General features: G+C 42.0%; 2 protein-coding genes across 3 annotated transcripts; both read left to right on the top strand.

Annotated features, from left to right (window-relative positions):
• Nucleotides 1-3848: 3848 nt before the first annotated feature.
• On the top strand, nucleotides 3849-38929 carry EXD1 (exonuclease 3'-5' domain containing 1). Its single transcript, XM_056851878.1, has 12 exons — nucleotides 3849-3981; nucleotides 8854-8922; nucleotides 12695-12752; nucleotides 19632-19765; nucleotides 21372-21439; nucleotides 23051-23137; nucleotides 28924-29028; nucleotides 29174-29254; nucleotides 29779-29922; nucleotides 30340-30531; nucleotides 34940-35206; nucleotides 38315-38929. Exons 1-12 carry the CDS (start codon nucleotides 3849-3851, stop codon nucleotides 38927-38929), a joined length of 1953 nt encoding a protein of 650 aa, XP_056707856.1.
• A 10627-nt stretch (nucleotides 38930-49556) lies between these two features.
• INO80 (INO80 complex ATPase subunit) lies at nucleotides 49557-98187 on the top strand. Of its 2 annotated transcripts, XM_056851008.1 has the most exons (35): nucleotides 49557-49742; nucleotides 51611-51777; nucleotides 52131-52198; nucleotides 52724-52885; nucleotides 54111-54231; nucleotides 54714-54928; nucleotides 56580-56633; nucleotides 57110-57313; nucleotides 58405-58600; nucleotides 58777-58844; nucleotides 59632-59841; nucleotides 60541-60621; nucleotides 61094-61189; nucleotides 62545-62604; nucleotides 63480-63622; nucleotides 64363-64447; nucleotides 65530-65647; nucleotides 67201-67286; nucleotides 69232-69399; nucleotides 69677-69810; nucleotides 70301-70368; nucleotides 71443-71536; nucleotides 72862-73039; nucleotides 75298-75435; nucleotides 81281-81506; nucleotides 84239-84366; nucleotides 87458-87552; nucleotides 90065-90137; nucleotides 91038-91196; nucleotides 92089-92191; nucleotides 93740-93828; nucleotides 95736-95891; nucleotides 96215-96374; nucleotides 96901-97116; nucleotides 97648-98187. In XM_056851008.1, the coding sequence occupies exons 1-35, from the start codon at nucleotides 49600-49602 to the stop codon at nucleotides 97851-97853; spliced, it is 4668 nt and encodes a 1555-aa protein (XP_056706986.1). In that variant the 5' UTR covers nucleotides 49557-49599; the 3' UTR covers nucleotides 97854-98187. The 2 variants fall into 2 exon arrangements, with proteins under 2 accessions (XP_056706986.1, XP_056706987.1); XM_056851009.1 differs by lacking the exons at nucleotides 93740-93828; nucleotides 96215-96374; nucleotides 96901-97116; nucleotides 97648-98187 and having other exon boundaries at nucleotides 95736-95777.
• The last annotated feature ends 17281 nt before the right edge of the window (nucleotides 98188-115468 follow it).

Here is a 115468-nt window from a genome sequence, read left to right as displayed (position 1 = left end):
TATTTTCTTTCCTGACGTTTCGCCAGCAGCTGTGGCCGGCATCTTCAGAGAAGTAACACTGAAGGACAGTGTCTCTCAGTGTCAAGTGTGTAGGAAGAGTAATATATAGTCAGAAAGGGGTTGGGTTTGAGCTGAATCATTGTCCTGCAAAAAGTAACAACGGTAATGTGCTAACCATTGTCCTGTAAGTATCAAGATAATGTGCTAATATCTTGATACTTACAGGACAATGGTTAGCACATTACCTTTGTTACTTTTTGCAGGACAGATTCAGCTCAAACCCAACCCCTTTCTGACTATATATTACTCTTCCTACACACTTGACACTGAGAGACACTGTCCTTCAGTGTTACTCCTCTGAAGATGCCTGCCACAGCTGCTGGCGAAGCGTCAGGAAAGAAAATACCAAGACCACGATTACACAGCCCGGATAACCTACGAGAACCAATGAACTCTGACCGTGAAAGCCTTCGACAATATTTTCTATTTTTATTTCCTTAATTTACTGCTTCTTAGTCTTGGGACCAGACTGCATCTTTTGTTACAGTGGCTTTATTAGTAGTAGCAACATGGGCTCTCCTCTCCTTGTTATTGTGAACCTATAACCTTGTAGCTTCTTGTTCTAGAAACCGTGGAAGAAGGGGAACTCCTGGGACCAAAAGCTACTATCTGCACAGCTGCTGCATTAGTTTGTCTTAAATTCACTTTAACAAGAATGGGTGGTGTTCATCTGCATGTGTGCAATGTGTATTTATAGCAGGAGTCCCCAACCTTTTTGAGCCTGCGGGCACCTTTGGAATGCTGCCACAGCATGGTGGAGGCAGCCACAAAATGGCTGTCAGAAGATTGCTGCTGCAGAAGGCAGAGCCAGCCATAAAATGGCTGCCACAGCATATCTTGAATCACACAGTGAAGATACTTGTGCTGTGGTGGCAGTTGCTGCCAATGCAATGTTTTAAAAATGTCCATTCTCTAATAACACTTGGTGGGCACCAGGAAAGGTGTCAGTGGGTACCCATGTAAAAAAAAGCAACCTTGCTCTTCTGATCACCAAACTTTGGTTCATTCTGTGGCCTTCTATGTCTTCAATGTCTTGATATCAAACTGGGAGCTGATGACCAGATCTCTCACAAACCATTCCCGTGAGAAACCATTCCCATTTCCCATGGGAAGCCACTCCACTTTGGGGGGAAAGGTGTGACCGGAGGCATTGCCACCTCCACTTCAAAGCACCTCCATTTCAAAGCCTTCCTATTGTAAATCAGCTATCTGTTCTTTTGGTGACAATCCTGTTAGAAGCCTGACATCTCAAAAGCTTGAAGGAGCCCAGATGTTTTGTATTGCTGCAGAGATGCAAATACATCTGTAACTTCAAAAGGCCTAGCGGTGTCATGCCAAATATCTTAGAAGTTTATTGCATCCCCAACATCTCATTGGGCGGAATGGCCATCACCCAGTGAGATGGGAGAGATAAATATGAACTCTATTCTAATCAAAATCATGAAGCTTGGGAGGGGGACATGCTGGTCATGTCTCCAAGCGATCATCATCTTTTGGCAACCAGGAAGGACTGACGCTCTGCGTGTTAGGACCAAAACCTGGGTCTTGGTAACTATAAATCAACTAAAACCTTGCATTTGCTACTCTCTTGGAAACTGCCTATTTTGCCTGAAACTTAAAGAACTACTGTGAAGTTAGAGATTGCTAAGATTTCTTGTTTTTATGCTATCCGCCTCACAAACAATTTCCTTTCTGTAACGAGCACATTTTATTAAATAAACTTATAGACTTTATATTGAAGTCTGAGAAACCTTTTTTGGGTCTCAGGGCTAAATCCAAGTGCCTGAGTGTGTGTGTGTGTGTGTGTGAGAAACCACCTACCCTAGTGTTTTGTGGCAATAAGCCTCCCCTGGCAGAAGCTCTACTCTGCAGGGACAGTTTTTGCTTGTTTTGACTTTTGGGAAACTGGCTGGGGAAGAGTAGCTCTCAGCTCATCCCTGGGAAAGCCAGCCTTTTGGAATTGAGAGCTGGGGGCGATATACCTGTACTGCGCTCAAAGGGGGAATCCTGGGGCACAGTAAGGAATTTGGGTTTTCCTAGGAAAATATTTGGTGACTTTGAACTACAGAGGAATCGGCCTGCTGGAGAGCAGACCGAGTCTCCTCGACAAGGTAGCAGAGTCTACCTGCATTGTGCTTTAGGGAGAGTCCTGAAGCCCAGTGGGGAGTTTGGCAACTTTTGACCCAAGGAGGAACCGGTTTGCTGGAGGGCAGGCCGGACCTCCTTGACAACCCATGTGTACCATGTTGGACACCCCTGATCTATGGTGTAAGATTTCTTGCTAAACCGATTCTATTTGATGGACATGGAAAGAATTCTAGTCTTAGCATCTGTCAGTAGTATTCTTAGGATTGTCCTGTGAGTTAAATTTAAACGGAAAAGTATGTAATCCACGTTTTACTAGTTTATCTAAAATAGCGTTTAAGCAAATGTAAAGTTACATATAGGTTGCTAGTTTTCCTAATCTTCTCTTCGTTCTGCTATCTGAGTTCCCCCTTTCCTACAGAGGAACACCTTTTCTTGTAGCAACATGATGATGTTTCTGATCTTTCTTTTGCAGAGATTTGCCTGATACAAAAGTAAAAAATAGAGGACCCTGAGAAACATGATAGTGGGTTGTCCTTAGTGGTTCTGTGGTCTGAAGTAAGGCATGTCTTGGCAGAACTGGTGTTATGGAACAGCATTTCTGTCCAATAAGAAACATTTCGGAAAGACAGCAGAGGCTTACAGCTCTGCTTAAGGGTTCAAGTGACTTATCCCATTGCTTTGAAAAAATAGGGCGATCTAGCTCCTTATTCCATTCATTCCTGAGACTTTGCATGTCATATTTATTAAACAAATGTTGTAGCTTTTGTTTTCTGCCTTGATCCAATTAGAGTTTCCAGGAGCAAAGGGGATTCTGAGTCACTTAATGCCTCAGGGCCAAATTTAGATAGCAACAAATGTCACAACTGTAGGTATCGCCCTTCTACATAAGATGGCAAGTCATATCTAGACCTCAGCTCAGAAAATGGCAGAAACTCATAATCATAACCTATCAATTGGTCCAATGTTAAAATTCCCCTACTGATCCAAGCCTTCAATAAAAAAGATTTCTTCTAATTTTTTAGATCTGGATTGGCCAATGTTAATTTAGCTTGTAAAAATGGATCTAATTGATATTGTCACACCAGATTGCTGACATTAAACAAAAACTAGCTATCACAGTAAAAATTGTCATTCACCATTTTTGAGGTAGCCTATCTAATCTTTAAACCTAAGTAGGAGACATAACTGTCTACTACTTTCATCTTTTTTTAACTAGCAAGGAAGTAAGTGGCAGGATGTTTTGGAGGACATTGATTCATATGGTCATCATGAGTTCGAAGCGACTTGATGGTACTGCACACAGACACACACAATCTTATAACCTGAAATTTAAAATAAAGATTAAATATGACTCTTAAATGGCTACTTGGTTTCTGAATCTAAAAGTTATTATATTGTCTGCATTACCTTATGCTGAGAAGTTCCTATATTCAAACCAGATATGTTATTTTACTATTATGTGTGTCAAGAAATCACTACAAGGCCTGTGTTTTTAAAGGTGGTGGAAAGTGGTGGCTGTATCTTTTCTTCCCCAAAGTATATAGAATATAAAGCTAAACATGGACAATGTTTTATTAAATGTGTCAATACCTCTAGTTCTTTTTTAGATATGGATATTTCTGGAAACATTTTAACAGAAGCTTTCTCTGTTTAGTTTCTCATTTAGGCTGAAAGCCAGATTCCGTTGACGACGAGCTATAATGGATCCTAGCAGTGATTACCACTTCCTCAGTGATGTTCTAGGGAAAACAGTGAAAATCACACTGAAATGTGGCGTATTCCAAGGAGTGTTGCAACATGTGGATTCCAACCGAAGTATCTTTATAAACAGAGGTTCTATTTTTATTTAGAACTATTTTACTATCTATCCAATAGTATGTAAACATTAGTGAGATTCTTTGTCTTCTACATCAGTGTGGAGACAGTATCTATAACATATTTTCAGAGCCCACACTATTCTTTAGGAACTAGAAGTATATTTTGAAGCACAAGGTATCAGGTGGTTCCCCTAATAAAATCTCTGAGAGCCTTTCGCAATACACTGTTCCTGGGCTCATCCCCAAACACTGTTAAACAGATGTGCACTGGGAGTTCCCTGCTGAAACTGACTCTCAGGCAAAGGGCGGCAGCAGGGTACAATATGGATTTGTTCCACAACAGGACGAATAATAGCTCCCTCAAGACCATTTCAAGTTGGGGAAATGATGGTGGGGGGAGGCTTAAGGCTCCCTATCCGTTCAAGCCATGGTTCGAATTGGGCCTCAAGTGCCTGAGAATCTAAGTTTCAACTGGAAACTCTTAATGTACATTTGTTTGGCAGAACCCTGAGCTGGCCTGGAAACCGTGCATTGTATAGGCATGAGCTACATGTAGCATGTGACATGATCACCATGGGACTTGCATGAGGATGCCAGCTGTGAGTTTCCTGAAAGAAGTTAATTCTGAAATGCTTCAGGGGGCGTTCAGATTGGGCCCATACCACAAGGGGAGAGGAGGGACTTCTGCTTCCCCCTTGCACTATTTTCCTGTACCAAAACATCCTTGGGGGTGTTATTTGCCCCATGGGGGACTGTATGTGCAAGTATTGAGTGCTTTGCAGCTCTCTTATGGGGTAAACAACACCCCTCCCGATTATTCTAGGTCAGAAAATTGGCACATGGGAAAGGCTGAAGCCCCTCCTCCTCCCATGCTACAGTCCCAATCCAAATTGGGTTCTTGTTCTTCATAATTGAGTTCCACTGAGAAACTTGCAGCTGCTCTATGGGTGCAATTCCCCATAGAGAACACATATTACATATAATGTGTAGTTTGAGTTGTAGATTTAAAATGGATTATTATGCTCAAGCCTACAGTATAGAATGTACCTGTGACATGCCTATCTTTCTTGCTGAGGGTACACACACAGCCTCCTATGATTTTCTGGTATCTAGGGTTGTTTTAATCTAGAAACCTTCCCCTCAGTTATTAGGTGCTCTAAAGGTAGCATGAGCATAGGCTTTGGGGTTCGCTGCTGAGAGGCAAGTATGCGTGGTTTAAGGCGATCACTGAGGCAGGATTTGAACAGAAACAACAATATTATTTAGTTTTAAGGAATAGAACTATGGCACAGGTCTCCAGGCTGACAAAGGAGAAACCTGACTGAGGCACTTAAAATTATATCAGTTGTAGCTTGTACTTTCTGTAACCCTTTCAGACTCAAACAGGCTATTACTGTTTAGCCCCTAGGTTGGATCCTCTCATACCCACTTAGGATTCCGCCCACACCAGCCTGCCCTTTCACAAGAGTCAGACTAAAAATTGCAAGTTCTGCACATCACCAGAAACAGGCATAATAATTGCGGTACTCTATTCTGTCCTAGAAATAGAGCTCAACCACTTTGCTACACACCCAGGCAACGCTACCCCTCACTTTGCCCGCTCTTTTTCCTGAGCCAGACCTGAATTATGTCTGCTCTCTACCTGAGGCAGATCTGAACTCCCTTTATGTGCTTCCCTCCAACATCCCAACCCCCTCCTAAAAGGTGATTAGCTGCTGGAACAGTAGTCCTGTGGGCTACTCTGAGTGGCTGTTTTTCCTTCCAAGGGCAGGACAGCCTCCTATCTGTCACAGTACCCCTCTGCCCTTTGGGGGGAAAACTTCTTTGTCATAGAGCAGAATCCATTGGCAGAATGTTTTGAGGCCTTTATTCCAATTTCAATCTGATCCATAAGCCTCCAATTGACCATCCCTAAGCAAAAGACAAGGAAGTGCTCATCATAGTTTTTGTTCTTTGTTAGGAATCTCAGCATGATTATATAAGATGTCCTATAGGTGTGTCACGCTATTTGTGTATGGCTCAAATGTGGAAACACAGCATTATTATTCCACCAATGGTGGTTCCCTGTAGGAGCAGCCTGATTTGCCCATGTTGAGCTGTAAAGTGGATTTTACTGCCAAGTGAACGAGCATAGGATTTTAGCCTTCTTTTTAAACCACCCAAATTCCAGGTAGCTCTGGAACTAAGGAAGAAGGTTAGTTGGCATTTCTTGAGGTACCTGTTCCTGACAGACTAGACAGAAGAACAACGTTCCTTTCTTCTGCCTGTGGTTCTGTCTGTTGTCATTTCCTGTATTTAAGAATATGGGGTTCTGGATCAATAAGAGAAAAGCTGAATGCCCCTCTGTTTCTTTTAATATTCAGGTGCAATAAGTAAGGGCCTTAGCTTGTGAGACTGGACAAGATAAGCACTGGAAATGGCTAGACAAGTGGCAATATTTAGTCTGCTGTAGCAAGGACAACACAGAAACTTGTCCCAGGCCTCTTGGACTAGGATCCTACGCCTTTTTTCTTCTTGCGCCCCTCTTCTTCCTTTGCAGAGGCGGTTCTCTGCTGCAGATCACTTTATTGGTGTTTCATAAGTGGAAGTGCTTAATGACAGAGGAATGGGTTTCACAATGGAAAATGGTGCTGCACAAGAAGAAACAAGGCTTAGGAGCCAAGTCTTAGAAATATTTGCTGATATGCATTGCTCATCTTACAGATAGAGTATAGTGAATGTAGTTTTCCAGTACTTAAGATGTAGCTATGCTGAAAAGTGTTACGTGTTTACATAAGCAATAATCCATTAATGCAAATAATTCCTTCTTCTGTGCAGTTGTTATCAGTAGAATACTGTTATTAATATCAATCCCTCTCAGCCCTTTGTACGCTCAGAGCCTGTTTGTGGAATCTCAAGGCCAGTGACACTGATTAGATTCCAAGAGTTTCTTATCTAATACTGGACATACTTTATAATAATGAGAGTTAATTGAAAATTCCTCAGCAACTGTCTATAAGCCAGAAGTTCTGGAATTATTCCTACTGACTTATTGTACTGGAAGCACACTCCAGTGTAATTGGATGAGATTTGTCTTTTTAGATGAAATATATATCTAATCTTTACTCAAGTCATCTTGAGCAAGAGTGAATTTTAACAGCAGTGGCATATGAACGACACTCCATATTTTATTCAGCTGTAAGACGCTGGCTACTCTTGCACTTCCTGGGTTGCTCAATAGCTGGCATCTACTGACAAGCTCCAAGGAAATAACTTGAACCATACACATAGAGCCATCCTGCTCAGTCATGCATGCGGAAGGTTCCTGCTGAACTTTGCCTACCAATTAACAGCTTAACATTCTGTTGTTTTCTATGCAGATGTAGTAATGCTGAAAAGACCAAGTACTAAAAGCACTTTGATACTTAACGTAGCAGCCTATTTCTTGACATTATGAAGCTGGGGTTCTTGGATTTGTACAAACTTAATATGAGTGATGGCTGTGTGTGTGTGTACATACACACACACTCAGATTCCTCTGATTTTTGATTGCAGCCCTTGAGGCTGGGAACATACCCATGGGGTGTTAGTCACCACTGATTTCAGTAAGCTAGTAATAAAGACAAGCATTCATAATAAGTGATTTCTGAACTGAAGTCTAGCAGCACTTGTATTTGTGTAAGTGTTTCTGGTTCAGTCCACTACACTTATATTTATTTAATATTTAACCTAGGCAGTGTATGAGGCACTGTATAAAGCATAGGTAGCACTTAGAGGGTTTAACAGTCCTAACCAATGATATCAATGTGATTTACTTCCAAGTAAGTATATTCTAGGAGATAAAAGCTTGCTGTAGAGTGAGGCTGGGGTATCATTAGTTATCTGGGAGTAGTAACAGCGACAGATATAAAGTAGTCCATGAAGAAGTTGTTCTGGAAGGATTTGAAGAATGAGGTAGAAAAGAGACATTCATGTTGCCTAAGGTACTGGCAAACCAACCCGTAAACAAAGTCTTTCTAGTAAACGTCGGGATGTGACGTCACCCCATGGGTCAGGAATGACCCGGAGCTTGCACAGGGGACCTATACCTTTAATCTGATAGTATCCTAAATGGGGACTGATCAGGATAATTTAGGTTTACCAGCCTCCTGATGAGCCTGGAGATTTCCCAGAATTATGACTGATCTCCAGACTACAGAGAACAGTTCTGAAGAGAACGGCAGCTTCAGGCTATATGGCATCATATCACTACTTGGCTTCCTCCCATTCTCAGGCTCTACCCCTAAATTTCCAGAAATTTCCCAAGTCAGAGTTGGCAGCCCAAGTGTCTAGGCAACTGATAATCCAAACAGAAACCTTGGATAATGATTGAGTCATACAGAATTTAATGAACAGTGAGATTAAATATTTATAGTGACAATTCCACTACTTCCAGCAACCTCTGCTTGCTGTCCTTTTAGGAAAGTTAGAAGGCCCATGCCCCCAAAGCTCTACAGAATAATTCTGTTTCACAGGTTTGCTGAAAACCCTGTTCCAGGAGGTTTTCCATAAGAATAGGACAGTCACCAAGAAGGCCCTGGGTAGTTGCAGAACAAGCCCTAGAAAAAAGAGGCAAAGATAACAGACCCTATTGGGAGGAGCAAAGCAAAACATTAAAGAATTTATGGGTGTGTGTGAATAAACTGGATTGCTATACCGCACATGTTCAAAATATTATAATATGACATCCATAGATCAGTATGACTAAGCTGTGCAAGCAAGCATACGGTACAAATGAAGAAAATGATCAAGAGTTTCAGGCAAGCTCTTTTGCAAAATAGTTTCCATGTGCATTTTATAGTTCTAATTATTGGAATAAAATATATATTTTTGTGGTTCAGTTAGTGATTGATATTGCTCTTATTTGCAGTTAAGAACTTGGAAAATGGTAGGTGTGTTCCAGGAGTGAAGATGTTTTTTGGTCATGAAATTGTGAATGGTGAGAATGTATTTTGATAATACTTAGAAATTCCATGTTTCTTTTGTATGTTTAATATAATCTGGGATTTCTTAGCCCATTTCTAATTTCCTACTCAAAATGCTGTCTTTTCTGTCTCCCACTAGAAAGTTACACATTATTAACTTTGACATCGGTTAAAGAATACAAAGATTTACAGGTCCTCGGTTTATTTTCAGAAGTGCATTAAATAAGAACAATTGCAGCAGTTCTGATAAGAGCATTAGTTAAAAGTCACTGAAGACTAGAAATCAAAACCAAGTGTAAAAGAAGTAATTATTCAGTATTAAAATGATCTGTGCAATTTTAATACCGCGTGTAACACTGAATTGAGCTGCAGTACACTTAAATGTGTATAATCGTATTAACTCACTTAGAATATACAGTAATAGAAATCTTAAATCTACAAATGAGCTATCAAAATATAAACATAGAATATTCACCAGAGATAAGTAACTGGTGGTCTATAAAAGTTCAGTATTTTACAAAGACCAATGCTCAGTAATACTCCACAAGAGGAATATAGTTATTTTTGTTGCAAAGTAAAAAATGTGTGTTGATCTTAATATATTAGAGTCTTTTAGCACCTTAGATACTAACAAACTTATTGTGGCTCTCAAAAGCTTATGCCACAATAAATGCCTTTGAGGTGTTATGCGACACAGCACCCCTTTGGAATTTGTCTGCTTTTGTGCAGCTGTAAAGCATAGCTGTGCCAATCTACGGTCTTTGAAAGTATCAATAGAAGTGGTTACTGGAGGATTCAGGTGTAACATGTGCAAACCTTATGGTTTTTAGAGTAAGCATAATTAGAATGCACTAGTGGGGCACTGTGGCTAAGAGACTGGGGTGTGAACTAGAAAATTTCTGGCTCAAATCTTCTACCATACATTTTCATAAGGAGCCTTAGACAAGCCACTATCTAGCATTATCTGTACCCCATTTATCAAACTGGTTTAGTGGCAATGACAGTTTAAAGGGGTGTTTTTAGGGAAAGCAGTTTGAATCATACTCCTATGCATGTGAGCTTGGAAGCCCCACTGAATTAAATGGCACTTACTCCTTTTTTTTCTTTTTTGATTTTTTTAAATAAGCTTTTAAAAATTTTCAAACAGATAAATCAAAACCTAGAAACATACACGTCAAATTCTTACATTGTACTGGAACTTACTTTATAACTTCAATTCTATTACACCTTCTTTGAGTTATTATATTTGCATATCTGACAGTGCATTTCTTAAATTCTAGTATTTTTATTGGTTAACAGCTATATAATCAAGGAATACTTTCCATTTTTCATAGAAATCAGAGGTTGGTCTATTATGCACTAAAGATGTTAACTTTGGCATGGTTGCATATTCTGCTACTTTATTTGTCCTTTCAGTTACATTTGGGTAGTCTTCTGCTTTCCACTTTCTTGCACACTCCACTCTTGCCGCTGTCACCATATAAAATAGTTCATTGTATATTTTTGACATATTATCAGGCAAAATCTTTAACAACATACTTTTTGAATCTAACACAAACTTGACTTTCAATATTCTTTGCATTTCCAAAGAATGTATGCCAAAGCATAGATGTAACATTTTACAATGTGTGGTGGTCTTGTAAAAAAGCAAGAAAATATTGGAAAATGATACATGATGAAATGCAAAGAATATTGAAAATCAAGTTTGTGTTAGATCCAAAAAGTATGTTTTTAAATGGTGCTTGTCCCCATTACGTATGCATATGATTGCAAACCTTGGTGTTGCTGAAGGGCATATTGGAAATCCTTTTGTCTTCACATTTGTAGATTTATCAGTATTCTAATAAGGGTGAGGCGTTACATTTGGCTCCCCTCCCCAAGGCCTGCACTCCTTAGACTCAACCACAAAATCTCCAGGAATTTCCCAACCTGGACCTGCCAACCCTAGCCAGGCCTGGCCCCAATGAATCCTTCAAAGGCCAAAAATAGGCTGGAAAGAGCCCTGCCCCCTCCCCCTACCTTTTACAAACAGAAACAAGCCTGGAATCTGTGGTTGCCTAGCAACAGCCACTGAAGGAATCCATTGCTTAAAGCTACAGGTACTCCTTTAATCAAATATGAAATCTTTAAAAATACATGCGAGGGTTTAAAAAAAAACACCCCAAAATGATAAACCTAGGGTCCTTTTCAAATTTATAGAAAGATCTGTCTTGCCCCTTCACAGCTCCAGTCACTCAATTTAAGTATCCTTAGATTTGGCCGACTTTGCTATTAGTATATAGGTGATGATGAATACACAAGCTACACAAAAGGATCTAGGGAACACTTATCTCCCATCATTTCTCCCTCTCTGAACCCTATTTGCTTTCTTTGTTTCTTCCTAATTTGTCCTCATATCCTTCTCTTCCCATTCTGTCCTCCTCCACAACCTCATTTCTAGATCAGCATCTTGTTGATCAGCTTCCTTTGTGAACAGATCCAGTGGTTTTAGAAGAGACAGTGCAGTCTTTGTACTACTACTTCAGAATGATTGCATTTGGTATGCTGATTCTCAAACAGCTTATATCAGACTGAAGTCCCATTTACCTTATAATAGTGCATGGTATAAATGTCTTAAAATTTAACATTCTATATAGTTTTCACTTCATTTTCATTGTTCTCTGATTCTGGGTAGTCCTGTTTTGGTGTTTTTGGTTTGTTTGTTTGCTTATTGCTTTAATTACTTTACAGCTGACACCATCTCCCTCCATCAGGAGTTTGGGAGTGACTCTGGACGCCTCTCTTTGGAGGCCCAGGTCACAAATACTGCCAGGATGGCATTTTTCCATTTTGTCAAGCCTGGCAGCTGACCTCCTTAGGTGTCCCACATTGACCTGACCACAGTAATCCATGCAGTGGTCACCTCTAGTCTGGACTACTGTAACTCACTCTACTCAGAGCTTCCCCTGAAGTTGCTTTGGCAATTGTAAGTGGTCCAGCATGCAGCGGTGTGGGTCCTTACAGGGATCCTGTGGAGAGTCTGTATACAACCAGTGCTCTGAGTACTGGATCAAGTTCAAGGTTTTGGTACTTACCTTCGAAACCATAAATGGTCAGAGACCTTCATATCTACCGGACCACCTCTCCCAATACACCCCCCAAGGGCATTACACTCTTCTGGAAAAAACTCTTTGGTGGTCTGTGGTCCCTGAACCATCCAGCTGTCCTCGACCAGGGCCAGAGCCTTTTTGGGCCAGGTCCCAGCCTGGTGGAACTCTATCTAGTGAGACCCGTGCCCTGTGGTACTTGGCTCAGTTTCACAGGGTCTGTAAGACAGAGATGTTCTGCTAGGCATATGGTGGAGGATAGTGACGGTATTGTAGTTCATGTGGCCTCCCCTCCCCCCCCTTTCCCTCCTTGTCTTCTGTTCCTTTCCTTGGACCTGTGAGTTCTCTGCTGTTTGTTGGTCTTCTCTATTACCATCTTCTGGACCAGCTTCACCCTATTGATAACAGCTCTGCTGATATGAAGTGGGTGCATAGTTCAGGGCGCTATCTTGTCTTAGATTAGGAACTATGGTTTTAAATTATGTGTTTTAATTCTACATTTGTATGTTTATTTATTGTTGTGACTGTTGTTGTAAGCCGCCCTGAGCCTGGCCCTGCTGGGAAAGGATAGGATATAAATCAAATAACATACATTTGTGATTTGCCATGTGAGGTTTTAGCTCAGCTTTTACTTTGGAGATAAATGTAGTTTGTGTTTAAAGGATAAATCAGTAATAGAATCTGTTCATATATGTTTCAGTGCAATTGCTTGATGAATCAAAGAAATGCGAAGCTGAAGGAATGGAAACTCCTACCAGGTACATATTAAGGCTTTTAAGTTGTCCATTTCAAGGAGTGACAGAAGAACTTCGATATTCAGACAAGCCTTAAGAAAAGTTCTCTTTGTATTGATGCTGCCAATGAAAACTATTATGCACAGCCCAAGGGAGTATATAAAAAAAGTTGGTGAGTTCACTACTTACAAAATGGGCTATATGATCCCTTCTTCCATAAACTTAAACTCTTTTGTTTAAATTTTTCATTACCTCCTTCAGTAGAGGTTAACAAAAGATAATTACCGTAGTGTCCGGCGTATAAGACGACCCCCAACTTTTCCAGTTAAAATATAGAGTTTGGGATATACTCCTCTGCAGCCGAGGCCCACCCCTCGCGCACTCCCCTGCCGCCCCCCTTCGCTCGCCTTTTGCACAAGGGCCGGGAGCCGAGCCGAGGGGAGGCGGCACCTGTTCCTGGAAGAGCCCCGCCTGGGGAGTTGGTCACATTCTTGGCCGCGCTGCAAGAGCAGAGCCAGACGCACCAACGCGCAGGCAGGGAGGGAGGGAGGCAGGGGGGCTGAGGAGGAGGAGCGCGCAGCCCACCCGCCTGCATTCGCTCAGCCCCGAACCACCCTCAGTCTGGGCTGGAGCGCGGCTGCAGTCGCGACTCCGGAGCGGGTGGGCAGGAGGCGGAGAAGGACGTGGGGAGAGCGGCCGCCCCAGCCCCGGCCAGCCAGCCGCCTGCCTGGCTGCCTGCCTTGCACCGCCGCCGGAGCGCGACCGAGCGCTTCCCTTTGTGCGCCCCGGCGCGCCTGGCTCCGACTCCCAGCCGGGCAGCGAGCGCCCTCGCCGGACTCGCCTCCCCTCCCTCCTCTGGCGGACATGGACAGAGCAGAGGCGGCTCCCCAGGCAGATTCTCCAGTCCGGCTCGGAAGTTTCAGCACCCGCCCTATAAGACGACATCCGGCGTATAAGACGACCCCCGACTTTTGAGAAGATTTTCCTGGGTTAAAAAGTCGTCTTATACGCCGGACAATACGGTATATCCCTTAGTCACAATGCAGGATGTTACAATATAGCAGGGACCCCCTTTTTGAGCCTGTGGGCACCCTTGGAATTCTGACAGTGCGGTGGGTGCAGCCTACAAAATGGCTGCCACAAAATGGCTGTTACATGAGGTTGAGCCAGCCACAAAATGGCTGCATTGGCTTACCATCAGTCACACAGTGAAGATCCTTGTGCTGTGTGAGCAGCTGCTCTTTTTAAAAATCTGCACAGGCAATGAAATCTCCAAAGGCCAATCAGAAGCCTTGCTGGGCAAAAGCCTAATCTGTCCCTCCCCACTTTCTAAAAGCACTTGGCAGGTGCCAGGAAAGTTGTCAGTGGGCACTATGGTGCCCATGGGCACCATGTTGGGGCTCCCTGCAATATAGAATGAGATTAAGCATTTCAGTAGCTAAACCAAATATAGCAAAGAATTGGCTAACATACAGTATACTATTTATAGAATCAATTTACAGTGCTTTATATAGCTTTTTAAGGAAGTGGTCTTTAATGAAGACCACTTAATATACCCCACTATTAATATAAGCATGGATCTCAGTCTCTGAGGGCATGTGCCTGATCTCTTATTTAAGTCATCAAATGATAAAAAGCAATCACATTTTTGATATAATTATTTATGTAAGAGGAATTATTTGGTTATCTTATAAAATTTCTTGTATCATATTTATTTACTTCACTTCTAGTCCAACGTTCACACTGAGTCTTAAGGAAGATTGAATTGTGATTCATACTTTGCACTCAGGCAGCATAAGATCCATTAAAATGCAATATGACTAAGACTACAGAATTAGAAAACAATGCAGACAGAAACAGTCTAAGCCTAAGGCATGACATACCATAATGCAGAAAGTGAATTGCAAAGATAGAAGTAGGGCAATACAATCAATAGAAGACTGTTCTATTCCCTTTTAAAAGCATCCTCCTAAGCTGTTCCATTATACTACAGTTCTAATCCCTTTATTAAACAATACCTTTATATATTTTTGTTTTGCACATTCTGCAAAATGATAGCAGTTTTGGGGCCTTCCTCATCTCCTTGGGGGGGGGATTCCATAAGATGAAAGTGACAACACCATGCACGTCTATGGGCCATTGCTGATCTTACCAATTTGCAAGGATGGCACCCTCAAGACTATGCTCAGATGAATAAAGCTCACACAGTGGAGTATAGCAGGAGAGGCAGTCCTGCAGATATGTAGGTTCAAGGCTTTTAAGGAATTTGAAGGTGATGACCAGTACCTTGATTTGAACATGATAATTGATCAGTAACCAATGCAGTGACTGCAGAACAGGTGTGATATGCATGCTTTGCTGCCCCAATAGCAACTGAGATGCTGTGTTCTTTACCAGTTGGAGTATCTAAGTTGATCTTAAAAGCACACCCCTGTAGAGTATATTAGAGTACTCTGGCCTTGAGTTTACTATATACTAATATAACACAGTGAGAGAAAAAAGTATTTGATCCCCTGCTAAATTTGCCCATTTGCCCTCTGACGAAGAAATGACCAGTCCATAATTTTAATGGTAGGTTTATTGTAGCTGTGAGACAGAATAACAACAGGAAAATCCCCAGAAACCCAGAAGACAAAAGTCAGAGACTGATGTGCATTATAATGAGTGAAATAAGTATTTGATCCCCTATCAACCAGCCAGGTTAGGGTTAGGGTTCTGCTGTCGACAGAAGCAATCAATCAGATTCCAAACTAGCCACCATGACCAAGACCAAAGAGCTGTCCAAGGATGTCAGGGACAAGATTGTAGACCTGCACAAGGCTGGACTGGGCTACAAGACTATTGCCAAGCAGCTTGGTGAGAAGGTGACAACCCTAACTGTCAAACTCCCTCGGTCTGGGGCTCCATGCAAGATCTCATCTCATGGAGTTGCAATGATCATGAGAACGGTGATGAAGCAGCCCAGAACTACACGGGGGGGAGTTGTCAATGATCTCAGGGCAGCTGGGACCATAGTCACCATGAAAACAGTTGGTAACACACTACACCGTGAAGGAATGAGATCTTGCAGAGCCCGCAAGGTCCCCTTGCTCAAGGCAGCACATGTACAGGCCTGTCTACAGTTTGCCAATGCACATCTGAATGACCCAGAGGAGAACTGTGGTCAGATGAGACCAAAATCGAGCTCTTTGGCATCAACTCAACTCATCGTGTTTGGAGGAGGAGGAATGCTGCCTACGACCCCAAGAACACCATCCCCACCGTCAAACATGGAGGGGGACATATTATGCTTTGGGGGTGTTTTTCTGCTAAGGGGACAGGACACCTTCACCGCATCGAAGGGACGATGGACGGGACCATGTATCGTCAAATCTTGGGTGAGCATCTCCTTCCCTCAGCCAGGGCATTGAAAATGGGTCGAGGATGGGTATTCCGGCATGACAATGACCCAAAACACATGGCCAAGGCAACAAAGGAGTGGCTCAAGAAGAAGCACATTAAGGTCCTGGAGTGGCCTAGCCAGTCTCCAGACCTTAATCCCATCGAAAATCTGTGGAGGGAGCTGAAGGTTCGAGTAGCTACACATCAGCCTCGAAATCTTACTGACTTGGAGAGGATCTGCAAAGAGGAGTGAGACAAAACACCTCCTGAGATGTGTGCAAACCTGGTGGCCACCTACAAGAAACGTCTGACCTCTGTAATTGCCAACAAGGGTTTTGCCAAGTACTAAGTCATCTTTTGCAAAGGGATCAAATACTTATTTCACTCATTATAATGCACATCAATCTCTGACTTCTGGGTTTCTGGGGTTTTTCCTGTTGCTATTCTGTATCTCACAGCTACAATAGACGTACCATTAAAATTATGGACTGGTCATTTCTTCATCAGAGGGCAAACGGGCAAATTCAGCAGGGGATCAAATACTTTTCCCCCTCACTGAACATTAATGAAAATTATAACAAATGCATGTGCAATATAATTGTTTAACAACGATATATACAATTGTAACTAAGGAGAATAATCACTTAAAGTCCATAGTAGGAAAAAATCCTTGATGAGGACAAGCTTGGCAAACACACACTTCTTAATGAAAAAGGAGTGCCTGAACTTTGTACTCAGGCACTCCTTTTTCATTAAGAAGTGTGTTTTTGCCAAGCTTGTCCTCATCAAGGTTTTTTTCCTGCTATGGACTTTAAATGATTATTCTCCTTAGTTACAATTGTATATATCGTTGTTAAACAATTATATTGCACATGCATTTGTTATATTTTTCATTAATGTTTGTTATATTAGTATATATCGTTGATACAACTACAAGTTGTTCACACAAAGACCCTCCCAAAATGTGAATACCTGTTCTAGCCATCATTAGAATTGCATTTAGTTTGTCAGCACAGGTTGTTTCTGTACTTTTCTTCCTTTTATATATTTTTTTAAAAAATAATTAAAAAAGAAAAGGAGGGGGGAAATTAGGAAAAGATAAAAAGAATGATATACAATACATTCAAAATTTCTTCTTTTGTTTCTTTCCTTGGCACCCAGAATATGTTGTGGCAAACTCACTAATACATTAAAAACTGCCTATTAAAATAATATTGGATATTTTCAACATTTCTTGGCCTGTCTTCTTTTCTTCTCTTCTTATCTTAATTTCTTCTCTGTTTGTGTACTTTTCTTGAGTTTACAGTGACACATATCCATGTGGCCAGGTCGGCCAAGTCAAGGTTAGGGAGGCATCTTCTGGTCTAAATTAAAATGGAAGAAAGCATTTTTTTGCTGCTGCATTAACTTGCTTTTCTAGTAATAATACTGCATCCATTATAATTGCTAGGCTCTTAACTAAGTAAGCAAGTGTCAGCTGGACCCCATCAAATGTCGGAAGCACAGTGTCATTCAAGATCTCAGCTTTCCCAACCAGCATAATTTGCATCTTGTCAAGATTAAACTGATTCATCATTAACCAGGTGCTCAGGACCTCTACAGCAACAGCAGGCAATTTGGATAAAGATATAGGGCTTGGTGCCCTGACCTGGATGGCCCAGGCTAGCCTGATCTCGTCAGATCTCAGAAGCTAAGCAGGGTCAGCCCTGGTTAGTATTTGGATGGGAGACCACCAAGGAAGTCCAGGGTTGCTGTGCAGAGGAAGGCACTGGCAAACCACTTCTGTTAGTCTCTTGCCATGAAAACCCCAAAAAGGGGTTGCCATAAGTTGGCTGTGACTTGACGGCACTTCACACACACATAGGGCTTGGTATCATCAGAATATTGATGACAGCCTACTCCAAAACCACAAATATAATGTACATAGAGATTAAATAGCATGGGGTCGGGATAAGATTGAGCCCTGGGGAAACCCACAGGATAAGTCCCACGCTGATGACAACGAGTCTCTATATTATACCAAGTATTTATGGCAGGTACAGGTTTGCTTTCCAGAGTTTAGCAATTTAAACATTTCAGCTAAACTTTACCTTGTGCAGTATAGCAAGAAAGCATTGCAAGCTATTTCTGCATTTCACAATTTAAAATACCTCTGTTTCTGGGTACCACCTCTGCTACTCCCTCTCACAATGGACACAAAGAACTGTGTTTTCAAATATTCAGAATGATCTTTTGTCGAGTAACTGCCCTAAATTTCACTGAATGTAGGGTCAAGTTCCCATTCAGATGTAAACAAATGTTGCTTATGACAGCTGGTGCAAGTAAATATTTATAATTAATATGAAATCCTACTTCTAAAGTTGATGACTAGCTTTCTCCTATGTTTCTACTGAACACCTACCCATATTATCAGTTTCTTCACAATCCAGAATAACTAATCCTAACCCAAAACCCTCCTGTTATCTCTGTATTCTGGTACTATCTCTGTATTCACAGCCCATACCTGTTCCCTGAATTTCACATATCCAGGCCTCTCACTCATCTACCTGCAACTGTGCTCTTTCTTCCCTTAGATCGCTGCTGGATTCCTTCGCTGCCTTCCCTCTCCTTGTCCTGTCTGTCAACAAAGTTGTTTATAAAACAGGTTTCCCCATAGAATAACATAAATTTACCTTTTTTGCCAGATGAATTTTCTATAATCCTAAAACCTGCATGCTCTTATGCCAGTCAAATCAATAAGAGGACACTTTACTTATTTTGTGTATTTTTCCCACATAGGATGAACATGGCAACTCCCTATACCAAGGAAGATTCCTTAAATCTAGGCTTTCAGATCAGTTACATCACCACTGTGTCTTAGGTGCTTCTTCTTTGATTTCATTTTCTTCCTCTTTGAATTTTTCCTTCCTGCGTCATAAGCTGTACTGCTGAGTTGGCCATTGGTTTTCTTTTCACCTAAGGTCTCTTTGTTCTTTATAGTTTTGACTTCTGAATAATTATCAAAATAAATAAAGCTTTCAAGAACTTCCAGGGTCTGCTGCCAGGAGAGATGTGAATGTTTGACTAAAAAGCCATGACTACATGGAGAACACCATATAATTTTGTGTTAGTATTAGTTAAAATGTAACCCAGGGGTTCCCAATCTTTTTGACCCCACAGGCACCTTTGGAATCCTGACCCAGGATGGTGGGCACAACCACAAAATTGCTGCCACAAATGGTGGCCACAGGAGGCGGTGCCTGCCAGTGAATATCTTGTGCTGTGGTAGCAGCTGCTACTAAAGCTACTTTTAAAAATTCTGCACAGCCAATTGAATCTCAAATGGTCAGTCAGAATCCCTTCTGGGCAAAAGCCCCACCTGGCCCACCCACTTTCTGAAAACACCTGGTGGATGCTAGAAAAGGTGTTGGCAGGCACTGTGGCATCCAGGGGAACCCTGCTGGGGACCCTTGATTTAATCAGTATCCTTTCTGTTACGTTATAGTTATTGATTCACAGTGCCAATAATTATGTCTTGTGCAGCAGGGAAAATCCAGCTACTAGAATTGCTGCTGAGGACAAAGGAAAGCCACTGAAGCAGAATACCCAGAGTTCTAATGCCACTTCCCAAGAGAGGAAGCAGCTGAACCTTTGTCAGTTCAAATCTACATATTCAGGTGACAATCAGAAATTCAGCCTATTTATTCTGCAGTTCCTTAAAAAATTTCAGTTTCTATACTGTCATTTTAAGGCACATAATATAGCAATGGATTTTTGTTTGGTTTTGATTTTTTTATTCTTAAAATACCATCTTTACATCTAGTGGATAGTACATTAATACATTAATGCTTCCTTTATGCGCATGTTACAAAAGGAAGCATTGCAGTGAAGAACACTTCTGTTGCAAACAGGATTGTTGTGTGGATTCTAGTACGGCTAGTAGCAGTTGATATTGAACATAGTTAAAGGGCCTAACAACTTTCCAGTTTTTCTTCCTCAAAATACTTTTAAACAGTGTCATTGGAGGTAGGGGTGGGATGCACTTGGGCAAATATGCAGCTAGCATTTGGGGCTCTCATGCACACTAGGGGTGTGCAAAAACAATTCGAGGAATTCGGATTTGAGTATATTGGACCCCAAAATTTTCAGGATTCGTGAATTTCCCCAAATACCTATACCAGTATGGTGTATGCGGGTTTTTTTTGGTGTGTGTGTGTGTGTGAGGAATCCGGAAAAAAATCAGCTCCATTATAGCCTATGGAGAATCTTTCTGAGGCTCTGGGGGAGCTATTGTATGGTAGAGGCGCCATGCTGGTGACTCTCTTTACAAGAACCCCCAAATTTGGTAAAGATTGGGTCAAGTGGTTCAGTTTTATGGGCCCCTAAATCAAGCAAAATGGGGGCCCATAAAATTGGACCCCCTGACCCAATTTTTACCAAACTTTGAGGTTCTTGTAAGGAGGGTCACCAGCTATGCTGCAAATTTGATGTCTCTACCCTAAAAAACAGGGCCCTCCCAGGAGCCCTGGGAAGATTCCCCATAGACTATAATGGAAAAGAAGGGGGGAATTAAAACTTTAAAGCGCTCTGTGCAAATGTGCCAAAGCGATTTTTCTTACTTTGGAAAGGGGTTGTAGCCGGCAATCCCCCCAAAAACCTTTTTTCCCTTCCTTTTTGAGATTTACTGGCTACTGTTCAAAGGAGCCACTTTTATTCAGTTTGGCTTTGCCAAGTGAACACCCCTAGTGCACACTACTTTGTGCACACATTCCATTACTTTAAAAGGTGTTTAAACTAAACGATGTTCCAAGAAGAAAAGGATACAATTTAAAATGAATACACATGGTACTGATAGGATGAACAGCAGCACTCCGTTTTGCAGCGCTCGCTTCTGCCTGGATCGAAAGAATAATATTCCCTACCATTTTCCCCCATAGGATGAATAGAGTGGTGAACTTTAAAGGGATCACCTCCAAATCATAAAAGTACATAAATTTGGATAATTTTGACATCATTTTGCATGTAACTGTAACCAGTTAGACAGAGAACCTTTCAAATATAGTAGTGTCTCGCTCAATCAGGCTCAAGCTACAGTCTGCTCATTAGGAAGTGCACTTGAATGATCTGATAAGAACCATCAAAGCAAATACTTAAACTGGAGGCTCTTCAGTGTGTAAAATGTTTTATAATGATCAATGCAATATTTCTAATAACATACCTAAGTAAAGTTTTGCTGTGACTGCAGATAAAAAGAAAGTAGTCCGTATGTTAATTTGATTTTAGATGAAGACACAGAGGAGGCTATAGAATACATTGTCATCGATCAGTTCCAAAGGAAATTTGGTTCTGCTGTGAGTATGATTTTATTTCTGCTTGGTTGTTTTCCCCCCTCAGTCCTTTGTCATTGCCCATAGTGGATATAAGATCTATGAGAAGTTGTGTTACAGCACGCATTCCAAAGCATGGCCAGCAGTCCAGAGTTAGAAGGATATCTGTGGGACTTAAATCAACATAACAACATGCAAATCAACATAACAATATGAAATGATTGTTTCCAGCTCACACTGGTTAAATTCTCTGAATTGCACTTTGGGGATAGTCCGTGAAGCTCTAACTTCATTTATACCCTGCCTTTCTCCCCAAAGCAGCTTACATTCTCCTATCCTTTCAAAAGCCCCGTGAGGTAGGTTAGGCTGAGAGTTTGTGACTGGCCAGAGTTCAAGCTTTCATGGCCAAGTAGGGATTTAAACCTGGGTCTCCTGGATCCTACTTTGACACTCTAATCACTATAGCACTCTAGCTCCCTCAATGCCTTACCAAGCTTTGCTCCCATCCCCCTTTTGGGGAAGCTGTCACAGTTGGACAGGATGGGTGACAAAAATCAATTTTTGATATTTTTAAAGTTTCATCTGCGGTGAGTTTTCCCTTTAAAATAACCTGGTTTAATCTCTTAAACTGGTTTTGTGACTCTCTTAGGAATTCATGACACCTGTAGTGTGGTTTTCTTTGTAAAGGAAGAATATGGTGGAAATATTTGTCAGTTTTCATATTGCACAATCATCCATATACTTTTTGGCTGGATACTAGGGGCCTGAGATCAGCAGGTTACCAGGGGAGCCATTCAGTGATCCACCTAGATTACCTTGCTTTCTGTCTAGTTATTACCTGATCTCTGCAATGGACTCAGTATTGCAATTATAAATTTCAATGAAAGAACACAGATGTTTGCCTTCCATCCCATGGAGAACACTGATCTGCCTAGGCACTAGCTAGCAGTTCTTGATTCTGGTAGAGATTATTTACTGCTGTGGGGTGGGGCGGGCCAGGGCAATCACGTGATACAGGGGAAGACTTAAAGTAGAAATGAAGTGGTGCCTGGAAAGAAGCAGCGCCTTCTTGTCTTGATTCCACTCAGCATCCATGTAGAAAAGCCTCTCACAGCTGCAGATTGTAGACAAGATGCTATATAGAGTAGTGCCTACTGTATTTAAAAATAAACCAGCGTATCATCTTTCTTAAAATACTAAAATATCAAATTTAATGTAAATCTGTGAAGCAGTTTTTGTGCAGGTAATAGGATTGCATTGTGCAAATTGGTTCACAAACTTATTTGGGTAAATGATTGAGACTGTGGTCTGTACAGTAAGTAGGATCCTGTTATGTAATTTCTGAACCAGTTAATGTGTCACGCTAATAGTTGTGCTATGCTTCAGTTCTTTCTGGCAGTTCCAGACTTATAAAATCCTAATGTGTTGGTTATTGAATGTCCCATTTTGTTGATTGTACTGACTCACTGTGTGTAATCGGCCTTGAATCCATGTGAGAAAGGCAAACTGTAAATAATGTAAACAAAAAATTTCGGATTTAAACTTCTGGCTTCTGTGTTATACTACCTTTTCTCCATGCCCTTCTGTTGTTACTATATTTTTTCGTCTTCTTCTCCCCCCCCCCACTTTAACTAGATGATGCACATCAAAAAGCAAAATGTTTGTGCTATAGCAGCAGAGGGTGTCAATCTGTGTCGTCATGGAAAACTCTCTTGGCTGCAGGTAAGTTTAGCAACACATTCCTTGTCATTCATACCTTTGATTACTAATTTGTCTGTGGTTTCCCTCATAACATACATACATACACCTCACAGGGTGTCTGTTGTGGGGAGGGGAAGGGAAGGTGATTGTAAGCCAGTTTGATTCTTCCTTAAGTGATAGAGAAAGTTGGCATATAAAAACCAACTCTTCTTCTAGTTGTGACAGCTCATTAAAAAACAACACAGTAGCAGTGTAATACCTTTGTTGCCCCCAAGCTCTGCTCCTTTTCAGAAGCCATGATCCCTTGAGTACCCTTCATTCTCTGGCACTAAGGTAACCAGAGGTACAGGGAGACTTCATCTTGTAACAGAACAGTGAATCATGATTGGGACTACAGGCAATCAAGCGCATCTCATGATGAGAAAGCCAGGTTCCCATAGGAAAGATGTGACACATGCCACTGAAGGACTCATTCTGTGGTTTGATGGGCTCCCCCACACTCAGGCCAAGATGAATGACCTGTGTTTGCAGGACAATAACTCAACATTCCATTCCACTCAAGAATATCCATCACAAATGGAAACCTAATCAAGCATTTAATCAGCAGGGTAACCTCACCTTCTGCCCCATTAGCACTCTCCCCCCCCTGCCCCCATTATACCTCTTGAAATTTTGTTTCTCTCTGGCAGGAAAGGTTCTGGTTTTAAGTATACCTTGCTCTTCTGTTTCTATCGATTCACTAGCTTTTGGAATGCCGCTTTTATGAGGAACTTCGATCACATTATATCTCCCCCCTTTTAACATACAAATCTAACGCCTCTGTGTCTGACATAATGCCTTTTCTACTAAGCAATAGGGATCCCAAGGCTACATTGTTTTTGTTTTTTTTAATAATAATTTTATTGGTTTTTATAATACAAATTTTCCATGATAGTAAACAACAATAAAAGCAGTATGAAATTCAAAATTCTAACTCTATGTTGTTATGGTTTCTTAAATTCATAACAAAAAAAAAACAAATTAAAGGAAAATTTATGACTTCCCCATCACCTCTCTCCGCCTCTTAATAAAGTATTCATCCCATCGTAATTGGTCTGATCTTAACTATCATAAATTCATTTAACTTTCATAGAACATCTTCTATTAATATAAATGATTATAACTCTTAATATTCATTGTGTCCTCTAGATCAGATTAATAAGTATTCTTCCATTTTCCCCAGTTTTAATTCATATTCACAATATTTCATCCAATCCTCCCATTCCCCTAAAAATCGAACATTGTCTTTTTCATTTAAAATGGCTGTGAGTTTTGCCATTTCCACCAATTCAAACATTTTCCCAATCCAGTCTTTTTTCTCGGGAATTTCTGCCCCTTTCCATTTTGCTGCATAAAGCAGTCTCGCAGCTGTTGTAGCATAGATCAAAAAAGTTCTTTGTGTTAGCAAATCGTCAGGTATCATACTTAGTAGCAAAATTTCTGGTGTTTTGGGTATATTTCTTTGTACTATTAGTCTCAATTCATTGTAGATCATATCCCAAAAATCTTTAGCTTTATCACAAGTCCACCACATATGGTAAAAGGAACCAATTTCCTTATTACATTTCCAACATTTAGGGGATGTCACTTTGTATATCTTTGCAATCTTCTTAGGTGTTAAATGCCATCTATACATCATTTTATAAATGTTTTCTCGAATTGATTGCGCATTTATTCCTTTCAAATCTTTTGACCATAGTCTTTCCCATTTATTTAAAGCAATATCATGTCCCATGTTTTGAGCCCAGTCGATCATAGTTGGTTTAATTGTCTCCTGCTCACAGTATATTGTTAAAAGTAGATTGTACATTTTAGAGATCAGTTTCAGATTGTTCTCTAGTAACATCTTGTGGAAAGGGGACTTTTCTTTAGAAAATCCATTTTTCATATCTTGTACAAAAACTGATTTAATCTGACAATATTGCAACCATTGTAAATCCTCTTTAAAAAATTGAAATTCCTTTAATGAACATTTTTTCCCCTCCCAGTTAATTAATTCCTGATAAATTATAAATTTGTCCGGTCTAAGTGGACGTAGTGTTAACATTTCTTGCGGTGAGATCCACATCGGTGTTGCTGGTTCCAAAATATGTTTATATTTCATCCAAATACGCAGTAGAGAGGACCTGATTATATGATTCCTAAATGATGCTTGTATTTTAATTTTGTCATACCATAAATAGCCATGCCATCCACTAATATTGTTAAAGCCTTCAAGGTCTAACAGACGTGTATTTGATAAAGTTATCCAGTCTTTTAGCCATGTTAAGGCTACCGCTTCAGCGTAAAGTTGAAAATTAGGTAGTGCTAAGCCTCCTCTAACTTTAAGGTCCACCAAATATTTATAAGCAATCCTCGGTTTTTTCCCTTGCCAGATGAAGTTTAAAATGTCCTTCCTCCAAATATCAAAGTATTTGACATGTGATATTATAGGCAAGTTTTGGAATAAGAAGAGCATCCTTGGTAGCACATTCATTTGAATTGTTGAAATACGTCCCAATAGTGACAACTTTTTATTTGACCAGATGATCATATCAGTTTTAATTTTACCCCATAATTTATAGTAGTTATTAATTAACAATTCTTTGTTCTTCGCTGAGATCCAGATTCCCAAATATTTAACTTTGTTGGCCTTCTCCCAACCTGTAAACGAAACAAATTCCTGTTGCTCTATTTCTGGTAGATTCTTGAATATTGTCTTTGTTTTTTCTTGATTAACTTTAAATCCCGATATTTCCCCAAAGTTGCTCATGACTCCATCCCTTCCTGCCTCTTCTCTCACCCAGCAGGTTCTGTCACTTCCCAGCATCTTCCCAGCACCCTGTGCTCTCTTTCATTCTTTTCTGACTGATGTCAGCTGGGTGGACTGATATACATAGAAATCATGTATTGAGCATGGTGTTTACAACATCTGAACCACTATTCCTGAAAGCAATTGCCACCAAACCTTCTTATTATACAGGGGAATACAGGCCCTTTGTGCTGAGTGCAGAGACTGAAAAATGCAGGTCCCTCAAGAGCATTCGCTTTGCTACTATTAATTTCAGTGGTAATAAAAAAAAATATCAAGGAGACAAACCAAGCCTTCCATATATTAGAGATATTCAGACAGCTAAATGAAAATCTAATTCATCTTTTTGCCTCTTTCACCTGTATCCAAAAATGAAGAAAAAATAAAACGAATTGTCTACTTTATTATTTATATATTAAGAAAGCTGCAGTACTGCAGTCCAAGCTCTGCTCATGACCTGAGTTCGATCCCGACGGCAGTTGGTTTCAGGTAGCCGGCTCCAGGTTGACTCAGCCTTCCATCCTTCCGAGGTCGGTGAAATGAATACCCAGCTTGCTGGGGTTAAAGGGAAGATGACTGGGGAAGGCACTGGCAAACCACCCCATAAAACAAAGTCTGCCTAGTAAACATCGGGATGTGACATCACCCCATGGGTCAGGAATGACCCGGTGCTTGCACAGGGGACCTTTACCTTAAGAAATCTTAATTTTGCTCCCATCCAATATATTTGGCAGTAGAGTTTCTGGATGCTCAACAGAAAGCCAAATGTTTATCAGAAGATGAATTATCTGCTGCTCTTGGCACAAGAATAGCTCCAACATAACCAGCAATGATGGGCATTGCTGAGTACTATGCAAAAGAAAAACTTTCAAACCAAAGCATACAGGCAGCAGAGAATATCTCCTCTCATGCAAGGGAGAGATATTGTAATATCCAGCCATTATCCAACATTGCTCTAAGCTAGGGGTATCCAACCTTTTTGAGCCTGTGGGCACCTTCGGAATTCGGACACAGGGTGGTGGGTACAACCACAGAATGGCTACTGCAGAAGGTGGAGCCAACCACAGAATATCAGGGCTGAGGTTATACATAATCCTAATGTAGTCAGTCTTCAACAGTTCAGTCAGAAGCTGTGTTTAACAGGATGCCCCACACTCTCCAAAACCACTTGACAAGTGCCAGGAAAGTTACTAGTGGGTGCCATGGCACACCTGGGCACCACATTTGGGACCCCTGCTCTAAACATTCTAGTTCTGATCACAAGAAGCTGCTGGTGGTGGAAGCTTTAATCTCAATCAAGACCAAAAAGAGGAATAGATTATCCAGTGATCACACTCCAAAAAATTGTTCCTTTTTCTGAAAAACTTTCTTCTGGAGAATAAGCCCCTAGCACAGTGTAGTGAAGAAGATGGAATGCAATAACTTGCCCTTGCCCATAAACTCATCAGAAAAAACAACAACATTCTTTAGTGGACAAAAATGTGGTTCAGGTAGTTATGAATCAGATTTGCCTCAATTGGATATGAAATTTACTTACAAGAAATACATTAGTAAAGCTACAGAGAGTGTCGGTTACAGTGAAGTACCCCATTGACCTGTGTACAGAGAGTTCAATTCTGTTGAAATAGATTAGTGGATTACCACATACATCGCCCTCCCTTACTGTGTTTTTCCCACATGAATATTAAACCTGACAAGGAATTTGTGAACTGAAGAGCTTGGTTACTACTTTGTGACAATTTGGCTGGTCCTAATACCAAGGTATAATACTGTTTCTGTTTAATGTCAGTATAGCATGTGAAAATATACATTCTGAAGAGGTAGCTATGTATGTTACAGCAAAAAAGACTCTTGTGGCATCTGAAAGACTGACATTTGTTGTAACATGAATGAAGCCAGCTGGTCCAGATTCAGTCTATGAAGCCTGAGCATAAGGGTGAAAAACCTTCTTTCTCCTGCTTATCACTTCTATTCTAAAAGCATTAAACATAGTTTTTGCACCATGACATATATTTGTATATGCACGACATATACAAATAGCCATAGAATTATTTTTGATATAGTACAAACCTCCTACGGTAGGGAAGCTTGCAAAGAGCACAGATCTGGATACTGGCTGAGAATAATCAATGTATTATATAATAATAATATCCGGCACACAATTATAACATCAGGCATGCAGAAGCAGATCTAAATGCTAGAATGCCCATACTGAACTGCAAGTATTCCAAATATCCACAAACATTATGCAGTGTGTGCCACTCAAAGTAGGCTAAGGAGACAGAGAAGAGGAGAAAGCAGACTCTTACAGCTACCCATCAGTATGGGATTCCTGGCCACAGATCTGAGTCTCTAGCAGATGTCACACCACATCTAGGGAAGACCGAAAGTTAAGCAGCTCTTTCTCCTGCCATTTTTCTGTTCGGATTAACACCCTTTTGTGACATGGATGCTTTTCATTTTTTTGAAAAAAGAATGTTCACGTACCTCCTATGCACTATCTAATTTTGAAATATTAATGGATGGGGGAGGGCACTGAGACAGGTTTTCCCAGTTGCTAGAGCTTGACCTACACATGACCAGCTACCGGATGTACGTGATCAGCCAATTTAATATCCTAATTTCAGCAGCAAGACTTGTATCAGAGTATGAAAAAGTACAAAGTGCCTCCCTTCATTTTTTGTTTGATAATTTCTTGGTGTTTTTTTTCTTCCTTTTTTTTTTTTGCATTCTTCCTGTTTGAAATGAGAAGAAGTTTTGTGCACAGATATTCAGGAAACGTTGAGCTTCACAATCTGATACTAAACACAGTACTTGCAAGTACGTCCTGCTGGCCTCAGTGGTGCTTACTATGTAATATGTTTTGAATCAGGGTAGCAGCCATCAAGATAAGTATTTTGAAAATATTGTAATGTTTATATTTGGGTAGTAGCAGACATTAATTTTGGATTCTGTTTTGCATACATATTTGCCATAGGTAGCAACAAAGAGCCATGTTTTCTTATTTGACATTTTCCTTCTGGGAGCTCGAGTGTTCAAGAATGGCCTCCAAATGGTACTGGAAGATACGAACATTTTGAAAGTATGTATTTGGCTCATGAAAATATTTGGGAGCACATACAGGGAAAATGTGGGGTAGCCTAAACATAGCAATAAGGAAGTACCTTATACATTTATCCTGTTTCTGTTCAAGTAAAATCCAGGTTGTTTTCCCCTCTATTACTTAGGTTATCCATGACTGTCGGTGGCTTTCTGATTGCCTTTCTCATCAGTATGGAATTATGCTGTCCAATGTCTTTGATACTCAGGTAGCTTGCTGGGTGGTTTACCAGACGGAGTTGTTTCATAAAGGAATCCTTTATCGTGAAGGATGTTGCTCTTTAATGCATGCAGCCTTCCACAGAATCTGAATACCCATCTGAATTTAGATTCCTGAGAAATCTACTTCAGTTCTAGCGCTCATGGTTTTGAAAATGGGCACGAGGGCTAACAACATGCAGGTGTAAATCAAAAGATCCCAGGTCATGCCTTGCAGACTTCCTTGTACTTGTTTATGCAGCCTGACCAGAATATTTCCAATAACATTCTGCTGCTTATTCTCTCCGTTACCCCATCACATCACTGATTTGTTAACAAATGTTCTAATTTCTGCAAAAACTCCTCAGGTATTAGATTCAATAAACATGTAGAAGATATATACAAGTAATTAAAAGTAATGTCTGCTTGGGTGACAGAAAATTTTGGCTTGGTGATAGCACAGTAATCGTCCATGCTCTGTAGCGCCATGTGGTCTTCTGGCCGTGACATACTTACCTTTGCTTCCCTTCCATAGGTTGCTGATATCTTGTCCTTTTCAATGGAAACAGGTGGCTTCCTTCCACACCGTATTTGCACTCTACAAGAATGCATGAGGCAGCACCTAGAGATGCCTTACAAACAGGTTTCTTTCATGACACGAAGGCAGCATGCAGTTGAAGTAAGTAGTGAGTCTGCTGGGGTGGGATGATTCTACCCTTTTGAACCAAATTTAATCTGAATATAGCCTCTTGTAACTGTGTATGCTGTGATTTGTCAAATTGTTAGAGCACCTTTGCAATCTCTTTTAGTTGTTATGGAAACTTCAATGAATGGAGTATAGCCAAAGACAAACAATGCTTTATAAGCATTATCTTTTGTTTGCTACTGGCCTAGGTAATACAAATAAATATTAACATGTAGGAAGCTGACCGTAGAGGCAAGATCTAACTGAGGATGTCCTGATTTAGTAGATCAATCCTTTTAGGCATGATGTTTTATTAGAAATCACATGTCCAGTTTTGGAAGGATGCTTTTAACAATTCTTGTTGTTCTTTAAATAATTGTACACTTGTCATTCTATGTTTTGGGCATACAGAGAAACCCTGAGGTGTGGTTTGTGAGACCCCTTCCACCTGCATTGCTGAATGTGCTGGCTCTAGAAACATTCTACCTTCTCCCTCTTCGTATGATGTTCCTGGATAAAATTATGTCTGACCTAACAACTTTGGTTGATGGATACCTAAATGCATTTCGAGAAGGCTCTGCAGACCCACTGGGGAGCACAGAGGTAGAGATCACTTAATATCTTATTTCTGCCAATCTTGTCATCTTAATGCAGATGTAGTAACTACCTGAGTTTGAGTGCTGTGTGCATTCATAATTCAAACTCATACATATAAAATATCTCTGAGCATGCCATTAAATGGTTGGAGGTTTTTTGGTTTGGTTTTTTCCCTGTGATGCATACTTTCGGCTCATTCCGTAGGGGTAGCTTTGTTAATCTGTTGTAAAAAGAAATGGGAGTCCTTAAACAAAATATTAATCCAGCATAGTTTTTTTTATTAGAGCCCACTTCTTCATCTCTGAAGATGGGCTCTAGTCCATGACAGCTGCAGTTGGAATACAATTTTTTAAGTCTTCAATGTGCTACTAGTCCCTACCTGTTAAGCATTTTGGTATAGAAACAATAGTTGTCTCAATGCATTCAGATCTACTTCACATCTTCCACCAAAAACGAATGCCTGTGTTTCTGCTTTGCGTCGACTGTTTCTGATGTTGAATAGGCATTTCTTTGATAGAAAAAAATGCAATAAACTTTGAGGGAACATCAGCTAATTTTTATACTTAATAAACTATATTTCTTTTTAAGTAAAAGCAGCTGTTCTGTTTAGAATAAAGGATCTGCTTTTACCTCACAGCCACCCCCATGCACTCACTGTTCTGTCATTCTACCAAGTGTAAATAAGCCATCCTGTTCTTTGGGTTAAACTAAGAGGTTTAAAGCAAGAGAGCCTTTGGTGAAAGCAAAACTCATTATGGAATGCTAAGGAAGTCAAGGAGGCAACAAAATACCAGTAATTTCAGAGCATTACAGAGAGGTCCCATTACAGGTGTTACAATTCCAGGGGGTATAATGTTACAATAGCTCTGTGTGTGTGTTTGCCAACAAGTCACAGCTGACGTATGGCGACCCCATCGGGTTTTCAAAGCAAGAGATTAACAGAATTGGTGAGCCCATCACACCCCATCCAAATATTATCCAGGGTCAGGACTGAGTGTGTGTAAGTGGCCTAAGGTCACTCAGCAAGTTTCCATGGCACAGTGGGGATCTGAACCTGGGTTTCCCAGATCCTAATCTGACACCTTAACCACTAGCTCTTCAATGGCTATAGATAATTGTAATGTTATAGCTCTATAGCAGTTGCCCTTGTTTTTTAAACAAAGCCTTTCGGTGCTGCAGTGGGGGAAATGGCAACTGTGAGGTATAGAGAGAAGGTGGGTGGGACCTTGGATAATGCTCACAATCCCAACCAGATTGCCTAATGCTTGGACCACACTCTTCCCAAAAAGATCAGAGAGAAGCAGGTTTGGGAAGGAGAGGACCAACGATGGGCATAAGTCAATTGGAACACTATTAGACCACGATGTCATGTGGATGCTACAGAAACAAAAACAGCAATGAGTTTTGAAACCCAAAGCGGAGGGGAAAAACTAATTATGGAAGCACGTTATCTCATGTGAATCAAGGATACACTGTGGAATCAGCACAGGATTTCCTCTTAACTTTTGTTCCATTCTTCCTTTTAGAATTTGTTGTTAAAGCCCCCCTATCCCTGTCTTTCTTGCTCCATCTCACACATACCAAAAAGGGGGGTGTTTAATCAGATACTTGACTCTAAAGAAATGTGGGTCTTTAGATCTCTTCTGAGCTTTAAAAATATCTCTAGCTATTCAAGATTTCAGCTATTAAGTTTACTGTGCCCATTTCTACACAGGTTATTTGCCCCAGGTTCAGTGCTGTTAGGAAGCAGGCAATTTTTTCCCTGCGTGCACACAGCATTGGAATGCATTTGTGCACCCCACCCCCAGGGCTTCTGTGGCTTTCTCTGACCTTTCTCACCACATGGCTGCAATGTTTAGAGAAAGATTGCAGTAAAGCATGGATGTCCCCAGTGGTCATGTCCTCCCCCTGGCACTGGTGGGCTTCTTTAAAATCAGCAACTGAATACTGCTATATCAATATTGGGTTCTAACAATATGTTTATTTCTTTTTATTTATTTCGTTATTTATAGTCCACCTTTCTCACAGGGACTAAAGGTGGATTACACATACTGAATCAGTACAGTCAACAAAGTGAGACATTCAATAAAGAATTCATTAGGATTGTAGAAGTCTGGAACCAACCAGAAAGAACTGAAGTATAGCATAAGTATTAACATGACACATTAAGCAGTACAAAAATTATGTAATAGGATCCTACTTACAGTAAGCTATACACAGCAGTACAGACCACGGTCCCTAATAACTGTCGAAGTAAGTTTGTGAATCATTAGGTTTAATGCAACTCTGTTACCAGTGCGGAAAAGCCCTCTTGGGTAATTCTATTTTGCAGAGTTTGCGGAAAGCCAGGAGAGTTGGGAGCCTTTCTGACCACCTTGGGCAGGCTGTTCCATAAGGTGGGAGCTACAGTAGAGAAAGCACGTGTATGGGCAGTTTTTGATTTAACCCATTTGCAGAGTGGCACCCTCAGAAGCCCCTGTTGACATGAGCAAAAGGTGTTATGGCGGAGCATGGTGGGCAGGGAAGCGGTCCTGCAGATAAAAGGAATGAAGGGCTTTGTATGTGATAGACATTACCTTAATCTGAGCCTGGTGTATCAGATTCTCTGAATTCCCAACTTTCATTAAAAAAAAAAAAGACTAGCACCATTTGTTCTAGATATATAAGGGGAAATGCGTGTCTCTGCAATGAAAGGGGCTAGAGAAAAAACAAAACCTGTTCAATGAAGCTGAAACACAGATTGTTATATGTACATTTTGTACATTTATTGCGGCATTGCGCCAATAAAGATTAAGAACATAATAGCAATGTTACCACGGGTACATTGATATTGTTTAAAAGTTATGTCATATTAAATTGAAAGAGTATATATAATTAAAATAATTTACAGTTAGGTAAAAAATAAACATTTTGACACATATTAAAAAAATCCCTCTGATTGTTATATGGATATAGAATTGTTGATTTTTTTTATAGCTGAAAAGGCTCTGGTGGTTAGGGCAAGTGCAGGAATGGCTGTTGCTGGAAACTGAGGGGAAACCTATTATGCAGAAGCCCCATTGTCACTCTTGTGTATCAGCAGCAGCAACAGGGAAAACCCAGAAGCCTTTCCCCATGTGGAAACCACCTATGAGCTTGGAAACAGAAAAGATGGACCCCATGCAATAATTACTTATAAAAATATATTTTCCCCCACTCTGGCTTTTTACTGTTCAAATAAAAGCATGCATGAAGTTTTTGATATTTATAAATCATTGGGCCTTCCAAGCTATCTGTGAGGCATCTCCTTCACTGCCCCTGCACTTCCGCTGTGCTTTTGTCGACTGGGGAGGGTGTCTCCAGGCCTCCAAATAGGAATGAGAGGAGGTTACAGCACCTTGCCTCTTTCTTCCCTGAGACAGACCTTTCTCCCTTCAGGAAGTCTCTTGTTCCTGCTTCTTTGCTATCCTGTTTCATGTGCCTCCCTTGTAACGCCCCCGCCAGCCTCCCTTTCACCCAAGACTCAATCCTTCCCCCCCCCACTGCCCATCCAGATTGGCCAGTCTGCATCCAGCAGCAGGATCTCCCTTCTGTCTCATTTCCATCCTCCTTCCCCCATATGGCCCCTTCCCACCCCATCCTGGCTGGAGGCTTGGTTCTAACCTTGCCCATGGCCCAATCTGGCTTGTCCCTGTCCCTGGCTGCTTGCTTGGGTCCATGCCAGAGGGGTGTCATTGGAGAGACTAACCTGCTCTCTTGGGATGATGCCAGCCTCCCTGGGGGCGGAGCTGCCCAACCATTGGGAGGGCCTCACTGCCATCACGGGAGGGAGGACAAAATCTGGGTGTGATACCAAGGCTGGACATTATCTTGGTATCTTTTATGCATGATAAAAACCAGATATTTCTGACTTGTCTTTTGCACCATACTTTACTCTCACTTCAGGTTATTAGCCACAGTAGCAAATGAGCACTTGGGAGTAATCCATTATTTAGAGGGCCTTACATGAGAACATTTTTCTTTTGAAATGTAGAAATGAGAGTGGTTAAGAGTGGTGGTTTGGAGCGGTGGACTCTGATCTGGAGATTCCCCACTCCTCCACATGAGCGGCAGAGGCTAATCTGGTGAACTGGATTTGTTTCCCCACTCCTACACTTGAAGCCAGCTTGGTGACCTTGGGCTAGTCACACTCTCTCAGCCTTACCTACCTCACAGGGTGTCTGTTGTGCAAAGGGAAAGGGTAGGTGATTGGTAGCCAGTTTGATTCTTCCTTAAGTGGTAGAAAAGTCGGAATTTAAAATCCAACTCTTCTTCTGTGATTGAGACCCCAGTGAATTCTTCCCTTCATGTTTAGTTCCATCTAACTCTTCATGAAATGAACAGTATTAATGATAATGCCTACTGATAACTGATCATCTCTTTGTGTGTGAATTAGTTCTCTTGCATGGAGCTGCCACAAGAGCTACGACAGTTGGCAGATTTTCACAAGCTACGAAGAGAAAAAGCATTGCAGAAGTTTCAGCAGAATGAAGAAGGCCTCCTCATTAGAACACCAGTGGAGACTGTGGCGAAAAAGACAGCAAGAAAGGAGGGAAACCAAAGAGATAGCACTGGCTTCATTCCTTTGAATAGGGCAGCGTTCCTTATAACATCTGGTGCCAGTACTGTCCGTTTCTTGGATCCAGTTGGCCAGGACTACTCTGTAAAAGAAGAGTGGAAGACAAATCTTTGGGATAGTCATAGCACTGTAGCTAGGGTTAGTAATGTAAACTCTGAAATAGAAACAACGGATTCTGTCAGCTGTGAGCAGTTGTAAATCAGTGTCAAAAGAAACTGAGGCAAGGGAAAAGAAATAGTCTTCAAAGTTCAACCTACAAAGAAAGGCTACTATGATTTTAAAAGGAAATCAAACAGTTAAGTGACAAGAAGGAAGACATACCAAATACTGCAATTTCAGCCCCTGTATTTTAAAAAATGAATAGCTCTCAGGTCTCATTTCAAGGTGGAAGATCACCCTCACTTTCTGTAGAGCTATTTTACCAAACCCTGTTGAACACTGCACAGAGTCAGCATCCCCATTTTCAAGCAAATCGAGGCTACGCTTTGGAGCATCTCATAAAACTGAAGGGGAAGGAAGGTGACTTGGCAATTAGCTTTGCCATACTGTGAGAATTTAGATGTCGTATGCCTGTCCCAAGTACAGTAGGAAAATAGTTCCTGGTGTTTTTGTTGTTATTTCTAGAGTGCCAAACATATTAGAAAATTTTATTTATCAGAACAAACATTTTGAAGTGGGAGTGGGGTCATTGCCGTTGTGCACAATTTCTTGATGCTAATGTGATGGCTGTTACTGGTACCACTGTAGACTGAGATCTATTTTCAGATCATTCCAAAGAGCCTCTGGTCTTTGTGATAGCAGAGTATTCCTGAATGCCTAACAAAGGCCATTTATTCATGGAAGGTTTTGCTTTGGATTTGCTGCTCTCTACATGCAAAACTCTGCATGGGGGCTTATTTTTGAGTTTTGAGAATTCAGATGGGGGAAATGTGCATCTATTGAGTGGCAAATCCAAGGCAAAACCTCCTGTGCATAAATGGTCAAAGACTAAAGTTTGTGGCTGTTTCAGTAATGTTAATTGTGTGAAAAGGAAGTTTTGAATCCTTGGCTTAGTGATGGTGGCATGTGTTATGTACATTTGTTTATAATCTTGTAGACACAATCACGTCATTGTAATTAACTAATAACTCAAAATGACTGGTTTTTTCCTACACAATATTTTATGTAATGTATACTGTTGTATTTGGAACTGGACTGTTCCCCCTTCTGGACTCAGAAATGGAAAACTGTGTGCATTCCATTCTGGACTGTGGAACTGCCCTTAGGGCCAAGAAGAAAGTTATTTATTGCATGACGTACCCATAGATAACATTATTTGAACAGCATGTCCTTATATAAAGGGAATTGTAAGTTACATTTTGTAGTGAAACATTTACAACACAGTCCTAGTCATGTTATGCCAAAGTTTCATTGTTATGCCAAAGTTTCATTGATTTCAATAGGACGTGTGCAAATGTGTAGGTTTACAGTTACAGCCTTAATTATGTTAAATGTAAGGTTTTCATTTGTCTTTTCAAAACAAGTGTGAGCCACGTGAATAGAATCCAGTGTTGAGCAACTGTGATCCAGATTTCAAAAAGTAACTTTGTATGTCTTAATTTTAACATGTATCTCAGTAATAAACATACTGTTCATTGGTTCTTGTAGGTTATCTGGGCTGTGTAATCGTGGTCTTGGTATTTTCTTTCCTGACGTTGTGCCAGCAGCTGTGGCAGGCATCTTCAGAGGAGTAACACTGAAGGACAATGTCTCTAAGTGTCAAGTGTGTAGGAAGAGTAATATATAGTCAGAAAGGGGTTGGGTTGAGCTGAATCATTGTCCTGCAAAAAGTATCAAAGGTAATGTGCTAATCATTGTCCTGTAAGTATCAAGATAATGTGCTAATGAGGGTGTGGTATGTTAATATGGAACCATTGTATCCTGAAGTGATCTGTTAATGTGTGAAATCCGAAGCTAATCTGCATGGCTATTGTTGACTGTAGTCTTTGTTAGTCTGGAGGTTTTCAGGACAGGAAGCCAAGCCTTATTCATTCTTAAACTCTCTTCTTTTCTGTTAAAGTTGTGCTGATTATGAATTTCAATGGCTTCTCTGTGCAATCTGATAAAATAGTTGGTAGAATTGTCCAGTCTTTCAGTGTCTTGGAATAAGACCCTGTGTCCTGTTTGTGTCAGACAATATATGTCAGACGATATAGGAAATTTATACATAACCTTTCTAACTTCCTGGTAGAGACAATGCAGCGCGGAGCCAGAAAATCATGTCACTGTAACAAATACCTAGCACATTCATATCTTCCATGTTGGCAGACTTTAATCCCTTCGAGCAGCCAAGAAATCAGCAGGAGATTGAGACTTGGAAGGGCAGCAGTGAAGGAAACAGAAAAGATCCTTAAGTATTACTGGAGATCAAGACAATTCATACTAAGGTATTTTCCATTACTATGTATGGATGCGAAAGCTGGACAGTGAAGGAAGCTGAAAGGAAGAAAACTGACTCATTTGAAGTGTGGTGCTGGGACTGTCAAAAAGACAAATAAGTGGGTTCTAGAGCAAATCAAGTGTGAACTCTCCATATAAGCTAAAATGACCAAACTCGAGCCACATTATGGGAAAACAAGACTCACTGGAAAAAGCAATAATGCAGAGATGTTGAAGGCAGCAGGAAAGGAGTATGACCCAATATGACAGGACCCAATGAAGGAAGCCACGGCTTTCTGTTTACAAGACCTGAGCAAGGCTGTTAATGATAGGACGTTTCAGAGATCATTATTTCATAGGGTCGCTATAAGTTGGTTGTGACTTGACAACACATAACACACGTACACTCCTTTCAACGCGGGCGGGGGGAAGCAAAGGGGGGGGAAGCCTCATGCCGTCATAATTCTAGACGGGTCTCTATAAGACGAGCCAGCAGCACTGACCAAACTGTAGCCTAAGAGCAAATGAGGGACAGCCATGAGCACTGGGGCAGTCACTGACTCCATGACGCTTTAATGTCTGTTGCACAATATTTTTAAAATCGAGTACTGGTTAGCGTCTTCGGCGTACTAGCCAAAATCCTACTCAGCCCCCACCCCCGGTTAGTCAAAAGACGTCACTTCCATACACCTCCCGTAGGAACCTGACTATCGCGAGTAGTTGTTCATCCTCGCGCGAGAACTGCTAACTCACGCAATTCTCTTCGGCCGAAAGCGATCGGCAATTTCCGTCAGCGCCAGGCTCTACCAGTCGAGCAAGGAACAAGTCGATACAAGAGGGGTCCTTGTGGGTTCTGCGTGGGGGGACGAGCACGGGGCGCGGGCTCAGGGGCTAGGCAGGGCCGCCTGCCAAGCCCGCCAGAAAGTGTTTTGTGGGTTGGGGCTCCGGGCGCCAGGCGGGGGTGCTGAGTTCGATTATTCCGGCCTGGCCATGGCGCCTCTCCTCCCCCCCGCCATGGCTCCCCGTGTCCCTGCTCCTCTCCTCTCAGTGAGCGAAAGTGGCCGCCGCCGCCGTCCCAGCGCCCGCAGCCGCCGCCTCCTCCTCAACAGCGATAGCGCGGCCGCCATCTTGGCGAGGCAGAAGCCGAGAGGCATCGCGGCAGGACACAGGCAGCGCCATCGCAGGCGACGCAGCTCAGGGCCGGCCGGAGCGAGCGAGCGGCCAACTCGGGAGTCACCCTCGGCCCGAGTCGCGCCACGCACCCAGGTGAGACGCGGGCCGGGCAGGTGCCGGCGCGGCGGGGACCCTCGGGGGACAGGCCGCCGCTCCCCACCCGCCCACCTTCCCGGCTCCCGCAGCAGCGTCCCCGGTAGCAAGGCCTTTTCTTAAAGGGGCAGGCCCTTCCCTATTCCTCCTCCGGTTGTGTGTGTGTGTGTGGGGGGGGGGAGACACACCCCAGCGCGGAGCGGGCGGGGCGGGACCCAGGCAGCCCCTCCTTCACAAAACACCTCAACGGGGCGAGGAAGGTCGTCTCAGGCGGGGCCCGGGCTGCCCTCTGGCCTCGAACCGGCGGGCGAGGGTGTGACAGTCACGCCCGGCTCGCCAGGACACGTGCGCTGCCCTGCAGCCCACGGAAGCGGCGGGCTAGCAAGCGGGCGGTTGGGTGGGACCGCTCCGCCTCGGCCAGGGTGCCGCTTGGGCGCAACACGGATGCGTGGTGGAGCGCGTGACAAGAGAGCGGCTCGTCTCCGAGCTCAGGAGGGCGCCTGATGACTCAAAGCCGTGCTAGGATATCTTGCCAGTCAACTGTAAAGTCACATGAAGAGCGGCTATCCTTGGATAACGTTTAAGAGCCAACTTGGCGTGTTGTTCTTGCTATCTAACCTGGAAAAAGTTAACACGTAACCACGTAGGTCATGCAGCACACAAGCCTTACGCCAGGTATATCTTCATGGCATACTTTCAGGTGGAGATTGGTAGTTTGGTCTGGTGTGGGCGCTGTGCTGGTAGCCAGCGCTCCTGGCTGCAAAACAAAAAGTTTGATTGGTTCTTGTAGGTTATCCGGGCTGTGTGGCCGTGGTCTTGGTATTTTCTTTCCTGACTTCCTACACACTTGACACTGAGAGACACTGTCCTTCAGTGTGACTCCTCTGAAGATGCCGGCCACAGCTGCGGGCGAAACGTCAGGAAAGAAAATACCAAGACCACGGTCACACAGCCCGGATAACCCACAAGAACCAATGAACTCTGACCGTGAAAGCCTTCGACAAAAAGTTTGATTACTTGGTCATCCACAATTATTGGAAATTAGTGACTGGTGGTCAGGAATGCGGTCAGCAAAAGATGCATGTTTCCATATTTTCTCAGAAAGCCTTACTGTTGTTTGCAGCATGGTCAGGTAGTTTCTGCCTTGGTCCCACTTTTGCCAGAATACTTCCAGCGATCATCTCATAAATAAACTTGCGACTGAGGAGTTTTATAAATGCTGAACACATGCTCAGGCTGCCAGTTGGGTTGAGCGCTAATGTGCAGAAACTTTCCGGATGCTACTTAAAAAGGCTAATTTCTGTTATTTTATCCACCCCCACTGTGTGTGTGTTAAGTGCCGTCAAGTCACTTCTGAGTTATGACGACCCTATGAGTTAATGACCTCCAAAACATCCTATCATTAACAGCCTTGCAGACTGAGGGCTGTGGCTTCCTTTATTGAAGCAATCCATCTCATATTGGGTCTTCCTCTTTTCCTGCTGCCTTCAGCTTTTTTTTAGCATTATTGTCTTTTCCAGCAAGCTTTGTCTTCTCATAATATAACCAAAGTACGAGAGCCTTAGTTTAGTCATTTTAACTTCTAGGGAAAGTTCAGGCTTGATCTAGAGCCCACTTATTTGTCTTTTTGGCGGTCCATGGCATCCATAATACTCCAACACATTTCAAATGAATCAACTTTCTTCCTGTCAGCCTTCTTCATTGTCCAATTTTCACATCCATAGTAACGGGGAATACTATGGTATGAATTATTTTGATCTTGCTCATCAGTGACAAATCTTAAGAAACTTTTCTAGCTCCTTCATTGCTCCATCTGTCAGCGATGCTGATTCTGTGCCTCTATTCAAAGAGGATGTTAGTTTGTTTTGCCAAGAAAAGGAACCTTTCCCCCCCCTTGCAGAAGAGTCATTAGCTATGGAGCTGCTAGGACCGCTCAAGAAACTGTGCTAACCCTTTCCCACCTGGGCCATGGAGAAACGTATTCCCTTTGTACTACAAGAGGGCTGGGGGCGGAAGTGGCAACAATGGAGGGGTTAAAAGGGGCAGGGGCAGAATGCACAGCGGAGGGGGGGGGAGTTCTTAGCCAGTCTGTCCTCATTTCGTCCCTGCAGGTGGAGGTAGCAGGAACTGGCTGTAGAATCCGGCCCTGACAATGTGGAGCAGGAGCAACTCCGGCTTGTGGCTGGTGCAACAAACCATCCTGTGCCACCAGGTGGGCAAGTGTGCCACCAGTTGGATGCCTGCCTTCTTGCCCACGTGAGGGGGTCATCTGGGACACCTGCCTGCTTGGGGCTTGATCGGCTAATTTTTGATAATTTTGTATGGCCCACAAATAATGTTATAAATATCCAAATGGCCCTTGGTGAAAAACAGGTTCCCCACCCCTGGCCTAGAGCATCCCTGACATGTTTGTCCAGCCTCTGCTTAAAGACTGCCAGTGAGGGGGAGCTCACCACCTCCCTAGGTAGCTGATTCCACTGTTGAACAACTCTTACTGTAAAAAACCTCTTCCTAATATCCAGCCAGTACCTCTCCGTCTGCAATTTAAACCCATTATTGTGAGCCCTATCCTCTGCTGCCAACAGGAACAGCTCCCTGCCCTCCTCTAAGTGACAGCCCTTCAAATACTTAGAGAGCAATCATGTCCCCTCTCAACCTCCTCTTCTCCAGACAAAACATTCCCAACTCCCTCAGCCTTTCCTCATAGGGCTTGGTCTCCAGGACCATGATCATCACTCTCCTCTGTACCCACTCCATTCTGTCCCCATCCCTTTTGAAGTGCGGCCTCCAGAACTTCATATAATACTCCAGGTGTAGCCTGACCAGTGCTGTACAGTGGAATTATGATGTCTTGCGATTTGGATGTTATGCTTCTGTTGATGCACTCCCAATATTGCATTAGCTTTTTTTTTGTCGCTGCATCACACTGGCTGCTCATATTTAATTTATGGTCCACTCGTACCCCAAAATCTTGTTCACACACACTGCTACCCAGAAGCGTATCCCCCATCCAGCGTGCATGTCCCTCATTTTTGTTACCCATATGTAGAACTCAGCACCTTGTTGAACTGCATCTTGTTCACATCCGCCCACATTTCCAGTGTGTTCAGATCTCGTTGAATTCTATCTCAGTCTTCTGGTGTGTTTGCTGCTCCTCCCAATTTAGTGTCATCTGCAAATTTAATGAGTAGTCCCTCCACACACTCATTCAGATAAAGACATTGGAAAGTACTGGGCCCAGAACTGAACCCTGTGGCACCCCACTGGACACCTCCCTCCATTCAGATGAAATGCCATTGACAACTACTCTTTGAGTGCAGTTCTCCAACCAGTTACCTATCCACACAACTATCCTAGAGTCCAATCTACAGAAGTTTACCCTTTAGAACATCATGGGGAACCCTGTTTCAGTAAGCTAAGCACAGTAGCTTAGACCTCAGTCCCTAATAGCTTAACTAAGTAACTTTGTGAATCATTTAGTACAGTGCAACTCTATTGCCTGCATAGAAAGGCTCAATTGAATAATTCAGTTTTGCATAGCTTGCAGAAAGCCTGGAGATTGGGAGCCTTCCTGACCTCAGGCAGGTCATTCTATAAGGTGGGAGCCACAATGGAGAAGACGTGTGTATAGGCAGTTGTTGATTTTGCCCAGTTGCAGGTTGGCACCTGCAGAAGACCTTGCTTAGAAGAGTGAAACTGTCGTGATGGTGCATAGGGGGGAGAGGCGGTCTCCCAAATATGCAGGTTCAAGGTTTTGTATGTAATAGCTAATACTTTAAATTAAGCCGTGTAGCTGATGGGCAGCCAGTGGAGTTCCTGTAGAATGGGATTAATATGCACGCTCCATCTATCTCCCAATAGTAGCTGAGCTGCAGCATTCTGCACCAACTTGAGTTTCTGAATTAATTTTGAGGGAAGACAAATGTACAGTGCATTATAGTAGTCTAGTGTGGATGTCACCATGACATGGATACAGGTGGCCAGATCAGCTGTATCAAGGTAAGGGGCCATCTTATGGGCTAGGCCAGTGATGGCGAACCTTTTAGAGACCGAGTGCCCAAACTGCAACCCAAAATCCACTTATTTATCGCAAAGTGCCAACACAGCAATTTAACCTGAATAGTGAGGTTTTCGTTTAGAAAAAACAACTCATACATTAACATCCCCACTTCATCCCATGCTAGTGGAGTCGCTCTGCACAGGATCGCGTGGCCGGACCGTCTCCAGGGGGTGCGCCCCTCACCTTATAGAGCGCGTAGTGCAGGTAAAGGTAAGGGGTGCGTCGCTGGAACTCGTGCAGGGTCTCGGCCGGTGGGTAGCGGAGCTGAAAGACGGGCAGGCAGCCCTTGCAGCGCCGCAGGCAGGAGGCGCGCCACAGGACGCGCCCGAAGAGCTCCAGCTCAGCCAGTCCCTCGTGCGGCGCGGCGCCGGGGCCTGGCTCTCCAAAGGCTGGCTCCCAGAGCCAGGGCTCCCCCAGCTCCTCACTGCCGGCACACTCCTGGTGGCAGTGCACCTCACTGTCACACAGCAGGTGGTGGAGGCGCAGGCTGGCCTCCAGGGCACGGACACTCTCCTAGCCCTCGCCCTCGTACTGCTCCAGCACATAGGCGTAGGCATGCTTCAGCGGCAGCAGCTCAGCCGCCAGGAAGCCACGGAAGCTGTACTTCTCGTACTGTGCGCCGGCTAGGGCGGACAGCAGCAGCAGCCCCCAGCTTCGCCGCTCCATGCCTGCCCCGCTGCCTGCTGCTGCTCCGGAGCTGCTCAGAGGCCCATCGGGAGGCTCTGGGAAGCAGGGAGGAAAGGAAGGCGGGAGGCAGGCCTGGGCGGATCCCGCAGGGTCTTAATGCGGCCGGTGGGCGAAGGGAAGGACCAAATGGCCAAAACGCATGGGAGGTTTTGCCTTGGATTTGCAACTCTAGATGTGCTGGGGCGACGGTGCGTGTGCCCACAGAGAGGGCTCTGCATGCCCCCTCTGGCACGTGTGCCATAGGTTCGCCACCACTGGGCTAGGCTGAGTTGGGAGAAAGCCTTTTTTGCAGCCGCATTAACATGCTTCTCCAGCAATAACATTGGGTCCAATATAACCCCAAGGTGCTTAACCAAGTCACCATGGGTCAGCCGGACTTCATCAAACGTGGGGAGCACAATGTCCTTCAAGATCTCCACCTTCCCAACCAACATTACCACTGTCTACAGGGTTTAGTTTCAATTTGTTCATTCATAGCCAATTTAACACAGCAGCCAGACAGTGATTTAGGCCCTCTGCTGCATCTCCAGGAGACTTGAATAAGGATATAAAGAGCTGAGTATCAGCCGCATATTGATGACAACTAACCCCAAAGCTATGAATGAGTCATACTCCACATGTTCCTGTTATATGCATCAAACAGCTTTGGACTTTCCTTTTGCATCCATTCACAGCCACAACTGAACATCCTTGCAGCTTTAGTCTAGTTGCGTTATTAAGAATAGCACTATTCGTAGTTGTCCTCGGCTCTTCCCCAGTACCGTTCTGAAAAGCCTGTTGACTATTTTTTGTGCAGAAGCAGTTATGAACAGGGCATGGCCCACTCTTACCACAAGGTTATGTATATTTGATTAATATAAAGTTAGTGGCAGGGCATTGCTGCTGTGTGTCAGTGTGCAACTGATTCAGAATTGTAGAATGAATATTTCCACACTTGGAATACAAAAATTTGAATTGTAGTATCTAGATTGGTTCAGTGATGCTGGACCAGAAATGTCATGCCCAAGCTGTGATACAGCCCTGTATAGTAGTTTTGTATGAGGGTGGGGTGTGTGTGTTTATATTATCACTGGTGCAGAATGCCTTGGTTATGCTTTCTGCCATGTAACAAGAAAAGTTAGTAACATATCATAATGATGCTTAAAGCAAATGCTTGTGATTATGTTGCATAGTATCTTTTACAGAAGCCAATATTAACAAACTAGTGCTTACACAAAGGCAGTTGAATAATTATTTGAGGTACTGAAATATTCACTCATGGGCTATCATGTTCATAATTTTCTTGATTTTTTTCTTGTCACCAAATTGGTGATGCTGTAATCTCATGTTGTCGAAGTAGGAGTTGGACACCCTTTTCCTCCAGAATGTGGTATTGATTAAGGATTGCTATTTTGCTGTTGTGAATCTGTGACATTCAGGAATTGCGGTGCCTGTGACACACATTTTTGCAGAATTCTTCAAAAAAAGAAAAATGTCCAAATAGTTCTCCTTCTGTAGAACTAATTTACAAGTTTATGTATATTTGTTTTAGGCAAGGTACAGTCCATAGCCAAGAATTGATTATTACAGGCATACACCCCGTTATTTTCTTTAACACTTGGAATTTGATTATCTGCTGTTGCATGGGAATGCAGCCAGAGTCACAGCTTGACAAAATATCTGTTGTGTACCAGCTGAACAATGTCAGTTCATGAGGCTTCTGTTCTTTTAGTATCATACAAGCTTGCATGTGTTCTAAAACTAGAGTTGGATAAAAGTTTGATCATGGTATAGGGCAGTGATGGCGAACCTTTTAGAGACCGAGTGCCCAAACTGCAACCCCAAACCCGCTTATTTATCGCAAAGTGCCAGCACGGCAATTTAACCTGAATACGGTTGCTAACTCCAGTCCGGGAAATTCCTGGAGATCTGGGGGACAGTGGAGTTTGGGGAGGGATTTCAGTGGGGTATAATGCCATAGAGTCCACCCTCCAAAGCTACCATTCTCTCCAGGGGAACTGATCTGTGTAAAGCGGTGGTCGGTTGTAATCCTGGGAGATTCCCAGGCCCCAACTGGAGGTTGGCAATCGTCTGTGTGTGTGTGTGTGTGTGTGTGTAGTGCCTATGAATCAGAGTCCTCCAAAAAGTCCTATCTTTGGCAATTGTACCAGGGGAGGAATTCCTGTGACGGCAGGAAAGCGACCCTGCGATCTCAGGATCGCCCACTTACTGCAGCCTCAGGGAAGTTGGCCAGGCCGCGCAAGCAGCAGCAGTTCTGGGTGACCCGTACACGCTGCCAGCCATCCCGGCCGGTTCTGGTGCCTGGGGGGCGGCCGCAGCAAGGTCACCCTGCACCGCCGAGGGGGAGAGAGAGGGAAGCTCGCAGGTGCCCTGGTGACAGCGAGAGGACCCGGGGAGCTCAACTTTCTCCCCCCCCACTCGTGGCTGCCAAAAGAAGGAGAGGAGAGAGGCTGCCCGGTGCAAGAGCCGGGGCTGCAGGCGGGTTGCCACCATGAGGCGGCTCGGGGGATCCCTCCCGCCGCCTCTCCTGCTGCTGCTGCTGGGCTGCTTTTCTGTGCTGGGGCAACGGCACGCATGCCCACAGAGAGGGCTCTGAGTGCTCCCTCTGGCACGCGCCATAGGTTCGCCCCCACTGGTATAGGGGAAGAGTTTTAAAACAGTGTATTATTTTAAAACTCTTCCCCTATACCAGTGGGGGCGAACCGATGGCGCGGGCCAGAGGGAGCACTCAGAGCCCTCTCTGTGGGCATGCGTGCCGTTGCCCCAGCACAGAAAAGCAGCCCCAGCAGCAGCAGCAGGAGAGGCGGCGGGAGGGATCCCTCGAGCCGCCTCATGGTGGCATTTAACATTTAATTGTGGCACTTGGGTATGAGATTGTGCATAATATTTTAAAGAAGTGGAATTTCCTTGTGTGAATTGTAGTAGTTTGGAGTAATATTAGCAGATTGATTTCTTATGTTCTTTTTTTCCCTTTAGAAAGAATATAGTGGGGGGGGGGGACATAAGAAGGTTCTATTTTGGTATTTAGCAGATGTCTTGTCCCATTCTTTATTTGATGTTGACATTAAGATGTAACGTTCATATCCTTTGCTGCCTTGTCTAGACTACTGCCATTTATTTATTCAATTTTTAATATCTTTAATATCTAAGAGAGGGTCACTTCCCCCATTTTATCCTCAAAACAACCCTGCAAGGTGGATTAGGTTGAAAGAGGGTGACTGGCCCACAATCGTCCAGTCAGTTTCATTGCAGAGTGGGGGTTTGAACTTGGGTCTCCCATGCTATAGTCTGAGATTCTAACTACTACACCACACTAGTGTGCTTTATGTGGGGCTGCTATTATCATTCTCCATATCTTCAGTATAAAATACTGCAGCTGACCTCCTGACTACAGAGGGTGACAAGGAGCCTATTTTTACACCATCTACATTAGCTTTGTTTAGTTGCAGACATTGTGTACCATAATTTTGTTAATAAATTATCTGGAAGTGGGGGTGGCTGATTGGGTGATAGCAACTTGGGTCAGAATGCTGACCCTTTTTAAAGATTGGAACCGTTAGGGTGTTTCTCCATAATTTTGGAATAGCTCCCTAAGTAAAAATGTTCACAGTGTATGTTTGTAGTGGAAAAAAGAGAATTCTGCACTAGTAATCATTTGGAAAGGCATTGAAAGCAAAATGGCTGGTATCATAATGCTCTTGTATAAGTCTGTGTTGTGGCTGCTTTTAGAATGCAGTCCTGGCTGCCATATCTCTAAAAAGGGGTTAGTGTGTCAGTGGGTTAGTGCACACCTTCTGTGTGAAAAAAGACTAAGGAGTTTGAAGCATTTTGGTTTAGAGAAAAGCGGACCAGGGAAGGCATGATAGAGACATAAAAAGAAGCCCCTGGTGGCAAGTGGAGGAAACGACCGCCATGGTCATACGCATGGCAGAGAAAATGGCAGCCATGTGTATGGCCCTGGGGAAATCTGAACTTTCCCATCCACGTGGCAGCCATCCAGGCTTTGTTGTGATCTAGCTTCTCAGTAATGCTGGTTAGGGAAAGATCGGAGAAAAGCTGGGAAATCCTTGGAAGAGCATCAATTCACAACTATGCTTTCCAGCTGCATCAATCCCAGGGCAATTAACCTTTGTGGAAATGGCCTTTATTGTTTTAAATAAGCATAGTTTCATTTTTCTGTATTTCCTTGGTATTAGGCCTTTCAAACATTAAATTATTTTCAGAAACTAGATTAGGTTTAGTTCAGAATTGAGTGCAGGTTTATGGATGTATTCTAGGAAATGATCCGTATCAAGTATTACTGAATTAAACTGATTAACTTTTTTGATCCAGTCTGGACATTATGCACTAGTTGCCATCGCTGCCCTAATTTAAGCCAGCCTGTAGGGAGGGGGAGTATACCTCAGCCTGTATCTCTCAGTGGATTTCATTAACATTGGCCATGGTATACTTCTGAGCCATTTATTTGGGATGGGTCTTGGAGGTACTATGTTACAACGCCTATGGGCCTTTATGGTGGGTAAGTCCAAGAAAGTGATGCTTGGAGACTTTTGTTCAGCCTTGGCCCGTGGGGTTCCACAGGGTTTCATCTTGGTTTCCCATACTGCTTAATATCTACATGAAACGTCTGGGAGAGATCATCTGGAGATTTAGAGAGATTTGTCATCAATATTTGGATGACACTTGGCTATGTCTCTCCATCTAATTCCAAGGAGATGGTGAATGTGCTAAATCATTGTTTTATAACAGTGAAGGATTGGATGAGGTTGAATCAACTGAAACTTAATCCAGTTAAAACAAAACTGCTGTGGATAACATGTAATACTGATGTGGGAATAAGTTTACAGCCAGTGTTCTGAGTCTTTTATTGGCTTAGGGTAGTATGCTAGCTTCAGCTGTTCTTCATAAATTAGTGCTGTCCACTGTCACAAAGTCTAGGTAGTACCCAGATACAGCTACTTTAATATGAGACTGCCTTCAAAGGCAGCCTGGCAGTCTTAACCAGATCAAAATGTGGTACCCCAAATGGTAGCTGAGGCTTGCTGGAATTAACACATCAAGCCCATATTGTACAAACTATGCTGGTTTCCATTTTGTTTCTGAGCCCAATTCAAAGTAGTGATTTTGGCCTGGGAAGGTGCCTGTCTCCACCCATATATTCCTGTCCATGTTCTGAGGTTGTCAGAATGTTGTGCGGGGGGGGGGGGGGAGTCCTCTGTGGCTCTTATGCTGTGGGAACCTGCACTTTCACATATGTGTTTGGGAACATGCACAAGAGATGCTTTGGCAGCTGTTCCTAGACTGTGGAACTCCCTTCCCCATCGTCTTCATGTAACACCTCTTTACATACCTTCTACGTCAGTTGAAATCATACTTATTTTGGAGTGTCTTTGAGTAATGTCATCTTTGGGTTTGACCCTAGTGTTTATACTGATTATATTGTTTAACTCTGTTAATCTGTTTTGTTGTAAGCCTCATGGGAATTATTGCTTTCATGGAAAGGTGTCCTAGAAGTCTTAAAAAGAAATAAATCACGCTATATTTATTGCCAGTTACTTGAATTTTGTTTTATTTAGTCAGCCAGTTGTGCCTTTAGTTGCTTTTCTGACATGTAGATGGTAAATACTTTATAGGTTGGGGAGGAAGTGACAAGTATCCAGTGTTTCTGCCTCTGAGTGACCAGAGGTAAAGTGATAAGTACTTTGTCATCTTCCAGGGCCATGGAACAGGCAGACAAATACTGCCAACCCCCTGCCATCCTCTCTTGTGTGAATTCCCCTACCTTCCTTCCACCAGCCTCAGTCATAGAAGTTGGTTTCAGAAAATGGCTTCAGATCCTGGACAGGTGTGAACAGGCTAGCAGTGGAAGGTTGAGGGGTTTTTTACAAGGGAGGAATGAGTGGGGAGGCAGTCTGGGTCCTGTGACTTCATGACTTGACTTTTTTTAAAAAATCCCGTACGTGGACGGGATGATGCTAAATGGCCCATTCCTTTTTATGACAGCCGTGCGTTAAGAGGCCTCTGTGAATGAGAAAAGTCTTGTTCTATGGCCTCAGAGCTGGGTGCAAGAGAAGATGGCAACTGCTCAGAGCTGGCAACACCTCTCTATCTTCAGTATCTGGAGAAAGCTCTGCAACTGGACCACTTTCTGCGGCAGACCTCCACCATCTTCAATAGGAGTGTGTCCAGGTATGAAAACATCACCTTATTTGGTCTTGGGAATACCATGAAAAGAAGGGTTTTATTTCTAGGTTTAGAGATGTAAAACTTCTGGAAATTTTGAAGCCATGGGTGGGGGGCGGTTTGGGAATCGGTAGGGGCTGATATTTGGGGGGAAATTGAAATACACACAGTATTTTTCCTATCAAACCTAGACTACCTTTGCTGATTTAGAAGTACGGTATAAACATCTTCCTTTTCTATAAGAATTGGCAAGTATATGCAATACTTGAGAAAAAGTGACAGACTGCTACAATGCTACCATAGCACATGCATCTTTAATTTTTGCAATCTGAGAGATGTGGAAAAAAAATAAAAGTTGACAATAGAAAGTAAATTCTCTAATAAAAGAAAGTATTATTTGGACAGAAGCTCTCTAATAGTCACGATAGGTAGAACTGCCAGCATGTTTGGATGTTAAGCTAAACTTTGTATCACTGAAGACACAACTCTTTAATGATGTGTTATCATTAAACACATTGTAGTGTATTAATTGGTGCCAAAATTTACACTTAAACACACAATATTTTCAAGATTTTTTATGTCTGCAGTATGAGTTTTTTATTTCCAGTGCTTCCCCAACTTCCCCAGTTTTCCTCAAGACTTTTACATGCTATACTTTTGGAATGAAGGAAATGCTTTGTAAAACAAGGATTTTCCTCACTCAAAAACAGGAAATATTTCATAGGAGGTTTTTTTCAGTGGAACCCTAAATTGCCCATTTTTTTCCATTTGCAAAACTATACATTTGGAAAGTGAAAAACCTTGTTATAAGAATGTTACTCATTCTAAAAGGGGAAGTATTTCATTTGAGTTTCTCTTCAACATTTCCTGCAAATTTTCTATTTTTTCTGTTGGAAAAATTGGGGGTGGGGAAAGGGCTGAGGGGGAAAGTTTTCTTTCGGGGCTCTCTCATCCCTATCTGTGTTAAGTCTGCAAGATATTGGGAACCTTATTCTTGAATATGATTCTTGTTTTGTGTTTTTATTTATTTAGTTCTTTTATACCCCACTTTTCTTCCCAGTGGGGACCCAAATCTGCTTACATCATTCTCTTCTCTTCCATTTTATCTTCACAACAACCCTGTGGGGTAGGTTAGGGTCACATGATTTACCATTATAAAGGACGAGAGTTTTGAATTTCCTGTATTAGTATTTAGGGTTTAAATTGTAGTGTTCTAATAATAGAATATTCCGTTCATTTAAATGTAATCCGTAACTCAGCTGCTTTTCAGCCCGTGAAACTAATAAAAATGCTTCAGTAGGTAGACATACCTGATCAAGACAGCCATGATGATCTGCTTTATACAGTACATTTAAAGTGTACAAAGCACATTTTACAAGTTCTAACTAATCTTTACAACAGCCCCATAAGGTAGGCTGTAGCTTTATCCCATGTTGTGGCATAGTTTCATCAGGTAATGCCATGGACTGGACCATGGTGCAAATTGCTTATCTGCAACCAAGGACAAATCTGGCCTATGTAACTATTTAGTGAGACCCCTGGCCTAGTGCCTTGATGGTTATTTGGATATTTGCAAAAAATGCTGAACTAGATAGACCTTCGTCTGATTCAACAGGGCATTTCTTAGATTCTGAAGCAAAATTGCACATTCAGAATTACTTCACAGAACTTAAATCACAACTAATATATGTTAAGTGCTAAGATCCTTCATGTGCTCTCTTGCTTTGTAAATATAAAGTACATAGTGATTCTAGTTATTTTTTTAAATAGACAAGACAAGTCAGCTCATCTCTGCGGTTCATTATTTTGTATACAACTGATGCTAAATGTGCTTTTCTATTATTATTTTCATATTTTAAACAAAATTATTGTAGTGATGAAAGTGAAGATGGACTGGATGACAATCCTTTGCTGCCTCAGCCTGGGGGTCCCTTGATGCAAGTTAAAGAAGAGCCTGCAAGTTCATTGCTCGGGGAGTCTTCTGGAGCAGGAAGTTCTGGAATGATGAACACACATTCACTCAATGGAGTGTTGCAGTCTGGTAAATGTGCTTTGGAATGAATTTTGCTTTACATTGGATGGTGATAGTTTCCCAGACTTTTCTTTAGCCACATATATGGCCCTAGAAGCACTTTTTTCTTAGTGAATATTTTGTCAGACCTATAATTTGAGGGCGGGTAGCAGTTTTTTTCAATAAATTGAAACAATTTGGTTTGTGGACTCCCACATGATAGTAGTAGTAGCAGTACTGTTACGTGGGAGTCCACAAACTTTTGTGATCTTAAAAAGGGGTCCTCATACTCAGAAAGGCTGGGAACCCCTGGCTTATAGCACTTTTAAACTGAATTGTTGTTTTCATAATAACATTTTACTGTTTGCATTTTCTTTAAATAGAGCCAAAAACAGAAAAAGGGAGTCTCTATAATTTTTCCAAATTGAAGAAAAGTAGGAAATGGCTGAAGGTAAGTTGTTGTTGTTGTTGTTATGATGAAAGCTACATGTTCTTACTGGTGCTTCTCTTGCAATATCGCCTATGTATATACAGAAATCTGAATGCTTTCTGAAAAATATGGAAGCTTCCAACAAAACTTACTACTATATATTCTTGGCTTAATAAACTTGAAAGGGATGTGTTGATGTTTGTGATCCTTCATCTACAATCATCTCCATATTTGTGTAGTTTATTTGAAATTGTAGCATTATTTATGTGGTCAGGTACGCTTAAGTGATGAAAAATGCATGGAAGGACTATGAAAGACAGAGAAATGTTATGAATTTCAGAGAATTGTCACAGACATTTTTGCCTCCCAGGTGCACAAGCAAGTTTGTTGAGAAGATATTAAATACCTCAGTTTTTCTAGTGTATGTAAAATGTGATGTTTTCTTCTCTGGTGCTTGTAGACAAACACATGCATTTCATGAGTTCTTATTAATCAGATTGTGATAACCACTGTTATACTGAACTTGAATTATCTTGTTCTTGGCAGAGTATTCTCCTGAGTGATGACTCCAGTGATAGTGAGTCAGCAACAGATGAGGATGGAGAAGAAGGGGAGGAACTTTCTCTTTCCAGGGAAGAACTTCACAACATGCTGCGATTGCACAAGTACAAGAAACTGCATCAAAGTAAATACAACAAAGATAAAGAGGTAAAACATTCTAAAGCGTCAGTTGCCCATTGCATACTATTCACCCTTTTGGGTGAGTAACTTTTGACTAGCTCCATCTGTTAATGTATGTAGAATGCTACACCATCACCTTCAATACAGAAGAGCAGACTTTCACACTGTTCTTCCTTTCTAAGAATGGCGATTATTATTTGGCATCTCGTTGTCTAAAAGAAAAGGTGTCATGGAATATTCCCTTCTCTATGTTCTTTTATTTAAGCCAGTTTTTAGTGCTCACATGAAGTGCAACATGGGAATAAGAAACGGTGGTATTATGATTACAGTAGGAAGGGGAAAATAGCGCCTTTCCTTGATATTCACATGAAAAGCAATACAGTTGCACTAATTGAGCTGAACATGTTACCTGTGCTGTAGCTGGTTCCTCAGAGCCAGTGCAGAGTTCCTTGTGGTAGCAAGGAGTCCTTAACTCCTATACAACATCCTGTAAACCCAGTTTCCACTGAAAACTGAAGACAAGGGAAAATCCCAAATGTGCAGATATTTATGCTGAATGGAGATGGACCGAAGCCAGCCTCGCTTCCAAGAATGACAAGAAGATTTCTCCAATCCCACACAAATCCCCATCTCTGACGTCAGAGGCTACTTTTACCAGTCAGAGCCATGTCCCATCTACTCCCACCTCCATCAAGCACCTGGTAGTGGCTCTGAACTTCCATGACAAATAGATGGTCTGGTCCAAACCGAATCGTCCTTCATCCAAAAGGGATTAATTCTACGAGGATGGTCCAATGTGGAATGGAACTGAATACCTTTATTATAATGTAATCTAGAGTCCCAGACACTAGGTGGCACTCCTGAGCCTTAGAAAGTTTTAGGATTTCTGTCACAATGATCTCTTTGTTTATTCTGTGGAATTCTTGCTGGTCCTTTTGTCTCTTTAACTTTTCAGCAAGCTTATCCAACCTTATAGGACAGGAGTTTGTATCTTCTGTATTGCTGCCGTGGAGTTTGGTGGCTCTTCTCCTCCCCCTCCCCCCTTTGGAGAGCTAGTTGTATCTCTATAGTAGTTCTCTTAGAAGCAAATTTAACCCAACAGGATTCCTTTAAGAACGTTCCTTTTGGCTATGTAGATTTTTAGTGTAGCATGGTCTGTGTTGCCTAAACAGACATTTGAATTTGTTAGCCCAGTTATATTCCTTATTTAGTGGGTCTCTTCTTTTTTTTTTAACCCAACTATCTGCTTCAGTTACACCAGTACCAGTATTACAGTGCGGGTTTGCTTTCCACACATGATCCTTACTATGAGCAACAGCGTCATCTCATAGGACCCAAGAAAAAGAAGTTCAAAGATGAAAAGAAATTAAAAGGTAAGAACTGCCTTGATTTTCTGTGGATTGTCTTCTTTCCTACTATGCTGCTGATCAGGAATAGCAAAACAACACTCAGTGGTAGGTAGTGATTTGTCTTGTGTGGTTTCCAGTGGTTTTTCTTGTGTGATAACCTCTCAGGTGAATCATATGTTGCACCATTATATGGTCCCTGTATTGCACCAGGTTTGGCTGAAGAGAGCATTTGAGGGATGGGGAAGTGTTTTCAGCTGTTTCAAAAGTGGTTTAGAGGTATCTTAATTTTGTATAGATGTTCCTTTAAAACTAGCATAATTTTATAATCAAGCCCTCAGATAATTTGTTTGCCGAGTAGTGACGAAGTGTTATAAATTGAAAATTTACAACGTAACTATGAACAGTTTTCAGATCCAAGTTCCTTACTGTTGGGGACAAGTATGTGTTAATTTGAATGGCAACAGATGGGAGGGAAGCTGATTGTGTGTCCTTGTGTCCTTGTGCAGCCAAGTTGAAAAAGGTGAAAAAAAAGAAAAGACGGGATGAAGAACTCTCCTCTGAGGAATCTCCACGGCGTCATCACCATCAGACTAGAGTTTTTGCCAAGTTTTCTCATGATACTCCTCCACCAGGATCCAAGAAAAAGCATCTATCCATTGAACAATTAAATGCTCGCAGGCGGAAAGTGTGGCTCACCATTGCTAAAAAAGAGCTGCCAAAGGTGATCCTTGTCAGTAGGAAATTATGGGTTATTCTATGAAAGTGAGTCAACAGGCTCAGGAATCGGGAATGAAGTGTAATGTGACTTGAAGCTAATATTCTATTGACTACTGACAGGGTACTAGTCTTGGTGTACAACATGTTTTCTGACTTTAGTTTAAGCCTGGAAAAGGCAGTAAACTGACGTGGGAAAATGGGAATGTGGGAAAAATAAGTGTGTGAGTTCATTGAACATAGACCATCTAAATAAACAGAACATATCTTGAGATAGAACAAGAAGAGTTGGTTTTTATATGCCGACTTTCTCTACTTAAGGAAGAATCAAACTGGCTTACAATCACCTTCCCTTCCCCTCTGAGTTGCTGCAGAGAAGAAATAATTGTTCATATGGTCAAAAGAGGCAGCACAGGCTCATATACCTGAAGCAGACACACTGTTTACAGCGGGGTATCGAACTCATTTGTTATGAGGGCTGGGGCTGACATAAATGTCACTTGGGCCATGCCTCACCTGCCCAGATTGGGACTGGAGAGGGGGCTGCCTCAGCTGGCTGGGGGTCAGGTAAGAGCTCTCAAGGGGCTGGGGCTGGCCCACGGACCTTATGTTTGACATCCTTGGTTTGTGTGTGTGTTAAGTGCCGTCAAGTCACTTCAGACTCATGGCGATCCTATGAATCAATGTCCTCCAAAATGTCCTATCTTTGACAGCCTTGCTCAGGTCTTGCAAATGGAGGGCTGTGGCTTCCTTTATTGAGTCAGTCCATCTCTTGTTGGGTCTTCCTCTTTTTCTGCTGCCCTCAACTTTTCCTAGCATGACCGTCTTTTCTAGCGACTCTTGCCTTTTCATAATGTGACCAAAATACGATAGCCTCAGTTTAGTCGTTTTAGCTTCCAGGGTCAGTTCCCTGGTTTACAGAAATATAAAGCAATACAACCTATTTCATCTGTGGTGACTTAGTAGTTATTTTTCAAGTATAGTTTTATTAATGTATTTATTATGAACCAGGGTGTGAGGGACCTAGATCTATCAAGAGCCACCACTGGACCCCAGCCAAAAGATTCCCTTTGAACTTCACATCATTCCATTCATACAGACCCAATGCAAGCATCCTATTGAAATACACTGCTGTGTAATGTATGGAAGGCATAGAGCGTCCCCTCCCATTTAATTGCTTACAGATATCCCATCCTTCCTCCAGGGCCACAGAATAGTACACGTCGTCTAACCCTGTCCCCCATATTTATTTTCACAGCAAGAGGTTAGGTTAAGGAAAAGTGACCAGCCTAAGGCTACATTTACCCTTTCCACCCCCTCAACAAAGTGGCTGCTAACTTAAGCCACACTCTAGCTGTAATTGAGGGTGGGGGGACTAAGGCCTCAGGAATTTTGTTCCCTTAATCCTCCTGTCTTGTTGGCCATGCAGAGCACATGATACAAAATATGCATTTAATAAATAGTAACCATGACTTGATGACTTCGTGTTAAGTGAAGTAATGTAACAGCTGATGGTAGATTTATGAAGTACAGTTTTCTGTGTACCTTGCAATTAGCTGTTGTAGTTGAACTTTCCTGTTGATCTTCTTGAATACAGTAAAATTGCTTTTTAAGAATATAACCATTCCTCAAGTTCTCTTCAATTTTGTTTCATTTAGGCATACAAGCAAAAAGTGTCAGCCAGAAACCTATTCCTAAGTAACAGCAGAAAGGTACTTTGTTTTCTTATACTAAACTTCAAATTGATTGTCCTGTTTTTCATAAGTGGCAATAATATTAGTTATTGCATCACTTATATTTAACACATGTTTCCGTTCCTGTAACATTTTATGATCTAACTAACTTCTGATATTTGGGAAAATCTTGCTCTTTTATGTGGTCTATCTTTAAGAGCTTTCATGATAATTTTATTGTGGGCAGAGAGCTTGTTGATTCTATAAGAGGAAATAGTTTGACTTCTAATTCCTCTTGGATTTAAAAAAATGAATTGGTGTTTTTATGGTTTTTATTTTCAATTGTAAATGAAGGGATTTATCATAAAAGAATGGAGATGCTGTGAAAAGTGTAAATTTGATTGCAAGTCAGCTGTTCCACTTGGAGCTGAGACGCATAGGACAAACCTATCCTTGTGTTTTTTACACTGTCTCTGAGTATCCTTGACACCATCTTTTCTCTCTACTCGGGTTAGCTGGCTCACCAGTGTATGAGAGAGGTTCGTCGAGCAGCTATCCAAGCCCAAAAGAACTGTAAGGAAACTCTGCCACGGGCACGACGGCTTACCAAGGAGATGCTTCTTTACTGGAAGAAATATGAAAAAGTAGAGAAAGAACACCGCAAAAGAGCAGAGAAGGAGGCACTGGAGCAACGCAAGCTGGATGAGGAGATGAGAGAGGTAAAACTTAATTACAGGTGAAAACTAATCCAGACTATGAGCCCCAAAGACTCTCACAATGGTCAGTATTTTATTATCTGAATCACTATACATGTTTTTCTTTATGATCCAATTGCCTTGTACCAAAAAGTGCCGCTATATCTTTCATATCACCATTTCCCTACAGGGAGTGCCATAAAAGTTTCAAGATACATTGCCTCTGTATCTTGGCAGTACTTTAAAGTGTACCTAATGAACTGGATGTGTTTTGACTTGCACACTATAATTTTGTGTGCTCAGCTTTTATTTTTGTTGTTCTTGTAACACTGATTTCCTTGGACTGAGAAATAAGAGCTCCTTATACTCCATTGGAGAATAGTTTTGGCTGATGGTCGGCAAACCAGCCACCAGAAAGAAACCACCTAGTTTCTCTTTATTAATGTGTTTATTCCTTGGGAGGGGGTAAGCTCTCCTTCCCTGGAGGTTTTTAAGAAGAGGTTAGCAATGCTGATACTATAACCTTAAGCAGATGATGAGAGGGAACGCATCTTGGGCATCTTCTGGGCATGTAGTGGGGGTCACTGGGTGTGTGTGTGGGGAGGTAGTTGTAAATTTCCTGCATTGTGCAGGGGGTGGGGCTTCCTAGAGGCACCTGGTTGGCCACTGTGTGAGCAGACTGCTGGACTTGATGGGCCTTGGTCTGATCCAGGAGGGCTTTTCTTCTTATGACCCTGGCGGTCCCCTCCAATTCTATGATTGTATGTCTGGAAACATCGGCTGACTCTTTCTTCTGGAATTCTATTTTATCTTTTATTTTCCTAAAGTGTGGCCAAAGCCCAAAAATATTTAACAAAAATAGTTATTTTGTAAAAAAAAATCTTGATACCATTTGATGCATCCTCATCTAGTTAGTGAAAGAGAGAAGGTTGAGTCTTACAGCCGTTTACATGTGTTTTGATACCTCTTTTGTGTTGTTAGACAGCCATCTTCTGTCATTGATATGATAATATAATTATTTGTTTTTAATATATATGCAGTTGTAAAAGCTAAATGTGGTGTTTAACTTACTTGGGTGTTCTCTACCTAATTATTTCCTCGCAAATAACTTTTAGGCTAAGAGACAGCAGAGGAAACTTAACTTCCTGATCACACAAACTGAACTGTATGCCCACTTCATGAGCCGCAAACGAGATATGGGACATGATGGGATCCAGGAGGAAATCTTAAGGAAACTTGAAGACAGTTCTGTCCAGAGGCAAATTGATATTGGTGGAGGTGTTGTGGTCAACATCACACAGGAGGATTATGGTAAGGATAGGAAACAAATTCTAGCAGGAATTATGGAAATGTTGGAAATGTTTGCTGTACTGCAGGCTTGTGCAGATCTGTCGATTTTTCTGATATTTGTGAATAACCCATCTGTAAAACCTGGAGATTAATCCATATGTTTGTTTGTTTTTTAATTTTTAATTTGATATTTTCAGATAGTAACTACTATAAGGTTCAGGCTCTGAAGAATGCAGAAGATGCTTATCGGATTCATCAGGCCCAGGTGATTGGATATATAATATTTCTTGTGATTTGCTAGTTTTATATTGTGTCTAAATTTCTGTTAATTTGGCTATGTTTATTTATACCCTGCCTTTCTCCCTAATGCGGAGCCAAAATGGCTTACAGCATTCCATTTTATTCTTGCAACAATCCTGTGTGGTACACCACGAGAGCCAGCGTGGTGTAGTGGTTAGGAGTGGTGGACTCTTATCTGGAGAACTGGATTTGATTCCCCACTCCTCCACAGAGCGGCAGACTCTAATCTGGTGAACCGGGTTGGTTTTCCCATTCCTACACATGAAGCCTGCTGGGTAACCTTGGGCTAGTCACAGTTCTCTCTGAACTCTCTCAGCCCCACCTACCTTTCAAGGTGTCTGTTGTGGGGAGAGGAAGGGAAGGCAATTATAAGCTGAGTTGTGTCTCCTTGAAGGTACAGAAAATCACTGTATAAAACCAACCTTTCTTCTTCTAGGTTAGGCTAAGTGTGTGTGACTGGCGCAAGGTCACTCAGTGAGCTTCCATGGCAGAGTTGTCAGGTCCTAGTTAGATGCTCTAACCATTACATTGCATGGTTATAGTTATACTATAATAAATCAATGAAGAAGAAGGCTAGTTGCGCATTATTAACTTGAGAAGTAGCAATCATATTCAAATTAATTTGTTTTTAAATTGGGACTCTTACAACCTGGTTCTCTGTGTATTTACTTAGAAATCATTCCTAATGGACCTGATTCCCAAGTAACAGTGTTTAGGATTATAATAATAATTTTTCCCCTCTCCTTCTTTAGACCAGGTCATTTGATGAAGATGCTAAAGAGAGCCGGGCAGCAGCTCTTCGGGCTGCCAACAAATCTGGCACTGGATTTGGAGAGAGCTACAGCCTTGCAAATCCATCTATCCGAGCTGGAGAGGACATTCCACAGCCTACGATTTTTAATGGTAAACTGAAAGGTTACCAGTTGAAAGGCATGAACTGGCTGGCCAACCTTTATGAGCAGGTATGAGCATTTCTTGAAGCTTGCTTAACTTAAGAAGCTGCAAGTTAGACCATTAATATGGTAAACTCAACATTGTCCACTCTGGCAGCAGTTCTGCAGGGTTGGGGACATGGAAAGATCCTCCATAACACCTAGTTTATAAAACAATTGAACGTGGTATAGATTGAACTTGAGGCCTTTTGGGTGCAAAGTGTTTGCTGTCTGAGTGAGTCACAGACCCTTCCCCCAACTTGTTCTTAGGGACGGGTTCCTTCTTGGTATGGCTCGAGAGAGGAGTGAATGACACTGGGTGAATCTGTTATAATTAGAAAATTCTTTATGAGAATAAAAACAACAATTTTTATGACTTCATGCATGGCTGTATTTCAAGGTATAGTAGCAGTATGAAACTCTCAGATAGCATCTGTTGCTGTTTCAGGGAACATGGTAGACTTCCACATTCTGCTGATTTTCTAGCTAGCTCTTGAGTGTATTTTGTGCCTTACCAAACTGAATTGTAAGCTAGTTATTTACTTACATGTTTTTTCAGAACACTAAGCCTATACATGTACGAACATGTGCTATGGGAAATTTTCTTTATGGCTAGAGTCATTATGAGTAGGAATGGTTGTAAATTAATGCTACTGGTTGCCTTTGTGCCAACAACAAACGTACAGCTGTAGACATTTGTGGGAATATTTAGTTATTACTTTCTTGTAGGGCATCAATGGAATCCTGGCAGATGAAATGGGCCTGGGTAAAACAGTGCAGAGTATTGCCTTGCTAGCACATCTAGCTGAGGTAGGTGGATTCTTTGCCTCTAATTGAGCAAGTACTGATGGTTTAGTTGGGCCCAATGTTCAGTCTGTATGTCTCTAAAGTCACCCTAAAGTTCTCAAAGCTTTTCCAGGACTTATATACAGCTCCACATTTTCTAAGCTCTCTAGTACCACTCTATGATCTCTATCCCTGTTTCTCCCTTACCCAATCATGTCCTCTGTTTGCCATGTCTCATAGCAACTGCATACTCCTCTCTCACAAATAAATAAATAAATATCTAAGCCCATTTATTTTCATGCCATTTGTGCCTAGTTTTTGAAGAAATATATAAATGTGAGGGAGATGTTGTTAAACATTTTAAATATCTGCTGAACCTAGCAAGTTCGAAGCTGTGTTACAATCAGTATCTTACCTTTTATTGATAGCACCATTGATTCATGTTAGTGTCATATGAAAAGTTGTTTCTCGCCAATTAAGACTTTCTCTCTTCCAGAGAGAAAACATCTGGGGACCCTTTCTCATTATTTCACCGGCTTCCACTCTGAACAATTGGCATCAGGAGTTTGCCAGATTTGTTCCTCGATTTAAGGTAACAAGTTTATTTAAGGGATAATTCTAGAAAATTAATTTCCTTAGTTGGTTCAGCTTGTTGCCATAATCAGTTTTCCCTGACTGAAAATTGGAGTGTGTGGGATACCTGACTTATGTCATTGTTCTTTGTCTTTTTATTCCAGCAATTTTTGCTGTGTCCCGTAATGGTTACCTAATTGCCTGTTCCTAAACAGGCAGTGAGTACATTCTGGGCACCACAGTTTGCTCCCCAGCACATGTTTTCTCTGTATTTAAGAATGTGTGTCTCCTCTTCACATATTTATCTTAGAAAACACAGGTGGAGCCTGTTAGCTGTGTGAAGCAACTTTTATTGCAAATCAAAAGCTAATGAAATGCTACACTCAATTCAGTTTGTGCAGATTCTGCATCTACCAGCAGATGGCAGTGTAGCATAAACAATGTTAAATTTTAAGAGGAAATTTCTTCTGTGGGATAAAATACTGTGCTCCACTGTAAGCTCTTGACCCATCGAACCAGAAATCACCACAGAGACAATCAGATTCCAAGCAGATGGCTTTACTGGTCAAATAGGCAATACAGTGCATTGAGGATAAGATGACAGCTATGGGTTGTCTTGCCCATTATTTGGAAATATAAGGCAGAGAAACGGCGGGAGATTACAAAGCATAAACAGAGCATTATTTCCCAGGAGTGGCGTTCCCAGGCTTTGGTATGTGTAGCCGTCCTTGAAGTCTGGACGGTTCAGCAGAGAAACGAAAGGAAACATCTAAACCGAGATAACAGCCTGACATCCACTTTTCTTTACTCAAAACGCAACATGTGAATAAATTGGGCTCAAGGGGCCTCCAGGCAATAATTCGATTACTACAGCAGAATGTTGAAGACTATTGTAAGAAGTCTGAAGTAGAGTGGGCAAGCAGCGGTATTCTGCACCAGCTGGAGCTTCTAAGTCCTCTTCAAGAGCAGCCCCATTTAAAGTGAGCTTGCACAATAAGTGCAGCTAGTAAAGGGCATTCCTACTTATTGCCACTTCTCTAGGAGCAGAGAAGGTTGCAGGGGAGTCCTTGGGCTCTGAACTCATTCTTGCTTCGGTGAGTATCACCTAAAGTAGGCACCACTTCCTCGGGAATGTTGGGATTGACAACTGGCTTCATCTTCATTTTATCTGCTTTGTTTATTTAACGTTATCCAATCATGGCTTCCTGAAGGCACTAGTCTAGGACCAAGAACGCCACTCCTGGATACTTCAGTGGTGAAACATAATTATAATTATTTCTGGGCCTTTTGTTAAAGGGAGAAATATGAAATCTCTTAATTCTTGTTCAAATGTTAGGAAGTATTTATTTGGAATTATTTTTGTGTGTTTTCTAGGTGCTACCTTACTGGGGAAATCCCCATGAACGAAAAGTGATCAGGAAATTCTGGAGTCAGGTACTATCATGCACACACACATTTGTCATTTATTTAAACTGCTAGTTTAAAAACTCTTTTATGCTAAAAACTGAGGTTGTATTTTTTAAAAGATGGATGAGGACTATACAGATGAGTCTTTTTATCCTTCTTGGTCTGTTCTTAATATTTATTCCTTTTGTTGCATCCACTTCTACATTTCTTCTTCACAGACCTTAACAGTTTTGCATCTCCCTAGTTCTCTTGTGCCCCAGTTCTTGCCAGTCCCTATTGTATTTCCTAGTTCAACCCACCTGCTTCTCCCAATCCTCAGAAGTTCTTCCTCAGCATTACTACTTGTTTCTCTTGTTGGATGTTCCATAAACTTCTGGGGAGTTTCTGCCAACATCTGAGCAATGCTTAATTGAGGAGACTGCAGCAACTGTGGCACTGACTCTTAAATATGATGCCTCTTGGCAGTCTCCATAGAGCTCTGATAATATTTGGGAGATTTCTTCCTGAGTGGCAGGATCACGTATTGTAGCACAATCGATATGACACTAGGCTCCATCCCCAGTCTAGACAATAAAAGGTACATTAATGGATGTGTCTGCTGCAGTGGAAAGCAGTTAGCCCACCTTCCCCCAACTCTTGAATGAAGGCCGTATCATTTGTCCCCTATCCTTATTTTTTAATTTATGCATAAAAGTACAAACCTCTAAAAATGGGAGATAAGAATCTGAAACAACATAGGCAGATGTCTCCAGATGAGAAAGATGTTACTTACAAGTAGTGTAAATAAAATGCCCTTGTACTGTAATTTGGGAGATGTTAGAATTCCTGAGCATGGATATATGACCTTCATACCAGTGATTCTGCTTATTTAATTCAAATATCAACTTGTTTCTTGGTTACAGAAGACTTTGTATACTCAGGATGCTCCTTTCCATGTGGTGATCACCAGTTATCAGCTTGTAGTCCAAGATGTAAAGTATTTTCAGCGGGTTAAGTGGCAATATATGGTGCTGGATGAAGCACAGGCGCTCAAGAGTAGCTCCAGGTAACTTTGTGCAGAACAAAAAAAAAAGAAAAGAAAAGATTATTTTGGCTGGTGCTAGGAAGGAAACTAGGGTGGGTTAGAAATGCAGGATGTTAATATAAAAGAAAGGAATATGTTTCCACCAACCTTGCTGAATGCTTTTGATCTCTGAGTGAGATCTGTTGAGGTGAATTATGATACTCTAGGATTTTTCCTTCCATCTGTCCTCAAGACCCCATGACTTCTAGTTTGGATGAATACACAGTTGTGATGTCTTAAGATGGGTATAAGGTGCTCGTGTTTTATACTCCCAAAGGAATAAGTGGTCAGTATGTAACTGGAAAACTTCATTTTTACTATTTGGATGAGTGCAGCTGCTCCTTATGACTGTCTCGATTAGTTATTTGAAAGCTGTTAGTACTTTTTCTAAAGTAGAAGTGGGGAGTAAGTTTTACATGAACAGTAGCTTCCCTTTCAAGTATGGATCATGTCTACCATATATATTTTATGGTGCTACCTCAATGATATTTGGGTGCCTTACACTTTGATTGTATCACATTGTTTATGCTACGTAATATCTCTAGGGCTGCTATAAGAGGGATGGAGTGGAGGAAAATACTACAGGAAAACACTGAATCTTTGCCTTTCTATGAAGAGATTTTGTTAACACATGTTTTACAAGTGTCAAAAGACTCAATTTTGTCTGTTGTCACTTTTTGGTATAGCTCATTTTTAAGAGTTATAACACATTTGTATTTCAGTGTCCGTTGGAAAATTTTACTTCAATTCCAGTGCCGAAATCGATTGTTGCTGACTGGGACACCTATCCAAAACACCATGGCTGAGGTATACATTTTTTTCATTTTCCCCGTACCCCACCATTGTCTTTACACTATTCTATACTAGTTGAAGGAGCCCCGTGGCGCAGAGTGGTAAGCTGTAGTACTGCAGTCCAAGCTCTGCTCATGACCTGAGATCGATCCCAATGGAAGTTGGTTTCAGGTAGCCCGCTCGAGGTTGACTCAGCCTTCCATCCTTCCGAGGTCGGTCAAATGAGTACCCAGCTTGCTGGGGGTAAAGGGAAGATGACTGGGGAAGGCACTGGCAAACCACCCCATAAACAAAGTCTGCCTAGTAAATGTCAGGATGTGAAGTCACCCCATGAGTCAGAAATGACCCGGGTCTTGCACAGGGGACCTTTACCTTTTTGATACTAGTTTATGAACAAGACTGAGATAAATAAACATTCTGATCAGGATCCAAAGAAGCAGTGTGGAGAACCATGCATACAGTTAAAGCTTCATTTATTGTTCTGCTGTTAGAGAGATGAGCCTTTTTCAATTTAAAAGGTAGCTTGTCTTTGGCAGGAGGAACACTCACATCAGAAATAACAAGTGAAGCTCTGGCGAAGCAATGAGTTATTCTTATGTGATCATATGATTTTTGTGTTCCTGACTACCCTGTAACTCTTCCCCAACATGGACACTTGCTGGTTGCCCACATGTGTGACTGCCTGTGAGACTACTAAAATATATATATGCCTGTGGGACTACTAAAAATATATATGTTCATCCATGAACGTTCATTTAGAGTAATCTACCGAGTGCCGAGTTCCCGCCCACCTTTCTATTTGAGCCCACTGTCCATCCAGAGCTCTAACCAAGTGGTTGGGTTTTGAACTAAGGAGGGCAAGGCCTTCCCCATCTGGTTTATAATCAGCTTGTGAGGAGTGGCTTCTCTGTTGTTTTTGGCATGACTGTTAAAAGATATTTTGCTAATTGTTCAACCCAGCTGGCCACCTGCGTGTATGGCTGTGTGGGCCTTTTTGAAGAACAAGCAACTTTTTTTAGCCCATTTGTTACACTCAGCAAAAGGGTTTTCTTTAGGGTAGCTACTTTTAACACTCTTCTTTTGTTCTTGTGTTGCAGCTCTGGGCTTTGCTTCATTTCATTATGCCAACATTGTTTGACTCTCATGAGGAATTCAACGAGTGGTTTTCTAAAGATATTGAAAGCCATGCAGAAAATAAATCTGCCATTGATGAGAGTGAGTACTGTATGGGAATCTGTGAACTCTAGGTCAGAATTGCAGCTTATGCAGTTGATCACAATTCCCACAATACATATTGCACAATTGCTCAGTTGTCTCATAACTCTAGAATCAGACTTTAGTTTATTCTGTGATACTCTAGGCTCATTTTGCACAAGCTGGGTAGTAAGACTGTAGAAGGGTATGCAGCAGAGCAGTAGTAATAGTTGTTATACATAGGGAGGGACAATACGTATTTTTTTTGCATATACTAACACTCCTTCATCCCAGCAAAGTGCAGTGAGAAATGTAGCAGTTTCTCATAGCAATATTGTTGTGATCTGTTCACAATTTTTTTAGTTACAGGACCTTAGAGAAGTGACAGACAACAGCAGGGACAGAGTGTGGAGAAAGCTGAAAATGAGAAGTGTATTTGAAGCTTAGCTGGCACCAGTTTGTGACAGAATAGCAGTATTTAATACAACAAAATATGGAGGTTTGAACATGAACTTAGATAGGACAGTGTAGCCATTTGTAGCTTATTATAAGAAATGCTGGTGCAAAGACAGGCAACATCCTTAGTTGCCCAAACTGCATTATGGGGATTATTGGTCTCATTAGTCTGACATGAGTTCTTTAGAGTCCCTGATAAAAAGCTCTGTCTCAAGAACAGAGGGGCTGGAAAAAAAATTACATTTTGAGAAAGTTTCAGAACATTCATTAACACAATGTCTTAAAGCACCTCTGCATTTTTTGGTGATCCCAAAGCATGAACATTTTGGAATAGTCTTGTCATCAATGCCTGATGAAGGAACTGTTTGAAAGGGGTCTTTACCTGGACACCTGTTATAATTATAGTTTTATACAACTGGGAACTTGCGGGAGTGGCTATCTCATTTTCCCCACCTTTTCTTTCCCCCCTCCCCCTACTTCTCTCAGTCTCAGTGTTTCTCACTCCCATCACCCCTTTTCTTTCTCTCTCCCCCATGCCTATGACTTTCTTTCTGCCCCCAACCCATCACCCGTTCTCTCTCTTTCTGTCCCCAACCTATCGCTCTCTCTGCCCCCGCATCACTTTCCTGCTCGCCTGCTTCCTCTCGGCAGCAATAGCAGCGACTGTCCTGGCCACCCACTCGTTTCCCCAGCCCCAGGAGGTACCTCTGCCAGTCACCTCCCCCCCACCAATGGCAGCAGTTCTCCCAGCCACCCATTTCTCACCCACCCACAGCAATAGCAGTGGCTTTCCCAGCCAGTCTCCCCACACACACACATCAGCAGCGCTCTTGAGAATCCAAGGCTGCTGGGGCAAGGCTGTGGCAGTGGCATTTTTGCACAGCACTGAGAGGTGAGCTTGTGGGGGGGGGGGTTTAAGCCACCGTTTTCCAGCAAGTTTTAAAATTTTTCCTCCGTACTCTTCACCTGGCCCCAATTCTGGCAGGATTTAAAATCAGGGCAGAGTTGAATATTAGATATACAGCTGTGCTTCTGTAGTAGTTTACATACAAGTACATACAAGAACATTTTTAGATCATCCATATAGTAATCACAGTTTCTTTGTTTTCAAATTTCAGATCAGCTATCCCGTTTGCACATGATCCTGAAGCCTTTCATGTTGAGGAGAATCAAGAAAGATGTGGAGAATGAGCTATCAGACAAGGTGCAAACAATATTAGTGGAGAATTCAATTTTTTTGGCTGCCTTCCCTTCATTATGTTTTTCAAAGTTTTATTATACATTTCTGTGGATCTTGTGTTCTCAGTTAAATCGAAATTTTAAAACCCTCAACACCCATTTATCTTCCATTAATACAATCCCATGATCTCTACTGCTACTCTCAAAATTTCAAAATGTATTATTGTATCCCCTGTGGATAAAAAAATCTACATATTGACGCCAACCGGATCGAATAATTTCTGCAAACCTAGCCAGTAGAGGGAATGGGATTTCCGCCCCCACACACAAGTCTTCAAAACTAAACTACTTTCTCTTGAAATAACAGATGCTACAACATCAGCCTCTATACCAGTGCACACTAGGTTTCTGCTGTTTTTAACAAATGCCAATGTTTGGCATTTCAGTGCAACATCAATATAGTGCAAAATCAAACTTAAAATATAAAGGAAACAATAATTTAACAATAATAATTATACCAAACCAGTATGTCATGGATCTGTACTGGTGCAGTCCAATCAGTTAGCTTGTGTGCGTTCTTTGGCAGTGACTATAATGCGTAATGATTATCACACAAATAGTAATTGCTGGCTTAGTTTGCCCCGCCTGTGAGTTTGAGTTTTGAAAGATAACTGATGTTGCAATTGTTAATAGAAATGATATATATATAAATAACATAGATGATTGGTTCTTGTATATTGTTTTATAGATAACTGGTTCTCATGCATTAGGAACATTGTCTTTGTTTCGTGCGTATTTATTCCATCTGGAAGGCATAAGGCTGCAACCCCTTATGCCATGTCCAAATCTTGCTGATATTCCAGTGATATGATTGCAAGATTTGTAACTCCCTAGCAGGATTTCAGTCATTACTATATTTATGCCGTGAGTTGCATCATAGATTTCTTACAGCAGTAGCAGAGTATTGGTCAAGGACCAGCTGCTTGTTTAGCATCAGAAATTCATATTTCATTCTTATTGGTCTCCACAAGATAGCTTTGGGGCCTGTGTTTACTTAGGCATCTATAACACACTTGACATTGCTTTAACAGTTCGATTTTCTCTTTGAAAACACATTAGGCAGCTTACAGCATCATCATTAAAATGCACATCAAGCAAAATAAATGTCTAAAAACAGTAGCTTAGTCTAGTAATATTAATACTTAGTTAATACATAGTAAATTGCTGATATTTAGTAACTAATTCTGTATGGTCTATGCAGTCATTCAAATCCTATATGTGAGGAAGATTGGAAACATGGCAGCCTTGCCTCCCCTCCCCCCATTCTATCTGCCATGTGCACATCGAACATCGGACTCTTATACATACACCCTAATTTATAATTGGCCCTGTCTGCACTAACTCAGCATTGAATACAAATCACATACTTGCATATAAGCAAGTATGCAAGCGTGAAAAGTCCATTGCCCAAATGACAGGCAAGGATGATTCTCCACCAGACATAGGATTTGCATGAATGTTCATATCAAGTATATTTTTATGTTGAATTCATCACACTGGCTTTCACCAGTTTGGAAAAGTATTGGGAAACAAATCCGCCATTGATTTGTATGATGCGAGAACCTGAATTCCAGTGCCAGAATAAATCATATAAAGCTATCCAACTATTTTATCAAAAGTGTGGTGGTAAGCTTTCGACAAACTCCAGCTTGTTCTTTGAAAAGGACCCAAGTCATCATTATTCCACAGTAGCGATTATTCTGTGCATTGATTTCTATCCACGATATTCTTGGCCAAGAAAGGATTTTTAAAAAATCATGCATCCCTGAAATACAGGAATAATATGTGTCTAAGATTTCTCAAGAAGAGCTTTTTCTGGTATAATTGATCATGGCTTGTGGGTCCAGAATCTGGTTGTGATGCCACCTTTTGTTAGTAAAAAACTAAATCTAATTTTCTGGTTTTTTTAGATTGAAATTCTTATGTATTGCCAGCAGACCAGTCGACAAAAATTATTGTACCAAGCTCTGAAGAACAAAATTTCTATTGATGACCTTTTGCAGTCCTCCATGGGCACAACCCAGCAAGCACAGAATACTACCAGTAGCCTCATGAACCTTGTCATGCAGTTCAGAAAGGTGACGTGTATAAGCATCCTAAGTCCCTGATATTGTTTGTCTAGAGCAAAAATGACCATGTACCCAAGTTTCAGTCATTGTTTGGCTGTGACCTTTTACTATAGTTCAGAATATGCTGATGGAAGTCCTTTCCATTTCATGCAATGAGTGTTCCTTTTGGAAGGCAGGCAGGAGGGAGAGGGATGAAAAAGACAATGTTGTTGCTTACACTTTAGATGTGTACCCATCATCATTAGGTTTTCCCAGCAGTTTTTTTATCTGTTAATTTTCCTTATAGGTATGCAATCATCCAGAGCTCTTTGAAAGACAAGAAACATGGTCTCCATTTCACATTTCGCTAAAGCCATACCAGATTTCAAAATTTCTTTACCGTCATGGGCAGATCAGGGTGTTTAACCACTCACGGGACAGGTAAGCAGTGTTTCCATTCCCTTGAACTCTTTTTATGTATCATTTTCTCTCTGATTACTATTGTGGTGAAATGGTTCCATTGTCTCTATAGCTAAAAGAACCTTAGAGGACTTTTTGCCAGAATCCTCAATTTATTTTTACGTAATTCGATTTTGAAAAAATAAATTGAAGAGAGGAATTGTGGAAGGTTGATGTCTATAATGAAAAGGCCTGTAGATCAAACATTCTGATTTAGCCACTGTTTCAGTAATCAGTTTAGTTAATGGCTTCAATGAGGACTTGGCAGTTTGGCTTCAGACAAATGACTATCTGCCTTTACTCTCAGGCTTAATCTGTAAATTAAGTAGCTGAACCTGCATCATAGAATTATTCTCAGGCTACAACGATGTTCTGAACTCCGTGAAGCATAGCGAGGTAACAAATTCTAGTCTAGAATTAACTGGCATTTGTATTATCTCATGTCAATTCTCTATTTTGTTCTTTTTTTAAGGTGGTTGCAGCTTTTACTTTCGCCTTTTGCTCCAGACCACATCCAGCAGTCTCTCTTCCATAGGAAGGGTATGTTATAATCTTTGAAAAGCAGAGGGTGAAATATAGCATGCTATTTAAAATGAAATAGTGGATTAGATCAGTTTTTCTCTTTAATCCAGATTACAGTTACAAAACAAGGCATTTCCATGATTTTCCTAGTTAATTCTATTTTTAACTGCCATGCCAGATGTACTAAAAAATAAATTACATTCTTGCAGTTGAAGTACTTCATTTTCAATCTTGTCCTAGATGGAAGAAACAAAATGTGTATATGTGTAGTGATTAGGAGTGGGGTCCCAACCTCTTTGAGCCCGCGGGCACCTTTGGGATTCTGACAAATGGTGGTGGGCACAACCTCAAAATGGCTACCCCTGGAGGCAGAACCAGACTCAAAATGTCAGGGAGTCAGGTTATGCAAAAATCTAATAGTAACCTGTGATTAGCAGGATGCCATTTACAGTAAACATATTGTTGAAAAATAAGTTCTTTCATACACAAAGGTAACTTTCCGTCATACGGGGAAGGTCCTCTTGCTGTGGTGGCAGCTACTGCAGAAGCCGATTTTAAAAAATCTGCACAGCCAGTCCCAAGCCCTGCTAGGCAAAAGCCCCATTGGCCCCACCCACTTTCTAAACACACTGTGGGACCAGGAAAGGTGTCAGCAGGCACCATACTGTGGACACCTGGATTAGGATGTTCAATCAGGAGTTGAGAGACCCAGGTTCAAATTCCTGGTTAGTCACAAAACTCACTGGATGACCTCGGTCCAGCCATTCTCTCTTAGCCTAAACTACGTGATGAGATTCTTGTGAGGATAAAATGCAGGAAGCAAAAACCCTTGGAATGATTAAATTAACTAGGCTGAGAATACAGTGATTGCTGAATATGTTGTGTTTTTGTTTTTGGTCTGGGCAACAAATACTGTCCGGACAACAATCAACTCCTGAGTTTCTGTTAGGGCCTGAATAAAGTAGTAGACCTCTAATTTGCAACTTGCAGATTAGCATCGGGAACTGTTGGACCACAAGATCAGTGTTTTTCAGAGCCTGTTCTCTTCTGCAGCAGGTGCTTATTTTCAGTATTGTCATTTTTGTGTTACAGGTACTGAAAAAGAAAGTTGTTTCTCTTTCCTACGGTTTATTGATGTTTCTCCAGCAGAGATGGCAAACCTCATGCATCAGGGACATCTAGCTCGGTGAGGAAAACCAGTTATTGAACTATAAAATTGCAGGGAGGAAAATAGCAGTGCTTATTTTATAAAGATCTGTAACAGATTTTTAAAATGGATGTATATGTTTGTAATTGCATGAGCTGAATTGGGGTAGCTGTGAGTACCTTCAGTGCTCATGCATGGTCCAAGCTCAGAATCTTTGAGCAGGCATTGAAATGGTGGATGTGGGCGAAGGGGGGGAAAGATGAAGAATACAATCCACTGTTCATTATTCGGAGTAAGATTTCTTAAACACAGGAATATACTTCCCACTAAATATGTAGATAATAGAGCTGTTACAAATGTACAGCTGCCCTTTCCTTGTGTGTTCCTTGTCACTACAAAAAAATCATATTAAAAACATGAAATGGAAGCAGAATACATAAGCAATGCAAGTCTCTATAATTCTGAGTTCAGAATTTTAGTTGTAGAAAATATGCAAGCATGCCTGTAGGTTTGAGCTGTATGTGTGTTAAGTGCCGTCAAGTTGCTTCCGACTCATGGTGACCCTATGAATGAAAGTCCTCCAAAATGTCCTGTCTTTGAGCTAGGAGTCATTTATATTGGTGGACTGCATAAATACACATTAAAACCATTTTTGCCAAACAGTTTATTTAAATGAAGATGACCTTTTCTTATTTTTTTTTTGTTTAACAGCATAGTCGGTTATTCTGTTTGTGCCTAATGTTCTACATAAACCTGATTTGGGCTTCTGCTACACAAAATGCTACTTTTCTTCAGGATGGTGTTGATCAATATCTCCCATTGTAGAAAAATCTTTCTCCTGGTAATTGATAGCTAGAATATTTTTGTAGGCAATTTGAAATACAGTAAGCGATAGAGAGGTGAGTGAATGGTTAGCTAACAAATTTAGAATAATAAAGTTGATTTCCATAATAATTAAAACACCTTCCCATAATAAAAGCCACACTTGTTTGTTTTTGCCGTCGTTGACTTATGGCTACCCTTTGACTTATGGCTACCCTTTAAGGGTTTTCAGGGCAAGAGACATTTGAAGGTGGTTGCCTTTGCCTGTCTCTACGTAGTGACCCAGAGTTTTCAAATACTAACTAGAGCCGACCCAGCTTAGTTTCCAAGATCTGATAAGATCAGGTTAGCCTGGGCTATTCCAAGACAGGGCTAAAATCACACTACGAGAAGTTTTTTAAAAGTCTGATAACTATGTCTTAAAAAATGAGTTGTAAAATGAAAGTGCTAAACAAATAGAACTTTAGAAAGTTGTCTTCCTGCGTATTTAGGCATGCATTAACAGAACTGTGACTAAAAGAATCTACTGTGGTTTGTTTCAGATGGTTAGCTCTTTTCCTGTCTCTGAAAGCTACTTACAGGCTCCACCACAGGCGCTTCTGGAGAGAGCCAGAAGAGGATCACCAGCAAAAGTCTCGGTGTCTGAACAACAAAGATTTCTTGCTGGAAATCAATTTCCCACTCTCCTTTCCCAACACGCACAGCTGCACTTTGCTGCAAGTAAGCAGTACTTTCAATTCTGTGCAACTACAGGTGACTTGATTTAAATGGAAATTGGTGGGATTTTATGGCCTCCAATAATCTCAGCATGTTCGTGGCTGTGTGTACTCTAGCTTAGTAGCACATACTGACAAATAAGAGAACTCTGACTTTTTTTTATATATAAGTTAACGAATGAGGGTGCTGTAGCTTCTACCTCCCAGAATCTGGTGTAAATGAAAAACAGTGTTGTGTGGAAAGGGGTTATTTACTGCCAGAATATGCATATGGGAAAGAGGACCCTTTCCTTTGATCTGACATACTGTCAGAGCAATGGATACTATAGTTAGTAGGAAGTGTAGCACACTATCATGTCTACCGCTGGCATTTAGTAGAACATGACAGTAGGAAAGGGGCTATTATCTAAATCTTCAAATGCCCTTTGCCCCAGCTTTAAGATAGCTATAATCCCCTAAAGCCAGTTTTTCTTAAATACATCTTTGTGGGATAGTAATCATGACGAGGTGGTGAAACAGATAGGTTTTGGGATGCAAGAATTTTAGCAACAATTATTGGCTTAAGGGAATGGCTTCTCTTAGATGTCAAGAAACAGACCTCTGTTTATGACTGCCACAAACTGGTTAAAATGGCTGCTCTTTCCCTCTTCTCACATACAGAATTCAGACTCCCTGGCTTTAGAAGTTTAGCCAGTTTGCCATGATATCCAAATTTGGTACCTGAACAAACTAAAGACTGGTTCTTTCCCACAAACTGGGATTCTAAACCAGGGCCGTGTCCGCACTTACCATTTGCGGCGCCGGCTTCCGCGGGCTTTCCTTGCATGTTCCCACTGCAACTCACCCGAAGGATTCCCAGGATGTCTCCAGAGCACAGTTTCTCCGCGGTAAGAGGATCCGCTGATAAGGCGAGTTAAAAAAATAAAACGTCCTCCACACTCGGTGCCTTAAAGTGAGAACATGCAATGCGTCCTCAATCCTGCTGCCAGCCAACCCCCTCACTCCCCCCGCCTCCCTTACTAAAGCTGAACCAATTGCTGTCCTTGCTTGGAGCGCCGACTGGGCATGCCTGGAAGCTTGCCGGTCTGGGGATTTTCAAGTGCAGCGGGGAAAGGAGGCGCGGTGGGAACAGGAATTTAAAAGCGGTCTGGATTCTTGTGTACTGGATGTGTGTAATTTGCGAGGTAAATTGCTAGTGCGTCAACAGGCCTGGATTAAACTATGGTTTAGAATCCTAGTTTGTGCAGAAGAAACCAACTCCTGATTGTCCAGACAATCTCACCCAAATCTGAGTCTGTGACCTGAATTAATAAAGGAGACGTGGACAGGGTTCTAGAGTACTTCGCAGTAATAATTATCTTGTCAAGGAGTCTTTAATTGTAGAAAGTGGATTATGTTGGCTCTTGAAACTTGTTTTCTTTTGTCCAGCTTGAGTTTGTTCCAAATTGTTAGTAGCTATAAGTAACAGTTCCCACAACTGTATAAGAATGGGCTTTTAGAGGAAAGAGTATCAGCGGTGCTGCTTGAGAGTAATAGTAGTCAGGTTCATCAATAGGATAAAACTGAACATAAATCCTGTTGCTGAAATGCAGGTGAATTAGGATTTTCTTTTGATTCTGCATCTAGGCCTGGTTCAGATGCTTTTTGCCATCTGTGTAATTGTTTGGAAGAGTGTACCTTGGGGCCACCAGTGAGCTCTTAACCAAACAGGGATTGTGCTGGTTGTGTCAACTGGTGCCTCTGCATGGGAGTAGTTTGTGGAATCGCAATGGTCCTGCTCCATACTTCAGTGGCCATACAAACCATAGTAACCATCACCTGTATGGAGGCATTTGTTCACATCTCCTCCATTCATTCCCATCAGGTTTCAGATCTGCTGGTATCTTAGCCATGCTTTCATGGGTCTCCACTCATGGATCTCCATGGAGGCCAAGAAGTTAACGAATATGTGTCTCCTTGGGGTCTGCATTTTTATCAGTACATTCTGAAAATTTCGCTAACAACATTTAAACTCTACATCTATATTAGTTTCAGAACTTTCAAATTAATCTTTATGGTCAAGGAAAGTAAATCGTTTTTCCTATTTTTAATATACTTTATTAATGACGTTCTGTGGTAATTTTGCTTCACCATACTGCTCTTTGGTATCAGTTTTGAAAAGATAATTAGTGGCAATGGCCTGAGGTTGTTATCTTAGGAAAGAAGGACCAAACTGTAAAACATCTGATAAGTTTGCATAAGCATCCCTTCTTGTTTTTTTAGAACCTTGTGTTCACGAACCACTGTAAAGCAGTAATTGGCTATTCCGATTACATCGTTCATCAACGATCAGCTACCTCATGGAAACAGTGTTGTCAAATCACAGAGCTGCCATCCTTCCTGTGTGTAGTAAGCCCAAAGGTATGTATTTAAAAATTATCTTTCTACTCTCTTCCAGCACTCCTCAATTATTTCTAAAGCATGTGATACGCGTTGTGTTTCATTTAATTTTAAATTTTCTGCTCCTCTTTGTTTTGTTTTCCAAAAGACGTTTTGGCTTTGTTCAGTTGTTAGAAATCCCTGCACTGTTACCTTTCATGGGATACACCTGCCTCATCCTCATCTGACATTTGTGTGTGTGTGTGTGTGTGTGTGTGTGTGTAAAGTGCCGTCAAGTTGCAGCCGACTTATGGCGATCCCTTTTGGGGATTTTCATGGCAAGAGACTAACAGAGGTGGTTTGCCAGTGCCTTCCTCTGCACAGCAACCCTGGTATTCCTTGGTGGTCTCCCATCCAAATACTAACCAGGGCTGACCTGACATTTGTATATTGTATGTCATAGTTGAATGGTAGCATATGCACATAGGTCAGATCTACACAATCCTACATATTCTAATTTTGTAGCTTGTGGCTTACATTTGACCTGCACAGGGTTATATCCAACATGCCTGTCAACATCTGCCTTATGCCACATCAGACCATTCTCTGTATAGCTCACTATTGTTTGCTGTGACTGAAACAGCTCTAGGGTTTCAGGCAGGGTGCTGGAGCTGCCGGGGGCTGAACGTGGTACTTTAAACACAAAGGCAGGTGCTCTGCTGCTTGAGCCGTAGCCCCTCCCCCAAGTGCAGTCTCAGGTGGCCAGATGCAATCTTGTTCTCTCCATCAAATGCAGTGTCTTCATAGGGCATCCACAACATTTGAAACTATGTACTAGAATGTATAAATTAGAAATTCAGCATAACCTAGGATGTCTTGTAAGCTTCTTGGAGCCATTTCATCTTGTTAATTACTCTTAATTGCAGCATAGAAGAGGAATTGAGGGAGTTTTTTTTCTTGCCCCACATCCATATTAAATATATTTTTGATAATAATGAGATTCTTTCACACTGCATATGAATGTTAACATTTGTATTCTTGAGGGTGAACTGCTGTGTCGAGAAAAAGTGAGTAAGGGGGTCTTGTCTAAAAATCTGCTGGCCCCTCCTGACCTTGGTCCCCTCTCACTCCCATTTCATTGCGTCTGTATTTAGAAATGTGCTTTAATGCCGAGCAGTGAATCTGGTCTCCGATTTCTTACATCTTAAGATACTGAGAAATGCCTATATATTTAACAGTCAATAGAAATTTAGGGGTACAGTCCAGAAAGAAATATTTAATACAGAGAGCCAGCGAGGTGTGGTTAAGAGCGGTGGTTTGGAGCAGTGAAGTTTGATCTGGAGAACCGAGTTTGATTCCCCACTCCTCCACATGAGTTGCAGACGCTAATCTGGTGAACCGAGCTGGCTTCCCCACTCCTACACATGAAGTCAGCTGGGTGACCTTGGGCTAGTCACAGTTCTCTTAGAGCTCTCTCAGCCTCACCTACCTCACAGGGTGTCTGTTGTGGGGAGGGGATGAGAAGGTGCTTGTAAACCGGTTTGATTGTTCCGTAACTGGTAGAGAAAGTTGGCATATAAAAACCAGCTCTTCTTCTAAACCATTCTAATCTGACAAATTGGTCGCCATCCTTCAGCTTCAGTGGCTTTTAGAGGAAGGCTCCTGGAACACATGAATCTGCCTGATTCTGAATCAGACCATTGTTCCATCAAGGTCAATATTGTCTGTCAGACTGGTAATGGGTCTCCAGTAGAGGTCTTTTCACATCACCTGATCCTTTTAACTGGATATGCTGGAGGTTGAACCTGGGACCTTCTGCATGTCAAGCAGGTGCTGTACCACTGAAACCTCCCCTCCTTACGCTGAAGGAAAGCATCATACTTTGCTGAGCAGAGTGATAGGATACCCGCCAATATGTCTTATATATTAACTTTACTTTTTATTGTTCAATAAAATGTGAAAGTCTTTTAGTTTCTTGCAAGCTGTTATTGTTTGCTAACATAATATGAAAAGCCTTAATCAGCAACATTTAACGTAACAGGTACAGTTAACCATCTGCTGCCAGAAAAATCTTCTCCACCCTGAATATGCTTGAGGGTTGTCTGGAAAGGTTCCACTGGTGTGGACATCTGCTTGTGCTCTTTTGTGTGCTGTCAACTGTTGATTTGAAAGTGATAGCAGAGCAATAAATCCTCATTCTGTGTGGAGAAGCAATGAGAGCAACAATCAAATAGAATCAGGCAAAGAGCAGAAGGTCCCTTATCACCAGGCCACCCAAATGTCCCCTTGATGATCTGTGTTTGTTTTGGTAGTAATATATCTGTGGGCGTTATCTGAAGTGAGCCATAGATACCTATGCGCTGGCAAATGAGGGAAAGAATATAAAGCAGCTCAGCTGCTCTCCTTTGCATTCCAGAGCTTTGAGCATTTATTTATTTAAAATATGCATGTTTCCATAAGATAAATAGGGAAATAAGGCAGTGTGTAAAACCCATATTCGTGGATTTTACAACAGCTTCAAAAAATAGTTGTTCACTAGCAAAACCATACTAAATCAACCGAAGTACCTTTTTAAAAGCTCTGCTCTGCACTTTTCAACGATAGTACACTCCTCATTTCACTGGGCTGCCCATTCTTTTGGACTGGAGGTACCACAGGAATAAGCCCTTGCCTGGGCTGATGCTGCCTGGATTATAGGGATACTTAAGCAATACCTGCTACAAGACCCAAAGGGCCCTTGTGAGCTCATTGTGAAAGTATGTGGGTCTTTATTGGTTAAAATCAGAATCTTGAATAAAACTTGGAAACACATTGGCAGCTGATGTTGCGTTTTAGGTATCTCAGTAATATCACTAGTCCTACTTGTCCTGGTCAGCAACCAGGACATTTTGCTGCATTTCATAGTAGATGAAGTTTCCAAGTTGTCTTCAAAGGCAACCCTACAGTAGTGTGGATCATTGTGGCCAAATCAGCTGTATCCAATATCAGGTACAACTTCCAAGCCTGCTGCTCCATGCTTTGAAAACTAGGGCAGTTTTCATTATGACTGAGGTGAGAATAGGGAGTGCATGCATCGCTCTAGAATGGCTTAGCAGAACACTGTGGCATAGTTTCAGGGGTTTTGCACTCACACCTATCAACAGCGTGCATAACATCTGTCCAGTATGATCTTGTGAGGTCTTTCTCAAGGATTATTTTAGGAACTTCTAATTCCCTCCTGAGTGGAAAGAAAACTTTTTTTAGATTCCTTATGCTTCATTTTCATTTAAGACCTAAATGAAATTTTTAAGTCTGTGAGTCTGTACTTTATTGGGCAGCAGTAGACTTAAGAGTTTTGATGCATACTGCATACTTTGCTTCAGAATCAATGCTTGGCGTGTTTCATCGGAGGAATCTTTACATAGCTTGTACATTTTCTTGACTGCAGATGGCAGTACAGTATAAGGATATCCTTTATTGTGTGCTGTTTTGCATTACTTGTGACTGTTGTTTCTTTCCATAGCATTGCTTTTGACTAGGAAGTGGCAAACTCCCCAAAGAGCATTCTGTTCTTATCCATTGAAACTGCCTATTTCTCCCCTCTGACAGGCATCAAGTAACTGGTATCTCAGCTCATTGTCCCAAAATAAACTTCTTTGAATTGTTCATGTGGTCCATAGACAGGTTGAATGTCTATCTCAGATGTAAACAGTGTGCCATACAATACCCTTCTTTTTTTATTTTGCACCATACGTAGACTACAGAATGTCAGGCACATGGGCTCCATCCCTTGCGCACTGCCTAATATTACACCGGCTTGAGTAATAATTTTGTACTTCCTCTAAATCTTCTGTGTGTCATGTGCCATCACTTCTGACTTAGGTCAACCTTATGAATTAATGACATTCTATCAAACTGAACATTCTGTCAAAACTGAAGGCTGTGGCTTCCTTTATTGAGTCAATCCATTTCATGTTGGGCCTTTTCCCTACTGCCTTCAGTTTTTCCTAGCATCGGGATTTTAAGAGGCTTCAAACAGTGACGACCCTTGTCTTGTTCATCATGGTATAAATGTTTCACATGGAGTTGGGTTTGTGATAGTATAGAATTATTCAGATAAGTGAAATCCACAGTGCCTTTTTGAGAAACTCCAACATATCAGAACTTCACCTTGTCGCATGCGATAAGCTACAAGGATATCTCCAATTTCTCTTCAGTCTTTGTTCTCCCTAGAACACTTTTCTGACTATTAGCAAAAGCCTATTAAGAAGTTCTGGTGAAAACCAACTTACACAGTGTTTCTCACATCTTCTGTAACATAGTTACTGTCTTGTAAAATAGCAGGGTGGCTCAGTGAAGTAGTCAACAAGGAAATCCAATGATTACTGGCTCCTGTTCCAGAACTAGATTCTGACTCTTCTATATGGGGCAGGGCGGGGGTGGGATCATGGTCTTCTAGTCAGTACTGTTTTGCTGAATGTGCTTTTTCAGCATATGCTCACACAATTGGGATCATTTGTTTGGACAGTCTCTTATCTCCCATTTCATATGGGAGTTTAGTGAGCTTACTAAGAAGTTGTGGATGTGCTATTCCTTGCTTGGAGAACAGTAGCTTAGGTGATTACTTGTTTTGATTCTGGATGTGTATTTTTATAGAGGGGCTACAGTACATTCCATAATAGTACAGACACCAGTCCTTGCCTTGACGTGCATAGAAGAATTTGTCCACTAACATTGTGTTGTTTGATGATTAATAATTTTTCAGCTGAAACATGCCCAATATCTACTGTGCAGATATGTAAGCGGAGATTATAACTCGTTATCTTTCTTACTGTATCTTACATCTACTTGTGATTGTTTTGGTTTTTGCTTGCTGGCTGTGGAAATCTGTGTGTGTTTGGGAACAATGGCTTGTTGCACAGGATGGTACCATGGTCTTGCCTTATTGCCTGCTAAAGAGAGATAGAGGGCACTATAGCTTTTGGGATTTTTTTTTTTTTTACAAAAGACAACCTTGTCTGGTGGAACAGACTCCTTATCAGGAGACTGTTGAGCCATTTGAGGAGACAGCTGTTTGGCTAACATTCTGCCCTGTCCAGATAGCAGCAAGAATTAAAATGATGAAGGTGGTCACAAGATAGCTGCTTTGGTATACAGCTTGGATTCCTGTGTAGGCAATGTTGTTCATTTGGCAAGGCAATTCGTACTGAAGCTGATAATAGGGAAATTGGCACGCAAAGATAAACTAAAGATTTTGGCATTCTAAATATGGAAAAGGAACTTGGTGTTTGGCTAACCCAGGACAGTTTGTAGGTTGACTCTCAAGCTTAAAGAAAGTACAAAAATACAAAATCTGGTGGGGGGTTTTCCAGCTGAAGCTCAACATGGCCATGCTCTGTTGGGTGCCTTCTGAGATCTGTCCACCCAAGTGGTTTGAGGGTCACAGGAGAGCCGGTTCCGCCACCATTGCTGTTGCTGCACCAAGAACACAGGGGCAGCCCAAGCTTTCTCCTCATCCCCCCTCATCTGTGCAAGTCAGCTTTTCGATGTGTTACAATAAGCTGAACGAACAAATGCAACTTTGATCATTTTGCTTCTGCTCTGCAGTTTCATTGCAGAAGTTGGTTAGAGCAGGTCAAGATCCTAAATCCTTGTGCTTCAGTACACTGCTAAGGCATAGTAAGCATCAAGAATAGTAATGGCTTCCCAAGAAAGAAAGATAACTGTTGATACATCATAGCATAACATCTGCAATATCACCTCTTGTTTGTCTCATTCATTATTCGCAAGTTGAATAGAAAGATTTTTATGGCGTCAACTCTTTTGCTTCAGCATTGTGTTCCAAAATGAACTGATTGCTGCTTCTTAATTCTCATATCCAGTATAATTGTACTGCTTTAATCCATAGGTAACAGCTGTGCCGCTGGACTTCTACTGCAATGATCGGAGTGCAGAGTATGAGCGCAGGGCACTTAAAGATGGGGGAAGCCTCGAAGTAAAGCAATGTATATTGCATGGTGCACCTGAACTAGCAACTGGTTGGCTTAAAAGATGCTCTCAGTTCTTCCCAGAATATCCAGGAGGATTGTTGGGGATCAGGCCTCAAAATGGCTGGTCATTCATCAGGATACCAGGTGGGTTGCAGACCTGTGATTGAATCATTTAATGGACTGCAGACCAGTTATATATGTTACATGTCAGGCTATGTTTTTGTTGACCTTGTTGCTATACGTGCTCAAACTTTGGCCCATGTGTTGGGCAACAGCATGCTAGGAAGTAAAATGAAGGCTTCATGCAAGACACCTGATACAGGCTATCAAGGATGATGTGTGCATGTAGGATTTGTGCTTTCTTTAACTGTGCCTAGCATGTACGTAAGCACAAGACAGAAAACATACATCTCCACACTGTTCTGTCTACATTACACTGTATTAATAATTGCTTGTAAAGGAGGAGACAAAATGCGGGATGGTTATAAGTGAAGACATGAAAGTGAAGATACTTGCGTTGTCAGATCACGGGAGAACTGAAGAGAGGAGACCAAAAAGGGGAAATGTCATATAAAGGCTATTTCTGCATTTGTAAATAATGTGTTAAAAGTTGGAGTGAAACTACTAAGAAAATTCCTGATGTCCAACCATCCCTTATTTTGTCAAAATATGTGCACTCCCATTTTTTTTATTTTATTTTATTTAGAACATTAATAGCTGCCTTCCTACCTTGCAGAACTTGAGGCAGCTTACAATATAAATAAAACAGTGATCATTAAAAAAAAAAACACTAAAAGACCACAATTTAAGTATACGAACTCTAAAGAGGCAGGTTGACTCAAGTAGGAGTGTGGATACAGGACTGCAGTAAACTGGGAATTAATAAGTGTAGGTTTAGATTCATACCAGGAAGCGCTGAGAAAAAAATTACAGCAGATTTAAAATGAAAAAAAGACAACTGAATGTGAATGTAGATAAGATCTTGCTTGTTTTAGAACATGAATAACAATTCAAGGAGTGATTCAGTGCAGTGAGGTGAATATTGAAATGAGCAGCAGAACAGCTGCTATTGCAGTTAACTCTGTCGTCTCTTAGACTCCATGTTCCCACTTGTGATCACTGTGGGAATCTCTTGAGGCTTTTCCTGTTCTTTGAAAGAAAAATGGTCTTGGATTAAATGGCAGGAAGTGTCTGAGTCGTTCTTGCATTGATAAACAGTACCAACTTCACTGGCTGTTTACTGTGAGACCTAGCTAGCTCTTCATTGACCTCATTATGCCCTGCGGACTTCTCAGGGAGTGGGGAACCAAACACCGGGATTTAGCCGTTTTTCTTCTGTATACTTACATTATCGGGGTCATTTTCAAATTCTCTAGTAGGAACTAAGATAAAAACAATATTTCTCAACAAAATCTCTTTGGTGGTATTTTCTTAAGTTATTGTTTTGACTGTTTTCCACAAACAGCAATCCATGACACCCTCTCATTTGTCAACTAAACTCAGTTAAGCCTGACTAAAAGCAATTTTTTCCCCAGTTCAATGAAATGAAGCCAATTTTGATCCATAATCTGGCAGCACAAATTTGTGTCAGAAGATGAACAACCTTTCCTTTTTAAAACTCTTTATGTATCGTATGGGAGCTAGAATTGGAGCTTAGAAAATAAGTAACACATTAATTATACATACCTTTTTTAGTCCTGTTGGAGATGACAGAGAGCTAGAGTGCAGTCAAAGGACAAATAATTTAATGTTTTGTTGTTACAGTTTAGAAACAACATGTTTGTCTTTTTAAAGTTAGGTGGCAGAACAAAAACATTTGTGCGTTTTAACTTTGTTAAATAAAGGTACCGTGCTATGTGGGTAATGTTCCACCAGATTTTAAAAAAAAATATCTCTGCTTATATCCTAGTTAGTTTAGACAGCCTAAAGTGGAGTACTTAAAAAGACAAAAGTGCAGTTACTAATTTTGCAAAATTTGTCATTTGAGGTAAGGGGGTGGGAGAAATACAGCCTTTGCATCCCTAGAAACCTCTTTCTAAGTCTTTTATGTTCCTAAGTCTTTATCAGACACTACCAAGTGCACATATTTTAATGTTTTCTGCCGCCATGAATGGAGAAGTTTTGAAGCAAGAAGAAGTAAATTTGGGGAATTTGTAATTCCAGAAGCTTTCAAGTATCCAATTCCCTGTTATTCTGGATATGCATAGAATGTACACAGTTTATGATCATAGCTGTCAGCTTGATGGAACAAAAATATGAGCCCAGTAAAGGGGGGAGCGTAGAGATGACCGTTTCCCATAATATATAATGAGCACTGAGTTTTGTGTCTAGTAAGCAAGTTTTTATAAGATCTGGACACAGAGTTGGTCAGATTGGCCTGATATAAATGATCTGCAACTGTCAGCTCTATTAGCGCTAAAAATAAAGGAGTGGTGCACAGATTTTCTCACAAAACTATAATTCTGCTAGACACAGCATTTTTCTTTTTGGGCTGTTTACTGAATTTACTGTTTATTGAATTTAGTATTTGAGCTCCAAGTGGCATCCGTAGCATTTTTTTGTTCATAGAACTACATGTGAACTGTATGATTTGTTTCGCTTGTGCTCGTATAGGAAAATTATAGCTAAACTTGGCAGTGTCTAAATGTCTGAAAAGCACAGTGTGAATGGCTGGCTTTGAGGCTAGTCCTATAATTTTGCAGCATGATGGACTTAAAAATAAGGTGTGAGGGCTTCCTAAGTCACATTGTGGAGCATCTTTATATTAACCAAGTAAAGTATGTTTTTTAAAAATTAACCTTATATCTGCTGCTGTGATGGCTCCTTTTGCGGCCAGCTTTTAGTTATCTTTCCCCCCCCCCCTTCCTTCCCTTTAGACAAAGAGAGCCTGATCACAGACAGCGGAAAGCTTTATGCCCTTGATGTTCTGTTGACAAGATTAAAATCTCAAGGACACAGAGTCCTTATCTACTCGCAGATGACACGGATGATTGACTTGTTGGAGGTAGGAGCCACGTAACCTGTTCAAAGGGGGATTCTGACGCTAATGACCAATGAAATCTAGGATCTGGGATAAAAATCTTTTAAGCCGATCCAGAGGCTGATGGGACTGATGACAATATTATCAATTTGAACTTTCTTTTCTAGACTTACCGAGCTGCAGTTTTCGTATTCTTGGTGTTCCTAGTGCTGTTCTCTTATCTCTGGCAAGGGAGGTAGAAACATCTGGTGTCTCTGTGTCACTACCAAGGAAAAGTTCACTGAGCAACTTAAACTTGAGAGCCTGACGCAGGCTTTATATTGACTTCTACATCTCCAGTGGGGCCTAGTGATGCTGTGCAAAGAAATTAGCAGCTCTGCCCAGAACAGGGCAGCATGAGTTGTCCTTGTGCAGCACCACTGCCAACGAATCTTTACTCATGTGCTAGGTATGTTGTGCAGGGGCTCAACCCAGAGCACAGTTTAGGTAGCACAACCCTTCCTCTTATGGCTGTGTGCCAGAAGAGGGGACTTTATCGCTTGAGACTTTGTGCATTCTTTGGCTAGCACTGCAGCATTTAGGACTGGTTTGTATGCTTTTTACCATAGGACAGTGCATATTTCTTCCACTCCTACCACAACTGATTTCTGTAAGACCATGCTCAGAGCAGTTGTGCTGTTGTGCGCGGCTGTGCTTTTGCAGTCCTGATAGGCTTATGTCATGCATGATCAGGAGGAGCTCTCAGAGGTCAATCTTCTACATCTTTGCTCAGGATCTTTGCTGCATGCCTCCAAAAGCCAATACTCAGGATCAAGGGGCTCTTCTGGACCAAATACCTTGTGAAATTGGGGGGAGGGCTGCACTAAAGGGCAAGGAGAGAGCAACCCTCATCCCTTTGTGGTGATGGTGAAAGTTCAGTGGAGCAGACTCCTCTAGCACAAGATGGGAGAAGTTTCTCTCTTTTTACTGCACCCAAATTGCATGTGGCACCTTGCCGAGGAGAGCTCCCTGGATATCAGTTCTGGCTTTCCAGGATGCTGCTAGGGGAAGGAGAGGATTCTCCTCTGTAAGCTCCTTTCACTTGGGAATGGGTATAAGATCCAGCTCTATGACTGTCAAGTGGCTCATCTCCCTAGTCCTACCTGTTTTCTTGCTTTGACAGAAAGACCAAGAGATCTAAATAAACTACTTTGATGTTCTTGGTTTGAATAATTGCTTTCTGGGTGGTGTGTAAACTTTTTTTGGCTTAGCAAACTCCCTGTCATTATCAGTGGATCAAAGAAGGGAGTGACTAAACAAGTCAGCTTCTCTGTTGCCTGAGTAACACGCTCTCTACAGTCAGAACTAATTTTCATTATTTTTCAGGACTAGTTCTTTTGGTGTTATGCTGACCTTTAAAGTTGAACAAGCTTTAATGAAGGATATTCACAGTCATTTTAATACCCTTTTAGGATTAGGCAGCAGCATCTTTCTGTACTTAAAAGGCTGAAAACTCCAGTCTACGTGTTGGAAAAGATCTGGCTGGCGAGAGGTCTTGAATCTTCCACTGTAATTATTGTGCTTCTGTTAACATCCCAAATATCACATTTGGCTTTGAATGTACCTGTGTATTATTACCAGTCTCTGGGTTTTTATTAGAAGCACGAACGTAGTGCATTTAAGGCCCCAGTTCCACCCTCCTGCCTTTTCTGTACAAATATATTTATCCCATTTGAAGCAGGTTCCAGTATATTCTCCCCCCCACACGACTACTCTGGTGTTTGTATGAGCTGCTCTGAGTTCTGTAGCAGGCATGTAGCAGACATCCCTGTGACTCAGCAACCATGACAGATGATCTTGCTTGTCCGGGATAATTCACCTCCTTTCAGGCAGCTTGCTGCAGTCCTAAAATACCTTTATTGGTTGTCTTACAGTGCAACAGAGGGATCTCCAGAGCAGCTGCAGAAACAACAAAAGGGCAGACATGAACTCCAAGGATGAATTGTGTCAGTTTAGGATTGGAGCTTGCTGGGTGTTGCACAGGGATCTGGGGTGCCTTTTGCCCTTTTTGCTCCTTCTGTTGCAGTGGCTGCTTGGCCCTTCCTTCCTTCCTTCCTGATCAAGAAGGCCATCTAGCATTCTTGACAGCTGGGGTGTAGGAAGGTCAGCACACTTTTCTTCTAGAGCTCAAGGCAAGAGTGTTGGTGACTTCCGGTGTAATGGCCAGTAATGGTGAAAACCAGCATCAATCAGACTAAGGGATTACTGCTGGAAGGCAGTATATCCATCAGAGTTTTACTCAACTCGTATATTGTTGTTACTTTTGTGGGAAAGTTAGTAGTGAAAAACAAGTAAATGTATTACCTAATCGTTGCCTCCAGTTTAGTATTTTAAAATCTCTAAATACTTTAGATTGTTATTATTATGGCAGCATGGTTTATGAACAAGACTGTACGTCAGTTTATTAGTATTTCATAATCCTTGTTTTAATCAGCCTAATTTACAGAGCCTAACTAACTTCAGTCACCAAAATCTTGAGCATCTATATGGATGGATGGGAAAAGAAAAACAGTGTCTGTGGAGAATAGTACTGAGGCTTCATGTAGCGAGAGGGATCTTGTTCTCTTGGTTCTCCTACAGTATTTGTGTGTTATGGATTATTACAGCCTTTTAAAATTATCCTGAATGATCTTCTGGAGAGAGGCAATTGATATTTGAAACTATGTTTGCATATCATGATGACCAAACAATATATTATGTAGCTAATCAATTAAGCAGAGTACAGGGTTCAAATCATTTGGTAGTTTTGTCTGGTTAATAAATATAGACTTAATGGGGAATCACAAAATACCTGTGCAATATAGGCTTTCTGAGGACCAGTCTCTCTTTATTATGCCGTTCAATTGGATTCAAAATGAATAGGTTTTAACAGTATTGTACAGACCAATATTATTTTGCATTTAGGTTTACACATGTAGCTTTTTGGTATAGCAGCTGCCGCTCCCATGTGATACACAAATTTGATGTTCAATAACTAGTATAATTTTCACCTGCTGGAATTCTAGATATGAAGTTTAAATTGGAAAAGTACAAGATTAATTGATTTTCTTTTGGATTTGTTTTGTTCTTGATTTAGGAATACATGGTTTACAGGAAACATACATACATGCGGCTAGATGGCTCATCAAAAATCTCAGAGAGAAGGGATATGGTTGCTGACTTTCAGAACAGGTATCTTTTAAAATTGTAGTAATTGTGTTGATAAGTAGTTCCCAAACTCCCATTTAAGCAGAACACTGTCCCTCTCCCAAATTTGGTCATCATGTTGGAATTCTTCGTGACTACTTGTGGTTTTTTGCATGCTACATTTTTTTCAGTTTCTTAATGTAAGTCAGAATCCAAAGGGGTCATGCACAGTTATTCTTCCACATTGGGGCTTTTCTGTCTTCTCACTGCCAAGAAATTAAATTACACAATGTGGATTACTGCTCATATTGTCATGGGTGTTGCCTGGGATTGTAAACTGCAATTCTAAAGATCAAATAAGATCAGTGCAAACACACATCAGACCTGAAGTGTAGAAGTCCTCCAACAGTTTCTTTGCAGTAGCATGCAGACAGGCCAGTTCATGCTGTCAGTCAGTTTTTTCTCTCCACCCAAATCCTGTTTGCACAATAACCTAGAGAAAGTAGTACGTGAACTGTAAGGGCTCAGATATACTGTGTAGCAATTTCTGCAAGGTGTGGTGCCAGAAAATCAGACAGCAATTCAGAAATAACGGCAATAAATGCATCAGTACACTGCAGAGTCACATAATACTTTCACCAGACCAAGACATTTCAGCAGGAAAGACAGTGTGAATTTAATTACTTATTTTAGTTATTGGTGGTGGTTTTCCCGTGCTTTTCATCACCTGTTTTAATTGGCTGTTCGGTTTCTTCCATTATGTCTTTTAAATTCTTCCATACCAATGAATTACTCGTCTGTATCACATTTTAAAAGACAGTTATGCTAGGAAAAGTTGAGGGCATCAGGAAAAGAGGAAGACCCAACAAGAGATGGATTGACTCAATAAAGGAAGCCACAGCCTTCAATTTGCAGGATCTGAGCAAGGCTGTCAAAGATAGGACATTTTGGAGGACTTTCATTCATAGGGTCGCCATGAGTCAGAAGTGACTTGATGGCACTTAACACACAAACACATCACATTTTTATGCCATGCTTCCTCTAAGAAAGACAGGACAACGTCTGTTGTTTTCCCTTCCTCCATGTTATCCTTGCAGCCATGATATGGGGTAGATGCAGCTGAGAGATAGTGAGTGGCCCATAGTCACCTTATGGTTAAGCTGAGGATCTGAACCCAGGTATTACGCCGCCACATTGGCTCTTAAGCTTATCACTGCCAGTGTTATCACCTTGCAGCATGATGTCATTAGCTCTAATGAGAAAGAATCATCCAGTCACTGGCTTCAAAGAATTGGGGAAGCAGTGGGCAGAGTTGGGAGGATGCCGTCTCCAGCAGAAGCTGCCGTAAAAAAGGAAAGTGGAAACAAGTCTTTTAAAAAGGCTTAAAAGCCGAAGTCTCTTCAGGCTTGGCTGTTGATATAGGTGGCAAAACGGTTGCTTGGAACTGACATGCAGCTTTCTGTGTACTGCCTTGTGAAAATAGATCTACCTGTACTCGTTAAGTTTGCTCTTAAGTCACAGCTGACTTATCCCATAGGGTTTTTAAGGCAAGAGGCCATTGGAGGTGGTTTGGTCTCCATGTCATGCCACTGGAATTCCTTGGAGGTCTCCATCCAAATACTAGCCAGGGTTAGGGCTGAGAGTGTGTGACTGGCCCAAGGTCACCCAGCAAGTTTCCATGGCGCTAGTGGGAGTTCGAAACTGGTTTTCCCAGGTCCTAGTCCGACACCTTAACTGCTACACCATGCTGGCTCTCTTGTCTTGTCTCTATCCTTGATAAGACTAACCGGTAGGGGGGGGAAATACATCCTAAGCCCATTATCTAAGCCTCAGGAGATACCATGTACAACATACGCAAAGACTCTGAGCAGGAATCTTTTGAAAGTTAAAATATATGTTAACTATCTTAGCATTGAGGAATGAAAATCATGAATGCAATTGATACTATCAGCAGAAATGTTTTTCTTAGAGTTTATTATAGTCTCCCTCAAAGATCAGCAGTTCATCTTGTCAGATGTTCTGCAAAGTGGTATTGATGCATGGTGCAATGAACAGGTCATGTTGGGAAAGTGGGATCAGTTTGAAATCAGTGCAATATGCAGTTAGGCTATACAAGAATTATGAAGTTACTTTGAGGTGTGCTTTCTGGAAGAAGAAAAATCTCACAGCTGTGCTAGCAAGATGTTTTTCCTGCACATTCATTGAATTCTTTTATCATGTATTGTGCTTTCTTAGCAAAGTATTTGGTAGAATATTTTCTTCTTTGTAGCATTCTCACACACACATGCACACATACCTTAAAAATCCAGGACAGAGAGATATTTATAGATACCTGTTTATTAAATGGTCATTCTTCTATGGCATTTTATGAAAAATCACTACTGAATCATTAAAACATGCATTGTTCAGAACTAGGTAAAATCAAGTCAAATAACTACTTTGTCATAAAAAGATTGCCTGATGTGAAATTCAACCTGATTTGTTATATGTAATGTTTGTGTAGTGTGCTTCAACATAGTTTAAATGGAGGTTTTATTTTTCCTTTCTGTCTTTATAGGAATGATATCTTTGTCTTCTTGTTAAGCACAAGAGCTGGTGGCTTAGGTATTAACCTTACAGCTGCTGATACAGTAAGTAAACAGCTTGCTTTAAATATGTTATCCTACCACCATAGGCTGTTCTATAATTTGAATATCAAAGATTTGAACAAGCACTCAATTAAAATGTTTGATTTGTGAACAAAAAACATCATTATAAATCACTTCATTTATAGCCCACCTTTCTCGCTGAAACTCAAGGCAGATTACAGGATATAAAACAGTGGAGTCAGACAGCATAAAACAACCAGTGAACAATGCACTAGGACTAGGATTACAGAATTAGAGAACAATGTGAACAACAAACTATCTAAGGCAAGGTATACTATAAACACATAAAGCTGCCTAATACTGCATCAGACCTTTGGTCCATCAAAGTTAGGATGCCTAGCACCAGCTCGCCAGGGTCACAAGTCGAAGTCTTCCCATCAGCTGCTACCTGATCCTTTAAGATGGAGGTGCCAGGGATTGAGCCTGGACCTTCAGTATGCCAAGCAGATGCTCTGCCACTGAGCCATGCCCCCTTCTTACAATGCAAAATACAATACAAAAAGTAGGTTATAAAGAACAACACAATGTAGTAAAAGCAGGTGCTGCCTACAATAATCATTGCAGTGGACTGTAATCCTACTGCATTATAAAGGTGCCCTCTTGGATTGTTACATTGTTCTGCAGTTCTAATCACTTGAACAAAATGCCCTCTTGAACATTCTGTGAAATGACAGAGGTGGGAGCTTTCCTGACCTCAGGCAAGCCATTTCACAAGGTGGAAGCCCCAACAGATAATGGACATGAATGGCAGCTGCCAGTCTTACCCATTTGCAGGTGGTACCTTTAGAGTGGTGCAGTGGTGCAAGGACAGATAATCTTTACAAGTAACAGCTGGGATTTGGTTTTTATATTTGTAACTTTTTTCAAAAAATGCCCTGACAGGTAATTTTCTACGATAGTGACTGGAATCCAACAGTGGATCAGCAGGCCATGGATCGTGCTCACAGGCTGGGTCAGACAAAACAGGTCACTGTGTATCGATTGATTTGTAAAGGCACCATCGAGGAGCGCATCTTGCAGAGGGCCAAGGAGAAAAGTGAGGTAAGAGAGGAAACATGTATGGAGCAATGAAATGTAGAGGGAAGGGCAGGGAGGTTGGACAGTGACTGTCAAGAGACCAGTTATAATCTTGAGATGGGACAACTCAAATTGAGAATGACAACGTTGTGAAGAAAACAGCAACCTCTAAATTGCCTTATAAACTTAAGTGCTCAGGGTAAATGGCTTTAACTTGAGTGTGGCAGTCACAAGCCCAGTTTTCTCAGTCTCTTACTGTTTGTTTTTATTTGAGGTGCTCAGTGAGCTCCTGCCTATAGGATGTTTTTCAGAATGTTAATGGCCAGGGCTTTATGTGTGGCAGTACTCTCTGGTATGGAGTACCAGCACCTGAGGAAATGGCATGGTATTTAGTGCATTAATAAATAAGCATGCATAACAAGATGTACGTTGTTGTTTTTAAAGCTTTCATTTTATACAATTAAGTTGAAGCTTTAAATATCTTTCACATTTAGTATTAACCATTTATTAAGCAGATGAATGATCTGTACCCAGGATTATGTCTAGTTTGATATTCATAATCATCCAATCTACAAGCCAGTATAAAAAGGGAGGGATGTGCCTCATTCTGTTCTTTGTTTCATGTAGGTAGCCATGTTGGTCTGCAGTAGAGGAGCAAGATTCGAGTTCCAGTCAAACCTTAAAATACCAATAGGATTTCCAGAGAATAAGCTCCCCTCATCAGACATCAGAGGTTTGACTCTCAAAAGCTTATACCCTGGAAATCTTGTTCATCTTTAAGATGCTACTGGACTTGAATCTTGCTTATCTGTTCCTCATAACCATACCAATATAGGGGTTGTTTGTGTGTGTGGGGGAATCCTCTGGCATTAAATAATCCAAGAAGAAAGGCTAATAGATTTGTTCTCTCCTGTAGATTCAAAGGATGGTGATTTCAGGTGGCAATTTCAAACCAGACACGCTGAAACCCAAGGAGGTGGTTAGTCTGCTGCTTGATGATGAAGAGCTTGAGAAAAAATGTACGTGTGGGGCTATTCCCAACTCTAACCTAAACTTCACTAATTCTTGAAATCTTCCCATTTGAATGCCATGAACGTGTTTCTGTTGTCTGGCTTATTTTGTGTCAATAATTATAATGTGCAGTGGATGAAAGAGTATAGTTATATGTGAGCATGCATACAGCATCAGGGTTTTTAAAAGTAATTATAGTGTCCGAATTTGGACTCCCATTTCCTCGGCTGTTTATTGCACAGTGCAGCTTACTTTGGGTTAATGCCCCACATTACCAGAAGAATTAAATTACTGCAGGACCTTCCAAATGTGACGGGTGAGGTGAATCTCCCCCCCTCCCCAGCCTCACATTTCATATGTTTTGGAGTACGGGAGGATGGAAGGATGTTACTTGTTGCAGCACAAGTATAAGGCACAGCAGAGGCAGAGAGCAGTATAAGGCTGCTACTAGTACTTGTCTTTCTACAGCCAGGGCTGAGCCTCAGCAGGCAGCAGCGGCAGCATGCGGTAAAGATCAGATGAGAATGGCGAGCCTACATAATTTTTTGCAAACAAGCACAAGTCAGGAGTGTGGACATAATGCAGGAGAGCAAAGCTTTTTTTTCCTCCCACAAACACACTTGCCTTGTGGTGAATTTTAAACCTGTGGGGTTAGAGGTGTGTTGCCATTTTCAAGCCTCAGTGTCATTTCCCTCTGTAAAGTGTATTTCAGCTTGTGTATATTTTGCTGTAATGGTATCAGTTTCTTCAGGAAAGAGCATGGCAGAAGGGAATGGGGCGATGGGCAACCCAAGCCTTGTTCCTTGAAAATATAAGAGTTTTTAGCATCTGCCAAGGGAAGTCCAGCCTCACCAACCTTTGAGTTTTTTGAGAAAAGTGAACAAGTATGTAGATAACGGTATCCAGGTAGACATTATATACTTGGATTTTCTAAAGGCTTTTGAGAAGGTACCTCACCAAAGATTCCTGAATAAATTTAGCAGTCATGAGATAAGAGGATGGGTTCTCTTATGGATTAAAAATAGGTTAAATGACAGGAAGCAAAGAGTAGGAATAAATGGACAGTTCTCACAATGATTGGAATTAAGCAGTGGGATCCCATAAGGTATTGGGGCTGGTGCTATTTAATTTGCTAATAAATGATCTGGAGCTAGGGGTGATAACGGACAAAAGGAAATACTTCTTTGCACAGCGAGTGATTAAAATGTGGAATTTGCTTTCAGAGGATGTAGTGGTGGCCCCAAGCATAGACATTTTTAAAAGGGGATTAGACAGATTCATGGAGGATAGGCCTATCAGTGACTACTCGCCATTGTGATTAAAAGGAACCTCCATGTTCAAAGGCAGTCAACCTCTGAATCCCAGTGCCAGAAGGCAGCATCAGAGGAAGGCCTTAGCCTCTATGCCCTGATGTTGGCTCTCCAAAGGAACTGGTTGGCCACTGTATGAGACAGGAAGCTGGACTAGATGGACCACTGGTCTGATCCAGCGGTTCTCTTCTTATATTCTAATTCCTGTTGATAAAGTTTCCTGATGGTTACTTCTTAAACCAACAGTGCGCCAGCGACAGGAGGAGAAGCGGCAGCAAGAGGAGACAAATCGTGTGAAAGAACGTAAACGAAAGAGGGAAAAATATGCTGAAAAGGTATTTTCTGAACAAGCATATGGTTCATTTGTCCACTTACACCTTTAAATACCATGTTCAAGGGTATTCAAGGCAGTCTGTTTCACTTGGGCTAATTTCAGGTCCTGCTCTGGTGGGATGTTCAGTGTGGCTGGGTACTGAGTGAATTTGATGCAAGACACCTCTAAGGGATGTTTTCTGTTCTTTTCTAAAGTGTCTTCTATTTTGTATTGTATTTGTTCCCTTCACTTCCCGATTGCTTAAGAGTCAAAAGCTGATTAGGAAGTCTCCTCAGCTGTAGTTCCATCTCAGCATCTGGTGACAACTCCTTCTCTAAAAGGTGACTGTCATACTAATTTTGAATTTTGTCTTTTGGAGAGAACGCAAATTCTCACGAGGTAGCAACTTTGCCTTCTGAATTGAATTTCCTTGGGAAAAAATAATATTTAGGAATGTGGCTGCCATTTGAATAATTTTTTGTTAGGAGATCCAGTTTAAAATTTGGGAGTTTTCTAACTTGAGAAACAGCATTCTCCATCAGTGGATTGGAAAAGGTATCCTTGTATGGGTCGTGCCTCCTCCTCCTTGCTCCGTGGGCAGGGCATGTGCACGTTTCTTGCAGAGGCTTCCACTATCCTGAGGAGGCGCTCCAGCTCCCCAGTTCATGTCCTGCCAAGCTTCCAATGGAGACAGATCCACCTCTAGATCACAGTCACATAAGAGAGAACTCTCCCTAAAGACCAGTACGTGGAGATACTGTGAGGCTGAAAAATAGGTGAGGAAAAACCTGATAGTGTCCCTTTTGACTTAAGGAGTTACTTTCAAATTCCTCCTTCGCCAACTAGAGTGGGGAAGGATACCTTCCCATCCACTGATGAGAAGAATCCTTCAAGTTAAGTCCAATGTTTCACTCTCCATCAATGGAGGAAGGTGTCCTTATATGGAAAAGCTCTATTATCCTAGGAAGGAAAACACTGAAAAGGAGAGAAATTAAGGAACTACTTTTTAAAGAAGATTTCTGTCCAAAATAGCCACAGCTGAGACAAACTTGTTTAGTTGGTACTGCCTCACCAAAGTAGATGCTGAAGTCCAAGTCATTGTCTTACCTGTGCATGCAATGGATACATTGGTGGAGAAGGTTGCATATGTAGTGACCCTTGAGACTGACGGGAGATGTTGACTGTCGTAAGCTGGAGAACTCATGCCCTGATGAGGAGGAGGCACAACCCATACAAAGATACCTTCCAAGACACTGATGAATCATAGAAACATGGAGCTGGAAGGGGCCTCAAGAGTCATCTAGTCTAACCTCCCTGCACAATGCAGGCAATTCACAGCCATCCCCCCACTCCTCCAGTGACCCTTGCTCTATGCCCAGAAACCTTCATGGTAAGTCCAATGTTTCATTCACTAATTGGATCACATTATCATCAGTGTCATTTAGACAGTTGGCGCACTATAATTAAATTAACTTTTGTCATTCACTACAACAAAATGAGGTGATGACCATTGGCTCAGATGACTTTTAAAAGGATTAAACAGTTTCATGGAAGAGATGTCTGTTGACATCTATTAGTCATTATATCTAAATGGAACTTCCATGTTCATACCTCTGAAGACCAGGTGTGGGGGCAAACAATGGAGAGAGGGCTGTTTTCTTGAAGTCCTGCTTGTAAACTTTCAAGAAGCATCTGACTGGCTGTTGCTGGGAACACAAAGTTGTACTAGATAGAACTAGTGTCCACCAAAGCTGCTCTTATATTGCATCATCCAACTATCTCGGAGCCGCTGGCTATAATTTTCTTATTGGTAGATGATTGTTCATAGGATTCAACTTAATTACATTGCATCTTATGGTGGACTGGCACTTGTTATCTCCTGTATGTTTCCAAACCTTACGATGCTTGTTGCTTTTGTTTGGATTGCAGAAGAAAAAAGAAGATGAGTTGGATGGGAAAAAAAGGAAAGAAGGCATGAATCTAGTGATCCCGTTTGTTCCCTCTGCAGATAACTCTAACCTCTCAGCTGATGGAGATGAGTCATTTGTTAGTGTAGACTCTGCCATGCCTAGCCCTTTTAGTGAGGTAAGAGTTTCTTTACACCACCCTGAAACTATTTCAACATTGTTTGGGTTCTTCCAAATGATCTGAAGACCTGAAATTTGCTGCACAAGAAATCCAAGACAGCTTAGTTGCTAGAAACACCTGAGCATGGGACACTTTTTCCACCTGATTGTCCAGCTGTGTAGGGTATGAATAAATGTGGGTGAGCATTTCAGGACAGAACAAGCCAAGGCACGTCTGGGATGGAATACTGGGCTGTGAGAGTTTTGTGGCCTCTGCAGACAGATTTGGGGGATATCTAATGCATATGTAAGCTTTAAGGCCTTTGTTTTCACGTCGTCTAGATCTCCATCAGCAGTGAATTGCACATGGGCTCCATCCCTCCTGATGAGAGCAGCAATGACATGCTGGTGATCGTAGATGATCCAGCATCTTCAGCACCTCAGTCAAGAGCCACCAACTCTCCTGCTTCCATCACTGGCTCAGTCTCTGACAACATGAATGGTTAGTACTTTTCTATCATTGTGAGACCCTGCCCTAAGAATACCATTGTGTGATTTCAAGGAGACGTCAGCCAGATAGAAAATATTGTTGATATAAAATACTTACCGTACACTAATTAGTGAGGGATTACAGATTACAGTAGTAACTCAGTAAGCCAAGACATTTATTTAAACAGTTGGGCTACACATTTAGGAAGTCACACATTTAAATTCTCTGATTTATATTTTATACATGTCAAACATGTTTACTTTTAGGACACAGACTGAAATCTCAGATTAGATATAGTCTTAGCGGGAGAATGTTTATGCACAGGCAGTAAGCATCTGCTGTCCAAAGTTATTTTTTCTGTCTGTCTCAGCAGTGTGACAGATATCACTTAGAGAATGAAATTTATAATAAATATCTGTTCTAAACAGCTGCGGAACGATAAAGACTAAATAAATTGTGTTTTTCACTAAACTGTATGGAGTCTCCATTTGTGATACACTAGTGATTGTTGTGTCCATGTTGTCTTTGTTTCCTTAAGGAATTTCCATACAGGATATGCCGGTCACAGGAAGAGGTCATTCTGGTAGAAGCCGAGGTCGCCCCAAAGGTTCAAACAGTGGATCAAAAAGCACAGGAAAAGGCAGGAGCCGGAAATCGACAGCAGGAAGTGCAGCTGCCATGGCAGGTGCTAAAGCAGGGGCAGCGGCTGCCTCTGCCGCAGCGTACGCAGCGTATGGATACAGTGTGTCTAAAGGTGGGAGAGAACTTTGCACGTTTTCATCACAGGACGTGAGTTATTTGTAAGAAATCAGTTGCATAGCTTAGCCTCTCCAAATAAGATCTGTCCATGTTGGAAGTTCAACCATGTTCAACCATGTTGTAGAGTAATGGTGTAAAAATTGGTCCCAAAAAGAAAAATCCACTTTGTTTTTTGTTGTTGTCATTATTCTTGTAATTAAAAGGTTTGCCCACTTTTTTTTGGAGCTGATTAGCTTAATAGTGGTCTCTCACCAAAATTAGGTCATGATTGGTGAAATTTATACTAAATATATACTTTGAGCTTTTATAGCATATTTTGGTTTAAAAAAAACATTCTTTCCATTAACCCGAGTACCCAAAGTATCCTGAGGATTAAAAGGCAGGCTAATAATATTTTTTATAAAATACTTCAGGCGTAATTAGGGTCATGATGTGCAAAGTTAGTTATAATCCTAATTTTTGTGTTCAGTTAAGAATCCATAATGTCATGGTGGAAGGATGAAGAAAGATTTGCTTTTATTGCTAGGTATGTCTTCAGGCAGCCCGCTGCAGATGCCACTTATCCGACCTTCTGGACTTGCAGACTTTGGACCATCAAGCGCCTCTTCTCCCTTGAGCAAAGGAAACAGTGTCTGTGGAACCTCCAAAACTTTAAACCTGACAAGTTCCTTGGCACCAGAAACCCCTGTCCGAAAACAGTACAAAGGAGCCCACACCTCAGGTGGGCGATAGTAATTTTGAATCCCTGGAACCTACCTGTATCCATATCGGCTTTCTAAGCAGTCCACTCCAACCAGCAAAAAGGGTATACAGATGATGCCTTGTTTTCATCCCATATGTGGGTATGATAAGATGATAACTGCACTAATGTGGCGAGAGGTGTTCTGTGTGCGCTGTCATGTGTAGCCCAGTTTTTAGTACCTTTGCAAATTTGGGAGGAGGAGGGACATAGCCTTAGGGTGCTTGTGTTTAACTTTTTCCATTAAGTTTTTTCTGGCACCCTAGAAATCATGTGGGATTTGGCCTCCATGTGAGACTAGCTGCAAGTCTCCCCCTTTGTGTTCACACCAGCGTCTCCGGTTTCGTGTGGAATTCAGCTGTATTCTTATAATAAAGAGATAAGTATCAGAAATCTGGGGGTACCCTGCAGATTCAGAAGACGGTTCTGGTCAGTGCGTCTTTTGGGGAGAGCTATGGACAAATAACTTGATGGTTCCAATGTGTATAAGTAGTGGATGCCATGAAAAATGGTTTTGAGAGGAGTTTTGCACTGTGGCCTAAAAGTGATCCTTTATCAATACCGTGTTCCTGAACAACTAGAGTTCTATTCATTTAGCTGAAATGACAGCATAACCAATTCGATATTTTGGGAATGACATTGCTGTGTCAGTTCCACAGAGCGGAAGGTGCTTTAAGCTGCTGCTTTACATCACAGTACATAGGTTCAGATGCATTTACTTTGATAGCATTTGGTTTTAAGTACAGTTTCTTGCATTTGGCTTATGTGGAAATCTTAAAAGGTTTTAGAAGGGGGGGAAAGTCAGCCATTTTGTGTGTAATTTTTATCAAGGGGATTTGATGGAGGGGATAGATCACCGCTGTTCTTCTCATTGTGCCATAGAAAAGTTTTTTAAATGACGTTTTAGGTACCACTGGCTGCCATAGCACAATAAAAGAGCAAGGGCAATGCGCCTTTACCTGTTTCCAACCGGTCTCTAGCTAGAGTAATGTCTCATTCCAAGCCATCCACTCACTTGTTTTGTTGCTGTTTCTAGGCGCATCTCATTGTTCAACCCTTCACCCCCAGCAGGTTAGGATTTGCTCCATTGTGATGATCTGTCTCTGTAGCAAAACTGTGTGAAGCTAGCAAAAGTTGTCAGAAAACAGCAACACCATGAGGGGCGACTCCTTTGTTCTGGTACTCCATTTTGAATGCACAAGAACCTTCTGTTTTGGCATGGTATATATGATGTCTGCATTGCACTGAGATGAAGGAGAGAGGCGGTTCTCCTGCCTTTGTGTCGATGTTAAGTGGCTGTTTTTCTGGGCATTTTCATCCTTCAAAGGTGAGCCAGGCTACGAGGTGAAGATCTTAGCTAAGAAAGCAAAGGATTTTTCAGTCTCACGCACCTTGCCTGGCATCCCACAGTGTAGAGCAAGTGCTTCCTGTTGACTCTGCCTCTAATTTGCACACCTGAAAATAGCAGAAATGAATTCAGTTAGATACCTTTTTTTAAAAAAGAAAAATATTTGGAGGGGGTAATTGGGTAGGGAGAGGTTATTTAAGTTAAATCATGAAGATTTTACCATGCTCCCCCCCCCACTCAGATTCACATGTGTATATACAGTGTTTAGAGGGAATCAGAAAAATGCCAAGCCTTTTTTTTCCTCTTTGAATGTGCTGTCTATTTTTATAACTGAACTTGTACATATGTATAAAAAGAGACACATCTTTCTTTTACTAACTGGAGAAAAGAATCCTAAATAAAATGGAGTGAGATAATTTTATGTAAATTCAGCCTCTGTGGTTCATTTTTCCCCCATGAAAGTCTGGTGAAATACAGTGTCCGTTGAAGCTCTTACTTCTGAAAGTGTGCTTAGGTAAGTATGTTTACTCTTTTGCTAAATGTTTGATATCTTACTGAAACAGAAAAAGTAGTGACTACCTGCTGTAAGATACATTGATGGTATATAAGAGATCACATTCCCTATTACTATAATCTTGGCCACTTGGCTGTTAGATTGGGATCTAAAATATAGGTGGCTTCCTTATGTGGGTGTTCTGGTATGAGATTTCCCTGTTCAAATAGTATTTAACTGTGTATTGTGGGATGGAATAGTGAAGGAACAGATGCTGAACAAGTCATACTGTTCTGTGTGGTGAGTCTTTTTTGTATGAGTAACATACATGATGGGTGTTATGGATTCCATCACCCAGCCCAGAAAGCCAGTCCATCACCCTCCCTTGCATCCACCTCTCCCTTAATGATTGTAGGTGCACTGTAGGTGCACAACATCACTTTATTTCTTCTGTTATGGTTTGGTAACTTTGTGTCTGACAGTGGCTTGTGAGGATGTGGAAAGAATCCATATTAGAAATGCAGAGTCCACAAAGTTTTGAATTCCATTTGTGTGCTGAGGGAGATCATGATATGTAGATGTCATGACCTTATTTGATTAGTATTAAGTGCAAGTTCTGTATTGCGTTTTCAGATTTTCTTATAGATATGCTCTCAGGTGCTAAAAGTAGCTTTCTGTCTGGCGAGCAATCCTAGCTATTCCTTGCTCAATAATTGTTCCAGGGTTTGATGCTCATCTTTTCCATTTTGGTAGGCACCAAAGAAATTTTTTAAATGGGATTCTACTTAAGAATCTGTTAATCTCTGAGCCTTGATTTCACTAAATGTTTCGTGTGCTACCTCTGTCTGACCTCTGCTTATTATATATTTATTTTTCAAAATTTATATCCTGCCCTTATAAGGGCCACCAAGGCAGCAAACTAATTAAAGCATATATAATAAAATCACATGTTAAAGCCATTAAAACCAGCCTCCTCCACTTATCATTAAAACAAACCCAGAGCTAAAATACAAAGACATAAGAATAACAATTAAAACATTGGTCAGGAAGGAGGGATCACTGAGGGAATGCCAAACAAAACAAAATCTTCACTCAATGACATGATAGCAACAGAAGGGAACAGATGAGTTTCCCCAAGGACAGAGATCCAAAGGTTTGATGCCATGACTAAGAAGGCCCCGCTCTTCCACGTTGCCTCCCACGTAATCTCAGAAGTTGGGGACACCAGAAGCAGAGCATTCAAAGATTACCTTAATGGCTGGGTGGGTTCATAAGGTAGTCCTTCGGTAGGCTGGTCCCAAACAATATATGGCTTTGAAGTTCTGTACCAGCACCTTGAGTTATGCCCAGAAGCTGACTGGGAGCCGGTGTAGATGGGCCAAGAATGGAGTGATATGGTCCTTATGACCCACTCCAGTCAGCATCCTAGTGGCAGCATTCTGCACCAATTGAAGTTTCTGAACATTTCTCAAGGGCAGCCCTATGTAGAGCGCATTGCAGTAATCTCTTCAAGATGTAACCAGGGCATGCACTACAGTGGCCAGATCTTTTCTGCCCAGGAAAGGCCACAGCTGGCTAACCATTCAAAGCTGGTAAAAAGACTCCTGGCCACAGTTGCCAGCCACCTGATTATGCAACACTAGGACTGGGTCCAAGAACACCCCAGACTCAGACCTTTTCCTTCAAAGGGAGTGCAACCCCATCCACAATGGGTGACACCTTAAATCCCAGGTCAGACTTTCCGTTCACCAGTAGCATTTCTGTCTTACCAGGATTAAGCTTCAGTTTATTAGCCTACACCCACTCCAAAACTGCCTTTAGGCACCAGTTTCTACAATCTCCCTGAGATGACCTGGAAACACGAGATAAAACTGAGTATCACCCGCATATTGGTAACAAACCAGACCAGATCTCTAGATGACATCACCCAGTGGTTTCATTTAGATGTTAAAGAGCATAGAGGATTCTTACTATCTAATCTTGTGGGATGCCATAGTCCAAAGGTCAAGGGGCTGAGCAGCAGTCTCCAATCACCTCCTTCTGAAACCTACCCTCCAGGTAAGACTGGAACCACTGCAAAACAGTATCTCCAAAACCCAGCCCAGATAGGCGGTCCAGAAAGATAACATGAATGATGGCCTCGAAAGCCGCTAAGAGGTCCAGGAGAATCAACAGAGTCACACTTCTGTCCATGTCCCAGAGTAGGTAATCCCCCAGGGTGACCAAGGCTGTTTCAGTCCCATAACCAGGCCTAAAACCAAAATGGAAAGGATCGAAATAATTCACCTCATCCAGGAAGCTTGAAGATGTCCAGCTATCACCCATTCAATTACATCGCTTAAAAATGGAACATTTGAGGCTGGTCGATAGTTGAGACCTCCTGGGTCTGGGGTAGCTTTCTTTAAAAGTAGACACACCACAGCTTGTTTTAAGGCTGGGACGACCACTCCCTCTCTCAAGGAAGAATTAACTACCACTTGGACCCAGTCACCCAGCCCCTCCCCTGGAAGATTTAAGTAACCAGGAAGGGCAAGGGTCATACAAAGTGGCATGCCTGCACCCTCCTACCTTCCAGAACAACAAGTAGGTGGTAGGCCTCAAACCTCCAAGGATCCTGTCTGTATTCTCAGACTGGATAAACTGAAAAATAGCCCAAACAATTGCACAGGTTGTTGCCCTGGGACCATTTGACCATTCCAAGTCGGAATGGATGTGAGAGATTTTATCTGCACAGCGCTGAGCTAAATGGTCACAGCATACCACCAAGCATTCCACCTCCACTGCCCACCAGATGCCAACAAGCCTCTGACTACCCAGAACAGCTCTGCTGTGCCTACATAATAGTGGTGGAAGAGTGTTGTTTCTTTGTTGCAATCATTGCTGTGGAGTACACTTTAAAATGAGCTTTTGCCCGTGTCTCATTAGATCCATCCCAAGTCTTCATCCACTGTTGCTCTAACCTTGTATTTTTATAGCCTACAGCCCCTCAATAAACCATGCGTCTACCTGGACTCTTAACACTTGAGAGAGGGTACCTGAGAGAGATCGTGTCAACCACATGGGCCATTTCCTCATTCCAGAGTTCAACTAAGGCAACAACAGGAGCACCAATCACATCAACAGGAAAACCCCAAGAACCATCAGAAATCCATTAGGATCCATCTGGCTCCAGGGATGGAGCATTTTACTAGATTCCCCCACCCCTGTAGAATCTTGATATTCCTGTAAGTCTATACCTAAGCAAATAGTGATTTGTCCATGGCAAAGCAAGCATCGTCAATTCCTCCACCCTCAGATCACATTCCTACCACCCAGAACAAAATACCAGATCCAGAGTGTGACCTGCACAATGTGTAGGACCAGTTATTACCCAAGACATGCCCATGGTTTTCATGAGGGCCATGAAATCCTGAGCCACTCCTGGCAAGACACCACCCCTAAGACAATCCCTGTCAGTTTAGGCAGAGAGACTGTTGGGCAGCGGGTGGGTGGTACACCAACAATCCCAATCTTGTCTCTCAGTCCGAACATTGGGTATGCCTGCCCAAAACACTAGAGTTCTGGATGGGGCACTGTGCTGGAGGATAGACTCCTTATAGAGGAGAAACCTTATATGGGTCACCACCTACCCACATGCCAGACCTATGCTGATGTATCATCGAGCATCCTGGGGGACACAGCTGGAGAGAGATTAACCCTCTCCCCTTTTCAAGCTAATTCTCAGTGACACATGCCTGGTCAACCCTCTCATCTAGGATTAAATCCTGGATGGCTGTCTTTTTTTCCTGTGACTAACCTGGCATTTACCAGCAGGATTTTATAGCCTGGTGGGTTGTTGATATGGTTATCAACATCACTTTGACTGGAAGTAGAGCCAGAAAGAGTAACAGCACCACATGTCTGTTGTCTCTTCTTTTACCTGGCCTGCTCACCTCCCACCCACATATCTCCCTCTACCCCATACACTATGAATTGTGCCGCCATCTCTCACCCCATTCTGTCCCCCCAAACACATCTCCCCTAACAGCAGGCAAAGGAACCAGTAAACAACAAAAATAAATGCACCCTATGCTTAATACTCATACAAACGTCCAGGCCCACTATTTACCCATAAAGACAAGTTTAAAATGTCCATTTGTCCAAGTCCAAAGATATATCAGCCGTTAGCTTATTAAAATTTAGCATAATCAAATGAGTCACAGCTCTATAAATCAGTATTCCAAGATAAGCAATGACATCTAGGCACCATCGAAAATGTCGACAGGCAAATACACTCCATGATATATTGTCTCAAAGTGGCATCAGATTTTGCTGAATTAATTGAATATCTAGAGAAGCCCCCAAAGGTATTCATCATATTCATTAATGCAGGAATGGAAGGCTGAGGTTCCCAAATAAATAATAAAAGATCATCTGCATAAAGAATAATTTTAAATTCCAAAGAGTTATGTATAAAGCTGTGTATATTATTTTGTCTAATGGCAGGTCCACTTAACCAAAGATCTGTTTTTTTAGATCTTTAATTTACGCTCCTGAGATAGTAACCCCCCAAACCTAACTCTGACTCAGCCTTCAAAACCTAATTTCTTCTGACTAATAACCTTCCCATCTTCACTTTTCCCGGTACAGTTCCTGTTGACTGTTTGAGAGTGTTGCTGTGAATGCCTCCAATGTCTTTGGAGTTTGTTTCTGCACTCTGCTTGTCATAGGGCCTCTTAATCTTTTCAAAAAAAAGGTGCGGATAGGCTTAGTACCAGCTTCAATTGCACCTAGGTCTCTCTCATAGTAACGTACATGTATGCATCTTTTTCATTACCAGAATTACCAGACTCTTCCCATGAATAAGGCCTCAAGCTCACACACTTTCTCTTCTTTCCTTATACACACTGGCACTGAAATGGAAGACTTTCTGACTTGTAAAAAACAACAACCCTGCACACAGCTCTGTGCATGAGGGTGGGGGTGGAGCATGCAAACCCATGGGCTTCCTTTCACATTGTCATCATGAATGATCTAGAGAGTTTGTCTGTCTAAACGCAGCCTTAAAGTCAAATTTCTGTTACCTTATTGACTGAGCAATACATTAGACTTGAACTTATGCCACAGGAAGCAACCCCTATAAAAAATTCCACCTATAAAAGCATCTACAGCAACAGATGAGAAACATGGAGCAACTGTTCAATTTCTGCTGAATTGCCAAGGACATAGAACTTGAGATGGTGTTGTCAGCCAACTTTTACAGTGCAATAAAACTTTTTTTTTTAAGAAAAGGAAGCAACCCCAAGATCCACCCAGACTATATGCCTTACAAACGTACTTCTGATAAGCACACATAAGATTAAGTCCCACTAAGTTTAAGGAGGTTTACTCTCTCGTGAGTATGCCTTAATTATGCTAGAAACCACAGCAGATACTAACCAGTACAAAAACCTTAATTGGTTGTCTAAGATTTTGTTGAGGATGATGGAGAGGATGATACCGGCAGTTATCATTTGTGTTCCTTGTTGACAAGCTTCAGTTTATCATTCAGATCTCTCTCCCTCTGCTGCAAAAACATGAACATTTCCCACTGAAATGTTTCCTATTGAGTGTAAAGGCAATGTGCATAATCACGTCCCTCATTTTTATCCATGTTGTCCCATTTATGTTTAAAATGTGTAGTTTTTGTGACCAATTATTACTTAAATTAGCAGCTGTCACTTCAATGCACATTGGAATCCCTTTAAATGATGTTTGTATGAGTGTTAATGCTGTGACTGTTTAATATCTCCCCTTTTGTAATTACTTTACAATGATGCCAAACCTGCCACGTGCTTCTAATTATCCTCGTTAGTTGATGACTGGTGCAGACTAGTACAGTAAATGGAATGCCATAGATACACACACCTTCCCCTACTCATGCTGTTACCGGTGACCTCTCCTCCTTTAGTCAGAGAAGATAAATAGCCCAGTGCTTTGTGCTTGAGGGCCCTTGCCTTGCTGAATAGGAGGGAGCATCCTAGTTGACTCTCTTTGTCAGGCTATCCCACCTCCTCCCTTTCTCCAAGACTGTTGGATGAAATGTTCAAAACTATGGGGACCAAAAGGCCCGGTCCTGTCATGTCCCCATCTGATCAAGTCCCACCTACCATCCAGCCTTACCGCATTCTTCTCCTAAGCTGTACCATGCCCCAAAGCAAAAAGGGCAATCAACAGAAGCTGCAGGTCTGGGATCACTCTTGGGATCAATGGAAGACCACTGCTTGTTCCTGCACCCAAAGGTCTTTGCCATTATGCTTAATGAGCCCAGGGATTGAAGGATGGAAGTAGGGATGTACACCTGGAAAATATTTGGTATTTTTTGGATTCGTATTTTGGGCATATAAGCATCGGTATTCTGGAATGTTCACATCCCCTAATACCATTTCGGCATTTGGATTTGGATCTTTTTTTGGAATTCTAAAAATTTTCAGGTCCATTATTCCCTATGGGAAACATTGGCAAGGAGTGGGTTGGAGTGGCTGTTTTTCAAGCAAATGACACCAACATAGCAGGGACCATCGTCCTGCCTGTCCACTAAAGACCCCCCCAAAGTTTCAATCAGATAGAATCAAGAGGTACAATTATACAGGCCCCTGAACAAGGTGCCCCCAGTTTATCCTACTTGCCTCCATTGTTTCCTATGGGGGAGAGGAAATTCCAAGTTTTCTCCTGGGCAAAGAAGCCAATAGCTAAATACACAAGAGCAACCATTGGCCAAAGGCCTCTAACTGTAAACAGAACCAACAAGCCTGACAGAACCAGTATGAAAGCAGCAAATCCCAGCAGAACTAATGTGGCATGCCCAACACAACCAATGTCAAGCCAGAGAATCCAAGCAAACCAACCTGACGGGCGGTACCAAAACCTAGTGAGGAGGGGTTGGTTGGTTTTTATATGCTGACTTTCTCTACCACTTAAGAAAGAATCAGACTAGCTTACAATCACCCTCCCCTCCTCACAACAGATATTGTGAGATAGGTGGGGCTGAGAGAGTGTGACTAGCCCAAGGTCACCCAGCTGGCTTCATGTGTAGGGGAGGGGAAACAAATTGAGTTCACCAGATTAGCCTCTGCCACTCATGTGGAGGAGTGGGGAATCAAACCCAATTCTCCAGATCAGAGTACACCTCTCCAAACCACCGCTCTTAACCACTACACCACGCTGGCTCTCCAGACAGACAGACATGCTGTAAAACTTAAAAACAGTCCTGGGAGCTGTAAAATGCTGGCCCTGAATATTCCTGTATATTCCCAAATATTTCTGGAATTTTCCAAGACCCATTTACTGGTATCCCAAAAAATCCCAAATCTCATATGGATGCCTGAAGATATATGAAAAACATTGATAACAGGGAGCTGCTCCCAGTAGGAAGCTGCAGTAAATCTCTGCTGTTCCACAAATATATCTGTGTGATGCACACATTTTTAAATTGCTTTTTGTCTTACTCATATTTTACATCTTAAAATGTATACCTTAAAAATACAATGTGTGATGAGGCTTGTTCTGCAGTGTGGATTATCTAGTGATCTTATAGATTTCTCTAGGACTAGCTTTCACTCCTCCTCTTTGATGGCTGCTAGGACATGCATCTTTCTGAGAGGTTTCATTTGTTTTCCGGGGTTATGTATCATTACCAATTTGCACTTACGGCAGTTTCTCTTAAGAGGATTTTGCCAGGAGTAATTCAGATGGGCAACAGCCCTGCATGGTAATTATAGAGAGCCAGTTTATAAATAATATATTGACTTCATGGACTGCCCTTAAATCCCTGCTCACTGGTGTTTATACTTTGTAGGCAATTATTGTAGCTATTTTTAGTCACCATTATGTGCTATAAGCATTTCAATTTGCTTAATCTCCTTATACTCATCATTTTTCCCTCTCCTTTTGAATTCCTAGTTTACATGACATCATACTGGCATTGCAGTGCTCAGAACTGTAGAATCTCTTCCAGTCTAAAATGTATTCTTGTGTGTGGTGAGCAAATCCTAACTTGGACAACTTTGCCAGGCAAAAATAAAAGTGACCAAAAGTCCAAGCAAATACAGGAAAACTTATATTGTATTGAGCTTATGGGAGGTGAGACTCACCACAAATGCACATGGGAAGGGCTAAACAAGGTGAGACATTGGCAAGCTTCAAGTACACATAAATTGGAGGGTGGAATACCATATTTTAGAAGAAAAGGGGCACATTGGAAGGAGATCTTGAATCCCACCCACTGTACACTCCCTTGGTTTTGCGTCACTGCCCACTTTTCTCCTTAGTTAAGCTCCAATATTAGAAGTGAGCTCAGTTAACTGGAAAGCATTTGTGAGGAAAGAAGAGGGCACAGGATGGTAAAACTCTCTTCACCCACATGCCCCTTTTGCTCTGAAATTCAGGTGCGGCTCCCCTACCACACTTTGTATGCATTTGGAGAAGATCTAAGTGGAAACCAACAGGCCTGCCATGAGTTGAGGAGGCTGAGGGGAAGCTTTGAGATGGGAGAAAATGTGGTGAGGGATTGACAGATGGTTTGAGAGAGAGAGAAGGATGGCCAAGAAGTTGGTGTGAACGGACCAAGCAGGCCATGCGGGAGAGAGATTCCCACATGGTTCATTGATTGGAGAGCTGTGTGGCCAGGCAGAGGCGGAAGGGCTGTGTGCATGGGAACTCATCCACCAAAATCTTGATTACAGGCCTCTAGCGGCTGTTGTTTTGGGCATTTCTAGAGCTGCTCTTTTGTCCACATTGTAGTTTTCTCCAGAACAATCCAGAAACATTCTCTCAATATATCTGCAGTTTAATCCCTAAAGAGAAGACAAGTTTCTACAATTCTCAGCACCCAGTTATTTTGGGAAGCCATTGGTTTCACGTCTTGCTTGCCCTGGACAAAATAAAACTCACATGGCTTCTTACCCTTTCACCCCTCTCCCACCTTGATTCTTTTGTTTGTCACCCATACCACACTCTCTTCTCTGTCTCCCCACTGCAATTTTGAATTCTAAATACCTGGGGGCTGGAACATGCCTTTTAGCTTTTGCTTCCCTCTCTCAAGCATCATAAAGGTCACGGAATGTTTGGCCTAGCATGACCAGATGGCCCAAGGATGAAAATTGGCATGGGAGCATGCCTGTGTCTAGGACTCCACCTCTTCAGATGCTGTCCCAAGATCACATGCACTGCCTTGTCTTAGCTAATCTGGAAGGAATAACCTGGGGCTCTGGCTCCCAGTCTCGCCTTGGGGATCTGTGCTGCAACAAGCATCTCCAGCACATATAATATATACATAGAGAAAGAGAGCCAGTGTGGTGTAGCAGTAAGAGAGTTAGAGCGGAATAAAGATAGATAATTCCCAGTGTGGTGGCCACGGGCAACATGATGCCTGCACCAGGTTTCCTGGTGCCCATTTTCTTCTTCCCAAAGCCTCTCTTCCCCAAAGCACATAGCTAGTCCTAGCTTTCCTCCACCTGACCTCACTGGACCAGGAGGTACTTCAGAAGAACCCAGGAGGCATCACTTTTGTGTTAGCAGAGGAGCACCCATTCAGAAACTTGCCTCTGTCATGGGAGGATGCTTGGCTTGCAACTTCTAGTCATTTTTATGATTGGCTGCTATGGGGTATCACCCACGGCCCCTTCTCAAATTCCAAAAGTGTCCACAAGCTCATGCAGGAGAAAAATGGCACAAGCTGCCTGGAGAAAAATGTCCTGTCTTTTTAATAGAGGCTTACCAGGATATTATTTACCAGGAGATGCTGTTTACCTCTATGTCATGAAAAGATTGAACTGCCCATTTCCACACATTAAGCCCCTATTAATGAAACAGGACATTTTCCTCCAGACCTGCTGGCAACCGTATCAACCAGATTAGGGACCCTTGCTCTGATGCTTACAGGCACTTCTGTAGACCTTCAACATGTGGTGTAGATCTTGTCACTGTACATTATCTCCATGCTCCACTGCTTTCAGCCCCCTGTTGTGCTTCCCTGCCCTGAGTGGCCTTAACACACAGCAATGAGAACATCCTTAGCAAGTGCAGGCTTAATGTATAGTCAAGGCCCAACTTCTCATTACTTTGTAAAGAATAGGCTTTGGTACATGAGCTCATGTGCACATAAACATGCACAAGGTGCTGAAAAGGGCAAAAAAAGTATCCAAGATGATGACTTCTCCCAGGAGCAATTGCATGATATTAAAATATGTCTGTGGATATCTTTACACAAGCAGACATTTCCCCTTGGTCACTCCAGTTTCAGGGAATGACCTCTCTGCCTCCATGACCTGGAAAAACTTTGCACTCAGTTCCCAGTAAACAGAATCCCTGTCTGAACTTAACTGACCTTTCACATAATTTCATCTGCAATTCCCAGGATGCTTGCAATGCCAGCTGGCTAGTATTGAGAATCAGAAAGTGTAAACATGAACACTACCTTGACTCACAAGAAATTAATGTCTGGGTGGTAGGTGAGGATGTATAAACACACCTACATATGATTTAAAGTCAGGTTTTCAAACCTGGCACAGAGGCAGGGAAAGGTATCTTTTCAAGAAGTGTGAAATATTCGCTTAATTTTTAAAATGCTGTTTTTTATATCATCCTCAGCTAACTTCAAAACAGGCAGCTTTCACTAAAGATTAGGAAAAATAGGGTGGAGGTTAGCAATATGTTTACAGGCAATTTGTAATGGCTGTGCAGTTAAAATCAATGGGAGCTGCAGTGGGGTATAGATTGGTTCCTGAGTGCTGGTCCACACAAACACGTTAATCCCCTGGAGGCTGCAATGATGATGTCCATGAGTGAATGAGCCATCGCAGATCTTGGACCGTAAACAGTGGCAAGTATTTTAACCACTCCGCTCAACAAAATCTGACCACTTGTCCCAATTTAAGGAGCCTCCCTCCAACTAAGTTGACTCTTCCAACATAAGCTTTCAGGAGTCAGAGCTTGCTTCATCAAATGCATGAAGAGTACTAGTATTGTGAGGGTAGGTGTAAAACAGGGGTGGGGAATTTTTTTCCTGCCAAGGGCCATTTGCTCATTTATAACATCATTTGGGGTCCATAACCAGGTGTAGATCTCCCGGCGCGCGGGGGGGGAGGCTAGGGTTGCCAGGTCTCCAGTCACCACCTGGAGGTTGGCAACCACAGGGGAGGCCATGCAGTGAAAGCCTGGAGGGCACCCCCGCTCCCCCTCCCTCCCCCCTCCCAGGCAGGAGGGCAGCCAGCTCCCTCCCCCCTCCCAGGCAGTGGGCCCCGAGCAAACGAGGCGCCAGGGGGGCGCAGCCCGCAGCCGATCCTCAGAGAAGGAAGGAAAACAGAGAAATGGAGGGGGAGAAAAGGACGGAAGGAGACAGACAAAGAGACGAGGGGGAGAAAGGAGAAAGAGTGACAGAAAAAGAGGAAGAGAGAAAAGCCTTCCCCCCCACACACAAACACACCCGCCGGCCCCACGCAACCAGGTCCCCCGCCTCCCCCAACACACACACAGCAGCACACGTAGCCCCGCGCGACCAGGCCCCAGCCTCCAAGCCCTCCAACCCACATGTTCCGCCCCCGGGAGCCACTGGCCTCTCCCCCCACCCTCGCCGCTTGACAGGCGGTGAGAGGGGCTTACAGTGTGCCCTGGCATTCCTGCATGCCATGACTATAGGGGGCAGCCTTGGGGGAAGCGTCCCTTCCCCTCCTCTCGCCGACCAACAGTCGACGAGAGGAGGTCCAAAGGGTGCTGCAGCCCCAGGAACACCCTTGGGGAGGGCCGCGCCTCCACACCTGGGCCCTGGAGCTTCCAAGGGCCACTGAAAATGTCCTCGGGGGCCGCATACGGCCGCCGGGCCTGACGTTCCCCATCCCTGGTGTAAAAGGTAAAGGTAGTCCTCTGTGCAAGCACCAGGTCATTCCTGACCCATGGGGTGACGTCACATCCCGACGCTTACTAGGCAGACTGTGTTTACGGGGTGGTTTGCCAGTGCCTTCCCCAGTCATCTTCCCTTTACCCCCAGCAAGCTGGGTGCTTATTTTACCGACCTCGTAAGGATGGAAGGCTGGCTCAACCTTGAGCTGGCTACCTGAAACCGACTTCCGTCGGGATCGAACTCAGGTCATGAGCAGAGCTTTTGACTACAGTACTGCAGCTTGCCACTCTGCTCCACCGGGCTCCTATGAGGGTAACTGTACCAGTGCTGTATATCATAGTTGTGTTTAAAAATGAACTTGCAGTATCCCTCTGCAAGCAGGCCATACAGAAGTCTCATTAAAAGACCAAGCGTGGAGTCCTCAGCCCTCATTGCAGAGCTTGGGGCCTGTTTCTATCATTTCTCCTGGAGAGGTATGCTAGTTGGGCTAAAGGCTGTTTTTGCAGAGGGCCTCTCTGTTCTCTTAAGAGACTGCCGTCTCAAAGACAACAAATGGCAATTCCGACTGCGCACAAATATGTACTTGAACGTGAACAATTCACCTCCTTAAGCAGGTGTAGGCATTACACGGGGCTACTGCCCTCCCCCTCTGTAATATGTAGTATAGCTTACCTCATGTTCTGATGACAATAGGGTGTATTTTTCATTGCACCACATAGTTGGCAGCCTTGGGGCAGAAAATGCGCAATGCTCTTACACCAGATCCCAGGGTAAGCTGAACTAGAGAGCTAAAAACTTGAGAGGGAGCTGCCAGTCCCGTGTTCTTTGGAAAGTGTGGTTCCACTCGCAGATCCATGTCATTCATCTGTTTTCAGAAAGTAACATTTGAAGAATAAAAAATTTAAAGGAAAATATAGTTTTTACTGTCCTTATCATGGTTTTGATTTTTACTGACCACATAAAGCCTGTTTTTAATAGTCTTTTGTTTATCCTATTACGTCTTTTGTGCTCTGTTGAGGAACAAGGTTGATTAAAAAAAGACACATCTATGCCTGTACATAAGATTTAAAAAATACATTTATGCCTGTAAATAAGAGACTTTCCCCCCTCCATACCGCAAAGTCCTCACTATCTTATTGGGTTCCCAAGAAGTCTATGGGGAGGGGCTGTGGTTCAGTGGTAGAGCTTGGCGTGCAGAAGGTCCCAGGTTCAATCCCCAGCATCTCTAGTTAAAGGGACTAGGCAGGTAGGTGATATGATGTGAAAGACCCCTGCCTGAAACCCTGGAGAGCCGCTGCCGGTCTTAGTAGACAATACTGACTTTGATGGACCAAGGGGCTGATTCAGTATAAGGCAGCTTCATGGGTTCACATGTACTTTCTTTAAAAGAAGCTTTAAACATCATTTGTGTTGCTTTTCTGAAGATGCAGTACTTGGATGAATGGTTGAACAAATGAATGAATTATGAAAAGTATCAAATCCCCTTAGACAAGGAAAGGTGAATAAATAGAAGAGGGAGGTGAAATCTCTTGTTTCAGTGTTCTCAGATAAAGGCTGGAGTCCCAGACTCTCGGTAAACAACATCTCCCAGTCCTGGAGTTCTCCTGACCCTTTGCATTATATCACTTCTCCAGAGTTCAAAGTACTGGCAGTACTTTTTAGGAATTGAAGAGCATAAACAACCATTAGGGACAAGCAAGTGGATAGGATGAAAAAAGAGTACAACCCCCCCCCCCGGAAAAAAAACATAGTTACTGTGTTGGAGGAGGGTTGCAGCACTAAGCCATTCAGAATGCCTGTTGGAGCCCTGTCACAAGGCTCTGTGACTGCTGAAAACTAGCTTAGTCTTGAATTGGCGCAGCAGGTGGAAAGTATTTGATTTGCATTGGAGTTGACAACAAAGAAATGCTGGTACTTTTTGAAGGAAGCAATGCACATCCTAGTTGCAGATGCTTCGTTCTTTTGTTTTTGCCTTTAAGTCACAGCTGACTTATGGCAACCCTGTGGGGTTTTCAATGCAAGAGATGTTTGGAGGTGGTTTGCCAATGCCTGCCTCCGCATCATGACCCTGGTATTTCTTGGAGGTCTCCCATCCAAGAAATAGCCAGGGTCAGGGCTGAGTGTGTGTGACTGGCTCAAGGTCACCCAGCAAGCTTCCATGGTGCGAATGAGGATTTGGACATGGGTTTCCCAGGTCCTAGTCTGACACCTTAACCACTACACCATGCTGGCTCTCTTGCAGATGTATAAGCTGCATTATTAAACTACCTCCCTTTTGATCACCTTTGATTTCAGATGGTGTATACAAAGTCTTGCCAATGTGCAGCCCAGCTGCATTACCAGCCATCTGGATTATACACCCTGCATCCTTGTGTGTGGAGTTTTTCAAAGTGTAATTTACAGTCTTTATTTTTTAAACTGGAAATTTATTTTCTTAAAATCTGTTGCATATTACAAGACACTGACATACAGCACTTACGTAGCACAATCCTGTACAGATCTAAGCCCCTTGTTTTCAACAGGCTTAGGCTGGAGTAACTCTTCATAGGATTGCACTGTCTAGTAAACTGGCAAAGCTTCTCTACAGTGCTGGAAAAACCACATTTAAGACGTCAGAGAGAGGAATAGTATGCTAAACATAAAAGACTGCTCAGTAATTGTGTAGTGGCTGTGAACCTTTTTTCCATGCAACAAAACTCTAGCCTCCCCCCTTTTTTTTTTCCTTTTTTTTTTTTTTTTTTGCTGTATGAAGAGATCTGAGCTTCAGACGGTACATTTCAACATGTGGGAGGTTTTCATTTAGTGTCCTGCCAGTTCATGTTTTCTTGACTTTGGTGGAGCCCATACATGTGACAGCAAAGGGAGTTGCTTGTGTCGCCATCCCACAGAGAACATGTTTTGTTCACCTACTGAGATATGACTCTAAGCTCAAGGTGAATGTAGGTGTACAGAAGTTTCTCTTCATACACACAAAACATTCTTGGAGTGAGAGAGGAATTTCAGTCACACAAACAACATAATGGAGTGATAGGGAAAGTACTTCTTCATAATATTTGAACTCAGGAAGTGAAGATTTGCAGTGGCAGCCAGGAACATAACTGTGCATTCGGAATGCAAGTTATATTTACTAGCATAATCCGTTTTCCCAAAGAAAACACATAAAAGCTTGAATATGTTTTACAGTCGAGCCTCAGGTTTTGCTCTGTGAAATGGATTTGCAATGATACTTTATGATGTATTGAATGGTAAAATTTTCACTGTAAATGTACGAAGATTTTAGCAGTGTTCAACAGTGTGTGTCACTATGTTTCTAGAAGCTCCTAGGGAATACTGTTAACACTTTGTTCAAGGAAACCAACTTTAAGAAAAGTTTTCAAGTGGTATACAGCCTCCAGCACCGATATCAGAAACAGTTAAACAGGCAACTCCCCCCTCAGAACACAGGATAACAAGTTGATAGCTCCAGCAGGAGACCCTCTGTCCTTGCCCACCCCCCACAATTCCCCACTGCCATTTGAAAGGCTAGCAGGAAGTTTGGGACAATCTCCTAGGTGTTGCTCCAATGCAGTGTCACTTCAGAGCAAAACTGGAAGCGTTATCATCATGTCAGAGCAACACTCTAGGATTCACCCCAAAACTCTTTAAGTTTTTGGTGAATCCTGAAGCATTGCCCCAATGCAGTGTTATTGTTTCCAGTTTTGCTCCAGACGTAGGGTTGCCAACCACCAGGTACTAGCTGGAGATCTCCTGCTTTTACAACTGATCTCCAGCCAATAAGAGTTTAGTTCCCCTGGAGAAAATGGCCGCTTCGGCAATTGGACTCTATGGCATTAAAGTCCCTCCCCTCTCCAAACCCTGCCCTTCTCCAGCTCTGCCCCAAAAATCTCCAGGTATATCCCAACCCGGAGCT

Source organism: Euleptes europaea, chromosome 6 (genome assembly GCF_029931775.1).
Source record: "Euleptes europaea isolate rEulEur1 chromosome 6, rEulEur1.hap1, whole genome shotgun sequence".
In the NCBI taxonomy this organism is placed as follows: domain Eukaryota; kingdom Metazoa; phylum Chordata; class Lepidosauria; order Squamata; family Sphaerodactylidae; genus Euleptes; species Euleptes europaea.
This window is presented reverse-complemented; position numbering and strand designations above follow the sequence as displayed.

What these genes read in the sequence shown, in the direction of transcription:
- EXD1 (XM_056851878.1), top strand. Translation starts at nt 3,849, where the DNA reads ATGGATCCTAGCAGTGATTACCACTTCCTCAGTGATGTTCTAGGGAAA. An exon ending in AAGTATCTTTATAAACAGAG is followed by an intron (nt 3,982 to 8,853) that starts GTTCTATTTTTA and finishes TCTTATTTGCAG; the next exon opens with TTAAGAACTTGGAAAATGGT. An exon ending in CCAATGTCTTTGATACTCAG is followed by an intron (nt 29,255 to 29,778) that starts GTAGCTTGCTGG and finishes TCCCTTCCATAG; the next exon opens with GTTGCTGATATCTTGTCCTT.
- INO80 (XM_056851008.1), top strand. Translation starts at nt 49,600, where the DNA reads ATGGCCTCAGAGCTGGGTGCAAGAGAAGATGGCAACTGCTCAGAGCTG. An exon ending in AATACAACAAAGATAAAGAG is followed by an intron (nt 52,886 to 54,110) that starts GTAAAACATTCT and finishes TATCTGCTTCAG; the next exon opens with TTACACCAGTACCAGTATTA. An exon ending in ACCTTACAGCTGCTGATACA is followed by an intron (nt 90,138 to 91,037) that starts GTAAGTAAACAG and finishes ATGCCCTGACAG; the next exon opens with GTAATTTTCTACGATAGTGA.